The following is a 110,567-nucleotide window of genomic DNA, read 5'->3' on the forward strand; positions in this document are numbered from 1 at the left end:
TAATGTTTGCCATTGGACTTTCAGGGTTGACCATTGACCTACCTTAGCAATGTAAGAGAGCACATAATTATCAGCAACAAATTAGCTGTCTGTCATCTGAATACATTCCATATCAGCTACATTGAAAACACAGGGTTTAATTTTACACCCAGAAGAAAAACAATTCTAAGAATGCATACATGCCAATCAAATTCCCTTTTTTATACACACACATATAAACTGAATAGGAAATACCATACAAGCTTACAATCACCAGATGCTATGTAAAAAATAATCAATCTATGACTCAGCAGAATGGCTAAATGGACAGAAGACATACTGAACTAAATCAGCTGGATAATAAGACACACTGGAACAAAACACCAAATTCACAAGCATTTAAACATTTATTATAACAGTTTTAGAAACACAGCATTTTGTTCGATTACAGATAAAGGCATAAGATACTGTATATTGTCATACAATAACATTAAAAATCAAGTATTTTGGATTTGAGAAACTTTGGCTATGAGCTCCACTACAATGATCTAACTCACCTTTGAATGATTTTGCATGAACAATACTGAACAACAAAATTATATTAAAAGATACAAAATCATGTGAATTAGGTGAAAAAAGAGAGGTGTTTTTACAAAACTGTTGTAGTTTTGAGTAATATTGATGCCTTTAGTTTTATTCATTTGGATAAAAGTTTTGGTGAAAACATTTAAAATTCTAATTTCGCACAACTCCACAACTTAGTATTGAAAACTACATTTGTACAATTTAGCAAACAGGCAAGTGCAATAAACAAGTTACACCAGACTAATGGCTTGGAGTGAAGAGGATATGTCTGTGATTAGCAGAACATGTAGCCAAAAATTCTCAGAGACCAAATAAAATGTTATGAAAGTAAAAAACATGAAAACGAATGCATACTGAACAACTTACCAATATTAAGTATACCAAGAATTATAAAATATTGCATTCATTTTCTCAGCTAAGGTAGTGCCACAATTTAAAATCTGTTACGAGCCTACTAGGAGCAGCGCTGTACATGCAAGTTTTACAGCCCACCATGCATTATGTTGCCAGGGAGGTAACTGTCTAACTATGCCTGACGCTGGAAATTTTTCAGCAAATATTAAATAACATTAAATCAGATGATTAAGTCAGTTGATATTTTACATGAACTACACCATGAGCTCAAACATTTCTGTATGCTTCATTTCCATTTCCTTTCCACATAGTGCAAGGGAATAACTTCTCTGCTACATGCAATAGAGGCATCTCCTGAAGGCTGTCCAAAATAATGATTTCTTCATAATGTGTTAACGAGTCTCTCTTGAGAGTACAATTTTGAGAAATCAAACTAGCACACAGTATACAAAATGCAACTTTTCTTAAAGTGAATTACCATTTCGCTTAAGAGATTACTTTGCAGGAATAACGCACTACTGCTTACGCCACACTGGTGCGCCCTTTCTAGAACGTGACTTTCCCCGAGGGTGGTTACGCAAATGTGTTTGCAGACGACTAAGACGAGAAAACGTACAATTGCATATATTACAACGGTGCGGTCGTTCTCCAGAGTGAATTAACATATGCTGCTTTAAGGTAGATCTTAGACGATAACTACTATTGCACACATCACACCGGTGTGGCCTTTCTCCAGAGTGAACAAGCATATGCTGCTTCAGTGCAGACTTCAGGCGATAGGTACTATTACAGACATTACAGAGGTATGGCCATTCTTGAGAATGAGATAACATGTGAGTTCGAAGATTATTCCGACGAGCAAACGTACTATTGCAAACATTACAGCCATATGGCCACTCTTCGGAATGAACGGACATGTGCGCCTTCAAATTAGACCTTAGACGAAAAGTGCTATTACATACATCACACCGGTACCGCTTCACATTAGAGTGAGTCAACTTATGGTTTCGGAGATCATTTCGCTGGGAGAACGTACTTTTACATAACTTGCATTGGTATGTCTCGTCTGCCGGAGGTTTCGATATCCGCTTTTTGATATTCAGCTTACGAGACGACACCATACTGCATACTGTACAACAATGTGAGCTTTCCCCCGTGCGAGTATGCTGGGTCATTTCTGCAAAATTCTCGAACCTGAAATATACAGAAAATTAATCACAATTACTTACAAACAGAAAAAATAATTCTATAAGTCAAATCACTATAGGTACCAAGATATTTATCATATCTTCTTTATAGACCTTTATGCCTTTTAGGATTCAGACCTCAAGCCTATGAGAATTTTGTAAACACCACCAAAATCCCTTATTTGTTCTGTGGCTTTGTTTACTTCTATACCTCTTACCTTCAAATAATTACAAATTGAATCTAACCACATTCATTTCAATCTCCCTCTACTTCTCTTACCCTTCATGACAGAGTGCATTGTTCCACTTGGTAGCATATTGCCCCCCATTCGCAAACATCACCCCACCACCAAAGCCAGTTCATGTGTAAAGCTTCATCAACTGAGTTCATTCTTAATTTACATGTTATCTCCTTACTCCAAACACCCTCCTGCCATAGTTCCGAACTGTTTGTAGAATAGATCATTCTTGCTACTTTCATGTCTGTTACTTCTAACTTATGAATAAAATATCCTGAGTCTTCTTTAGCTGTCCTGCACTTACTATCTACTTCATTCTTTAATTGCCAGAATGCTTTTGTGCCCTCCTTATTTTTAGCATTCTAGAATTTTCGTTGTTTGCCAATCAGGTTTAGTATCTGAGTTATCAAGTGGTTCTGAAATAATCTTTCCTTTCTTCCTAACATTTCTTCATGCCTGTTCATTCCCCCTTTATTGTGCTTCCTTCAGCCTTCCCATTTGGTCAGTGTGTAACATGATCCTTGAAAATATCCATCACACTCTTTTCCTTGAACTTGTCTAGATCCCGTCTCCTTGTATTCTGTCCCTTTAATTTCTTCAACTACAGATGGCATTTAATGACCAACAAGTTGCGGTCAGAGTCTACACCTGCTCCTGGGAAAGTCTTGCAATCAAACACTTGGTTTCCTAATCTCTGCCTAATTATAATGAATTCTACTTGATATCTTCCTCAACCTCCAGGTCTTATCCACACATACAGCCATCGTTTGTGGTAATTGAACCAAGTATTAGTAAGGAATAAATTACGGTCTGTGCAAAATTAAACCAGTTGACTTCCTCTTTCATTCCTTTGACCCAATCTGAATTCTCCTAAAGTACTTAGAAACTCATCACCTTTATCATGTATCTCTTCATATATTCTTTTGAATTCATTATCATCCACTTAACTAATTAGGCATATACACCTGAACTATTGTTGTTGACATTGGCTTGATGTCTACCTTGAAAGCAATAATCCTTTCATTATGCCAATCATAGTAACTTACCTACCCATTGCCCCATTTTCTTATTCATTATTAATCCAACTACTCCATTTCCTCTTATTGATTTGGGGTTGATAAATCTGTAGTCGCCTGATGAAAACTTCCCATTCTTCCTGCCAACATACTTCACTACATCTAAATTTTCCCTTTCATATTGTCTAACCTACAACAAAGGTTCAAACTTCTTAAGTTCCATGCTCCCAGTCACAGAATGTTAGTATTCATTTTCCTGATGATTGCCCCTGTTTTTAAACTGTAGGTATAAACTGAAGAAGATATTTCCTTTCTAGTATGAATGATGTATGTAATGATGAATGATGAGCATCATCCATTACAAGTGAGAAGTATTCCATACTAAACAATATTAAATTGGCAACATTAGCCGTTATTAAATCCAAATAACTATTCAAATTATTCTTAAAAAACTGCAAGTTATGAAGTAACATGAAAATGAGCAATGCACTTTCAGCCACTCCATTCGTAAAACCTGATGTCAGATCCCTATTTGATGGAAAATTAAAGTTGCCCATAACTGTACTACTAGTGAAAGATATATTGTAACTTTAAACTAGAGAATTGAAAAAGTGATCATACAGTCCAAATGCAAGTTCAGGAGAAAATGAATGTTCAAATGATAATGAACATTATTATGGTGTACAAACTCAACACCAACAGCTCCTTATTTCTCAACTCTAAATTAATTTTGTTCCAGATCAAATCATTTTTTCATGTCTAACCCCCATCTTTTCTAAATACACTATAATAATGACCAAATCATTCTGAATTTTCCACTGAACTGTAAAAGTAACAAATCATATCCACAACTCAAAATATGAACACAATCATGCCCAGTTTCCTCCATGAGTATTCAATCATGCAGCCCAGCCATTTTAAGATGCCTCCCCGACTCGCTAGTTAACATGTAGTATATTATAACTGAGCTCGATAGCTGCAGTCACCTAAATGCAGCCAGTATCCAGTATTCGGGAGATGGTAGGTTCGAACCCCACCGTCGGCAGCCCTGAAATAAGTTTTTCGTGGTTTCCCATTTTCACACCAGGCAAATATTGGGGCTGTACCTTAATTAAGACCACAGCCGCTTCCTTCCAACTCCTAGCCCTTTCCTGTCCCATCATCGCCATAAGACCTATCTGTGTCGGTGTAACGTAAAGCAACTAGCAAAAAAAAGTATATTATGTATTGGAAAAAGGTGGAACAATCAAATTTTCCTCTACTGTATGTTATCTCCTTTCAATACAGACCAGATATGAAGTTTTTAATGTTGAAGGTAACATGTAGCACATGGATTTAACGTCACATCACCCCACAACATGATCTAGTATGCTTTTTTACTTCCCATATCTGTTTGTTTCCTCACCCAAAGCCACTTGAATTCTGACCGTGCATTTCAGATACCCCAGGACTGGTATATGCTTATTTAAATCACACATCTCACAATGTGGGCAATTACCACAAGGTGTAGTAAAATGTTCATCAACCTGCTATTTACTGGCAAACTGATGGACTGTGTCATCTAACGCACATCTCAACTAAAAAAGTTGGCGTGAATTCAAATCCAACTACACACTGGAAACCTCATACGACCATGATCAGACATGGAAGTGAATGTGCTAAAACAGAATTCATATGTCTTACCGTTTAGACTCTGGTACTAGACTCACCATGTATCAGTGGTTGCATTCAATTTGATAACATTATAATACTTATATCATCCTTATAAGTAAATCTTAACTCACTTACCAATGGCCTTTTTCATAATGTGGTAACACCTGAATTATCTAACTACAAGAAGGTATGGTTGCTTTCTGATTGCAATCTCCTTGCCTTTTTAAAAATGTACCCTGTTTAAGATGTCATGTAATGTCAAGTTAAATAGCATTACCAGTTGTATAACCTAGAAGCCCATTATTTAAATCTCTTTCCACTTTTCTTCCCTGAATAAATTTTTTGTTACGTGATCGTCTAACGATATTTATGACCATACCTACCAGTGGCAGGTTTTGATCATTTCTGGACTAATTTTGATATCAAGTATTGGTCCATTTTTTTTACCAAATCAAAAGGGTCTTTATTCTAGTTACAAAATCTCTGTGGTACTCCTCCTCCTGTAGCGATTCATGTCATCTAGTTTTAGTTCTGTATACTTGAGCAATGAAGTAGATTCACTTTTCAATCCTATTAGGCATAAGCAGGCTGTAGTTCACCATTTTCTTTCATTATATTGAAAATTTCCATCCAGCTTTTGGTGGATTCAAACAGTTACTATATCCTTACTTTTTCATCACTATAAACTACATCTTTCTTGATGCTGCATACTAATTCATACAAGCCAAGCACAGGTAGCAATACTTCAGTCTGTTTTCTGGAAATACCAGTTAGTGAATGTTCATTCTAACCAAGATACTCCTACTTCTCTTCATCACTTCTAAGACACTCTATTTTGTTGTCTTCAAGTTGAGCACATATCTCATGAGAAAAGCAACTATGTTCACTACATTCAACTCCACTTATATTTTTCTTGTTGACAAGTTTGTTACAAACCCAACATTTAATTTTATCATGAGCAGAATTTGACTCTGACTGTGATGCACTTCTATGTTAGAGTGAGTACTTCATTAATCTCTTCACTGCCAATTTATGATGACCAAGCAAACCCTATGGACCTTTATTTAAGGATGAAGCACGTCTACAAATACAATTTTACTGATATTATTAATGGCATGCATATTGTCCCCTTAGCCCCGCAGCCCAATACCACATCATGGATGAAGTGAGATTATATTTTACAGCATATTTTAATGGCCGGATACCCTTCTTGATGTAAACCTCACTTGAGAAGATAATGAATATGAAATGGTAACTGAAACTGGGTAAGGAAGTGCAAGGAATTGGCTGTGGCTTATGAATAGGAACTCTCCCGGTGCTTACTTGGGAGTGCAAAAGGGAAACCACCAAACAATGGAGAAAGCATTCTCAGGACAGCTGATGGTGGAGTTTGTACTCACTCGCCTCCCGAATGCAGAGCTTGGATATATAACGTTAACATGTTAACATGCACGGCTACTCCACTAAGTGATATAATTCATGAAATATAAAACTGTTGACCCAAGAACTGGAATTATCAAAATCATTAATATTTGGGGAGAAAAATTTATCTGAGGCGGGGGTGACAACTCTGCATGAGATTCATCATTACTACTTTGTCTAACTCTTTCTTGTAGTTCAGTATCGCCACCTGTATATTCCCCATCTTTGTTATCAAAATATAGCTCTCCAGAAACACTATTTATGAGGAAAGATTTGATTTCTTCGTGACCAAGAGATGAATGTATACTTCAAGATGCCATGATGGCTACACTTTAGTGGGAAAGATGTTCCACTCCAACCAAGCTGAAATAACAACAGCTTGCTTTCAAAATGTGCAAAATGGAGTGGTATATCTACTGTATGGAACTTCTTTGAGCATTTACATGGAATTTGAAAGCATGACACTATGCCTCATTCATTTACAAGATTGGTGAGGTACACAGTGCAACAAAACCGTATATGTATGGGTTTGGCGTTGAATAGGTTAATAGAAGTTCTGAATTTCACATTTTTAAGGATATAAACAGAAATGAACATAAATTTTTATACATTTCTAAATATTCTGATTGTAATTTGATAGAATCTGATGATGTACATTCAAGAACGAAACATGTCACTATTTTAATGAAGTTGTTCCTCTCACCAGTATAATTCTGTTACCATATGCTTTCTTTCTCAGACAGCTTATAAATTTATTCATTCAAAATTAGTTTTGGCAGACTGAAGAAAACCTAACCATTAAAAATTAACTGAGTCAAAAATGAAAAGAGATGGCTTCAGATATCAAAAATAAAATATATCTGCCAATGTTAACCCATTGGCACCATGTGAAGAGCTGTGGTCGTGTGTGGTGTTGTGGCACAAGGATCAAATGACGAGCTCAGCTGGCAATGATGTAGTGACTCGCTTATTTTCATACTTTAGATTTCCTTTGCAATATAAATTCTAATAATATTTACCATAGGGATCTAGACACATGTACTGTTGGTAAACAATGAAGTCTGTTATTGTGTGTGGCACTGGAAGTGTTGAATAACAGTTTCTTTTTGCTATCTGCTTTATGTTTCACTGACACACATAGGTTTCATGGTGATGATGGGATAGGAAAGGCCTAGGAGTGGGAAGAAAGTGGCCGTGACCTTAATTAAGGTACAGCCCCAGCATTTGTCTGTTGTGAAAATGAGAAAACACGGAAAACCATCCTCAGGACTGTCGGCAGTGGGGTTCGATCCCACTATCTCCCGGATGCAAGCTCAAAGCTGCGCAACCCCAATCGCATGGCCAACCAGCCCGGTCAGTTTATTTTCATCAGTATTCAGTATTCGTTTTGCGGTAATGTGGACGAGAGATTGAAAGTGATTGTAGTCATTGTTTTAGATGACAATTATGGCAATAATGACATTTTGGAAAATGGAGCTGAGTTCGAGGATAGAGATAGCAACAGTGAAAGTTACTGAAGTGAGCAGGATATTGGAGAAAGTGAGAGTGAAAGTGCTGCACCAGGTTTATCCAAGCAAATGCGGCTGATGACACAAAAGAACCATGGTCATTGGAAATAGGAGAAAAATACGATACTCCTGATACATATCCATTTTGTGGATTTAGTGGTGTTCCAAAAATACTTACAAAAACATTAGTCAACACAACGTCCAAAACTGAGATGTTTTTAGAGTATACGGATCCTCACTTTTTGTACCATAGCCAGCAGTCACACAAGGAATGAAGAATGGGTAAATCATAACCTTCAATGGCCTGAATGCAAAGTTTGAGTGAATTATATGCATAATTTTTATTTTATGCAGGTTTTTGTTTGACAGGTATGCTCAAACTAGGGGCGGGCAAATTAAATCTGATTCGACAGTCAACAATGTAGCCATTTCTTTTAACTTGAATGGTTTAACAAATAAAAGGCAGCTTATTATACAATTAACCCTTACCTCTTAAATTAAAGTTCTCTTTGATGTCTGTACTATTCACATTTTAAATGTGAATTTCCATCTTATATGTATTCATCTTTCACGATTTTGGAGAAAGTACTTGCTCTTAATTGATGTATTTAGGCTATAAATGTTTACAGCAAGCTATACTGGAGCAAACAAAGGCAATATGTGCAATTAAAGATACATTCTTTTACGTTACATTTATTATTATTTTTACTACCGTCATCGCATACAGATTGGTTTTATTAGTTACTACGTGTAGTACCCGGCATTGCCCGGGTAATTTTTGAATGTTTAGCTTTAGTATTTGTATTACCAGTTAGTTAAGTGTGAAGTGAATGTTTATTGAATTATTTTTGAGATGTTGATTTTACGACCTATTATGTAGTTTTAGATTTATTTATATGTATCTGATTTCAAGTTTCAGATTATTTAATTTTCGAGTAAATCTTTGTCCTTGTGGAAGCTAGAATTGACTGGGAAGTATTTGATTCCTTAAAAAATAAAAAAAAAAAAAAAATTTTAAAAAAATGTATTTACCCGTAGCACTATACATATGACATACACGATTTCAGCTGTCATTGAGACTGTCACAATCAGCCTAGTGACCCCAAAAGCAGTGGATTCAACACTCATCTCGATCATTTTATACTATATACTTTTAAGCCATTCTCAGCTCCTGTCTCAATGGAGACTGAACGTGGACTTGAACGGTATCAAGAGTGTTACAGTTCGTAACCGAGACACATAAACAATGGATTTCACCATTCATATTGGTTATTTTCCATTATTTTTGCAAGTCAGCCCCTCCCATTCCCCATCCCCAGCGGAGGCTGTGATTTTTTCATCTCCATAGTATTTTTTCTAAGATGGTAAGTCATATGTGTACCAAGTTTCGTTCCGAGCAATTCTGGAACATACCCACATACAGTACATGCATTATATCTGTTATATTTACATTCATTTTCACCCCTTCTCAACCTCCATACTGATTGCGGCTGAAGTATGACTTAACCGTCCAGAGTGTCACGGTTCAACTCTGTGACCTCGTAAATAATGTATTCAACATTAGTATCAGTAATATTTGTTTATTTTTATATTTCACCATCTCCCCCTAGGAGTGCTAGGGGTGTTTTACCCCAACAGTATTTTTTTTCAGATAGTAAGTCATACATATAACAATTTTATACGAGGGCTATGCTGGATGAAAAACACGTACATCCGTAATTTCAGTCATTCTGAACATTTTCCTTTCTACCCCTCCTAATATCCATGCCGATAGGGACTGAACGACATCCGGAGTGTAATTATTCACCTCAGTAACCTCGAAAACTATTGACTGTACATGAATATTTGTTGTTATCTATTATTATAATTCACCCTTGCCCCTAAGGATGCTAGGTGTATCTGACCCCCACAGTAAGGTTTTCTATATAGTAAGTCATATGTATAGCAAGTTTGGTTGAGAGATATGCTAGAACATACACACATACGTCCTTAAACTGTGTCTCTTTGGACATTTTCTTTTCTTTACCAGTTCTCACCCGCCTGCCGATTAGGACTGAACTTTACCTTAAACGGCATCCAGAGTGTCACACTTCATCTCAGCGATCCCGAAAACTATGGATTAGACACAGATATCGGTTGTTTTCGGTTTATGTTTACATTTCACCTCTACTTTAGAGGCTAGAGGTCTCTTACCCCAAAGGTATTTTTTCCAGACAGTAGGTCAAATTTTTGTTGAGAGTTATACTGGAATATATACATATACATCCATTATCTCACTTGTTTTGGACATTTTGTTTTTCAATTCTTCTCACCACTATACGAAAGGAGGCAGAACTTTGACTTCTAAAGAATTTGGAGCATTATTATTCATCTCAGCGAGCCTGAAAAGAATGGATTCGACATTACTTTCGATTATTTCTACATTTAACCCCCTCGTAGGTGTGCTAGGGTTGTCATACCTCCACACACTTTGTCTCCTGATAATAAGTCATAAATGACAAAGTTTGTTTGAAATTCCTTGAATAGTCCTGAAAAGTATGGATTCAACACTAATATCAGTCGTTTTTAGTCGTAATTATATTTTGTCCCCTGATCTAAGGCTTCTAGGGGCGTCTTACCCCCACAGTAATTTTTTTTTTTTTTCAGATAATAGGTAATATTTGTACCCCAAGTTCAGCTGAAAGTTACATTGGAACATATGCAGAAACAATCTTAATCTCGGTCATTTGGATATTTTCTTTTCTTCACTCCTTCTCACCCGCCTTCCAACTGAGGATCAACATGGACCTAAATGACAACCTAAGTGTCACTGTTCATTTCAGCAACCCTGAAAACTTTGGATGTGACCCTATTTTTGATTATTTTTATATCTCATCCTCTCCAACACCTGCCCCTAGGGGTGCTAATTTGTCATAACCCCTTGCAGTTTATCTCCTGATAGTAAGTCGTAAGTGTTAGTCCGGCCCTGTGGTGTAAGGGGCAATGGGTCCGCCTGTCAACCGGCGGTACAGGGTTCGATTTCCAGCCGAAGCAGGGGTTATTAATGGTAAATGATTAATATCCCTGGCCTGGGGACTGGGTGTTTGTGTCATCCCTTTTTTTTTTTTTACAATGCTTAGTAAAGCTAAAGGTTCCACCTATTCAATACGTTATCGTAATGGTTTTAAAAACTGGTTAAATGGCAAAAAGTAGATTCTTTTATCAATTTTACATGATTCTAGTGTACATAAGGTATACCAAATCATAGACTTTGCCAATTATATATAAAATAATTTTAGATGCACTAAATAATATTGTATTTTTCAAAAAAGACATGTTAATTTGTATAGTACAATGGGCCTATGCTATTTAGCTATATTTTTAATGTTTTTCATGTAAGAATAGGACTTGCTATTGCATATTTTTTTAAATTTTTGAATGTTCCTTGCTATAAAAAACTCAATGGCTGATGATGGCATAGTGGATTGCCGAAACCGGTACCAAAGATGTATTTTATGATAAGTTAAATAAATATGTGATGTTCTAAATAGACCATTACGATAACGTATTGAATAGGTGGAACCTTTAGCTTTACTAAGCATTGTAAAATCTTGAGTCAATACGGACAAAAAATGAAGTTTTTAATACTAAATGTGTCATCCCTAACGTTCCTTTCCTCACATCCACTTCCGCCATTTCCAAAAACATGCAGGTTCACACTTACTGTGCAAAGTAGGGGCAAAAGATCTTCTTAGGCTGACACCACGAATAAATAGCATATAAAAAAATTCGTAAGTGTACCAGGTTTCCTTTGAATTGCACAAGAAGTCTGGAAAACTTATTGTTCACTTTTTAGTTACATATATAAATCACCCCTCCTCTAAAGGTTCCAAGGGTGTCTTATCCTAAACAGTACCTTTTTCAGATAGTAAGTCATACTTCTATCAATTTTGGTTGAAAGCTACGCTGTAACATACATAAGCTAGGTCCATTATTTCAGACATTTTGACAATTTCTGTTTTACCTCTTCTCCCCCTATGCCAAAGGGCGATGAAATAGGATTTTTAAAAAATCCGGAGTGTCATTATTAATCTCAGTGACCCCGAAATTATGGATTTGGCATTATTTTTTATTATTTTTATTTATCACTTCCACTGTGCCCCCCATCACAAAGGAGACTGAAATTGGACTTATAAAATATTTGGAGTGAGACTAATTATCTCAGTGCCCATTAAAACTATTGATTCAACACTATTTTCGATTACTTTTATATATCACTCTCCCCTCTTCCCCACCTCGAAGGGGGCTCAACTTGGACTTTAAGAAATCCGGAGTGTCACTATTCATCTCAGTGACACCGAAAACTATGGATTCGACACTACTTTTTATTATTCATGTATATCTGTCCTCCCTCCCCCCCCCTCCCTCGAAGGGGGCTGAACATGGTTTATAAAATTCTGGAGTGTCACTGTTCATATCAGTGACCCTGAAAAGTATATATTCGACAATACTTTCGATGATTTTTATATCTCTCACCCTCTCCACCCCCACCCCTAAGGGTGCCTGGCGTGTCTTACCCCCATGCGGGTTGTCAAAAGAAATCCAGAGTGTCACTATTCATCTCAGTGACCCCAAAAAGGATGGACTGGACACTATTTTCTATTCTTTTGATATATCATTCCCTCCTCGCCCCCCCACCTGAAAGGGGGCTGAACTTGGCTTATAAAATTCCGGAGTGTCACTATTTTCAGTGACCCCAAAAAGCATGAATTCGACACTACATTTGATGATTTTTATATCTCACCCCCTTTGTCCCACCATCCCTAAGGGTACCTGGGGCGTCTTATCCACCACGTGGTTTGTCTCATAATACTAAAAATCCGGAGTGCCGCTATTCATCTTAGCAACCCCAAAAACTGTGGATTCGGGGGCTGAACTTGGACTTATAAAAAATCCGGAGTCTCACTATCATCTCAGCCACTCTGACAACAGTGGATTTGACACCATTTTCGATTATTATTATTATATACCTCTCCCACCGCCCCCCACCACAAAGGGGGCTAAACTTGGACTTTAAAAATTCTGGAGTGTCACTAATAATTTCAGCGACCCCAAAAAGTACGGATTCAGCATTATTTTCGATTATATTTATATCTCACCCACCTCGCTCCCCGCCACTAAAGGTTCCTGGGGTGCCTTACCCCCACGTGGTCTTTCTCCTGACACTAAAAATCTGGAGTGCCACTATTCACCTTGGCGACCCCGAAAACTATGTACTCGACACTATTTCCGATTAATTTTATATATCACTCGCCTCCACCCCAAAGGGGGCTGAACATGGACTTTAAAAATTTCCAGAGTGCCACTACTCATCTCAGCGACCCTGAAAAGAATGGATTCGACTCTATTTTCAGTTATTTTGATATATCACTCCCCCTTTGCCTCCACCCCAAAAGGGGCTGAACTTGGACTTAATAAAATTCCAGAGTGTCACTATTCATCTCAGCAACCATAAAAAGTATGGATTCGATACTATTTTCAAATATGTGCCAGGCATCAGCATCAGCTAGATGTTGGGTTAAGTTACACAAGCCGACAATTGCCTGCTCACTTGTAGGCGTCATCAAATGCTATTAGAGTACAAGGAAGGAGTTAAGGTGAGAAAATACTGGGGTTTTGTAGAATTACCTGACATATACAACATTTAACAGTACACTGTATATGACTAAGAGAGCACATGGCGACCATATTTATTTACTATCACTCGAGTCTTCACGTGATTGAATGGAATGGACACAGCTGATGGCTACACTGCCGTCTAAATAATAGATTTCTGATTGACTGTCAAATAGTATCTGGATTTTACAAAGATTCATGCTGAATCAAAAAAATGGCAGTACAGTATAGCATCATGTATTTTGTCGGTTAAGAGATGGCAGACGAGTGGTGGCTGATATAATGTCATGTCGGGCCTCGCCTGACACATGACCAGAAAGGTAATATTGTAATGTCAGACCTCAGCCGACAGACAAGAGGTAACAGTTAAACTGATTTGATGCTGTCCAAAATATGTATTAATCATCAAATTTCAACAAATTTTACAGGGTAAATACAAAATGTGTCACTAGATATGTTTCAAATTACAACATTGAAATGATGTTAAGTTTTGATCATATTACTATTTTTCACCCTATAAAATTCCTACTATCTCCACCAGGTTTGAAAGTGAGAGCTTCGGACCCGAGGCTGAAACTCTACCACTGACCCACACAGGGAGTTAGTGCACAGGTAGACAACGCATTCCATGTTGTGTAGTGTTAGAGTTATGATTTTAAATTGTACTTACCTCTTTTCTTTATTGAAGTACAGGACATGCTGATCAGTTATATGTTCTTCTACGCTTAATTCATCCTTAACAATTGCAGCAGACTATATGACAGAAATAAGGAAAGTAATTTTAAACAGAGTAAAGACACATCAACAATATAAATACATAAATAAACAACTAGCAGTTGATGAAAAATGTCATATGTGTGTAAAAACAATATAATTTATTTCACATATCCAAAAAATCAAATGTAACAGTAATTAAAATTGGGAAAAACAACACTTGGCACAATGAGTTGTACATCAAAATCCTCAAATGATGACAGGGAAACAAATATTTTATTAGATAAAGGATCTGTGATGAAAAACAGTATAACTAAGCTTGTTTATTTGTCACTCTTAAAACCTGACCAGAAAGTAAATATATTGAAGCAATATTTTTGGGCCAATTTGTTATATTTCCAAAACATATTAACGTGTGCAACCACCTCATGTGTAGTGGAAAATTCATAACAGTATACGACATATTAACCTAGTAATTGACAATGAGCTGAGTATAAATTAGAAAGAAACAGAGTGATCAAGAATTTGAAAAGTGGAAACGTTTACCTCATTGTGGCAGAGGTGCAACTCTATTCTCAAGGTGGAAAATATAAAACAGTAAAGATATCCACAAAGAATGGAATATGCAACCTTACAATTAATAAACAAAACATCCAAATGAAAAGCACAAACATCAAGAAGAAAACGAGCACAATACTTACCGTAAGGGCAGTAGCATAAAATATGAAGTGTGGAGGGCAAAGGCGAGAATTAAAAGGCCAGGGTCTTACATAACTTTGACAGGTTGCCAGGTAAATATTACTAGGTACTAAATGACACACGAGATAAATTTAAAATGAAGAAAATTTACTATGTACATTTAATTTAAAAATGGTATAATATAAGAACAATAAATATATATAATTTCTTTTTCCAAAAATTTAAAATGCAATTAAACTAAATGAGAGAAACAGTATTTTAAAATAAAATTGAAATTAAGATGAAATGAAGCTTACATAAAATTAACATTGGCTTCCACCAAAATCAAAGTTTGAAATTCATAACTAACTCGTTACCTTATGTACAGAAAGATTAAAAATTTAATCTTAAAATTTGGTTGCAACCGATATGCGGGCCCGCGATATAAAATCTGTTTCAAACTGAAATTTGCTACACTACAAATAGGAGGACACACGCCCCCAAAAAAACACACATCAAAGAGTATAATAATAATAAATCAGTGGCTCCAACCGTGAATTAAAAAACTACACAATTAAAGGAAACCAGATTAAATAATAATAAACAAGGTGGATAATGATCCCAACCAAATAAGAAAATATCAAAGGAAAAGATACACAATGCGTGCCCACACAACAACAGAACTTGAAGCACACACCCCCGGAGCAACATTTACCAACGCCAAGCCATCATCTCATTATAATCATCAAAGCCACCAAAATTAATAACGTGTCATCAGAAAAGATAAAAAAAAAGGATGACCCTTATGTAATAATCCACAAAGGCAAGGAACTCAAACAATGGATAGAAGTGACAAGTAAACGTTAAGAGAATGGCATACATTAAATTAAATGTCGACCAGCAAATTTCAATTTTTCACAGATTCGACCTTACTAAAAATCATAATAATAATAATTATTATTATTACTCCCATGGGTTATAGTTGGAAATTACTTTTACCTATTTTTTAAACTGTACGCCAACAGCTTACATAATTTAGAATGGAGGGGGCTTTGGATAACGCTAAGATGCATACATGAGGTGTCATTTAAGTAACGTCCCGGCAATGCAAATAACGATCTCATACAGATTACAAATTGTCAGCCAGCAAACGCAAAAGCAACACAGTAGGAAGGCAATTCCAAACAAAGAAGAAAAATACACATAGAAAAATAATAATAATAATAATAATAATAATAATAATAATAATAATGGTCACGACGGAAATAATAATAATAATAATAATAATAATAATAATAATAATAATAATATCACGAAGAATGGGAAGGCAAACAAGATACGAACCACAACACAGTAAGTTTAAACAACAGCCACGAACTACAGCCTCATACACGCATACCTAGCGATTCCAAGTTCCCGTAAAACTTTGTTACATACTTTTACAAATTTAAATCCTATCCGTTACAGTAAATTTTGTTACCAGACGTTTACAGTTTTTTTATTAACAAACAGGCGTTTCGAAGATGTGCTCCTTGGCCGTACGAGGTCACTTTAATAATATATGCTTTACAGTACTTACTTGGGTAGAGTTAAGATATCCAACTTACAACACATATTGCACATCCCATCTAGTTAACGGTAAACACTCATATGAAGTTTTCTTCTTACACCAATAACAAGGAATTAAGGCTGGAGCACACTGAGAAATATTTTAAAAAAATTAAAGGGCATAGCCCTGAGGTTGTCGAAGTTATCCTCCAGAGTCAAGCTCCATTATTAAAGCGCTGCGATCCCGCAACGATGTCACTTCAGCAGCTCGGCTTAACGTAGCCATGTTGAATACTCAACCACAAGAGAGCGACTGGTCTCTCTCACAGAGAAGGCGGAAGTCGCAAAATTCCCATGATTCAAAGCGCGCACCGCTAAGGCGCGCAGAAATCAAACGGCAATTCAGCGAATCACATTAGTCCAGCCAAATGTCCAGCAAATACGTAACAATTAGGGATATAGTTTTGAATTAAAAGCTGATGGTAAATTCCACAGTTAGGCAGCAGTTCCAACAATGGCCGATAATGTAGATAACGGCTCGATACGCAAGCAGACATGCCAGATAAATTTTTAAAAAATCTCGTAAATGTTTGATGTTATAATTCAGTTATGTCCAATAAATTTTAGTTCCCATTTTCATATCACAGAATATCTACCTCTGAATGGACAAACACCATAAAGTATTTCAAAGAGTTATCAGAAGACGTCAAGGCACAAACTGCTGTAAGTCCAATGAAATGGATACTGTTCCTCACATCCTTGATTTCTACCAAGAAAGGGGAGCTCTTAAGAAACAACAGGCACCTCAGACTAAGAAGGAGGTTAGCTGACCAAGACCGAGTAGGTGAAGTTAGATCTTACACTATTGACTGAGCATTTTAGTGCATTTTCACATTTTTATACTAAATTAACTGTTAACCTTACTTAGTCATAAAACTATTTCAGATTCAGCAGCATTTGAGTTACACGTGCATAACTTGTTTCTCAAAATTGGAGCAAAATCACTACGTATAAATTTAGAAACCCTTCTTTTTTAATTTAATTTTTTTATTTTCACAATCCATATTAAAAACATGAAAAGTTACATAGTCTAGCACACCACGATGCATTTATGAAACATAACATGCATAGTAATCATTGAGAAATTAGGAAAATACATTAATTGTGGAAATTGGCTCTAGTTGTCGGCCGCGCGTGACCATGCGGCTATGAAGCTGCCTCGGTAATACCAACTTAGTATCATAATAGAATTAGGTTCTGATGATGTGCTACTACCTGGTACTTTTTTTATAAACTACAAGCACTGCAGAATATTTTCCAGCACTCTGCTAACGTTCGTAGTATGCTGAAGCGGATATATAAGAACTTGAATTCAATGCCATATGGCATACATCGCTAGTATTCAAAATGTTAACTGAAATGTACATATTATATTCACTTCTTATCACAAATGTTGCTGCTACAACCAGAAATTCAACACAATGTCGTAAACGAAAGTACAAAGTCCTTCAATTCACATAGAACACAAAATAATGAACATTTCAGTATCTGGTAGGCCCCCTGTGTGCCTGTATTAAGTAAAGGAGTCCGACTCTCATTCAACAGGCGAGGGACTCCTTGGAAACAACTTGGCGAACAAAATGGAATTCAATGGGAAGCTATCAATATTAATGGGGCTTATGGAAGAAAGACAGTAGAACTGGCTGAGTCAGCATGTACTAGGAGTAAGTGGTATTCGGGTAAGGGGAGATAACGAGGAGAATATTATAAAGTGTACACGACAGATGTTAAAAAGGGAAGGGCAGAGTATGGGGTAGGACTGTTTAACAGGAATACCCTGCATGCAACATAGTTACTGTTAGGCACGTAAATAAGTAATGATGAGGGCAGATTTGGCAGCTGGAGAATTTAGGGCAATAATTATCTCAGTGTGCTCACCATGTGAGGGTGTAGATGAGGATGAAGTTGACAAGTTTTATGAAGCATTGAGTGATATCGTAGTCAGGGTGAACAACAAGGATAGAATAGTGCTAATGGGCGATTTCAATGTGAGAGTTGGGAATAGAACCGAAGGATACGAAAGGGTGACTGGTAAATGTGGGGAAGATATGGAAGCTAATGGGAATGGGAAGCGTTTGCTGGAATTCTGTTCTACTGTGGGTTTATCAGTTACGAATATATTCTTCAAGCATAAGGCTATTCACTGTTTTACATGGTAGGCTATGGGTACCAGATCCATAATAGACTATATCTTAACCGACTTTGAACTCAGGAAGTCTGTTACGAATGTATGGGGTTTTGGGGGATTTTCCGATGAAACAGAACACTATCTGATCTGTAGTGAACTATGTATCTCAAGGCCTAGGGTAGAGAAAGTTAAATCTGTCTGCAAACGAATAAGGGTGGAAAATCGCCATGATGAGGAAATTAAACAGAAGTACATGGATATGATTAGTGAGAAGTTTCGAACAGTAGACAGTAAGCAGGTTTAGGAAAAAGAAAGAGAATGCGTGGCATACAGGGATGCTGTAGTATAAACAGCAAGGGAATGCCTAGGAACGACTGTGTGTAAAGACGGGAAAAAGCGAACATCTTGGTGGAATAATGAAGTGAGAGCAGTTTGTAAACATAAAAAGAAGGCTTATCAGAAAAGGCTCCACACAAGGGCCGATGCAGATGGAGAATTGTACGTAGATGAAGGAAGCAGCGTGCGAAACAAATAGTTGTTGAATCCAAAAAGAAGCCATGGGAAGATTTTGGCAATAACCTGGAAAGGCAAGGTCAAGCAGCAGGGAAACCTTTCTGGACAGTAATAAAGAAAGGAAGGGAGGGAAAAAGGTAATGAACAGTGTTTTGAGTAATTCAGGTGAACTCATAACAGATCCCAGGGAATTACTGGACAGGTGGAGGGAATACTTTGAAAATCTTCTCAATGTACAAGGAAATCCTCATGGTGGTGTTGCGAACAACCAAGCTCATTGAGAGGAATAATATGATGCCGGTGAATTACACTTGAGGAAACGGAAAGGATGGTAAATAAACTCCATTATCATAAAGCAGCAGGAATAAATGAAGTTAGACCTGAAATGGTGAAGTATAGTGGGAAGGCAGGGATGAAATGGCTTCATAGAGTAGTAAGATTAGCTTGGTGTATTGGTAAGGTACCTTCAGATTGGACAAAAGAAGTAATTGTACCTATCTATATGCAAGTGAACAGGAAGGACTGCAACAGTTATCGAGGTATCTCATTGATTAGTATACCAGGCAAAGTATTTACTGGCATCTTGGAAGGGGGGGTGCGATCAGTGGTTGACAGGAAGTTGGATGAAAACCAGTGTGGTTTCAGGCCGCAGAGGGGCTGTCAGGATCAGATTTTCAGTATGCGCCAGATAATTGAAAAATGTTACGAGAGGAATAGACACTTGTGTTTATATTTCATAGATCCAGAGAAAGCATATGAAAGGGTACAAAGGGAAAAGATGTTTGCCATACTCGGGTACTACAGAATTAAGGGTAGATTTTTGAAATCAATCAAAGGCATTTATGTTGACAATTGGGCTTCAGTGAGAATTGATTGGTAGAATGAGTTCTTGGTTCAGGGTACTTACAGGGGTTAGACAAGGCTGTAAGCTTTCACCTTTGCTGTTCGTAGTTTACATGGATCATCTGCTGAAAGGTATTAAGTGGCAGGGAGGGATTCATTTAGGTGGAAATGTAGTAAGCAGTCTGGCCTATGCTGACGACTTGGTCTTAATGGCAAATTGTGCCGAAAGCCTGCAGTCTAATATCTTGGAACTTAAAAATAGGTGCAATGAGTATGGTATGAAAATTAGCATCTCAAAAACTAAATGGAAGTCAGTAGGTAAGAAATTCAACAGAATTGAATGCCAGATTGGGGATACAAAGCTGGAATAGGTTGATAATTTCAAGTATTTAGGTTGTGTGTTCTTCCTGGATGGTAATATAGTAAGTGAGATTGAATCAAGGCGGAATAAAGCTAATGCAGTGAGCTCGCAGTTATGAGCAACAGTGTTCTGTAAGAAGAAAGTCAGCTCCCGGATGAAACTATCTTTACATCGGTCTGTTTTCAGACCAACTTTGCTTTATGGAAGCGAATACTGGGTTGACTCAAGATATCATATTCATAAGTTAGAAGTAACAGACATGAAAGTAGCAAGAATGATAGCTGGTACGAACAGGTGGGAACAATGGCAGGAGGATAATCTGAATGAGGAGAAAACTGCTAAGTTAGGAATTAACTCAGTGGATGAAGCTGTACGCATAAACCGGCTTCAGTCGTGGGGTCATTTGAGACGAATGGAAGAGGATAGGTTGCCTAGGAGAATAATGGACTGTTATGGAGGGTAAGAGGAGTAGAGGGAGATCAAGACGACAATGGTTAGACTCAGTTTCTAACGATTTAAAGGTAAAAGGTATAGAACTAAATGGGGCCACAGCACTAGTTGCAAATACAGGATTGTGGCGACGTATAGTAAATTCACAGAGGCTTGCAGATTGAACGCTGAAAGGCATAATGGTCTATAATGATAATGTATGTATGTATGTATGTATGTATGTATATATATGCAAGCAAGTTATCAGTTCCTTAAAATGGAAAATAAAGCAATGAAACTTCGTAGAGCTCCTAATTTCAGTCCTCATGAAAATTTGGTCCTGTTGGATTTGGCTGAAAAATATAAGGTACTCATTGAAAATAAAAAGACGGATGGCATGACATTAAAAGAAAAGGGGAAAACTTGGTTAACAACCAGTCAAGAATTTAGTTGTGTGCCACGTAAGTAAATATAAAAAGCAATTTAATAGTCTGTGTCTGTCCCCGGAAGGGAAAGTGTATTACTTACCTCGTATACAGGCCATTCACATCATTTTTTTAAGCTACTTGTTTGGGGCATCAACCTATAGAGATTTTTTTACCCTATCTGCACCATGTGATATGAATCTGCGTGTAATTGGAATGGAGGCAGTGTAGAGTGTTGAATGTGAGGAAAGGAAGTTTAAGGACGACACAAACACCCAGTCCCTAGGCCAGGGATATTAATCAATTACAAATAAAAACCCCTGACCCAGCCGGGAATTGAACCCGGGGCCGCAGGGTGACAGGTGGACGCGTAGCCCCGTACACTGCGGGGCAGAACGGCCGTTCACATTACTCTACCATCTGCCGGACTTGTCCTCTTGATTTATTAGTTTGTCCTCCACAGATTAGCCAGCCATACATGGAAAGATTTTTTGGCAGGGCTCGCCTTTGGGGCCAGATCTGACAGACCGCCTGCCAGGCGTGTCCTTCAAAGACCCGGCCTGCTGCTTGCCACCAACTGTGACACCAAGTCTGTCATGTTGTGCAACATGATCTGTCAACATTCCAGACCCTCCCGTTAATGGAATGGCTTGTGAGCTCTCGGCAGACCAAGTCTCATCTGTTGGCCTTTCAAAATAGTTTGAAATCCTTGCCGGTCGGGTCTGCCGTACTTAGAGCTGTGCGATGGACATCAAATCAGACAGTGTCCAGAGGAAAAGGAAATTTGCTTTTGCGGCTGCTGGAATGTGCATTTCGTTATACGCTAAATCTTGCAAAAAGAAAAATCGATCGAAGTGGATGAAATTATGGATAAGACAGCGAGACAGCTTTAGTCACATGCGTCTCATACAACACTTGAGGGAAAATGAACCGAACGATTACAAGAATTATTTGCGAATGGACCACAGCGATTATGATATGCTGTTAGGTAAGCATGTATGGATTTTTCTCGTTATTACGGTAAGTTTGACTTGTAATACATATGCGTAATGACTTATTTTTTGTAGCTATTACTGGTGAACAGTCTAGTTGATAATGTATTTACTGTATTTATTGCAGGTATTGTAGCTTCTAAGCTGAAGGAGGAGGACACTGTAATGTGACAAAGCATATCACCTGAAGAACGCTTGATTGCGACACTGAGATTTTTAGCTACCGGGCGGTCTTTCAAAGATTTGAAATTTACCACAGGAATCGCAGCTCAAACATTGGGGCATTTAATACCGGAAACGTGTGAAGTCATATACAAGCCTCTGAAGGATGAATATATGAAGGTAAGTTTAAATAAATAAATATGAATGACAACACTGAAATTGCAAAATTACTATATTTAAAACATGAATAAAATTACACAATCCACCAGGAAATATTTTACCAAAAATATCATGCCATTGTTGCTACACTTATTTTTCTACATATAAGTGGGGTGGTATTCTGAAGCTGCAGATGATGTACTGGAGTTTCACTTTACAAAAGAAAATATTTATAAAATCCTCCTATCAATACAAGTCTTGTATTGATGGGAGGATTTTATAAATAACCATCAATACGGAATGAGATTCATAACTTGCAATGTACTGGAGTTTGGCGACATCATAGACTGCTCTGGTATGAAGGTATCTGTAGCCTGTTGTGAATTATTCGGGGTTGAATGAAAAGAAGGTTGAGGTCGTAAATCTACGATGTCTGTATTTTCATTTAGTTTCTCCAGTAGCCCTTTCGTTATTATTTTCTGGATGAGAGCTTCGGCATAAATTTGCCGAGTGCCATTCATTTTCCTCAGTTTCTGGGAAACGTACTTTCCTAGGGCATCACAATCATCACTCTCCTTGGGCTTCTCATTCAGCACGGCACTGCAAGATTGGATAAAACTTGCCATGTCAACCTCCAGCCTCTTAGATGTTTTCAGTTTCTTTTTGGGTACAGATGGAGGTTCCCTGTAAAACTGAAAAAATACGAAACATGACGCGGACTGCTTTAATTGATGTCCGTATCTTATACTCTACAATACCGGTCAAAAGTTTAGGACCATATAAAGAAATTACGAAATGTAATCTAGAACCTAAAATTGTGCCACGAGACCTCTGTAATTTTCTTTCTGAGCTTTCACATCTGATAGGATATATATCACATGATTTTATTGAGTTAGTGCAAATACTGTGGAAGTTACGAATTTTTAACTCTTAGGTCACATCAAAGGATCAAACATTTTGGTAATATAATGCACTGTATACTGTAATTGGTTGCAAGTATCACCACCAACATTTTTTTGTAGACTTAGCAATAGGTGGGGGCCATTTTAGTATAAATCTAAAATTCCGAAAATATGCAGCACTGTTTCTTTGCGTGTTTTTTTTTTTTTTTTTGAATTAGAGCCAAATGGTTGATTTTTCTTTACCTTTGTCATGTATGGCCCAAGGTCTCAGGACGAGCTATCAGAGTCAAACTTATCTGCCCTGATAATTTCATTTGCACTCTGTGGATGGCATTCAAGAACACATTCCTGATGACGATAGCTCACACTGTGACCTATGACAAGAACATGGAAAAACTGACCATTTTAGACCTGACTTGAAACAAAAAATAAACACACAAAAATCAGTGCCGCATTTTTTCGGAATTTTTCTATTGATAACAAAATGACCCCTAACTATTGTTAAGTCTATAAAAGAATCTTGGTGGTGATACTTGAAACCAATTAGAGTATATAATATTTCCAAAAATGTTGACTTCCTGATGTTACCTTCCAAAAGTTAAAAATGTTTAAGTTATAAAATACGTGGCGTAAATCTCTGAAATCAGGCGACATATACCATATTAGATGCGAGAGGTCAGGAAGAAAAATACAGAGGTCTAGTAGCACAATTCTAGGTTCTACATGGAACTTCATGATTTTTTAATGTGGTACTAAAATTTTAACCGGTACTGTAGTATATTACGGGTTAAGAATGAAGACGTCACATTTAACTAAAACCTGGTTTTACATGAGCCATAAAATATTCTATATCACTGAAAATTGAAAAAGAATTACAAGCTATGGATTAAATTCAGTAATAAGTGTAAGGCATAAAATAAATAAGTAAGTACCTACATAAATAAATATATATAATTTGCAGAAAAAAAAAAAGCATTTGGCTACTGTAAGATTTTAATTTTACATTTACGAGTCATCTGTATGCTTCCATTCTTAAGTGATGGCTAGGGCTGGGATGTAGGCCTATATGGAAAGTCATATTTTATTCCCAACATTCTTTTGCACTTCTAAGGGATATTTAATGCAAATTCAATCATTCTCATCACTAATAAATGGTTTCTATTTCTCATATAAATGCATATTTTGGTCTTATTTTACCATTAGGAATTATTTTTAGGTTTTTTGTTAAAATCTTCATATTTTATTCATATTTGATGGCAGCTGTATGTAGAACAAGAAAAGATCCCTGTCACTAGCTCGTTTACTTTAACATAAATAGTCGCTGTATAATGTTATTTAATTATATGTCCAGGTCCGAAAAAGTAATAGTTTACCTTTCATGACATGATGACCAACGGAACATAATTCTAAGAGAGGATTTAAGACCAATAGAAAAGATGGTAAATGTATACAACAGTATTCAAATAAATACATACTAAAATAAATAAATATTGGAAGTCTGATATAATAATAATAATAATAATAATAATAATAATAATAATAATAATAATAATAATAAACCGGGCGAGTTGGCCATGTGGTTGGGAGCGGGCAGCTGTGAGCTTGCATCCATGAGATAGTGGGTTTGAATCATACTGTCAGCAGCCCTGAAGATGGTTTTCCGTGGTTTCTCATTTTCACACCAGGCAAATGTTGGGGCTGTACCATAATTAAGGCCACCGCCGCTTCCTTCCAACTCCTAGCCCTTTCCTATCCCATCGTCGCCATAAGACCCCCTGTGTCAGTGCGATGTAAAGCCATTAGCAAAATAATAATAATAATAATAATAATAATAATAATAATAATAATAATAATAATAATAATAAGGCAAGAATTTAGCACAAATTCTGCAGTTGTAATTTTTATTTTAAACAGAACAGGCTATATTTTGTTATTTTGAGTCACATTTTGTCATTTCCAAGGTCATATTTGCATGCATATTTGGATGATTTTTAGGTCTTAAACATCCGAGCCCTTGTAGTATGACGTATCATTCAACACAACTACAACCGTGCACTTTTCTTGTTGTAGATGCCAAATACAGAAGAAGAATGGAAAGAAGTGGCATTAGGATTCAAGAACCATTGGCAAATTATTAACTGTGGTGGAAGCATCGACGGCAAGCACATTAGAATCACTAAACCACCAGGATCTGGAGCACTCTATTATAATTACAAAAAATTCTACAGTGTCGTTTTACTACCTAATGTAAATTCTGAACATGAATTTCTATATGTTGACATTGGGAAACAAGGTAGAATGTCCGATGGGGGTGTTATTGAGAGTTCAACGTTTCACACATGCCTGCAGAATGGAGAACTGTGTTTACCAGGTAGCAAAGAAACGGACGAAGGACTGAACTTCATATTCATTGCAGATGAGGTGCTTGCATTACACAAACACATTTTAAAGCCATATCCACACATGAAGAACGAGTCTTCAACTATAGACTATCACGAGCGCGAAATGTAGTTGAAAATACATTCGGCTTAATGTGTTCAAGATTCAGGGTTTTACACACAACCATTAATATGCAGCCACAAAAGATTAATAAGGATATATTGGCGGTGTGTGTACTTCATAATTTCTTAATGCGCAGAAGTTCCAACTACACTCCTTCCACCATTGATACAGAAAATCTGGTAACACATGAAACAGAATTAGGATTATGGAGAAATGAGAGCTTGAATGTTAATATGGTTCCTTTACAGCACACCTCCACCCGGAACACACCTTTAGAGGCAAAACAAAATAGGGAAGAGTACCTTCGCTTTTTTAATAAGGGGAGAGTTTCGTGGCAGGATGAAGTGATTAGAACTGGGAAGGTCTAATGTAAGCACACTGCTGTAGGGCAGAGGCACAAGACATAGGACAATCTTAAGGTCTTAACACATGTCTGTTGGCAAAAATAAGAACCTAAAAGAATGATTTCACAAACATCTAGCAGATATATTAAGAAACACCAAGAAACGGGCTTTTAAAATATGTACCGATCAGAAAGCGACATTCTCGAGTATACTCAGGCTTTTTCTTTATGCAAATATATAAAATCACGAGTATACTCGAGATTTTATGTTAATAGGTTAAACAATTTAATATCTTTTATTTAACCTAGAAGGCTGTAAGGATTTTAAATGGGATTATCTCAAAATTATTTCCATCTCGACTTGATCTTGAGGCAAGCTTTCTTTTAAATCATTTTTAATTTTAATCTTTAATTATCCACAAAGCTTGTCCTGCTGTAGTTCTGTGTTAAAAAGAATGTTTCATGAATTGTTTTTCAACCAGGAAGGAATTTCCCTTTTTTATCTTGCTACTTTGTTTATTTTCATGTTATTTTAATACGTAAACTTTATTCAATTCTTTGTAAATGGAATGTAGATATAAATGTAAGGTAATGTTAACTTAAATTCCTTGTTTTGTAACATTCATGTTTAAAGGTTAGGTCCTTGTCTCTCGCGTATGGTGTAAAGTGAGTTAAGTTTATGTTTATTTCTATTTTGTCTTAAGTTATATTTTTAATTTTCATGAATCTATCTTAAATTTTGAATATGTATAAAAGAGTGTATATAATAATGAACATGTAAGCTATGTGTAATATCATCTTAACGTCATGGTGATGTTTTATTTATACACGACACGAAAACGAATAAACAACACATTTTAACTCACCAGGTCGTCTTCTTGTTCTCGCTCCCTCTCATCTTCCTGCTCCTCTATGTCTTGTGTTCAATCCCCGAGCATTGCATACTGACTTTCATTGACAGCAGATAAGTTGCTTAGGCTATACTGAGGACATCTTGGTCTTTTGTGAAAAGTAGAAGACCATGATACCTACGTAGTCACAATAATTATTAATTATCAACCAATAATCATAGCCTCTTATTTTCTATAGAACTATATACTTAGTTTCAAGTGTACTCGAGAGTAGCAGTCAGTCATTTTTACTCACCATAATGTTGGTTCATAGATGTCATCTGCTCCCGCTCCACGTCTCTCACAGGATTTCATTTTCTTAGTTTCTTTTCGGAAGCTGCTTCTTAAATTCTGAATTTTCTTCTTCACAAAACTATGATCTGTGCCAGGAAAGGTTTCCGCACGCATTCAACTAGATCATTGTATGCCCTACTTGTTAAATTTTTATTCATGTACGCCTCATGTTTTAATTGCTAGAGACACGGCCGCTCTCTGTACATTTCGATAAATTTCTCTAGCAGTGTCTTTGTCCACTCTATGCTTTCCTTACAAGAGGCTTGATCTGTGAGGCAAGGTCATTCCGTTGAGGTGCTGACAACAGATCTGGCCTGTAGCAGATTACGCCTCAAACTGACCTTGCTCACTAACGAGCAGCCCTAGCCTGTTGGTATGCGTCACAAAAGACCTCACCTGTCAGAATTCCTTTCCATGTATGGCCGACTATTGACTGCCATTTTGAACGATCAGCTGACTCTCCAGCTCACCTGATATCACTCTAATGTCTCATACATTCTAGAATGAACTGTCGATCATATAAATATGCCTCACCACGCGCAGCTGGGCAGGTTGAACGAGAGGCCATTTCCACACTGGACAGAGCTGGTTCTCTGGTCCCATCAACTGCTGCTGTCTTAGGTTCAGCTGAGACATAGAGATCAATCCTTGCATTCATCTTTCTATATAATTACGGAGTTGAGAGAGTCACACAATTGCACGGCGCTAAAATCCATTTGTGTTTTTGGCTACTGATCCTAAACACAAGCTTGGGCTTACACCCTTTACCGTATTTTTTTTTTTTTGCTAGTTGCTTTACGTCGCACCGACACAGATAGGTCTTATGGCGACGATGGGACAGGGAAGGGCTAGGAGTGGGAAGGAAGCGGCCGTGGCCTTAATTAACGTACAGCCCCAGCATTTGCCTGGTGTGAAAATAGGAAACCACGGAAAGCCATTTTCAGGAGTGCCGACAGTGGGGTTCGAACCTACTATCTCCCGAATACTGGATACTGGCCGCAATTAAGCAACTGCAGCTATCGAGCTCGGTTCACCGTATTTTGAACTACTTCACTCTTCAAGCAAATTCGATCTTTAAGTGGCTGCCGTTACTCCTATTAGAACTCTTTTCGCGTCAGTCGTGTCCTCGGTTCCCTCATTCCCATCCCACCTCCACGCCTTATCTTGTTTGGAATTTTGTATGATTGTATGGCATTAGGTATTTAAAATTTAGGACTGACTTGTAATGAACTTAACTATCGTTTGGTCAATCTCACTGATGATTCCTTTAAATTGTGTTACATATTCAGTTAAATTTATGAGACGTGTTAACGATTTGGTGTAAGTATTTCCACGTCTATGTGTCTGTATTAAAGATATAAAGTATTTAAACTAAACATGTACCATACACTTCCAATATTTGTCTCAGTATCCATCAAATTATATTTGTTATGCTTTGTACGCACTGGTCGGTTGTGTACACAGATGTATATCATATTCTAGTAAAAGGTCATTATTAATAATAATAATAATAATAATAATATCATCATCATCAAAAATTACCTTTTCATTTAGTTGTATATCTTGTTACCATCCTCTATGTCCCGGATCCCTCTGGGCTATATTCCACTGTGCACAAAAGTGTTTAGTTGTTGTTATTATTATTATTATTATTATTATTATTATTATTATTATTATTATTATTATTATTATTATTATTATCATCATCATCATCATCAGCAGGGCTCGGATGTTTAGGTAAAGTAATATTTTTTTCTTTGTCTCTATTTTCTTGCCTGATAGGATTTTGGTGCAAATCAGGTGATTATAGTTACAATTAAAGGACTTTTATTTGTCATATAAATGCATATTTTGGCTATTTTTTGTCATGAGGTCATATTTTGAGCTATTTTTGCAGAAACGTCATATTTCGGCGGTTTGGCAACAGCTGTAGCTGCGCAAAATTATCTTCAACTTACCAAATACAAACTTGTATTCACAAAACTGTTTCTCGGTGTCACGTCTGCAGTTAATACAAGTGGATATACTCTGCCTCTTCTATCAAGATTGCGCAGGAACACTTTGACAGAAAGTCTGTCATATATTAACCCCAATGCATCCGTAAGCGGACTGGTACGCCGGGGTGCAAGGTCGCATATTAGAGACGTTTGTGACATCTGTAGGCTTTTTCTGGAAACATTTCTACTGGAAATCTGTTATTGGTGTCTCATAGTGTCCCCAGAGTGCTCTGGTATGCTTCTTTGGCAAGGAGAATTGATTAAAATATCGATCCAGAAATCGGTATTCTGTTGTTGACAAGATGGCTGAGAAGGAAGTTGTTTCGTCATGCGTTGTGCTCAGTAATAGCGAAATTCAAAGCTTACTTGACGTTTTAGGCTCTGATTTCAGCAGTGATAGTGAGGAAGAAGTTATTAGCGATCCTGTGCATGTTATATCGAATTATTCAAGCGAGTGTGAAAGTGATTTGAGTGAAAATGACGAGCAACCTGTTCAATGGAATTGGGTGCCTGAACAGAATTCTCCAATTATTCACAACTTTTCTGGAGCAAGTGGAGTGAATCCTGGTAGTGGTATACGGAGAAATGTAAGTAGAGATTTCATTTTCCGGAATTACTTAGATGACAACATTGTACAGTTCATAGCAGACGAAACTAATAGGTATGCCAGTGCTGACCCCAACTTTTCTAAGACGAACTCAAATGAAATACGTGTATATATTGCTCTTTGCATTCTAATGGGACTGGTACAAAAACCAACTATTCAGAGTTACTGGTGCAAAGAAGTAAGTGTTGATACACCCTATTTTAGAACTGTCATGCCTCACGGCAGATTTGTCGAACTGAGTAAATATTTACATCTGGCTAACAATGAGGTAGCTGATACTTCCGATCCTCTTAGAAAGTTGTGCCCGGTTATGGAAATGATTGATACCAAATTTAGAACATTGTACACACCCGGCAAGAACATTTCATTAGATGAATCACTGATGAAATGCAGAGGTCGCCTTCATTTCATTCAGTACAACAAATCTAAGCGAGCATGGTTTGGTGTAAAGTTTTATAAACTGTCTGACTCAAAGAATGGTTACATACATTCCTTCAAAATTTATGTAGGTCGAGATAAAGTCGATGATATGCCAGCTAACAACAAGATAGTGATAGACATGATGTCACAGAGTAATTTACTGGATCAGGGCTATTGTTTATATGTAGATAATTGGTATTCATCACCAGATCTGTACCTTTATTTACACTCAAGAGGGACAAATGTATGCGGAACAGTCAGGGCTAATAGGAAAAATATGCCCAAAGAAATAGGTAAGGTACAGCTTCAGAAGGGGGAGGCAACTATATATTCTTGCAACAATATGTGTGCGATCAAATGGAAAGACAAGAAAGATGTTTTGGTGCTCTCAACAATACATGGACTGGACTTTGCTTGCACTGGCAAGATTGACCGGAAGACTGGAGTTATCCTATTCAAACCCACAGCTATTATATCCTATAATGCTAACATGGGAGGTGTAGATTTAGGAGATCAACTTCTTAGTCAATTTCATGTTTTGCGTAAAACACACAAGGCATACAAAAAGATTTTTTTTAATATTTTGGATAGGGTCCTTCTGAATTCTCACATTCTGCACCGAATTGTCAATGGGAAACAGGACAGAACATTTAATGTTTTCAAACAGAAATTGGCAGAAGAAATTATTGGTTGCTCATTTCAAGAGGGAGTTGTAGCTAGACGTTCTGCCACACCTGGAGAGTTACCATCAAGATTGACTGGCTGCCACTTCCCAATCAAAGTGGAGCCTTCTGCTGCAAAGGGTTAGAAAACAACAAAACGGTGTGTTGCATGCCTGAAACACAAGCAGAGGAAGGAGACCACGTGGCAGTGTGATCAGTGTAAAGTTCCACTTAGTATGGACCATTTCCAGCCTACCACACACTGAAGAACTTCTGAGGTAAGATAAGTTAATGAAACATTTTAGTTTTCAAAGGGATTTTTTTATGTGTTATATTTCTGTATCGTTCTGTTTTTGTGTCGTTAGCAATAGCGTGGAATTTCTCAATAATATAAAACAGGTCCCGCAATAATACGTGCAGTAGATCACCCACTATACTGTTTTAACCGAGGACTTGCAATACCTAGGTGGCATACTAAAAAGCTGGCGGATTCCTAGCACTGTCAGTGCACTGGGCGGGCGGATGCATATGGGTTAAGTCGAACTTTAGAATTATATCGAGTGCAATTCCTCGTTTAGAAGCTGCTAGCTTAGACATTCATGCACGTATTGAAATTGTGAGAAGTATTGAACTTTCAGTACATTAATAACATGGAATAGTTGGCAACTGTATAAAACGGAAACTTTGAAACGTGCTTAATCGAAACGACACTTTTCCCTGTGTGTGCAAGATAAATGAAGTTCTTTACCAATACATTTCAAGACGAGTGCATACTCGACAGCAGTGATTTAACATTATTTAAATATGCACCAATAACGTCTTTTGTCGAGTTTCTCTTCTCACAACAATGTGTTAAGTGATTATCGGAGGTCTTTCGTGCCTTATGCTTGGAAGATGAATCTTGTCACACACTCAATTCCAGCCGCGGAGCGAATGAAAAAGGTATGCGAGTTTGCACTATGTGCCCTGCCGCCCTACCATAATGTATTGAAAGACATCTACTTAATTCGTTTCGTGGTGCTCAATTTAAATGTTAACGCATTTGAGTAATATTCATGAAATCTGGGCTTAAACGTTCCAAAATACTTAGAAACAGATTGATTTCTAGTTTTGACTTTTAAAATATTGTGTGATCTGATAATATTAGTGAACTTAGAAATTTATAGGCATGTATTCACAAATGTTTGATAAGTGAATCAAGGACAATATACTGTGAATAACTGCTAAACATGTATACTCAGATTTTTTTTTTGCTAATGGCTTTACGTCACACCGAAACAGACTGGTCTTATGGCGACTCAGAAAATTAATGAAAGTAAGAATAAAGCATTTAGTTAAGATGGCGGCTAGAGTAGACACGCGCAAGCTTAGTGCTGCTGCAGTTTGTGTTGTTTGTGTGATAATAATCAGAGATGTTGCGCTTTACGGTTCTCTGCACGGGTCTATTCGAGTTAAGGAATCGGTGTGTGCAAGTGAAAAAGTGAGTTCTCCTTTTGCATGGCTACTAGCAGAGAGAAACTACTATATTCCGGCGTTCTCTCTGACTGGATGCGCCATTTTCCAGACTTATAGGCGCCTCCCTACTAGCTCTGAGCCGAACAAGCCTAGGCCTGGTCGCTCAGCGATTAGGGGCTTGCTTTGCCTCCTACTACTGGCTGGAGATGTTCACTTAAACCCCAGTCCCACCACTTGTGAAATGAAAACAGACATAAATATCTATTGTCAGAATGTGCAAAGCCTAAACAATAAGCTGTCTGATTGTGAACTATCCCTGCCAGACTTAAGAGAAGTTGACGTGATCGGACTTACTGAAACATGGCTCTCGTGGGCTAGTGACAGTGAACTACCACTCAGTGCTAATTACAGCATATTCCGTCGTGATCGCGCTACTCTAGGCGGTGGAGTGATGCTAGCAGTGAACAGTACGTTACCGTGTAAACGAAGGACAGATTTCGAACGGAACTGTGAGTTAGTGTGGTGGAGCAACTCTTTCCTCGACGCCCTGTACTTGTGGGATGTTACTACAGACCACCAAACAGCCCATTCTGTGACCTTGAACAGTGCCTGGACTCAGTCATTGCAGCTCTCCCTCATGGTGAAGTAATTTTAATGGGCGACTTTAACCTGTCTATAAAGTGGTCTTCTCCAACTACCGGACTGTCAGTTAACAACTGTGACACATACTTTATAGACAGTTTTATTAATGGCCTCGGACTGAAACAGTTTAATATGTACCCAACCCGTGGACCCAACACCCTGGACTTCATACTCTCCTCATTAGAACCTAAAACAATAACCCCAGGCAGAAACCTTTTCCTGTGCGACCACCAGTCTCTCGATGCTACACTCCTCCTTCCCCACCCCTCCTCAAAGCCTCACAGCAGGACATCCTACCGCCCTACCTACATCTGGCGCCGTGCCGATTGGCCTGCAATGTGTCGTGCCCTGGAATGCCTTCCCTGGAGTCTGCTCGAAATAGCTGACATCGAATCGGCTCTTGACTTGCTGTACGACTGGCTGCAAGCTGCAATTAGAGACTTTGTAGCTGCACAACGGGCTACAATCAGCAAACATCAACACTGGATATCACATGAGACCAGACTGATACTATTTAATAAAAAGAGAGCTTGGCGCCTGTGGAAAGACTTCCCTAACCCACACACTCACAATACTTTCGTTAAAATCCGCCGCCATGCGAGGTTTATGGTCAGAAGAGACTACAAAACACACGTAGACACTGTCACTGAAAACGTCCGCAGCAATCCCAAGTGCTACTGGAGTCTCATCAACACACGGAGAAGGACGGAGCGGATTCCTGTCAGCGTGAACCACAACGATGCAACAGCAGACGGCGCCGATCGCAATGAACTGTTCAACAGGTATTTCTTCTCCAACTTCTCGCCTCTCTTACAAAACCAACCGCTCCCACCCGTTGGTACAGCTTTAAACAGAACCCTATCAAGCATAACTACCACACCAAGTGAAGTTCATAACCTTCTTCAAACTCTTTGTACCAACAAAGCTACCGGTGCCGACACTATAGGTCCAATTTTCCTAAAAAATACTGCCAGTACTCTTTGCGTCCCTCTATCTAAATTATTAAACAGATGTTTTGCCGCGGGCTATTTTCCTAATACTTGGAAACAGGCAAATATTGTTCCACTTCTCAAATCAGGCAACAAATTTAATGTTTCATCTTACCGACCAATTTCTATTCTCCCTACACTATCCTTTATCTTTGAAAAAATTATACACCAGCGTCTCCTCGCATTCACGTTGCCGTATATCTCAACCAAGCACCATGGTTTTCTACCAGGTGGCTCTTGTCTAACAAACCTAGCCACTCTGCATAGCTTTGCATCACACGCCATTGCAGCTAAATCGCAGCTGGATATCTGCTACATAGACATTTCGAAAGCTTTTGATTCTGTAGACCATACTCTGTTGCTCCATAAACTCTCCGAACGATTTAATATACAGGGCAGTCTTCTGACCCTTCTTTCTGGCTTCCTACATAACCATTGGCAGAGAGTGGTAATATCAGGCACTTCATCCTCATGGTTACCAGTCATGTCCGGTGTCCCACAAGGCAGTACTCTTGGCCCCTTGGTGTTTTCTTTGTTTATGGACGATCTGCCGTCCGAACTCAACGAAACAGCGAATACCCTACTCTTTGCTGACGACTGCAAGATATTTAGGGAGATGAGGAATCCAGCAGATGCAGCTCTGCTACAGTCCTCACTTAATGCCCTCTCGAACTGGTGCCGTACTTGGAAACTTATCCCCAATCCACAAAAATGCAGCCACATGACCATAACACTACGTAAATCTCCTCTACCGACATCATATTACCTACTCGACAAGCCCATCACTGTAGTTACGCAACAGCATAACCTAGGTGTAATATTCAATACAAAATTACAATTTAAGACCCACATAGAAACATATACAACCAAGGCTATGAAATTACTAGGCATTCTCTATCGCTTCACAGAAATTTCTGACCCCATTGCTCTTCGTCACTTCTTCCTCACGATCATTCAACCTCTCCTAAACTACTGCTCTCCTATTTGAACAACAGTCTCCCCCTCCAATACTAAGCAGTTAGACAGAGCAGTGTCCTCCTTTGCTGCAATTGTAAGGAACAGAAACCCCAAGCTCAGGAATCTGTCTACGCAGCAAGTATTAATGGCAATTAATATGTCACCGCTGCACATCAGGTGACAGGTAGCTGACCTGAGTTTCCTCCACGGGATCTTAAATGGGCATTACCGCTCGGAACATCTTGTCTCACTCCTCCCTCTCCGTGTTCCTTCCCGCTCCATCAGAACCAAAGACCTTCTCCACATTCCCCACACTCAGCACTCAATACTTCAACGATCTTTCCTAATCCGCCTCCCAACACTCTTTAACAATATTAACAGGAGACAAGAACTTGATATAGCATCAAATAAAAGTGTATTCGAGAGGTGTGTAAATAGCCTCTTAAAGATAAGTTGATGTTAAGGGATTATAATGCCATCTTGGCTATGAATATGGACATTCTTATGGTTTTCGATTTGGACAGTTATTAATAGGCCGTGTACCTGATCTTGTTATATTTCCTTATGTTTGTTATATTTTATTATGAAAGTTTACGTTTGTCAAATAGTCTGTTGACAGTGCAAGTGAAATTTGCTCAGTGTAGCTGTATCTTGTGCTTCGTGAATAAATAAATAAATAATATGTATCAAAAGAATTGCCATTTCGATTGATAACTTATTTTAAAATGGCCATATTTAGATGAATCATTTTCGGGTCATAATTTTTTTTCCGTCATATTTCGTAACATTTGAGGTCATATATTGCCACTTTTGAGGTCATATTTGCTTGCTTATTCGGGCTATTTTTAGGTCTTAAACATCCGAGCCCTAATCATAAGTAATACTGATGTTAAACCTGTACTCTGTCGTTGAGCAATAGTTTCGACCTAACCAACGGTCACCACATGGTGCCAGAGTACTGTAATAACCTAGTAACAGTTGATAACAAGATTGTGACAGTGATAATTACATGATAGCAGCAGCACAAATGTAACAAAAGTACACTATGCTGCTACAGAAATATTTGTGGGGAGAGTTTCTTTGGTAGTTGCGCTTTTGCATTTAAGTTCTATTGCAATTAATTTGTGAATAACTAGGTTAGTGTAGACCTACATATGCCAGTGTGAAAATTTAATGCCATAATATTTTTTCAGTTCCTGAAAATGGGCAGAAATGGATTTATAATGTTCCATATCTCTGAAAAGGTAACTTGAAAGTGACTTGATGAGTATTAACTTCCAAAATAAAGCCTTCATTCATATCTGTTAGCTCCTTCTTCATTTTCGTTGTTACCCTTTTTCAGCCTAATGGCGATGGTAATAATGATGTATGTAGGAATTAAGATTTAACTTCACATGAATGTGATTTTATTTGTATTGGAACTACTGAGTATAGTGAGAAACACGACCTTGCATACTCTTGCTACCGTTTCATTCACTGCAACTTTGCATGTCAGAGAACTGGCTTTCAATTTATCCTACCTGCTCCTAGAATGTGACATTTGTGGGCGAACGAATGAAATGCCTTTTGGTATCATTAATTTTTTGTTGGGAATACCAGTTATATGAAAAGAAGATTTCCATTCTTTCTGTTCCCTTATTTATTATGGTAATACATCCTGCAGAATCATGGTGTTTTCATTACTCTCTCCTTTTAACACATTTTATCTGTGTAAGATTTACCTGCTGCATAGCTTGCTTTGGGCTTGTTACTTACCCACTGACTTGGATTCAGGACACATTTCCTTCCTTGCTGATGGATTGCTGTTGTGATTATAACCTTTCTAGTTGTGGCTTCTTTGCCTGCTGTACTAATCATAACCTAACGGGATTATCCAAAATACCATCAGCATTGGATATGGTCTGCATAGGGACCAGTATCTGACCCCATTCGGGAACTCTCCATAAAGAAAGCCTCATAATTTTTATCATTTTCAGAGTCATGAGGTTCACTGCAGCTTAATAGTAAATAATTATTCAATCTCTGAAGTGGAACACAAAGGCTGTTTTGATGTTGCAAACTACTGTGGTATAATGAAGCACAAGATTGGTTAGTGTTATAACCTTGCTACGTATGTCAGTATGCTCAGATGCGGTTATGGGTGATGTCTGTGCAAATCCAACAAATGGTAAGCTCTGTAAGAGTACATATTATGACATACGAGTACTTGTTCTGCTATTCAAATAAATTTACAAAAAGTTATGGAGATCTGCTGATCACACAAATGGAGAAACCTACTGTAAATTCTTATTGATTCCATAGATTTCACCACAGTAAGTTTGAAATGACCTCATGCCAGTTTAACCTTATTGCTTACCTTGACAAGCGTTATGATTTCTATCGTCACTAATATCCTTAATAACATTTTTCCTCCAGAAAGCATGTCTTCATCACTTCAGTTTTTGTTTCTCCAAAAAATTCAATAACTTCATGCTTTTAGAGCACTGCAGCAAACTGCTAAAGAGTCAGAAAAACTCTGCATAACAGCTGTCATACATTGCTCAATGAGCCATCAACGATGCAGGTTATGTGGGAACCGTAAAGCATTTTTCGGACATAGTGCTACCTGCTACTAGAAAGGGCAGAAAGTGTAGGTTAGCATCATATGTACTCACTCAGAACAAGAATGAACGCATGGTATTGTATTCTTTGTAATGTATGAGTTTCAAGTTCTGTATTGATGGTATGTATAGGCCTAAATATAATATTGAAGGATGTTCCTCCTAATAAGTACAATTTCAGATTAAGCCCTAACTTTTGGGTCATCTTCAGCCATATAACTGTAGGATATCCTAAAAATTATTATCTTATGCATAAAATATTTCTGAAAGTAATATACTCTGGTCACTTTGTTACACTAGTGCATGATTAAAAGAGTCTGTGCTTATCTTGTTGACATTAAAATAGCATATAGCCTACTTCAATTTCTTTGTCAGCTTGTTATTGTACATTAGTGCTTGATGAATCTGTGCTTATATTGATGACATTAAAATAGTTTGCACATGCTTCACATCATTGTATGATGTGTCATTTTAAAATCAGTTAATGGCTAGGAGGGAACATCTTTCTCGGTACTAGTACCATGTATACAATGATACAACTATTTACTGATTTGAACTTGTATTGATTACGAGGATCATCCTGCAATGTTATATTTATGGCATTCTAAGTTTGTTGCAATTTCATTAAGATAATTTTCAATTGTTATTACAGTATAATTCAGCTCCCAAATAGATAAAAATACTGTGGATACACATAAATATTTTACTTATAGGTTCATTTGTTTCTGAAAAAAGTGTGCCCAAGAACATCTTATACAGTACAATGTGCTCAGTATTTTACTGAACAACAACTGTACAAACCTGTAGATTGTAATTCCACATAGTGTACTTTGCCTCTGGGGTCCAGGCATTTGTATATATATTTTATTATCCTTTTGCAGCAAGTTCTATCATATTTTTATGTACATATTATTCAGGTACCACACAGGTCACACACTAACTTAAAAGGTGTGTATGAAAACCTTAAATGAAGGGCTAGACGAGCCTCTGCCGACAACAAGGTGGAAATGTACAAGACGGGGGTGGACCTAGCGTACCATCGAAAGTACGAGATATTGATAAAAGGGTGCTTGGGATTATTGCACAAAGCACCCATGACTCGGATGCAGGTTATGCAGAAAACAAAGGTAGGGCTAAATAGGATACTTATATGGTAGTAAACTCATATATTTATACATATCTTGCTTATAAATTTCATTTAACAATGGCATACAGTAGATCACTTTAAAATAATGAACTGTAATATAACTTCCAGAACTTGATGACAATCTGAAAACACTTTCCAGTACTTCCAACACTCCGGACACACTACGAGATATTGCTAATGTGAATATGTTAATACATTCACCATATATCAAAATGCACAAAACTATACACAAGTAACTGCAGGCCACAGAACTACAGACTGCATTAATGTAAATATATTATATATATAAGGTAGGTGAGGCAAATAAGGCCCACTTACAGATAGATTGCCATTTGCTCTTAAAGTAACAGAGATACAAGAATTTGTTTCAAATAAAAAATGTTCCTTGATGTATCTTTTCACCAGATATCACAAATAAATCATTGTAAATGTATCCATGGTTCCCACATAGCACAATTATGTAATTAATGTAATGGGCCTTATTTCCTGCTCTAACATGTAATAAGGCCCGCAGTGGAAGAGTACCTTAATGTCATCTCTATGGGCAATTACGCCAAATTGGAAGAGGAAATGGTATGTTTTGTAGATAAGGATAAGAAGTGTTAAAAGACATGTTCATTAATTCAAAAATACTTATGTTGAAATTTTAAAATTGAAAATATGATATGAAACATTTCAGCATGCTAAGTTAAGGAGACCTGAATAAAGTTACAGGAAGCATTATTTCCTCTCATCTTACTTCGAAAAACCAAGCTAATGTGCTTTAAAAAATTAATAACCACTTAATATAAAATTCTTGAAATTTAAATCACACAAACTTTCAAAAAACACTTAATTTTCAGACAGTCATTTTTAAATTTTCCTTTCCCTTATTGAAAAAACTAATTTACTTTAACATAACATTTAATTCTGTATGAAATAAGAGTCTTTGATATTTTGAAAACAAAGTCTGAAAACACAAAAACTTATGAGCAGTCAGGACAAAAATAATCTTCCTTGTCGTTTATAGTCAGTCCAACACACATTGCATGCACCCAAGCTTGGCAAGTTTTGCAAGCTCGCATGTCCGCCACGTATTCTTCCTGGCAAGCAGCACAAAACCAGCTTATATCTGGGGTTGTTACTGCAGTAGACGTGGACGTAGATGGTCAATTGACTTCATCTTCCCTTTGATTAATGTTGTCATGAATCTGAGTAGGATCTCCAAACAGATTTCTAGTTAGCTTTTGTGCTCGGTAGTTAATGGCCTGTTTTCGGGGAGCTGAAATTGTTTTCTTAATTTTCATGCAAGGCGATTGCATCAGTTCTTGGAAGGGGGAATTAATTTTATCTTTCATTTTAGCACTGTCTCTACTACCAGGAGATAATGCAGCTAACCTCTCGGAGAGTGGTGTGTTGTCTTCCACGTCGTGTTCTTCTTCACGGTGTGTCACAGAACTTGGAGCAAATGCTTCTTCAGGAATCGCAGTGCGATCGAACGGGTAAATGCCCGTTGCTCTAAACCCACTTGATATGTTGCTTAGATTCATACATTTACCCCAAAGTGGAGTAAAAACTTCAGAAAATATGTCCTTTGTAAGTTTTCTATCTGGGTCCTCAGGATTGTGCTCCCAGAAGTGCAAAAGCTGCTGGTCCCAATAGTGCTCGAATGAATGGAATATGGCCTTATCGAGTGGTTGTAGCTCATACGTAGTGTTGCTCGGCAAACAAAACAGAGTGATTTCATGTTCTTCTGCCTTATCCACAATGGAGATGTCGAGGTGGCACTTAGCTCCATCCATAATGAGTAGAGTTGGGCCGGGAGGTTTGTATTGTGCGAAGTGTTCAATCCATTTCACGATAATTTCTCCTTTAATGCTTCCCTTAGTTGTCATTAATACCCTTGAGCAGTGAGGAAGTCCAGCTTTGAATGATTTCCTGTACCTAACCCCTTTAAATAACACCATTGGAGGGATCACATTGCCTATGGCAATTGTACATGCAACCACTGTCACATTCTCAGCATGTTCATGAGAAACAATATGAACACATTTGGCTCCTTTCTTCGAGAGAACGTGTTGTTGGAGATGTAAGGTGAGATGAACTCCCTTTTCGTCCATATTATAAATGTTCTGAGGGCGAGATGTTTAAGTCCAGTTTTGAAAGGACGACATCCAATTTATTGAAGTAATCATTCACAATTGCAAGATTCAGTTTCTGAGCCCTTGCAGGGTTCATAGACTGGGCTTTTCTTTTCGAAAGTCGCGGATGCCTTTTCATAAATGCACGAAACCATTCTCTGCCAGCTAACTGTGATACCTTGCTAAAAGGGTGCTTAATATTGTGCTTTTCTACAAACTTGTACACACACCTACGTATAATCACTGGGGTCAGGGGAAATCCTATTTCACAAAATCGTATAATCCTTTGCTCTAGATCCTCCTCTTGTTCTTCAGTAAGAATGCTATGTGTACCTAACTTTCGTTTGCTGGTCCCAGATTTCAAATGATTCCTTAGAGTTCTCCGTGGAATACCACAGTGACTCTCAACATATCTTTGAGATTTTCCTTTCTTGAGCAATCTCAAAGCTTCATCCATCATACTTTCGTCCCAGTTGGCTCTGCGACCTCGATATTTCTTACTCATGATGAGATTTGATATAATCTGGAAAGGAATACAGAATTTCAATTTCTTCCTAAGAGTGTATGAACATTTTCCTGAAAATCCATAAGTTTTATAACTTATGTAATAACCGAAACAAGTGAAATATCTTCTCAGCAGAAGAGTAACTGCAAAGTGAATGACTTTTATACCTTATTTCTGATGTATGTAAACAAGAACTAACTTAGTCTAAACATAAAAGAAGGTATTCTGCCATCTCCACAGCTTTTCTGGGTATAGAATAATTACAAGATGGTAAAAATAAATTTCTTGTTTCATTCATAGCACTAACAATAACTAAGTAGTGTCTACAAGGATAAATGCTAATAATTTTTAATATAAAACTGAAAGCTTCCAAGAGAACTATTGCTTGGCTTGTAGCCTACAGATGGAGAGATCATGTGGTCAGCATAATGCTTCCCTTGGTTTTTTGACCGATGCCACTACGTACAATTGTTGTCACGATGCTGGGATAACGCCATTCCAGATCTCCTGGCCTCCTGGTTTTTATAATTTATGTGCCAATACTGGGAATCGAATCCAGGCCAAGGAGCTAGCATGCTACCCTGAAATCACCGCAGTAGTCTTTAATACAAAAGTCATGCGTAAGAACATGTCTTCGACTTCAAATTCAGATCAATACCAATGTGTACACTGGATAAAAAATAAAAAAATTGTTCACTTATTTAAAATAATTTTAGTCTATTTAGTATATTTGTGAAACTTTACGACCTAAAATAACATTGGGTTAGCATATTTTTGTATTAAATTGAAACTAAACTGAGGTTTTTTGATTGCACCATCTTCTGTTCTTAACCAAATTCAATAAAATGTACACCGTTTCATTACTTATTTAATGCATTATTAGATACATATATTATTTTAATTTTATCCTAGCACTAACATTCCCTTTTTTACCTCCCTTTCCAAAGAAAAGTTATAAGAATGAGATCAACTCACCTTCCCGCGTCTTGACTCTGGCCTAGCAACCAAATACTGAGGAGGGCCGAGTTCTCACTTTCTCCAACAGGTAGCAGACATAGACAGTAAGCACTACTGACTAAAGTAGCGGCAAATATGAAAATCAAACAGTGCGCCTTAATACCTGCTGGGCCTTATTACCGCAACCTACCTTATATAATTATTATTTTTAGGGGAACTTTGGTGTTGACATTGATGGTGATGATGATGATGATTGTGACAACTTAGGCCACTGTCCTCAAGATTATGGGCAAACTCCACTACTTAAACCAACAAGACCTTCAAGTGGTGTAGGCCTAAAGGTGAAGTATTTTATGTTTTAGTTTTAGAAAAACTTCACTGCACTGCAGGTGGAATTTAGATAGTGAAAATAAATTTTAAAATCACCAAAGTTTATAACACCGAGGCTAAACCATTAAATATCCTTTTTTCAATTTATATAGCAAGACATTTTTCTCTCTTCACTAAAAGAATGGGTGTATATTTTTCTTTGCAGCACCAAATGAGGAAGAAACCTGGAGGTACAAAAAAAGAGGAAGTTGGCAGCAACAGAGTCAATATTAAATGCTACAGAAGTGCAGCGAGAGGCACGGACATGGCGCTTAAGGGAAAAGAGCACAATGAAAAGTTTGAAATGTTTAAATCAAAAAAGGAATTAATAAAAGAAAATATAGCATACCGGAAAGCAAAAATTGCTAAACTATTGTAAAAGAAGTTAGTTATTAAATAAAATTTCACCTTATCTTTGTTTGAATTTTAGTAAAATGTCTGTTAATTACAGCACATCTGTTAACTTGCCCTGGATTATCATCATTCCTGAGATGCAGATGCACAGCAGGTATTGGTAAATTGCCTTCTTCTTCTTCTTTTTCAAATAATTGAAGATTATTTTCAGGGTCATTGGGGGGATCTATTTCTCGAGCTGCAATGGCAATGTTGTGCAGCACAGCCGTGGCAACAATAATGTTCAACATATTTTGAATGTTGCATCAAAGTTCTGAAGACATGGAAGGGAACCTCCTTTTCCACACACCATATTATCTCTCGACAACATTCCTTGTGCCAATGTGGCCCTGTTATATCATTGTTCTGCTGGGAAGATGAGATTCTGAACAGGTGTAAGGAGGAAGGATTTACAATGGTAACCTCCATCACCCAAGAGATAGCCATGATCTATTTCTCTCATCTCGAGACATGCTCTCTGCTGAGAATTGTGAAATATTGTGCTACCATGAGTCGAACCTGGCCATCTTGCTACAATATCTTAAATCATGAGGTTCAAATCGCCCACAGATTGCAAGTTCAACGAGAAATAACCTTTCCTATTTCACCTCCGGGAGACTGTATTCGCACATGAGTACAGTCCAGCACACCCAATACATAAGGGAACCCAGCTATTGTATGAAAACCTCCTATAACCTCTCTTTGTTCCCGCCGCTGTGTAAGTGGAAGTTGAATGAACTGTGGTGATAATGATTCAAGTAGATCAGAAACCTACAGACGTCATCAATCACTCCTTGAAATGTTCCAGTTGCACACTGGGAAACATCGAGAAACTTCTCTTCACATCCCATTTGCATATGACGAGCTGTTGTCGCCCGTGGTGTATGGACGCATGAATCAAATGACGAGCTCAGCTTGAAATGATGCAGTATCTCGCTTATCTTTGTATATTAGATTCCCTTTGCAATATAATCTCTAACAATGCACGATGTAAGGAACTAGAGGCATGTATTGTTACTAAACAATGCTGTCTGTATTTCTGTGTGACACTGGGATTGTTAAACAGCAGGTTATTTTCATTGGTATTCAGTATTGATTGTGCAGAACCAGCTTCGCTGCAATAACAGGAGAGATTGAAAGCGCTGGTAGGCATTTTCTTAGATAGTGATTACTGCAATAATGATGTTTTGGAAAATGAATCCAGTTCAAAGATAGTGATAGCAACACTGAAAGTTACTGAAGAGAGTGAAAGTGCAGCACGATGTTCTACCAAACACCTGTGGCTGGTGATGCAAAAGAACCATAGTGATTGGAAATTGGAGTAAAAGACATTAATCTTGTTATATATCCATTTTGTGCATACAGCAGTGTTTTAGAAATAGTTATGAAAACTGTATAGTCCACCCACCATCCAAAATTGCATTTTTAGAGTGCATGGATTCGGTCTTTTCAAAATTATTTCAAATGGAACATCTGTACCACAGCCAGCAGTCACTCAAGGAGTGAAGATTGGGTAAGTCATAACCTTCAATGTCAAGAATGCAAAATCCGAGTGAATTATCTGAATTATTTTTTTATTTTATGTATGTTTTTGTGCAGCAGGAGATCTTCCTCAACAAAGGCACTCACATCAAAATAGTCTCCTTTCAATATTTCATTTATCTTGCATATAATTTGGTATTTCTGGTCTTTTCAAGCAGTAGTTTCATTTTTCATTTAATTTTCTCGCTTTTCAGATATGGTTCCAGGAAAATATGTTTAAGGGGTGATGGATGAATAACAATGTTTCTAATTGAGAACGGACACTGAAAATGTAGTTGAAATAAAGTGAAGTTGCAAATAAAAAAAAAAAATTGTTAAGACCTAAAACAAGCTGAAAAAGGACGTACTAACTAAACAATGCTGAAAAAAAGAAAAAAGAAGAAATAAAATCAAATATTATCTGCCTTACAATGACCCAGAATGAACTTTTATTATGATGGACCTCATCTTTGGACTCTTGCAAAAAGGATTTTCCCTCAAATTCTGAGCCCTGAACATAACATATTGCACCCATAAACAAATGTGCATAATAAATGCATAAATTAAATGTTTAATAATTCGCATATGGGAATACTACAGTAGGCTGGGAAAAGCTTGCAGTCTCACAAAGCAACAGTCAGGCGCCGTTCAGACTGAAAATATATCCACAGAATACGTCTTAAGGCACGAACAGGAAGTAGCTAGCCTGAGTGGTACGTCCAATTATGTTTATGATGCCGACGAGAAGTGGAAGCTTTCTATCTTATTCCCACCTGAATCCGCACATCGGAATTTGCCCTACCCAGAGGTGGGAGAGAGAAACGAATAATACCCATCATCCCTTGGCAGAAAGAGGAAGAATCCAAGCTACTAAGAGCGCGAACGTCTCAGCCGATCACAAAATTGCAAATTTTAATGTCTTGTCATAGTGGGAATCTACAGCTAGTATTTCGCGATTTGGTGCCCGAAGTAGCTGTGAAAGATTGTGTCCTGACTTCCAAACAATATTTGAGGATTTATCAGTGCAAAAGTGTGGTTAATCAGTGGTTAAATAAGAAATTTTCAATTTTACATGGAAGAGTGGTATCGCCCAGGAAATGAACAGTCATGGCGGGAAGGCACCATACTCTTGCAGAAAATAGAGCCAGTGATGCGCGCCGTCGTATAAATTAACCTGTGATCGTTTCTCAGAACGCAATGTAACACGTAAATCGGACCAAAATTAGGAATGTTTAGAACACATTTCCTAAAATTCTAACCTACGGACGTATGATAAATCAGTCCCAAGTGCAGGATTATTACGCCACATCCCTTCCACAGAACTATTTTCGAAGTGGGGGGAGGACTGTTTACAAAACCGACAACACCAGTGTGGTGAATCTCAGTCTTGTGAGAATTCGCAGTCTTGTAAGAATCTTCAGTCTCGTAAGAATTTTCAGTCTTGTAAGAATTCTCAGTCTTGTACAGTTGTTGGCATCCGAGTGAGTAATGTATTTGCTTGTGTGAGTAATATCTTAGCTGACATGAACACTTTGACAAACTTTTATTCAACTTTAGTTTATGCAGAGATAATCAGGCAGTTAAATTAACAAATGACAATGATAGTTATACTCTCAACATTTGCCTTGAATGAACTTATAACATGCTAGGACCGAGATGAACAATGGATCTCTTCGTAACATGTAGCTGCATAACATTTTCCCTAGTTCACGTGTAGCTTGTATATTTCGCGGAAAAGTCATATTTTGGAGGATGATTATTATAAAAATTCTCAACATATCATTGGGAACATTACATTTAACTTTTTCCACACTCTCATAGAACTATTATTGCAAGTGAGATATTTGGGAGCAGAATAAGTCAGGCCAGTTACAGGGAGAAGGACTTTGTTTTCACTAGTGGAATGCTGCGGCACTAAGACCTTGAGTCCAGTGTTATGGTCAGAGAAGGTGAATAACCAATAATCCTTTCCACAAACAAACTGAGAGGGGTGAGAGAGACGACAGTAGGAGGCTAGGCAGGTAGCAGATTCCAGACTTTCAACTTCACGTCAGGTGCTCAATGCAGTGTCATTGAGTAATCTTCATAGGAGTGTTAAAAATGCGAGTGCTAATATAAATATGGACGTGTGCAACGCTATCGTAAAAATGCATCAAGTTTGTGCGTGTGACCTCTTGGATAACATCAGCTTGAAGATGAAGTACTAAATTCATCACGACGGAGTCCGGAGGGTGATCTGACCTGCCTCCAGCACAAATAAGGTAAATGAGCAGAATGTAAATATGTAAATATGTAGGACTATGAACAATCGATGATCAAAAATGTAGTTTAGAATTTTAGATAGGATTGTAAATAATTCACGTGTCAGATGATATTATTTAAACCTAGGAATTTCATTTTTGTCCGTATTGAACTGAGAAAGGATGATAGGAAATTGTAGTTTGATATCATTTTCATTTTTGAGTTAAACGTGAGACTACGACAATTATATTTGATGATTCGGAATATAAATGCCATAGTGTCACAATAATTGTAATTATAAAAATCATGACCATAATAATAATAATAATAACAATAATAATAATAATAATAATAATAATAATAATAATAATAAATAAGTGTTAGCGAGTGTTATTTGCGTAGTTTCCTTAAGTAAATATTTTTCATATTATTTCTGGATCATTTTGAAGTAAGTCATTTTGACATACGAGAATCCTATTTTACTAAGAAATTTACATACAGTGTAGTGCAGATTTTAAAGTGATGATAATAATAATAATAATAATAATAATAATAATAATAATAATAACTATGGTAATGAGCGGTATTTTTGTTGACATTTTGATTTTGCAGATGCCGCCATGTTAGTTTAAATGTTTACTTTTGCCATTAGCGCATCCGGTTTATTATTTCATGTTATGTAATCATTAGATGACCGTTTCCGTTAGCTCTCATACTTTGTATTTCGCGATGATCTGGTTGATACGCAAAATTTAATTTCTTTATGTAAACGTGGTCTACACATTTTGATAGCCGTGTTTTAGAGAGGCGATCTCGTTATTTCAGTTAAATAATTAGTGACAGGAAGCCATTGATAAGTTAGCTCTGATATTTCACAATGTGTGAAACGGTAGATGATCAAAATAACGAGCAAAGTAATAGTAATATCCCTGATGATATGCGTTGAAAAATGGAAAATGTGATATTTGGACCATGTCCTGAATAATGTCGTAAAAATGAATATGTGAACGACAAAGTTATTTCTCCCGCCTGATATGAGCGAGGCCGTACTATGAGTTACTACGTCGAGAATATAGATGAATAAATAGAATTGAGAGATGAATAATTCAACCGAGAGTGTTAAATATGCGACGACATGTATGATGGTTGTAGGTGAAAAGCCTGTATTGTTTCAAATAGTTTCCAGGGAAAATAGATGCTTGGAAAATATGCAAGTTAGAGTCCGAGGTGAATTGTGAACAGAGCGACCGGTCAATGGGTGTTTCGACAGTCATGTATAATCATTGATGACATGTAATACCAATAATTATTGTCCGTAAAGATTGAATAGGGTCATATCCAGACATTTTCGTCTGAGGTGAGAAGATTACCATCAAATTCACATAATTTTGCTACTTGAATCAGGGTAATATTTTATACTTCGATATTGCGCATTTTTATTGTAAAATTTTATTAGGCAGTGATTTTTGGGATCTGGATTTTTGTTATAATATCCTTTCTTTGTATACATTTTGTCACCGTATTACTTTAGAATCTGATGATACGTGAATAGTGTTTGTATTTAATTTATGTAAATAAAATAGGTGTAGTCAGGTTGGGACCAGTGTTTCTCCATTGACATGTTCATTTATGTAAATAAGATTTCATATGTTAGGGTAATAGATCATCGATTAGTTCATAGTCACAACCATAGTAGTGGTATGCTCACACCAAAAGACAGTTAGTAATCACCAAGCCTTAGAAATCCATTACATTTCAGTTAGGCAAATGAAGCGATCTTTAATAAGCAGTTGTATCACAAGTACCGCAGATGAGTTACATAAATAAGATGGGATCTGCCTCCATCTAAAGTTGGTACTACACAAATATGCATTCGCAATGAAATGCAGGCAGCGGCAAACTAGGTAAAGTTAACAATGTAAAGGGATCGCTTTCATTTGAGATGTAAACTTGAGGCACTTGGCCTGATTAATTTAAGTATTTTAAGTGTCCAGACTATCACAGTTAAATAAGTAAGATTTAACTAATTAAATGAGTGATGACAGCACTCAGGTTTTGGTTCAATAAATCTTCTTGTTTTCAGCCACGAGTAGTTTAAATATGTGGCAAAGGTTATATAACGGATAAAGTACCATGTTCATGGTTTTTCTCTCTTTTTTTTATTGTCACACATGGTTAGTGCATTCTACTATTATTCTAGAGTTGGGTGTTTCCCAACTAAAGTTGAATATGGGTTAAATATTTGATAGACACCTCAAAGTCAATGTCAACTTGACGAATTAACAAATTAACTAAGTAATTACTCAAATTTATTTTGAGAGGACATTCTCCAAGGTATTGCAAATCATTTATTCAAATGAGACTGTATTTCTGACCAGTGTTTTAAATGTGGTCACGTCATCGTCATGGAGACAGTGGTTCGATGTAACCCAGAATATTTAAATCTAATCGACCTTCAGTCGAAATTTATTAAGGCAGATAATTAACTTATTGTAATGCAGATCTTTTAATTGTTTTAAATTTTAATTTCATTTCACATTATTTATTTTACACCATTTTTCTTTCATTTTTACACTTTGCAAAATTTTGTTAAATAAACCATTTTATTTATTTAAATTTTTAATTCAGTCTTTGGGTACCGTCATTTAATAGTTTAGTTTACCCCATCTTTCATTTCCTCACCCCCCGATCGACGTGTGGCCCATCAACCCGAGGGATCCAAGAACGCACCACCCCTGAGGAGAAGAGTCTACATGAGGTGGTAGGTATTTTTAAATGTCATTATTTGCAGGAGCAGCCGGCGCACTTATCAAGAAAGAAGACCACCACATTGGGTGCCTTAAAATGGCACAATATATATCTTGAAGCTAACACTCAGCAAAATGTAAGAAAATACTAATGGCTTCTATAACAATTGCTACAAAAAGACATCATGTTTCTAAGGTGTCTGGGCAAAACTGGAAATTCTTCTGATGTATGTATAATTTGTAGCAATGAAACCAGCTGCCACACAGTAACTAGCAGAACTACTTGAAGAAAATAAGAATAATGGTAGAAATATTAATATTTTGCTACGGGGTGACTCACTGATATCAGTTAAGCTTTCTTCTCGCAATTTTTACTATCAGGCTTATCAGATAAATAGATTAATTAAAATGCATTTACCTGTGTAGGTCCTGGCTCCAACTCTGGTTCGGTTTCTTCTTTTAAACATGTCATTGTTGACTGAAGTTGAAAACATTCCTGCAGAAAGGTAATACTTTAGTCACACTTCTCAGATACAACTGAAAGTCTAGTAGAGAAAGGGATGTTTTCTCCCTGGACAAAATGGATCAAGAAAGGTCCCTCGTGTGGTCGGTAAATTGTAGGCCGCCTTCTATGAGCAGCCATCATTACACAATAACAATAGATATTCTAGGGCCCAGTTTCTCCAACTCTGTGTTAAATTTTGTTTAACAAATGATAACTAACAATTGTTAATAATTTAACACTTTGGTTAAAAGAACCCGGTTTTACGAACATATTTCCAACATTTGTTACGAAGGAATTGTAAAAGACAAAGACATTTCTGTGAGATTTCTGAACACATTCGGCAGTGAGCATCTTCTGTTCTTCATTGAAATAGTATTTTGTCACACATGGTTGACATTATTACAGGTTATGGTAAGCGGAGACCGCTAAAATGTAAACATATCAAAAGTAAGAAGCAACAAAAGTGTTTTTATAATGAATGAGAGACAAATGTTGTTACAGATTTAATTTGAAAGTATGTAAGTGTGCTTGAAAAATGTAAGAACGGACTGTTACATCACAAAACATTCAATGTATTCTTATATGAATGCAATTTAAGGCTCCTACATCACTGCAAATGTGTGATAATTGGTATGTCTTGAATGATTTTCGGACATTCTTTTACTGCAGGGAAAATAATGTAATGTGTTAATGCTGCAATGGCAGCAGGAATTCTTTGCAGAATTCTACACACTCTTGTGTTTTACTTAGTCACCTACAATTACATGAAATGAGTATGAAGCATAATACCTAACAAGGATAGGCCAGACCCTGTGTCCAACCGATTTCAACAAGCTTCAATGTACCGATGGTGGGGACATTCAACAGTAACTCGTGTGTAAGGATTTAGGTCAATACGCTTTCGTTTAAAAAAAAAAAAAAAAAGGTCAAATGTCATGACAAAGGATCCGCTTTGGATGAGGTGAAGTTGATGGCACACTAAAAGATGAACAAATTTTACTTAAACATGTCAGGTCTTCAACTTAATAATTTCTGAAAAATTTATGAATCCCCAATTCCAATGCAATGCACATATACTTGTACAGTTACATCACAGTCAACCTGAGTGATGGCCTAGTGGTTGCCATACTTATCTGCGAACCTCGAAGATGTGAGTTTGAGTCTCGCCGCAGCTATATTTCTTGTGCAAAATAAATTAATATTTGAGGGAACATGAACATAGAAATGAGAACAAAAAAATTATGCAAACTGTAGTACACTTTATTTTCTACCTGAAATTAATATAGGCATAATAATTCTAACAGTTAATGCTGAATCTCTCTCTCTCTCTCTCTCTCTCTCTCTCTCTCTCTCTCTCTATATATATATATATATATATATATATATATATTTGAGGTAGAAAATAAAGCTCACTGCAGTTGGCCTCATGTTATTTGCATTCTTATCTTCCTGTTTCCTCAAAAATTATTTATTTTGTACAAAAAATACAGCTCCAACGAAACTCAAACTCACATCGTCAAGGTTCGTAGACAAGTATGGTTACCTCTTGGTCACCGCTCCACTTGACTGTGTTGTAACTCTCCAACAATATATGCGTCGCATTAAAATCAGGGGATTCATCAATTTTTCGGTAATTATTAGGTTGTGGACCTGACATGTTTAAGTAAATGTGTTCACCTTTTAGTGTCTAAAGCAGAACCTACATCACAACATTTGTCCTCAACTTTTTCGAAAATGAAAGCGTATTGACCTAAATCCTTATACACGAGTTACTGCTGAGTGTCCCGCAAGAGGTAAGTTAAGCTTGATGAAATCGATTAGATGCAGGGTCTGGCCTCTCCTTGTAAAAATTATAAGCAAGTGCTGCACTGGAGACACTGATGAGTTTCCATCTGTTGGAAACTCTAACCTATTTTCAATTTCTTCTAGTACCTTGTTCATTATGGATTTGATAATTAGATATATTTGCGGAAAACTTTCTTCTGACAACTCTATATTGTTTTTTCTTAGTATGGTTCGTCCTTTGACTTCCTCAGTTTATAAATTGTCCCTATACAGCAGTAAAGCTTCAAGCTACATGCTACCATTTTGAAATTTTAATGGCTGTTAAGAGGTTTAACACAGGGCTGCTGCCATGTTAATTTAACAAGCAGTTAGCGTTAACAATTCTTGATGAGAGAGCCATTTTGTTAAATTACGTGTTAAGTCTCCTTGACGGCAGTGTTAACAATTAACATTCGTTCAAGAAACCAGACCTAGGCCTCCCACAATGAGCAGCCATTGTTATACAAGAATAATTGACATTCTACGTCTCCCTATAAGAGGAGTTGCCGTTACATAACAACAACTAGATATTCCAATGATGATTATATTTGTTGTTTAAAGGGGCCTAACAGCTAGGTCATTGGCCCCTAATGGCATGAGATGCAACAAAATGATAATTAAAACTTCATCAAAAACAAATGACAATGAAAAAATGATCATGAGGTAAAAACAATCAGTGGATCAAATTCACCATGCCTTAATTACTGGAATGAAGTTTACTATCTAAAGGGATCCATAATACAGGCTCTTCACAATAGTACTAATCACCAGTAAGGCAGAACCATGGTGTTCCTTCTATAGTGGTACAAATCACAGGTAATGTAGACTCATGGTGTTTCTCGCAAGGTGGTACTAATCACAGGTAATGTAGACCCATGATATGTCACAGACAATGGCATCACTCACAGGCAACACCAACCCATGGAGTTTCATCCGTAAGGATACTACTCACAAGCAATGCAGACCCATTGTGTTACATACATAGTGGGAATAATCAGGGGCGGCGGTATTCCTGTTGTGTTCCTCATTTAACAGAACTAAACACACACCACGTATACTCAAGGTGTTGCTCACATAGTGGTACTAACCACAGGTAATGTAGACCCATGGTGTATCACACATTATGGCACCGCCCACAGGCAACACAGACCCATGGTGTTCTCCATATAATGGTACTACTCCAATAGTAATCCTCTCCCGCTGATAATAATCACAGAACCAGCTGGAGGCCATAGTGGTTCACAATCCTTAGGCAGTAGTGATTATTGCTCTAAAAGGAAGCACAACCAGGCACATGCACTAGTACTAATCATGCGTGAAGTCGACCCACGACATAATGGTACTAATCACAAGTAGTCTCATGGTTCTAATGTCATCATCACTTGGTTGCCCCTTTTAGTCACCTCTTACGACAGGCAGAAGTTGCCATGGTGTATTCTCCGACTACATCCCCCACCCCCAAGAAGTAGAGGGGGAGGGAGGGAGAGAGAGAGAGAGAGAGAGAGGAAAAAAATAAGGGATCCGACACTTCGAAAAAGAGGTATCGGACAAAGAAAGACTAGGGCAACAAAGGGCGTGATCATGAAAAACTCTGTAGCCTTGAATACTCTAATACATCACGATCTGAAAAGAACAAGAGTTGACCATGTGAGGTCTGACAGGATAGATGAAAGTGAGTAGCCTGAAACAAGCAAGTGGAAGCAATGCCAGGACTCAGCTAAGAGCACCGCGGTCACCAAACCATGCCTCCAGGTCCAGTGCTCATGGAGCACCTTTCAGTCACCTCTTACAACAGGCAGGGGATACTGTGGCTGTATTCTTTGTCTGTACCCCGCACCCACAACAAGCAGAGAGAGAAAGAAAGGAAAAAATAAGGGATCCAACACTTCGAAAAATGAGGTATCGGAAAAAGAAAGACAAGGGCAATGAAAGGCGTAATACATCAGGATCTGAAGAGAACAAGATAGAGCACGGGAGGTCAGGCAGGATATATGAAAGTGAGGAGCCTGACGCAAGTAAGTAGAAGCAATGCCAGGACTCAGCTAAGAGCACCGCGGTCACCAAACCATGCCTCCAAGTCCAGTGTTCCTGGAGCTCCTTTTAGTTGCCTCTTACAACAGACAAGGGATACTGTGGGTGTATTCTTCATCTGCATCCTCCACCAGCTCAGGGTCTTACTGGTCCTAACACAATTCTGTTCAATAATAATACAGTAGAACCTCGATAATTCGAAGTCGGTTAATTCAAAATCCTGCCTAATTTGAAGAAGCTCTCATTCCGGGAAACATGAGATACAGTTTTGCATGTTATTTCAATTGTTTAATTCGAAATACGGATAATCCGTAATTCGAAGTACAATGTCGGCCCCATTACCGAAATTCAGACTTTTAATTCGAAACTGCCTTTACTTTTTAAAACAATAGTATGTTACAGAGTAATTTCAACTCGAAATTTATCCGCTCCGCTTCATAATAGAATGTGCGTTCCGGATCATGGAGGGGTAACTCTCCTCACTTACACTCACTTCGGCGGGTCTACAGTGCGCTTTATGATTGCTAAGTTGAATGAAATAGGAATTCTTTTGTATTCAACCTTTTAAGGAATGCCGTAATATCACGCAACAGGCAGTGTGTGGGAAAACAGAATCCACGAACAATGGCGATGTCGACAGCTGACGAAAAAACGTGGCCAATATAATAAATTCGTAGGCACCGAACAATATTGTCATTGCCGATAAAACTGCATTGCTTTATTTTAATGCGAGCCCAAACGGTCTTATGGTTTTAAAGGAGAAATTGCCAGCCAGGAAATCGTACAAGGGTGAGGGATGGGGGTCATAGTAGTGCGTTGCAATGCACTTGGGCGCGAGATACTTTATCCCCTCGTCATAGGAAAGTCGATAAGCTACAATGTTTTAAGGGCGTCGGGCACTTTCCATGCCAGTACAAAGCATCTAAAAATGCAAACAGTACAGAAATCCAAAAAGATAATGCATTTGCACAGGGGAACCGGCATAATTTATTCTCGTCTTTGAATTGTGTGATTTTTTTTCCTTTCGTTGCGTGAGGTTATGTTTGTCAGTGAGATATCCAAGTGCATTATTTGAACATTGTAAATGCACCTTGTTGGATACATTCCGGAAATAGTTTTGTCCATGGCATTTGAAACGTTTAAACTGTGAATCGAGGTGATTGCATGTATTAATGGGTCTTAGAACACTTTGTGATGCAGCAAGTGTTTACATTTCTGAAGTACGAGAGAAGTGCCATGGCGAGAAATCGTACAAGGATAGAGTCATAGGAAAGTTTGATCTTAAGGGCATCGGGTACTTTCTGTGTAAATACAAGGCATCTATAATGCATACAGTATAGTAATCTTATCTTACTATATATAAAAATGTATGTATGTATGTATGTAAATGACACATCTCCTCCTAAACCACTGGAGCAATTTCAATCAAATTTTGAAACTTATTCTTTGCTATCTGGAGACGAGCACTGTGGGGGTAAGCCACCACTAGCCCCCTTAGGGTAGAGGGGTTAGGGGGTCAGGTAAAAAAAATCGAAAATAGTGTTGAGTCCATAGTTTTTGGGGTCGCTGAGTGAATAGTGACACTCCGGATTTTTTAAAAGTCAAATTTCTGCTCCCATTTGGAGGGGGGGACTGATATATAAAATTAAACAAAAATAGTGTCGAATACATAGTTTTTGGAGTCGTTGAGGTGAATTATACACTCCGGATTTTTAGTATCAGGAGACAAACCACATGGAGGTAAGACAGCCCAGGAAGCCTTGAGGGCGGGGGAGGGGCAAGGGGATCAGATATACAAATTAACTAAAATAGTGTCAAATCCATACTTTTCGGGGTCGCTGAGATGAATAGTGACACTCCAGTTTTTTTAAAGTCCAGTTTCAGCCCCCCTTGGGGGGTGAGTGATATATAAAAATAAACGAAAATGGATGGATGGATGGATGTATGTATGAGTGTAAATGACACATCTCCTTCTAAACCACTGGAGCAATTTCAATCAAATTTTGAAACTTATTCTTTGCTATCTGAAGACGAGCACTGTATGGGTAAGCCACCACTAGCCCCCTTAGGGGTGGGGGTTAGGAGGTTCAAGTAAAAACATAATAGAAAATAGTATCGAACCCATAGTTTTTGGGGTCGCTGAGGTGAATAGTGGCACTCCCAATTTTTTAAAAGTCAAATTTTGGCTCCCATTTGGGTGGAGGGTGAAGGGGGGACTGATGATGGATGTATGTGTGTAAATGACACACCTCCTCCTAAACCACTAGAGCAATTTCAATCAAATTTTGAAACTTATTCTTTGCTATCTGAAGACGAGCACTGTGCAGGTAAGCCACCACTAGCCCCTTTAGGGGTGGGGGTTACGGGGTTCAGGTAAAAACATAATAGAAAATAGTGTCGAATCCATAGTTTTTGGGGTCTCTGAGGTGAATAGTGACACTCCGGATTTTTTAAAAGTCAAATTTCTGCTTGCATTTGGAGGGGGGGACTGATATATAAAATTCAACGAAAATAGTGCCGAATACATAGTTTTCGGGGTTGTCGAGGTGAATTGTACACTCCGGATTTTTAGTATCAGGAGACAAACCACGTGGGGATAAGACAGCCCAGGAATCCTTAGGGACGGGGGAGGGGCAAGGGGGTCAGATTTAATGAAATTAGTGTCGAATCCATACTTTTCGGGGTTGCTGAGATGAATAGTGACACTCCGGGTTTAAAAAAAATCCAAGTTCAGCCCCCTTTGGAGGGGGGGGGGGGGTGAGGGGGAGTGATATATAAAAATAAACAAAAATAGTGTTGAATACATAGTTTTCGGGGTCGCTGAGGTGAATTGTACACTTCGGATTTTTAGTATCAGGAGATAAACCACGTTGGGGTAAGACAGCACAGGAACCCTTAGGGATGGGGGGCGAGGGGGTCAGATATACAAATTTAAAAAATTAGTGTCGAAAACATACCTTTCGGGGTCTCTGGGATGAATAGTGACACTCGGGATTTTTAGTATCAGGAGACAAACCACGTGGGGGTAATACACCGCAAGAAACCTTAGGGGCAGGGGGGCAAGGGGGCCCTGATACAAAAATCATCAAAAGTAGTGTTGAATCCATACTTTTCGTGGTCGCTGAGATAGATAGTCATACTCCAGAATTTCTTTTAAGTCCAAGTTCAGCCCCCTTCGGGGTAGGGGGCGATGGGAGAGTGATATATGAAAATAATCGAAAAGAGTATCGAATCCATGGTTGTCGGGGTCGCTGAGATGAATAGTGAGACTCCGGATATTTTATAAGTTCATCCCCCTTTGGGGTGGGTGGCGAGGGGGGAGTGATATATAAAATTAATCGAAAATAGTGTCGAATACATAGTTTTCAGGGTCGCCGAGGTGAATCGTACGCTTCGGATTTTTAGTATCAGGAGACGAACCACGTGGGGGTAGGACACCCCAGGAATGCTTAGGGGCGGGGGGGGGGGGGTGGCGAGGGGGTGAGACATATATAGCATCGAAAGTAGTGTCGAATCAATACTTTTCGGGCTCTCTGAAATGAATAGCAACACTCCAGAATTTTTTAATGTCCAAGTTCAGCCCTCTTCGTTTGGGGGGGGGGGATGGGGGTGCGATATATAGAAATAATAGAAAATACTGTCGAACATGTAGTCTTCAGGGTAGCTGAGACGAATAGTGACACTCCGGAATTTTAGTATCAGGAGACAAACCACGTAGGGGTAATAAATCCCAGGAAACATTAGTGGCAGGGGGCGAGGTGCTGAGATATACAAATCATTAAATGTAGTGTCAAATCCATATTTTTTGGGGTCGCTGAGATGAATAGTGACACTCCGGAATTTTTTAAAGTCCAATTTCAGCCCCCATCGTAATGGGGGAGATGGGAGAATGATATAGAAAAATAATCGAAAATAGTGTCGAATCCATAGTTTTCCGGGTCGCTGAGATGAATAGTAACATCCCGGATATTTAAAGTACAGCTTTAGCCCCCTTTGGCATAGAGGTTGAGAAAGGGTAAAAAAAAAAATTGTCAAAAATGCTCCCCCATTTGGCACAGAGGGTGAGGAAGGGTAAAAAATAAATTGTCAAGAATGACCAGTATGACTTTCAAGTATGACTTACTACCTGGAAAACATACTTTGAGAGAATGATGCCCCTAGAAACACTTCGGAAGCAGGTGAAATATATAATCCATATTAATAAATAGAAGTCAGTTTGGCGCGATCTATATATACTGTACTATACATATTCCAGTAATTAAGGCATAAAAATGAAAACAGACGTGAATTAATGAGACCATTCTAGGCATCCTAGAAACTTAAAACTTGGTACCAGACAACCTGATGACTTCAGGATCCCTAGAAAAATCTAAAATCCTCAAAATTCTCTGAGAGGGACACGTTGGGAGTTTCAAATCTGCATAAGAACACAGTCGGTGATATCTATCCAAAACGATAACCTATAGGTTTCATGGGCTTAAAAGTTTCCTGAAAGTCCTAATTTTTAACACCCTCTCCAATATCAAGATGGCAGCACAATCTCCCAGACGAGTTAGAAAATAGAAATTGGCAAAATTATAGCTTTTTGCCCATAACTGATGGAAAATTTAAGAGATGTTTAAAAAATTTATTTTTTTACCCCCAAAAAATATCGAAATATGGAGGCAATTTTAATGACGGTGCAGACCTTCCTTTTGAGGTATTTGGTGGCTAAACGGTAAGTCATATCACAAAACGGATGGCACAATCTCTGTTCAATTTTGAGTGATCTACAACTTTGGTCCTATGACTTTTTGTCGTATCTCGATCCCTTATGATAAATTTGGCTCTATTTCTGGATTTACCTAAATTTTGTACACGTATAATTGATGGTTTGAGTCACTTATAGGAAAGATGGGATCATCAAATTCTACACGAATATTGGCCCACCCGGCCAAATTCTATGTTTGAAGCTGTCGCATAAGTATCTGAAAAGTAATTCACTGTGTGAAAATCTTACAAAAATTTCACCCTCTTCAACGTTTCTAAAATAATCTTGCCTTTAAATAGATGAGATACGAGGAAATATCATAGGGCCAGCCATTTAGATAGCTAAATGAGGCCAGATTTGTCTTTTTATACAATCCGTTTTTGAATATGAATGCACCGTTTAGCAGCAGTTATTCTATAAATGAAGGTGAACATGCATATACTTCTGTATGTCGATCTACATTTATTAATTAAAGTCGATTTGTAGCGATCTAGAAAGGGGTGTGTCTTACATTGTAATTAATACTTTACAAATCAATAGTGACTCTCGGCAGGAGGGCACTTCATGTACAACAATTTACTTCAATATCCGTATACATTGTAGAATACCATAGCGAAGCATGGGTACATTTGCTAGTCTAATTAATAAAGCACTTGTACATGGAAGCCAGCATAGATAACTCCTCATCTTTGAATCGTGATTTTTTCTTTCTTCCTTTCCTTGCTTGAGGTTATGTTTACCAGTGAGAAATTCTAGTGTATTATTTGAATACTGTAAATTCACCTTCTTGGATACATTTTGGAAATAGTTTTTTTTTTTTCATGGCATTTGAAAGGTATAAACTGTGAATCAAGGTTAACCGTATGCAGTAACGGGCCTTAGAATATTTAATAACGCGGCAAGGGTTGGTACTTCTGAATTGCAAATTGGCGGTTAATTCGAAATCATGTAATTCGAAGTCCGATTTTTGAGTCCCAACGACTTCGAATTAACGAGGTTTTACTGTAATGTTATTACCAAGGAACTAGGCCATGCCGTTAGGGGTGCGCAGTTGTGAGCTTGCATCCAGGAGATAGTGGGTTTGAGCCCCTCTGTCGGCAGCCCTGGATATGGTTTTCCATGGTTTCCCACTTCCACATCAGGCAAATACTGGAGCTGTACCTTAAGTTAAGCCATGCCCGCTTCCTTCCAACTCCTAACCCTTTCCTATCCCATGATCGCCATAAGACATTTTTGTGTCGGTGCAACGTAAAGCAAATACTAAACAAACAAAAAAGAGTCATTGGCTTAATGTCCCACTAACTACTTTTACAGTTCTTGGAGATGCCGAGGTACCAGAATTTAGTCCCTCATGAGGTTTTTTTACATGCCAGTAAATCTACCAAACTGGGGGAATTGGCCATGAGCTTACAGGCACACGGCTGCGAGCTAGCATCCAGGAGATAGTGGGTTCGAATCCCACTGTTGGCACCCCTGAAGGCGGTTTTCTGTGGTTTCCCATTTTCACACCATGTAAATGCTGGGACTGTACCTTAATTAAGGCCACAGCCACTTCCTTCCAACTCCTAGGCCATTCCTATCCCATCATCGCCATAAGACCTATCCATGTCAGTGCTATGTAAAGACACTAGCAAAAAAAGTCTACCAACACAAGGCTGACATACGAAGGTTGATCAAATGTATACAGGATTTTTGTTCCTGAACATCAACAGTTGGTAGAACTGGCCCCACGCTTCTGCTATGCTTAGGCGGGACCATTAGAAGTGGAGAGAGGGTGCTGTTAGATACTTCCCGCCGTTTTGTCAGTAACGCTTACAATGTTGGGGCAACAGGTGCACCTCTCCACTGCGCAACGCATATTTATAAAATTTCTTGCTCGTGAAGGAGTTACAATAGCAAAAATTTGCCAGAGATTGAATGCACAGTTTGGTGATCAAACATTGTCAAAGACATGTGTTTGCCTGGCATGAAAAGTTCAAGGAAGGACGAGAACTTGTGGAAAATCAGCAACACGATAGCCATCCTCAGACCATCATTACGGACAAAAACATTAGTGCGGTTAAAGACATTACTAACGATGATCAACGGGCATGAGTGACACACATCAATGCTGCTTACTACTGCGAGCTGTTGATCAAGGCGAGGGTTGCATATCGCCGCAAAAGACGAGACCAACCGATTTGACAGTTCATCCTCCTCCATAACAATGCGTGGCCCAGTACTGCAGCTCTAACTGACACCAAGCTACAGGAAATGCACTGGACTACACGTGAATATCCACCTTACAGCCCGGCCTTATCGCCCTGCGAATTCCATTTGTTCAGACCGCTAAAAGAAGCTCTAGGAGGGCAATCATTTGAAGATGACGAGAGTGTGGAAGACTTTGTGTGCAAATGGCTGGAGAGCTGTTCTTTTTACGATGAGGGCATCAAAAAGCTGCCCATACGCTGGGACAAATGCATTTCAAAAGCAGCAAACTACATGGAAAATAAATTGTAATTGCCTTGTGTTTTCCAATAAACAAATTTAAATACAATATAAAATCCCATTTATATTTGATCCCCCCTCGTATTTGAGCAACTTCAAATACCACACTGGACTGAGCCAGGATTGAAACTGCCAAGCTGCGATCAGAAGACCAGTACCTCAAGAGTCTGAGCCACTCAGCCTGGCTATACTTCTCTTTATATACCACACTACTAACGCTACAGAAATATATAAGGGTGAATATATTTCCCCACATAGAGCTGACATCAGGAAGAGCATAAATGTTAGTCTGGGTGTAATCCACATACCAAACGGACCCAATAAAATGAGAAAAAAGCCAGGAAGAGGAAGAACTCCTATTGCTTTACCCCACAATTGTGCTGTTGTGGGTGTGAGCTGTGCCGCACCTGTGCATTCGGTACTGTTTTCCGTCCGGATGCCCTACCTGACTCCAACCCTAAGTGGAGGAATGTAATCTCCATTGCGTGTTTCTGTGGTGGTTGGTAGTGTAGTGTGTTGTGTGAAGTGTTGAGACAAGCACAAGCATCCAGTCCCAACACGGCATCATCTCAATCGAAGGCATCAATGCTCATTGATCAGCTAAGGAGTCAGACAAGTTACTGTATAATCCCGAATACCACCCGCCACCGAATAAGACCCGCACCCCAAATTTGAGACAGCAAAATACAGAAAAAATCAAAAAATCAAATAACTTACATACCTGTTTAATTTTCTTCAAATACACCACAAATATAAATTCAAACAGCTTACACTTAACATAATCATCACAAAAATCGTAAATAAAATTGGTGCAATACTCAGATCACTGTCATCATCTGAAGTTTCACCATAGGGACTTTCGTCGCTGGCATCTTTCCACAAATAGTCGTCCTCAATACCGTCCACCAAATTTGAAATTCCACATTTCTTAAAGCTTTTGGACACTAGATCGTTGGGAATGCACGCCCTTGAGGTCTTGATCCAGCTGCATATTAGTCCCACTTCAGGTCTCTTCACTCGTCCGGTTGGTGTTAACATGTGATCACCATCAGACATCCATTCGGTGTACAACACTTTCATTGCAGTTTTGAAAGGACGGTTCAAGCACACATCCAACAGCTGTAGAATAGAACTAAGTCCTCCAGGAATGATCACAAATCGGTTTTTCCTTTCCTCATCATATCTTTTACGGAGTCAGTCGTATGTCCTCAGTAACTGTCCAACACAAGCATGTCTCTGTTTATCTTCAGTAGGAAAATGTATCTTTCACTTTTTATGTATACTTTTTATTAGATTTTGTACATTAGCTGATATATTTAAGTTAAAGTGGGAGTTAGTTACAGCCAAAGGGACCTCTGGTCCTACTTGTAATTAACTTTAAATAAATATATTTCTATTTCTACATTTTGCATTTACATGCCACTGTAATCGTATTGAGAAGAAATTGATCTTGTTTTCAAGACCGCAACTAAGACACAATAAGACCTGAACGCTGGTTTACTTGTGGTATATTGAGTACGGTAACCGTATTCAAATCTATTTCAATACTCCATGTAAGCATAGTAAATATTTATGAGAATGTATGGCTTGAATACGACCCACACGCAAGATTTAGAACCAATATTTTTGGGAAAAAGTGCGAGTGGTATTACGGATTATACGGTATTCTACTACTTAAGTAACTATTCATCTACCTCCTTTAATCACCTGACCTCATGTCAACTGCATTTGATTACTTTTGTTTTGGATTAATCATCAGCGCTTGATGAACAGTACCATAAAATTCACCAAATCTTTTAATTGTATTTATACATCAGTGTTCACTTTGTGAAAACTGGGTTATTTATTGTGTCATCTCGTTTTGTCTTATTTTTCTTGTTGCTAATCATATTAGTCAAGGTCCAATTTTTTGGTCCAAGCACTTAGAATTTCTAAAGGTTTTACTGGAACTCGATCCCCTTCAGAATCTGAAATAGCTTGGTCCAATCAATTACTAACTACTAACTGCAATAAGATGGGACATTTCGGAAAAAGATACCAATGTAGACCTCCATTACAGCACAAGAGATGAAATGCCCTGTCACAAGCACATAAAGGAACACTTCACCGCCTTGCTGTGTGCTAAAACGAAGCAGCAATTTAAAAGTCAAGCCCTGACTTGTGTATCATTCCGAGAATATGAGGTGCAGAACAGTTAGTTTAATGTTATCTGCTGGTCCATCAGGAAGGATTGGTTCATTTGTAACTTTTCCACACCACTCCACTACAAAATATTGCGGATCAGCAAGTCATTTTAAACTTTAAAAGCTTTACACCAAGCAATCCTCCAGTGATGCTTCGAGTGAGTGAACGAACAAACCTTACTCTCTGAAAGTTTTGACAAAATCATTTCCACATAGTGAATTGCCCCAAGATCCTCGACAAAACTTGTGTTTACAGAAAAATGTGGTGCGATTGCATGCTTTGACGTGACTTTGATGGTTATAAATTTCATGTTGATGGTCCGTATTGAACTGAGAATAACATATGAGTAACAACACAGTAAAGGTTTCCATCTATTCAATACAAAATATATTCACAATATTTTAAAATTACATGGAACTAGTTTCGACCCATCTGGGGGTCATCATCAGCCACATCAAAGCAAAGAGCACTCTTGACGAAATCCTAAGAACACGTTAATTTTAACAGTAAGATTATTATGGAATAACAAGTGAATGTGGTAAATGAAAAGCCATATATAATTTTATATGTGTCATTTCACATTGCATTCTTCATTATAAGAACTTACTGTTTTCCATGATTATATAATTTTTACAACACTAAGCCCCCCTTTTATACTTTGTTCCAAACCTCTTATGTATATTCCTTGTATATTTATTAGCTATTACTCACCTGTCCCATACTAACATCTCTTTTCATTTACCACATTCACTTGTTATTCCATAATAATCTTACTGTTAAAATTAACATGTTCTTAGGATTTCGTCAAGAGTGATCTTTGCATTGATGTGGCTGGTGATGACTCCTAGATGGGTCGAAACTAATTCCATGTAATTTTAAAATATTGTGAATATATTTTGTATTGAATAGGTGGAAACCTTTACTCTGTTGATACTCATATGTGACTTTGATGGGTTTGCTCATTAACAGGAGCTGCTCAATGTCATTCAAATTGTCCTTAGGGAAAATCATTTGACTGGAGTCCGACTCGTTGGCTGAACGGTCAGCGTACTGGCCTTCGGTTCAGAGGGTCCCGGGTTTGATTCTCGGCCGGGTCGGGGATTTTAACCTTACTTGGTTAATTCCAACGGCACGGGGGCTGGGTGTAAGTGTTGTCTTCATCATCATTTCATCCTTATCACGACGTCAGGTCGCCTACGGGAGTCAAATAGAAAGACCTGCACCTGGCGAGCCGAACCCGTCCTGGGATATCCCGGCACTAAAAGCTATACGACATTTCAATTTTTCATTTGACTGGAGACGAGTGGGGCCAACATTCAACAGCTGGTAGAAGAACATGGCCAGGAGCTGACCACCAACAGACTGATGAACATCTCGCTCCCCTTCAGAATCTCAAATAGCTTGGTCCAATCAACATTACTAACTACTAACTGCAATAAGATGGGACATTTTGGAAAAACATATGTAGACCTTCATTATGGGACAAGAGATAAAATGCCCTGTCATAAGCACATGAAAGAACACTTCACCCTCTTGCTGTGCGCTAAAACGAAGCAGCGATTTAAAAGTCAAGCCCTGGCTTGTGTATCATTCTAAGAATATGAGGTGCAGAAGAATAACAGGGAGTAATGGTGGAAATCTCATCTGAGTAGAAGAAAACGACAGAGAAATTTCTCACTTCAAATGATATCAGGGAGATGTATAAAATCTGGAAAAGGGTGTAAAATTTTACAGAAAAATGCCACCCAAATAAAGCTGTAGCAGTCGGAGTGATGCCTCATAATGACTACCACTTCTCGTGTAACTCACACCCAGAGATCTGAATGGGGACAGATTTACCTCTGGAATATTTTACCCTGGAGAATGCTATCATGAATACATAATTCAGTCATAAATATTATTACAAGGACTTATCAGTCAATCATCCAGACTGCCACCCTCGTAACATCAAAAGTCTGCTACTTCTCTTTTGATGAACCATTTACTAGTCTGGTCTCTTGACAGATAATCGTTGCATATGGTTGTGCTAACGGCTTGCTACCTCATTCACTGACATGCACAAGTCTCTTCACTCAGTCAAAATCACATGGTACCAACTAGAAAACAGCAAAATCTTGAAGAGAGGTTACATATGAGACTGGCAATCATATGGTCATTACTATTTTTCGAAGAATCTACAAATGGTATGCATTAAAAAGAGGAGTCTTTCATTGAAATTCATCTGGCTGTTTTCCATCAATTTCTGTTCCTAGCCAAGGGCTTACTAAACTAAAAATGGCATGCAGCCCAGACAAATATGCCACATGTTACTTGGCTACAAGTATCAGTACAATGAAAAAGGTAAGACTGGTCAAATGATGAATTCTGGCTTGTGGCACCATCTGTTAGCCAGAACAATGAAATGAAAATAGTATTCTTGGTAAGATTCCTTACTTCTGCTAAAGTAAGAATATACATTCAAAATACATACACTCTAAAACATCTAATTTGGCAGCTAGAGATGAACACTTCCTTCTAATATTCAGAACTGGAAGGAATAAGTAACAGAAAAATTACCAGGAAGGTATGTGGCAGGGTTTCCTATGATCCATCATACATACAGATTACCTCAAATACGTTGTCCTGTGATGGTCCTGGCTCTGCCAACTCAGATTTACTTTCTTCTTTAATATGAATCATTCCTGATAGACGATCTTCCTGTGAAAAAGAAAAATTGTTATTGATGAGCTGACTGTAGTGCTACTACACTAGCTTCATACATCTGAACTCTGATAAATGCTGCTATAAATTCGAAGTTCATTCATACAACATTCTCTTTAACAGATGCAACATTTGCTGCAATATATATATTTCGTATGGCATGAGGATACATTGTTACAATTTGGTTATTTACAAATATGTACAATTACACGAAAAACAGTTTCATCTATACACACAGAACAAGTACGTAATAAACAAACGATATTTATACATTTGAGCTCATCAATATCTGCATTGCTGCTAAAGCTGAATGTCCAGTTTTGTTAACCAATTCACAGCTTCATCACTGGCCTCGTGAATATCCTTTATTGTCCCACTGAATCTTCGGAGTGGGCACTCTGTGACGATATGTTGAACGGTCTGAGGCACATCAGAGCAGTCGCAATAAGGGTCACTGGTAATCTTCCACTTGTGTTTCCAGAAGTTGCATCTGCCATGTTGAGTTCTGATCCGATTAAGTGATGAGCAGATTTTTCTGGGTAAGTTGAAACCAGGAGGTTGCAGAACTGGATCCAAAATTAGACCTAATCTGTCAGGGTTTGAAGCTGCCCTCCCATCGCGCCAGGCAGTGTATTTATGAATTTCATCTTGGGCTAGCCTCTTTCCTAGTAACCAAGAAGGGTTCCTAGATTTCAGCCTGAGATCATCATGTAGGCAGTCTTGATGTATTGGTAGAAGAGGATTGTCACAGCATTTAACCCATTCTTTCTTCAGTGCCATTTGTCTTCGGAGATGAGGAGGTGGAATATTTGAAAGCACTGGTAACCAATCCAAAGGTGTGGATTGGATGGTTCCTGATATAGTCCTCATTGTATCGTTTAACTGAGTGTCTATCTTCTTTGTATGGGCACTGTTGAGCCATACTGGGCAGCAGTATTCGGCTACTGGGTATACTAACGCAAGTGCTGTAGTTCGGAGGGTGGATGCAGATGGGCCCCAGCTTGTTCCTGTGAGTTTGTGCAGGATGTTATTGCGGGTTTTAATCTTGGCAGATGTTTTGCGTACATGTTCGCTGTAAGTCAAGGATCGATCCAAGGTAACATCTAGATATTTTGGATGAGGATTGAACTACAGTATATGACCTCTGAATTGAATCTGAGGGACATAATTGGCTTGTCTGTTGCTCAAATGAAAGCAGCTGACCTCTGTTTTTGTTATGTTTGGTTTCAGTCACCAGGTTTTAAAATAATTATCAATTCTGCAGAGATCTTTAGTGAGTGTGGTTTCTGCTCCAGCAAAATCACCAGACTGGGCTGCCAAACAGATGTCATCAGCGTATACAAACTTCCTAGCATTAGTTGAAGGTAGATCTGCTGTATATACGTTGAAGAGCAATGGGGCCAGTACCGATCCCTCTGGTAATCCGTCACTCAGTTTGTAAGTTTTACTTATGTTGCCATGTAGGTGTACTTCAATCATTCTATTAGCCAACATATTATTCAGCAGGGTGGCAAGCGTCTTACAAGGCATTAACTTCAGGAATTAGAGGATCATTCCTTTTCGCCAGACTGTGTCATAAGCTGATGATAGATCTACGAACACTGCTACGGTCTTCTTTCGATTTTGAAATCCTCTCTCAATATGGGTGGTTAGGGCTAACAACTGGTTGGTACAGCTGCGGCTTGGTCTGAAGCCAACTTGTTCAAGTGGTATGTGCTCTAGGATTTTGACTGAGATACTATTGTATATTACTCTCTCCAGTAGTTTGTAGCAGACACGTAAAAGGGCTATGGGTCTGTAATCTTCTGCACTGTCTCCACTTTTCCCTGGTTTAAGGATTGCTACTATTTTTGTTCTTTTGAGTATTGATGGTAGTTGTCCAACATGTAAGATATTGCTGTAAAATTTGGCAAGCCATTCAGTTATTCGGGGGCAACAATGAATAAGAAATTCTGGGTATATTCCATCCAATCCGGCTGCTTTTCCTGACTTTATTTCTTTTAGCGCAGTTGAGATCTCAGCAGCTGTGAAATCAGAGGAAAACTGAGAGACTGCTTTGGCCTGGGTTATCCTCGATTTTAGCTCCTGTTGAATTCTTTTTGACTTTCTTATTTGTGCCGACAGGTTTTCTTGTCAGGCTAACTAATCTGTCTGCCACCTCGTTTGGTTTTATCTTAGAGCTCTTGGGACCGAATTTGGGAGTGCTGTTGCCAAGTTTCCTTAGAAGTGACCATGCTTTTGGACTGGAATGTTGAAAACTCATATTTTCCATGAGATTGACCCATTTTTCTTTTCTAGATGAATCTAGAAGCATTTTTAGGGTCACTGCTGAGCATATATTCCTCGTATAGCTCTTTGCATTCTGGGTTCCATCCAGTAATATAATCCTTCCTATATCCTCTTGGGATATGCTTTTTCGCGATGGTGGATGTTAGTTTGACAAAGCGCTCGTAATTTCCTGCTGTAGGAGGAATCCACTATACATTATGTTCCAGTTCCCTGGTGAATTTAGACCAGTTGGCTTTGGAAAAATTCCAGCGGGGAAGTGGGACTGATCTGATAGCAGGTATTTCCAGGCCGACTTTGACAAGCACTGGTCTGTGTTGGCTTCGGGGAAAGTTGTTCAGAATTTTCCTAGTACAGTGTAGAGGTCTTCCAAGAGAGTCTTTTGATACAAAACACAGATCAGAGTTATAGTCCTTATTCCATCTGGTAGAGTGGAAGGAGCCCTTTTCTTTGGCATCAAACAATAGAAAAAGATCTTTGGCATCAGCCCATTCAGACACATCTTGTCCCTCTTTACTGGTATAGTTATAGCCCCATTTAGTGTTCTGACTGTTAAAATCCCCAAGGATTATGGCTGGATGCTGTATATTCAGGATGGTCTCGTTTAGGCTCCAAGGTTGACAAGGTGGTTTGTAGATGTTTACAATTTCTGTATTTGCAATCTTTGTTTTTGAGCAAAACATGTTGTTATCAGTATTTGTGCTTATTATTTCAGCTTCCTCTATATCATTTTTTATATATGTTGCTGTTCCGTACTGTTTATGAAACGTTGCATTGAGCAGATTGTATCCGGGAATCCTACATCTGGCATAAAGCTGGTCCTGGATTTCACAATGGGTCTCCTGCAGTAGAACAATATCCACCTTGTGATTAGTCAGTATTTTTTTTCGATAGTCACTTTTTGGTCGACTTGCTCCTTCGATATTGAGCTGCAGAATGTTTAAAGTAGGATCAGGGGGCTCTGAAAAGGGCCATTTACGATTTTAATCATTTTTCTCATAGTGAGTTCATGAATCCTCTGAATTGCTGGGATATGCAAAAAGAAGAGCTTTGGGTCCAGCAGCCAAAGTTGTTGCTCTCTTAGCACCACCCAGGGGTCACGTGTAGGGTAATATGAGGTAAAACCTACGGACATGTATTTGCTGCAATGGGGAAGCAAGCTCCCTCTGTGGATCAGTGGTAGTGTTGCCCTCCAGATGCCAAGATAGCGGGTTCACACCTGGCAGAGGTAGTTGGATTTTTGAAGGATGAAAAGAGTCCACTCGACACTCCATGTCATGCAGTGTTGGCAGGTAAAAGATCTCTGGTGACACATTTGGTGTTTACCTGACAAAATTACTTACAAACTCACCCACAGATGCCCAAGGATGATTTAATTTACTCTGCCATCTAGTAGGCTAAGAGTGGAATGGACCGGTGAAATTGACGAGCAGACAGCCAGATGGCATCAAATTAAAATGTCTGCACGTGGTAGCTGAGGTCAAATTATGATTATTATTATATAAGGAAATGACGAGCAAAGTGTCTCCTTGCTGCTTTCTTCACCTAGCCAGGTAGTACTTTTACATATCAGTCCAACGAGCCCACTGAAATACAAGGTCTCTCTTATAAATACAGACTGTTCAGCGGCGTTCTTACTCTCCTAGACCTAAGCAGTTGTACAGAAGTTGCACTCATGGTTCTTGACGTTGCAAGGAGTGTACACATGTTCGATCTAGCATCAATAGCCTGTCCGAATCTCAACTGTCAACATGGTGAGACAGTTATCACTGCAACACCATATTTTTGTATGTAAAAGTTGTTTTTAATACGAGTTGGCTCGACGTGTACGCAGTGCATTTGTTTAGCAATTTTCAATTACTTTCACGAGCACAGAGTCACGTAATTGTAAATAAATTTGAAACTACTGTCTCAGTACTCAATAAAAAGCATGAGCACACACGAACAGTTTTAAAAGAGGAAAAGCTAGATGACATCAGTACGAATCCTGAATGGTCATTGAATAAATCACTCACAAAATTAGCACAAGAAGGGGTTTTGGTTTCTTCTGAAGCTGTTGCATATCAAACCATACAGGTTTACACGGACCCACTGTTTAAAACCTGCTGATCTTGCCACAAGTGTGAAATATTGTGAGTGGTATCTTGAATCATTGAATGATCATTAATTCGACCCACAGCTTGTGTTATTTTTGGATAAGGCTGGTTTGATCTTAATGGTCGTGTGAACAGTGATAACTCTCGCTGTTGTCGTGCAGAACATCCTAATGGTGTTTATGAAGACGCTCATTATGAAGGATGACACTTCCATCATCCATAAGGTAGGATTTCATATATGTTTGTATACAAGCTTAAAGCAGGGCGGCTGAACACGCTGTAAGTTGGGCTGAGGCAGCTGCCGTAGCGCAGAGTACAAACACCGTGCGTTCGGTCTGCATTTTCAAGAGAGACCCTGTATATGCATTGACACACCTCGAGAGCAATAATTTTACACTAGTCATTACAGGAATTGGCCTTATTGGGAAAGGTGTTACTACCACTATTCATACTTCAGTCTTTTCCAATTTGTCTGAGCTTACAATGAGACAGAGACACAAGAATGGAAGTATCAAAGATTTTCTAGCCAATATCATAAACTAAGTACATTGTGCACACTGTATCTTCCCAGAGATTTAGGAACACCAACTCGAAAACACAAGCTTACAACTACACGGTTCCACACCTCACAAGCAACTTGCTTTTCTTACATTGCATGGACACAGACCGTCATACGGCAATGATGGGACTGCACATAACTTACAGTTCTAAATCATAAACCTTAGAAAAACCTGCACTGGCTTCAATGCTGTGTTTAATTTGCAATTCAGATCAAATAAAGCTCTGCAAGAGACAGTAGCACAAAAAGAAATCTAAAAATCAGAATGCAACATCAGCACATAAAATAAGGTTATTCAGTATCAGACGAGACTTGTCGTCAGTCATTAAGAAAAACAACAGACACTGAAAGAGTAATAATAATATTATTTTTGTCCCTCTAACTAGTTTGATGGTTTTTGGAGACATCGAGGTGCCAGAATTTTGTCCCCCAGGACTTCTTTTATGTGGCAATAATCTATCAACATGAGGCTGATGTATATGAGCTCCTTCCAATATCACCAGACTGAGCCAGGATCAAAACTGCCAAGATGGGATCAGAAGGCCATCACCTCAACCACTCAGTCTGGCACACCGAAGAAGTAAGTGATTGTTCGAAGGAATATATCACATAAGTTTACTAAAATCTCCATGCTCTATTACACTATGTAAGCTTATTAGATATCTGCTGCCAAAAACACCATTTTCTTTTCACATACAGTGCTTTAAGGCGAGCAGGACCTAACTAGTCACTATCAGTAATTTTATCGTAAGGAGTAACTAAAGTATCACTATCAAAAGGTCCAATACATGTCATTTTGACTGCCTTAACTGGACTTATCACCAAATGCATGATGTGCTTCAATCTTTACCTCAGTCAACTTATCATTTGCAGCTGGAAGCAGCATATTTGACAAATGAAAAATAAAGGCAAATTAAAAAACAACTGATGATATGGCACCTCCTTGCTGCTACTAGTTTCTGGAATAGGTTTTCTCTGTCAAGTTGTTATTATTATTATTATAGATTTTATATCACACAAACCAACTTTATGGATTACAAAACACTAAAACAATTAAATTTTATATCACAAGAGGTTGATGTATTTCAGTACATTTAATATCATCAGGATAACCAGGGATTTAATTTACATGCCCTATACCACCAGAGTTACTCAGCAAATATTTTCCCCCGAATTAAATGCCGCATACTCAGAATACTCCAAGAGACTGTTTTGAATGCAGTTAGAGAGCAAAGAGAGATGAAGAGAAACCCAATTCTTCAAAATTTTGCCAATGAGTTCAGCTTTCAGACATGCTATGCAGATTAGGAGATGCATATCAACAAATTCTGCATTTCTACCATTTATGTTATCATACAAATAACTAATGTCAATTTGAGATTAGTATAAAATCCACAGGCAAGCAACTTAATGATGAAAACATCCTACGGATATGAGCTAAGTATTTTAGTTAAAAAAATACAATAAAGTATGAGAATACATTCTAAAATTACAATTCTTTTCTTAATCATCCCGTCAATTAGATTAGCAGTTTGCCTTTTTACTGCCACTACGAACATTAATGTGAGTGAATGCATTGTTTCACCTAAGCACCACTACGAGCATTAATGTGAGTCAATGCATTGCTTCACCTAAGCACCACTACGAGCATTAATGTCAGTCAATGGATTGCTTCACTTAAGCCCTTATAACTATATTCAGTGTGGACATTTAAAAAAAAAACCTCAGGGTATTGAACCAAGAAATACATTACACAAAGAATTATGCAAATAAGTTCATTTGGTTAGGATTTGAATCAAAATGAAAACAAGTAAAAAAAAAAAAAAAAGAGCAAATTTAGGTTGTCTTTCAAGAATTACATTTAGGCTGGAAGTAATTTTCATTCTTTTTTTGTTTAATAGAACTATCCAGGACTCACAATGTGAAATCTTTCTGGGCCCTTTAGCCCTTCAGTTTTAGGCACAATTGAGGAAATTGCTTAATTTTACATTTTCTGCTAAGAAATATTTGCAACATTAAAATATATATGCCTCAAGAATAGATACTAATATACTCATATTTTCTGCCCAACATATACAAGTAGAATTAGCTGCCTCTGTGGATCAGTGGTAGAATGTCGGCCTCCGGATCCCAAGATAGCGGGTTCAAACCCGGCAGAGGTAGTCGGATTTTTGAAGGGCGGAAAAAAGTCCATTCGACACTCCATGTCATACAATGTCAGCATGTAAAAGATCTCTGGTGACACATTTGGTGTTTACCCAACAAAATTAATTAAATCTCAGCCATAGACGCTCAAGAGAGTTTCGGTTTACTCGGTCTGCCATCTAGTGGGGGCCTAGAGTAAAACGGAACGTCGAAATTGACGAGCAGACAGCCGGATGGCGTCAAATTGAAATGTCTGCACACGGTGGCTAAGGCCATATGATTATTATTATTATTATTATTATTACAAGTAGAATTATGTAACCAGTCATACTCAGTCGACTGCTAAGTGTTAAATTCTAATTACTATAAAGTTACCTGGAATGATACTTACATGTGAAGTTTCTGCTGCTTCCTCCAGCCAGACTGGTTCCTCCTTGATATTTACTTCCATGTCCATTTCATTTAGCATGTGAAGTTCTAGAAGGTGCTCTCCTTACACTGAAACATGAGCCACAAACATTTTTTTAAAAAGTATTACTGTTATTGTTGTTAGGGTCATCAGCCCATAATCAAGCCTTTAGTTTTAGGTGACTGTTGATATTGTGCTTATAGCCACAGGATCTCCAGTTTTACCTGGAAACTGAACCTCAGGGACATTCATTTTAAAAAATCCCACATCCAGTGGCTGGGAATGACTTGTAATCCTGAGGAGAAAACCAGTGACTATGCTACTTACTTATTGCCTATTACATCATGGTCTACTGACCAGTTTGATGCACCTCTCCACATAACCCTATCCTCTGCTACACTTTACATGTATCCTAATCTGTACATTGGATTTTATCCTCTGTACCCTAACAGTTCTTATCCCCTTGCACTTTACTTCAATATCAAGCAAACAAGTTGTGTGTGTCTTTTACTTCTAAACGATCAAAATTTTTCAAATCGTTATCCTCTCATCAACTATATTAATTAACTCTTTATTTGTGACCTGGTCTATATATCTGTCATTCAACATCTATAGACAACAGTACAAGGTTTCAATCCTCGTTATTTTCTGCACACGTTATAACACATGGTTCACAGTGCAATGCCCAACAATTAATGCAGAAATAATAGAAGTTTTCAGTCTGTCAAACACAAGATATAAATCTACAAAACTCAATAACACACTTCGAAGGATATTTAATTCAATAGTGGAAAGTCATGCGGGTACAGGCACGCGGCTGTGGGCTTGCATCCGGGAGATAGTGGGTTTGAATCCCACAGTCGGCAGCCGTGAAGATGGTTTTCCATGGTTTCCCATTTTCATACCAGACAAATGCTGGGGCTGTACCTTAATTAAGTCCACGGCCACTTCCTTCCAACTCCTAGGCCTTTCCTATCCCATCATCGCCGTAAGACCTATCTGTCGTAATATATGATCTTCATTTCCGTATTGACGAACTACACAATTAGAAATAGGAAAGGATTTCCACCTATCAACACTTACCAATTTTTAAAAGGTGCCAGACGTATGGTTAAAATTAGGTTAAAATATGTTCAGCTCTGCTGTGTGTGTTGCCTTATGTTAAAATCAAATATGTTGTCCTGTGACGTCCATAAAATTTGAGTGACATTGGGTTCAAAGTAGTGGATCTTTTCCCATTTGTAGCTGTGCAGTGATGTTATATTTATTGTTGTTGGTGTGGCTGAGATGTGTTTTATGTTTTACTCATACAATTTTACAAGCAAACCATATCATTTAAACTCCAGGAAGAGCAGCTGAGTGTACAACTGTGTAAACAAGACTTGAACACGGGAGTTAGCCAACAAGCAAGACATGAACGTTCATATGCATGAAGTGCTCCCATATATTGTATTCATCTTGTACATATATATATATATATATGTTAGTTTTAAGTGAGATATGTTTTATCAACTAATTTTAAGATCTTAAACATACTATTTTAGACATACAATGCATTGTTGTACATAGTGACATATATGCCAGTTCATGTTACGACATGCCCCATTTGGATGTCACCTAATGTTTATTATTGTATGGCATTCCTTTGACAATACTATCTTAATCATAGCTTCATCACATAGATATGTATGCATGGTTCAGCTGAGGATAACCTTATGTAAAGGGTCGAAACCGGTCCTGTAGCATAATAAGTGCAATAAAGAAGTATTGATAGGTGGAAATCCTTTCCTATTTCTAATTGTGTAGACCTATATGTGTCGGTGCAACGTAAAGCAACTAGCAAAAAAGAAAAAGGAAGGCATCCATCTTTCAAATAGGGATACCTATGCCTCGTGTGAGCAAATTTATTTCTTAAAAAAGCTTTCCTTGTATGGGCTATCACTGGTTAACCTATCAACATTCTGAAGTGCTGAGTTACCAATATTCATTTCAGTGCTGTCTTTTTTTTTTTTTTTTGGCATATAAAAAGGCTTTGAACTAAGCAATGAGAGGACAGGCTCGGAATATAAATAAATATTTTTTTTCTAGCGATTTTTCTGTCCCTGCCCAAATTAAAACAAGTTGCTCCTCACTTACAGGTAGAGAAGGTCACGTTTGAATAAACTCAATAAAGGACCTGTTTTTTTGTCAACAGTCACAACATAGAAAGAATAACTTACTCGATGTTCTGCCTTGAACTCTGGTTAATAGATGTCAGATATCTACAAAAAGGGTTGATTATTTACTTTCAGAAAGAGTGGAGTGAAATTCCAAATAGACAGCAGAACACGCCAGACACCTATTTGGCCCTCGAGGATAAAGAGGAAAAATGAAAAGCAGAAACATATCTTGCATACCATCTACAGAAGGGCGTATCCCTCAGCAGGTTAAAATTTCATGGTTTTATGTCCCAGTAACTAATTTTAATTATTTCAAGAGGCAGGCTGTGATGGAACGAGCCCTCTCAATATAGAAGAAGAAGAAGAAGAAGGTCCTCCGATTCAGCACTGGGGTGCCAAGGTAACACTAAAAGTTTTGCGAGTATTACATTCATACAGAGATGATGGGAAATTAAGAAGGGCGTTCCCTTGTTTACTGTAGTCATGACCCTAACAGAAATATTGTTCTTTATAGCCTAAATTCTGAGCAATGTACAGACAAAACTCTTATTTTATTTTATGTATTCAAAATTGATTCACTAGCATACTGCAACAAACTTACATGTATTACAAGTAAGAATGGTCGCTTGGTAATATTTAACGTAGACAGCCCACAGTCGATTGATAAAGAGAAATCTTCTTTTTCTACTGCTTTTCCCACATCCGTGGGGTCGCGGGTGCGAACGGTGTCGCACGTGTGGATTTGGCCCTGTTTCACGGCCGGATGCACTTACTGACGCCAACCCTATATAGAGGGATGTAATCACTATTGCGTGTTTCTGTGGTGGTTGGTAGTGTAGTGTGTTGTGTGAATATGAAGAGGAAAGTGTTGGGACAAACACAAACAGCCAGTCCCCGAGCCAGAAGAATTCATCAGAGGCGATTAAAGTCCCCAACCCTGCGGGAAATCGAACCCCGGTCCCCTGAACCGAAGACCCCAACGCTGATCATTCAGCCAACGAGTCGGACGACTGATAAACAGAAATATCTGCCATTATTCTTTTGTATGAACATATGTACTGAACAATAAAGCTCACCTTATTTCCAATGAGCTAATGTATGATATTAAGTTCGTTTACTGAGATCTAGAAGACTGGCAGCAATAAATGACTGGATCTCCAATTCACTAGCAGTATATAGCAAGCTGTGAACAAAATGTAAAACGTAAGAAACTGCAGTTATTTGATGAAGAAAATCTTAGCGAAATAGCACAATCAACGGAATAAAACTGTGTGAACTGCTACGATTTGTTCGATATTCTCCATACTAGAAAAATGGAATATTATGATATAACAACAACTCAACCACTTCGAATGAAAATCATGAATGGTGATGGTGCTTTTCATATATTTCGTCTATACAAATACGCACCGGTATAATTCCCTTATTTCCAGCTAACTACTGTCTCTCCGAGAGAAGTTTGTAATAAGTTATGTGGGACAAGTAATGTCAACTATGACCACACCAAAGTACAGAACAAACCTGGCGTCCTTACCGGATGTTGGGAGACAAACCAAAGACAAACTACAAGCAGGAAGCACATAGGTACCGTGAATTACCACTACTATTTTTAGAGACCTCGTGAGTCGTGAGAATGGCGATATTTTACCTGCTGGCGCTCCTAGCGGCAACTCGCTCAGAACATTCATGTGACGGGTGTGTGTAGTAGCTTGCGCGGGAGAATCAAGTGTGACAGTGAAGGAGACTATTTAAACCTGAAATGTCGTAGTCCAGCGATTTGTGTGGGCTTTCAGAATATTCGTTGGGATAAGTCATATTTCAGTAACCACATATTCCAAGGTCTGTCTGGGCAGACCTTGACATATTCCAGGTGAAAGAACGATTGGGACAAGAAATATCCAGCTTCTGTTTGAGAGAAACGAGCATTAATCAACACCCTTATGCAGTTAAACTTAAGGTATACCTTTCTTTTTGCACCATAAATCATATGTATAGATAGACTATTAATTTCAAACATAACATTATGATACAGTACATATTTTCCGTGTCCATCACCGTTGTAAATTATTTTTTCATTAATGAATGCTAGTCTTCTTTTAATATTTAACAGATCGATTGCTACAGGAATGTTCAGTCAGCCGATTGTGAATAAAAAGCAGGCCTTTCCAAATGCTGTAAGCACATTGCTGCACTTTGCATTTATATTAATACAGAAAGAGATTCTTCGAAGATTTCCTTTCTGCAGCAATGGGAAAAACTTAAGAATGTTGCCGCGGAATATTCTAAAGGTGAACATTTAGGAGAAATGTTCAAGGACAGGTTAAGTAGGCCTAAGCGGCCAGTTTGTAGCGTATTGGAAAGTGAGGGATATGAAACATTCAGCAAAACTGAACTATATGAGAAAATTAAAATTATATACTGTGCTTTTACAAGAATTTTGAATGCCGCGTGTGGAGGTAAATCCTGAATTATCTCCAATTCCAATGTTGAAGCTATCGTGGATGATGCTGTAGAACACAGCGAAACAAGACTTTTAGTTCAGTGTCTTCAGCAATTAGACCTTCAAAACATTAATAAACTGTTTAGATGCTATGGATTAAATTACTTGCCAAGTGGCAAGATATCAATAGTCTTAGCCAGCGCAATCAGTGCGGCGGAGGCCTCTCCCGAGAGCCTGAGGGGGAGGTGGCTGCAGCACCATCCACTTAAAGGCCACCATACACAGAAAGCTAGGCTAAGCTATGCTAAGCTACGCAGTGTTGTGAAAAATATCGCTCCCAATGCATTTAAGTACGATGACACACACAGGCCGCTATGCTAAGCTATACTATGCCAAGCTAAGCTAAGCTAAGCTAGACAGATCGCTAGGCAGGTGATTTTCTTCGCTGTAGCTGGTCTGGCACATGCGCTTTTCATTTCTGAGCAGTTGGTCTTGCGGGCTCTCGTGTGTGTTTAGTCGTGTCGTGTGAGTCTCTTCTGGTAGCACTTCGATATTTTAATACAATGGACAACGGGCCAAAAGAAGAACGACTAATAGATGAGGTGAAATGATATCCCGGGAGTAATCAAATTACTACAGAGACTTGATAAGAAAGGAAAACTGTTGGCAGGAAATAAGTTCAGTAGTTCAAATTGATTGTAAGTAGGCTACCATTTGTAAATTAGCTATATAATCACAATTTTGACAGTTCTATTTGTCTGAGAAGAATACTTTTTTCACATGGCTTTACGCACATTATTTACAATTTAGAAGATACAGTTGAAGCACCTGTTCTGCGACTATATGCCATATTCTTAAATATTCTTAAATATATCAACAGTTACGTGAAAGGTAAAATAATAGCATATATTGTTTTAGGTAAATTACTTTAAAACTTATGAAAAAGACTGAGGGACTGTTTTAGGGAGGCACTGATGAGACAAAAAGAGAGTAAAAGTGGACAGGAAGGGAGAAAATGAAGGAGTGGAGATTCCACAAACGAATGGAATTATTTCTGCCTTATATATCTACAAGAAGGTGAGCTGTTATTTTAACGCACGCAGTATGAATAATACCGGTATTCAAAATATTTTTAAAATATTAAAAATTGATGAAATTATAAGTGATTTATATGTTGAGTATACTATAATTTAAAACGCATGTAATTCATTTGAGGTTATAAGCAAATAAGAACGTTTCGATTTGTTGTTTTGCAGCTAAGACATTATAAACATTACACTAAAAAAAATGAACAACATGAATAATTGCGTGTGAAGCACAAGGACTAGGACAGTTCAATATGCTCCATAAAAGGATCTCCGTGTGTCATTTCATAATATAGGCTACGTTTGGATGCGTATTAATAGCTTAATTTTCCTTACAGCACACATTCAAACATTGACAGGCAGGAAACATATCGACGTCGAGAGATAACTGAAGTAGCCACCCAGATGACTGCGAGAGTCCGGAATGTGATGACCTACACTCCCTATCACATATTATATCTGATTCATCATCTGTTCCGTCCGACTCGTTGGCTGAATGGTCAGCGTACTGGCCTTCCGTTCAGAGTGTCGCGGGTTCGATTCCCGGCCGGGTCGGGGATTTTAACCCTCATTGGTTAATTCCATTGGCCCGGGGACTGGGTGTATGTGCTGTCCCCAACATCCCTGCAACTCGCACACCACACATAACACTATCCACCACCACAATGACACGCAGTTACCTGCACATGGCAGATGCCGCCCACCCTCGTCTGAGGGTCTGCCTTACAAGGGCTGCACTCGGCTAGAAATAGCCACACAAAATTATTTACTATCATCTGTTTCGTCCGCCTCCACACCTACACAGTCTCAGCCAGTCGAACCCCTTCGAAAAAAAAATCATGCCACCGAGCAGTAGTGCAGAGAGAGCAATTGATTATTTACAACAGCGAGACAATAAAAGTGCTGCCTAGCATAGTTTAGCTCAGCTTTTTATTTGTGTCATAGCACACCGCAGCTTGGCATTGCTTAGCGTAGCATAGCGTAGCTTAGCTTAGCTTTCTGTGTTGGTGGCATACTACTGAAAGCGAAGGTGAAGAGTTTAGGAGAAGTTGTCTCTCCGTACATTGTCAGTTTTGACTTGAATAGCCGGGTTTTCATGCAGGTTTATGATAAGCTTAGTGTAACTGGATTCATAAATTTAACTAACCATATTACCGTACCTAATAATATCATAACTCATAAAAATAATTATTAGTTAACCAAATTGTGTTTCATAAAGATTTCCACACGACTAATAAAATAATTTCACTCATAATATTAGTTCATTAGTCAGCCGATACACATGGAGGTTAGAATTCGTCTTTTGCATACGGTATGTTCATGGTTTGTGTTTGTTCCTAGCAGTAGGTTTTAACTACAACCGGCTATTAATTAATCCATATGTCCAATAGGCTCACTTGATATTGTCGTTGTCGTGACATTGATACAAATGAGAATGAATGAAAGAAGTGAAAATAATTTGAGAGAAGAATGTTTCTTTGCGGAAAATGATTGAGTTAAAGTGTCAACTATTCGCAGTCTTTTCCACACTTTAACCCTCCTTGTTCTTTCTACTTTTTAATTTTATGTGCTCTTAAAAATCCCAGCTGAGATGGACTAGCAAAATCTTATTTTACTACCTCCTGTGGATAGAGGCGGTAGAATAACACCCACGGTATCCCCTGCCTGTCGTAAGAGGCAACTAAAAAAGGGGCCCAATGGCTAGGTTGCCATAAGGTTCAGGATGAAATTCAGGAGACCAACATTGACAAGTTACTATCGTAGGCTCCCATTCCATGGGAGCACTTGCCCCCATACATATAGTAGTACGGGGACGCAATCATGTTTTGCTCCCGTAAGAATATCTGATATTTTCATCTTTGCCCCGTGCTCAAGACCAGTGGTCGGCGCCTATGGTTCCAACGAGTGTATTTCGTTAATTCCGTTACCAAAATACACACTTGTTATACGATGTTAATGTTAAAAATCAAATAGAGAAATAATAAGAAATCATACGGTACTTATGTAAAACACCTACTTTACAGACCACTTCGAAATTATATAGTACTCAATGTTAATTACATAGATTTTTTAGTAACGGGAAATTACTCATTTCTCAATAACGCGAATAAATGAAAACTAAAAACAGTACTTATTTACCTTTGATTAAAGATATTTATGACACAGAAGTGTCCTGATGCTGATGCCAATCATACTTTTCTGAACTTGACTCGCTTTTTAGCAACTCAACAATTTTTTTAAATGTAATCATGGAATACCTGCCAAGATATTTTTTAAAAAATGTATTGCAGCAATAATATTGATTTAACAGATTATACTTTCAGTCTGTTTCTGTTGTCTGTCCATTGTGATTTCATTAAAGAAACAAATCTTTCTACACATGCGTTATAGCCAGGTAAACAGAAGTAGGTCTGAGCCAATTTAAACAATTCAGAATATTGCTCACTGGATTTACATTACTTTAAAAACTAAACGCATTTTTTACTGGCTAACATGGATACAAAATAATTTTCATCATTATTCAACACGCTGCTCCCGGGCGGAAGTAGATAGCGTTAGCGTACGACAAGCCTGTTACCATGACAACATCAGGAAATGGCGTCAGACTCTGTTTCAGGATGACCATCCAAAAAAATCCATTCCCTTTTCAAAAAAATTGAGCAAAATTTTAAATAATTTGCTCTGATTTTTAAAATTCAGGACATTCAGGGATTTTTAAAAAATTGGTCAAGACGTCATGACACATGCTCAAATTCAGGACGATCCCGCTTTTTCAGGACGTATGGCAACCCTACCCATGGCTCTCAACTTGGGAGCGTGGGTTGGCGTCCACGGGGGCCTGAGCGGAGTCCGGGCATTGCTTCCACTTACTTGTACCAGGGTCCTCGCTTTGAACTATCCTATCCGACCTCCCTTGTTCAACTGTTGTTCTTTTCTGACCTTTACCTTGTTAGGTTGTGAAGCCTAGAGGGTCTTTCATGTTCGCGCCCTTCGTGGCCCTTCTCTTTCTTTAGCGGATACCTTCATTTTTCGAAGTGTCGGATCCCTTCCATTTTGCTATCTGATTAGTGTTATATAGAGGATGGTTGCCTAGTTGAACTTCCTCTTAAAACAATAATCATCGTCACCACCACCACCACGGCCATCTTGGTTTACTGGTGGTATAAGCCAAAATGTTAAAGGATAGCTGTGGTCACCGATCAGAACTGCACTAGGGAAACACAATGATACTGTGTATAACTACCAACCCATGATTAGAGCCCTGCGCGGATATACAAAATAATATCCGCATCCATTCCTCCTTCATCCGTACCCGTATCCGCGAATGGTTATCCGCGGATAATTTAAATATTTAACTACACCAAAGGTATTGAAACAGATAGACCTGTTAACATAGTACAATTGGACTGACACCTGGTACCAGAACCCCTACAGTCGCAGGTTTTTGAGGGACTTTCTCTTGCGACAACTGCCGACGTATTGACCTTTGTTCCTTCCTCCCATTAAGCCTAATTGCGGGCAGGAGCCAGTTAGGCTTAGGTCAGATTTACGGCTTTATGGTTTCAAAACTCTTTATATATCACTATTCTCCTACACCAATGTCAAGTGTAGCTTTACCATAAGCAAAAACAAGAGTGTACCTGAGTGAAAATCAATAAGCGTCATTATTTTGAAATTATCAGCCAAATTATTCTCACTGCCACACAGTTTGTATCCGCCAAGACACTAACATCGCGGATTTCCGCGGATAAATCAGCATCCATACAGGCCTTCACCCATGGAGAAGCTGTTGTTTTGAGCTTATGCTTCATTCCTTGCAATGGAACATTCTATTACAAATCCTAACAAAAGTTCTTTAATCTAAGCCAAATCTCTCATTGTTTTCAAATGCTTGTTACATACCAGTAGAGGCTGTTTTTGGCCTAACATTTATTAAAAGGTGAAACCTACACTCGTTCCTCATCACTATTTGACTACTGGCAAAAATTTGTGCAATTGGACTAGACAAAAGAGTGACTGAATGGTTGGCTTTTTTTCTAGAAAATATATCTCAGAGAATTAGAGTAGGCGAAGCTTTATCTTGCCCTGTAATAATTAAGAGGGGAATTCCTCAAGGCAGTATTATTGGACCTTTATATTTTCTTATATATAAAAATGATATGAGTAAAGGAGTGGAATAAGATGTCTCTATAGAGTACCGGTAATCAATAAGTTACAAGATTGTGAGCAACTGCAAAATGACCTCGATAATGTTGTGAGATGGACAGCGAGCAATGGTATGTTGATAAACGGGGTTAAAAGTCAGGTTGTGAGTTTCACAAATAGGAAAAGTCCTCTGAGTTTTAAATACTGCATTGATGGGGTGAAAGTTCCTCCTGGGGATCATTGTAAGTATCTGGGTGTCAATATAAGGAAAGATCTTCATTGGATCACATAAACTGGATTGTAAATAAAGGGTACAGATCTCTGCACTTGATTTGGTGGTGTTTAGGGGTTGTAGTTAGGATGTTAAGGAGAGGGCATATAAGTCTCTGGTAAGACCCCAACTAGAGTATCGTTCCAGTGTATGGGATCCTCATCAGGATTACTTGATTCAAGAACTGGAAAAAGTCCAAAGAAAAGCAGCTCGATTTGTTCTGGATGATTTCCGACAAAAGAGTAACGTTACAAAAATGTTGCAAAGTTTGGGCTGGGAAGAACTGGGAGAAAGAAGACGAGCTGCTCGACTGAGTGGTATGTAAACTGTATATAGGATAATATCTTTTGTTTATTTCCAAGTAACTTTTGTCAAGTAATTGGAATGTTTTTCCTTCATATTTTTATACTAAGCTGTATATTTTGACTTATATCTTTTTACCATATATTTAGCAGTTATTTAACCTACATTTCAAACCTTGACTACGGCTTTAAGCCATCAACTGTTTTTATAGTCACATGACGCCTTCATTTTTAAATGTACCTCTTATGAATCTACCAGTTTTTATGTATCAATTGTTTGTATTATATATTCTCATTGAACTGATTTCATATGCCTTCCACTATGTATTAGACATCTAGTAATGACTACGGCTTTAAGCCGTACAATCTTACGACGTCCTAATTAACAAAGAACTACATATGTGTTTATCATTTTATTAGATCAATAGTTATTTCATTGAACATTTTATATGTACTACCTTTGAATCCACTAGTTTTTAGTATCATTTGAATGTAATGTATATTCTCATAGAACTGATATTTTATGCCTTCCACTATGTATTAGACATCTATTAACGACTACGGCTTCAAGCCACCTTCTCTTACTATAGTAGAATCAAACAAGTCCTATTCAACAAAGAACTACATATGTTTTTATCAATATATTGAATTTTTAGTTACTTCATGAACATGTTTATAACTAACGTAAATCTTACCTCTCTTATAATCATCAAACACATTTTTGAATATCTTTAACCAGGTGCCTGGTAAAATAATAATGTTTTTGATAATGACTGAAGATGCCTCAAAGTGAGAGGCGAAACATGTCTCATCTGAATAATGTTTTAAAATAAATGCCAACTTCTTGTAATGTATTGAATAGGTGGAAATAAACAAAAGATATTATCCTATATACAGTTTATGAAACTTTCAATACGGAAGAAAAATGATTTTCATCACTTGTAATGAGTGGTATGTTTCGAGGTGTCAGTGGAGAAATGGCGTGGAATGTCATTAGTAGACGAAGTTTGAGTATCGCCTTTAAAAGTAGGAAAGATCACAATGTGAAGATAAAGTTGGAAAACAAGAGGACAAATTGGGGCAAATATTGATTTGTAGGAAGGGGAGTTAGGGATTGGAATAACTTACCAAGCGAGATGTTCAATAAATTTCCAATGTCATTGAACAACAGCGAGGACATGAGGAAAGACAGGAACCAAGTAGGTAGTTGAACTCCGGAAAGATTGGTCGGAATTGGGGATCAAGGTGGAAGAAAAGGAAAATTGGAGAAGCAAGTACATACCGACTAATATGCCAGAGATCAATGATAGGGATGGATACAGGAAAAGGATTGAGAGTCACCAGTGGAGTAGACAAGAGAAGAGGATACTGAATATTTCGGAAGAAGAGCGGGAGAGAAGAAGAGAAAGGATGAAGAGGTTCTGGGAGGAGAAGAAAAAATGCAATCCATGAAAGAGCTGTCCGTGGTCCTACAGAGGCCATAACGCAAGAAGAAGAAGAAGAAGAAGAAGAAGAAGAAGAAGAAGAAGAAGAAGAAGAAGAAGAAGAAGAAGAAGAAGAAGAAGAAGAAGAAGAAGAAGAAGAAAGGGAATCTGCCACCTGGGCGACTGCCCTAAATGCAGATCAGTATTGAATAATTTGATTTTTATTTTTTATTTGAATAAAGAGTCGAATTTATGCCAAAATATTAAAATACCACTCATTTTGCTTTCACTAATGATATATATTTTGAGTCAAAATACATTCGTGGAAGTAATTCCAATAATATGAATACTGTAACTTTTATTATTCATGTTGACCATGAAACAATTTACTAATATTATTAGGAATATGTACTAAAAACATTGACTCATAAAGTAATTACTAATATTTTTATTATCTACGTATGGAAATAATACTAACATTATTAGGCAATGTTATTGGTTTCTTACTAATAATATTAGTAAAAGAAGTAAATTCGTGTCCTCATCCCGAGGTAGTGCAACTCTTTCCAGGCACACGCACAACAAAGGTCAGCTGCATGTACCGTTTTTATCACATACCAGACCTCCTACCAGTCGTAAATTTCTGGCTGTATGGGAGTCGAACCCAGGCCCACGAGGATGGCACTAACCGTTACGCTATATAGGCGGTTAATAATATTAGTGAAAGATGTTGCCATTGATGCTTTCACGGCCCGGCTTATGCCGTGTCAAGAAAATAAGGTGAAATTCTTTGTCTTTCGCAGAGAACTGTGCTCTGCGCCATCAGGAGAAAATCTCAACTGTCCACGAGAAAGGCTTCTTAAACAATGAGCTTTTGAAATTTAGACTTTATAATAGAAGTGGAAATGGTACGTTCATTCGTCACCAGATGGCTCCCCGGACACGGCACGGCGCCAGCGCTCGAAGCGGAAGCTGAACGAACCATCAGAATCAGTCTGAGAGGGTCACATACCATGACTACGTAACATATGACATTGACAGGTGTATGACATTGACACAAGCCTGGAATGACATTTCTGGCGATGAAGAACGTCCGAATTTGGAAAACACCGAGATGAAATAACGATAGTGAAGGGACAGGGAAGGGAACTATCTACGCAAATCTTTAATGGCTGGCAACCAGGTATTACTTAATTTTTAAAACCGTGTTTGGCACCTTCACTAAAATTGCTCACAGTCTGGGTAAAACCAAATAGCTTAATATGATAATAGTGGAAACTCTCCTCACTTAGCACGCAGAGCAGCGGCGACAGCACCTAGTGCTGCCATCTAGCGGCTCGCAGGGAACACTAACATAACCCGCTATTCAAACACTACACATTTCGACTTCCAACCCAACGAAATACAGATTTTAAGACGATTGCGTCGTTCTTGTAACATCATATAGGGAAGGAAAAAGGTGGATGTTGATCTGAATGAACCAGTGATAAGAATAAAACAAATGTATTATCAAATTAAAACATTAGATCGTCATGTTATGACTAAGGCCTACAGTCTTCAAGAGCAAATCACACATGCATTATCTTTTTAAACTTGGTATTTTTACAGGCAATATTTTTCACTGTTGAGTCATTGGTTCTATTCACATATGCCTTTATAAGGACTTTGAAATACTTGTCAGTCAGTAATATTACACAGCTGTTACATAAGCCTACACTACAGTCATTCAATGACAAAAACCTGTCATTTAATTTTCTTCTAATCCCATCTTTGCTTTCTAACAAAAACTTAAAAAAAAACTATCTTCAAATGGTCTTGATATTTTAGCATCTAACTTTCCCCCACAAATATTCGGAAACATAATATTAGAATTGTCATACCTTTTCCTTCCTATGCACAATTTTCCCATGCTAAAATCATTATCATAAAGTGACAATACGTCCCTACACTCAGCATGGGGAAATTCGCTACATGCCCAGCCCATGACATAATTGTCTGCATTTTCCTGTATTATATCATGGTCATAATCAGTTACTTGATCACTTAACTCACACTGTCGAGAGACATTAGCATCAAAATTGCACTTCATCACATCATTATAAGTCAGTAGAAAGTCTGCAACATCATATTCACAATTGCTGTCATCAGAAGCACAGAGCAATTTATTTATCATAACACTCCTTATGGCACTGCGAAATTTTGTTGCATCTGGGGTTACATTGTTACCTCTTCTTGCTGTGATGATGGAAGAAATGTTTTCAATGCAGTCCTGTGTGAGCCTCCTTGTTAGCAAATAATGAAAACCATAATCACTATATAATTCAGACCACAATAATTTCAGTGCAGAAATATTGTCTATCCAACCCTGAATACAGAGAGAGTTGCCTTTGCGGTTATTCAAAACTTTGAGTTGTTTTAGACAATCATAAATTTCATCCAGCTTTTTCATATGCCCTGAGTCATTGCTTAAGGGTCTCCTGTACCCTTTGGGGCTACTGAGACTTGAAGAATTAAAAGTATCAAAGTATCACACATTTCTATAAACTCTGCAGTGTTTGCAGCACTTGATTGCAAAGAATTGAATGACACATGAACTAGCATTCCAGAAGCTATAGAATAGCTGAGGACCCTAGTGGCTAAACATACCTTCGTACCTTTCATCTAAATCTGCCCTTCTGCTCTTCACCCACCGAGTACACCTAAAAATCGATTAAATGCATAGGTTTAATCATAACAATATTTTAAAGAAAGTATGTTCTCATACATAGAAAAAAATACCGGCACGTAAACATTAACAGGTAGGCCTATACTCACAGCACTTTGTTGTTACGAAATTTGTAAAATGGCTTGCGATCACTTTGTCTTCTCTAATGAAAACACCCATACATAGCACAAATAACTCCTCTTCCTGCCATTTCCAAAATCGTGATGCATAACAAGCACAAAACTATCTGAAGTACAAATAAGACACTTCTGGCATACACAGCTGACAGCAGTAGCAAGAGTAGTTAGCCTCTCGAACCGCTAGATGGCACGCAGAAGCGGTGTCGCCAGTTTCTTGCAGGAGTTTCCACTATTATCATATTAAGCTATTTGGTAAAACCAAGGATAAATTGCCCCCACTTTTACATCCTGGGGTATACGAAGTTCCCTGTACTTGCGGTAAGGTTTATATCAGCCAAACATGCCGGTCCATTGGTACCTGTATCAAGGAACATGAACATAATATTCGTCTCAACCAGCCAGACAAATCGGCAATAGCTGAGCACGCTCTATCGTCGGATCATGATGTCATCAAAATCAAATCAAATCAAAATCTCTTTATTTGCAAATGAGGTGTTTACCTCGGTGGCAAATGGTACACTAAAATACATTATTGTCAAGCACTAAATATTAAATTAACAAGAGAATAAAATTTTCCTATAATACAATATTATATAATTTACGCTAACAATTTTTTCTATTAAACACACAGCTCATCCTTAATAAATTTACATTGTTTACAAAATTCTACTTATAATATCTCCAGTACTACTTACAAATATAGACATCTGATATACAGTATGTGGAATTACTTCAAATGATACTGTATAACTGGTATAAGATTAAAATTTACATTGCATTTACTTACTTTTTCTTTTCTTTACCCATTCTGGACCCTAAGTAGCATAACGAACTGCTGCGTCTTAACCAGAGCCCCTTTTACCACCACTTTTCAGAGTTCCTGAAGGGCCTTCACAGCTACCGTAGCGGTCCCAGGGCCCTCGAAGTCCCCACTGTACTTCACCCCTACAGGCAGTCCCCTACTTTGGCTGTCCAAACTCCTTAGACCAGGGGATGGAATTAATTTATCCACACACATTCTTTATTTACATTAACCTGCACTGGTCAAATGCCCTCTAACATTTCATTTATTTTCTCTGTTGCTGTTTATTCTCTTTTTGAATATCTGTACAGATTTTGGAAAAGGATCAAACACTACCCCTGGTAAACTGTTCCACTCTTCCACACCCTTCCCAATGAACGAAAATTTACCCCAATCGCTTCTGCTAAAATTCCTTCTAATTTTATATTTGTGGTCAGTCCTGCCGATATAATTATTTTCCAACTGAAGCCTCTCACGGATATCTCCCCATGCTGCTTCTCCTGTATAGGCTCTATATAAACCTATAAGTCTAGTTTTCTCCCTTCTCTTACTTAAAGTTTCGCACCCTAGTTTCTTTAACATTTCTGATACACTACTCTTTCTCCTGAAATCCCCTGTTACAAATCTTGCTGCTTTCCTCTGCACACTATCTATTTCTTTTATTAGGTATTCTTGGTGAGGATCCCAAACACTGTTTGCATATTCCAATAATGGACGAACCATACTTAAGTAACTTTTCTCTTTTAATTCTTTGTTGCATCCTTTAAGTAGCCTCATTATGACATGTAATGATCTGTATGCTTTCCCAACAATGTCATCCACATGACCCTTCCAATGCAAATTACTTTCAAATCTTACACCTAATATTTGCACTTGCCATCTTTTGGGATAACTACACCATCCAAAGTATATTCAAATTCAGTTTTAAAACTCCTGTTTGTTAATGTTGTAACAGTTGATTTGCCTCCATTAACTTTCATGTTATTCTCTTCAACCCATTGTTGGATACTCTCAAGGTCCCTTTGTAATTCTGAACAATCCTCAATGGTATTTATTTCCCTGTAAACAATTATGTCATCTGCATACAATCTTATTTTTGATGTTATATTGTTCCCTAAATCATTTACGTATATTAAGAAAAGTAATGGACCGATTATACTACCCTGTGCAATTCCCTTCCAAACTTTCTCTTCCTGCGATACCTTAATTCCTACTTTGACTTTCTGAACCCTTGAATTTAGAAAAGTTTTTACCCAACGTGTTACCCTTACGTCCAATCCTATTCCCTCCAATTTCTTTAATAATATTCCATGTTCCACTCTATCAAAGGCTTTGGAAAGATCTATGGCTATGCAATCTAACTGGCCTCCTGAATCCAATTGATCTGATATGTCCTGCTGAAATCCCACCAGTTGTGCCTCACAAGAAAATTTCTTTCTAAATCCATACTGGCTCCTCATGAAACAATTTTTATCATCACATATCCCTCTGATGTACTTTGATATTAAACTCTCCAGTATTTTACAAACTATACTGGTCAGGCTGATTGGTCTGTAGTTCTCTGGTTTCCTTTTATCACCCTTTCCTTTATAAATTGGTATTATAATAGATTCCTTCCATTCCTTTGGTATTACACTATTATTTATGACATAGTCAAAGAGAAATCTTAAATAAGGCACTATGTACCACTCCATTGTCTTTATCACCTCCCCAGTAATTTGATCACTTCCTGCTGCTTTTCCTTGCTGAAGCAGTTGGATTTCTCTGAAAATATCTTCATTTGTGAACGAGAAGCTTCTTGTTTCCCTCTGTGTCTGTCCCTCTGTAACTTCTGTTTCGGTGTCCAACTCCAGACAATCATCTACTGAATCTCTAAATTCCCTACTAAAGAGGTTTGCTTTCTCAGTATCTGTTAAATAGTGTTCACCCCTTTCTCCCACCATGGATTCCATTTCCTTTTTGATTCCTGATGTATGAATACAGCTTTTTCCATTTCCCTTTGTGGTCATTATGCTCTTGAAGAATGCCATTCATATAATTCTCTTTTGCTTCCTTTTTTACTCTATTCAGTTCCCTCATTAGCTGTTTTCTACTTTCTCTATTCTCCCTACCTTCTTTGATTTTCCTGTTTACTATTCTACATTTTCTTTTTAATTTTCTTATTTCCCTTGTATAATAAACAGGGTCTGAGGTCATTTTACCCTTCTTAACAGGTACAAATCTCTTCTCTCCTTCCCAAACGATTCCTTTGAATTTAGCCCAAAGTGTATCCACATTACTCCCTTCACTTATCCAACAACTGAATTGTGATTTAAGGTAAGTCCCAAATTCATCAACTTTAGTATTTCTGTACAATTTCTTGTCTTGTGTGACCTTCTTATTAAACCTTTTTGGTACCAGTCCTACATCCATTATTACAGCCTTATGATCACCTATTCCTTCAATTACCTCAGTTTTATCAACAATTTCCCATGGTTTAACCAAGAATACATCTAGTAAGTTATTGAGACGAGTCGGTTCTTGTATTACTTGTGTAAATCCTCCCTCCCAAATTAACTTATTTGCCAGTTTCTGTTCATGGGCTTCACTTGCAGCTCCATTCCATTCAACCTCAGGCAAGTTTAGATCTCCCCCAATTATTACCACATCATTATTATTGTTTTTATGAGTATAATCTATTATTTTCTCAAATATTTCCATGTCTCTTTCCTCTCTTCCTGGCCTGTATGTTCCTATAATTCCCACCTCCTTTATATTATCACAAATTAATTTTATCCCTAGTATTTCATCCCTTTCATCGGTAAACCATTCATGTGGACAATATGTTTCCTTCGCCAGAATAAACACCCCCCCCCTCCCTTTTTATCTCCTCGGTCTCTACGATAGACTGTGTACCCTTTTGGAAATACTTCTCTATTACCCACCCCTTCTCTCAACCACGATTCCACTCCTATCTCTACATCAGTCTCATAAGATTCCATCAATGTACCGAATTTTAATTGTTTATTTACTACACTCTGACAGTTTACCAAGAGCAATCTCAGACCCCCTTCCTCCCTAAAAATTGACTGTTGCAATTGGGTAACTTGAAATTCCTTACTTTCCTGAGTTTCAATTACTAGTTGGCTGAGCCAGCTTGAAGTACAGCTGGCTCTTTCTACTAGTTTTCCTGGTCAGTATTATAACTCAAGGGAGTTGCCTTTTTTACAGTACATATCTTATGATTAATAAAATCTAGAACAATATTTGCTATCTTTCGTTTACCTGAATTGTTTAGATGAAGGCCATGCTTTGTGTAACAGTGTCTCTCGAAACTGCATGTTCCAAGATGCTTGAGCTCTACCCGCACTAGACACTACAGGTCCAGGATTATACGGGAAGCTGTGGAAACATGTTAAAATCCTAACAATTTCAACAGGGATACTGGCTTCTGCTTCAAACGCTAGCACTGTGCCACGTCCGTGGCCCATGTGGTGAATAATGAACGTACCATTTCCACTTCTATTATGACGTCTAAATTTCAAAACTCATTATTTAAGAAGCCTTTCTCGTGGACAGTCGAGATTTTATCCTGATGACGCAGAGCACAGTTCTCTGCGAAACGTAATGAATTTCACCTTATTTGCTTGACACGGCATAAGCCCAAAAGCCTGTATCATGTCTGTTAGTGAAAGATAACCGACTCGTTGGCTGAATGGTCAGCGTACTGGCCTTCGGTTCAGAGGGTCCCGGGTTGGATTCCTGGCCGGGTCGGGAATTTTAACCTTCATTGGTTAATTTCAATGGCTCGGAGGCTGGGTGTTTGTGCTGTCTCCGACATCTACTTAAGTTCCAGAATGGGTAAAAAAATAATAAGTAAATAAACGCAATGTAAATTTTAATCTTATACCAGTTGTATAGTATCATTTGAAGTAATTCCACATAGGCTAATGTATATCAGTTGACTATATTTGTAAGTAGTACAGGAGATATTATAAGTAGAATTTTGTAAACAATATAAATTTATTAAGGATGAGCTGTGTGTTTAACCCTCAAACTGTGTCGTGGGGTCGTTTATGGCACCGCTTCTCAAACTTACTTTTATTGCAGTGGACTGTTTTATCCTAGAATGTTCCCCTTCTATGTATCCTTCCGCCTACTTGCCTTTGTTTCATACCCAGACTGGCAGGCACCTGCTCAGTTTTCCTTCTTTGTTATTAGCAAGCAGAGCGGAAGTGGTGACACTTACTGCACCACGACACAGTTCACGTTCTGAAGGCTGTGTGCATGCTGGCTCTTCCTAGAGCTGTTTGTAACTCTGTGAAGGAAGCAGTTGCTGTGCTGATGCAATGGCATCATTTCAGGAAAGTGGTATTTCGTTTTCACATACTAATTTTTCGAATATAATTGAGGAGGATTTAGACATTGTGCTGAATGAGACGATGACGGAGGTGCTGAAAGTGATCGTGATGACCAAGATGTTGACTTCAATTCTGAACACGATTCTGTTTCTGAGCAGGAATATGATTCTCATGACGAAGATATCTCGCATAATACGGAAGAATACTCACAGTTAGTGGAAGGAAATCCATCAGCATTTTACGGTAAAAACAGGTAGAGGTGGTCTTCTGTTGAACTTTATTGTAATATAAAGACACCTGCCCACAACATTATTGTCAAAATACCAACAATAAAAGGTAAAGCGAAACAGCTGGGAAATTCTTGTACACCACTACAAGTATGGGAATGTTTATTTTGTGATGATATGGTGGAAGAAATAGTGAAGCACACAAATGAAAAGCTCGCAACTTACAGACTACGATTTTCTAATACAGACAGAACTGAACCAGTATCGAAATAAAAGCATTGTTTGGTCTCCTGTACTACAGTGCTATTTTAAAATCAAATAATGAAAGCTTAGACTCCTTGTTTGCTACAGATGGTACTGGTAGAGATATATTCTCTTTTTTATTATTGTTTTGAGGTTTGATAATCAGTTGGATCGTTGTGAGAGGAATTGTACAGATTCTGCTGCCGCTCTTTCGTGGATGTTCAACAGAATGGTAGAAAATTCTCAGAGTCTTTACAACATCGGTTCCATGGCTTGTGTGGACGAAATGCTAGTAGGCTTCCGAGGTCGCTGCAAATTCTGAGTGTATATGGCCAATAAACCACAAAAATATGGTCTCAAAATTATGATCTTGTGTGATACGCGAACAAACTACTTTCTAAATGGATATATCTACACAGGGAAGGATAGTGATGGGACTGGTTTGAATTTAGAAGAAAGAAAGTTACAGAAACCAACGCAAAGTGCAGTGCGGCTTGCTAAAGTGATTGCCGGAACGAATCGGAACATTACCGCCGATAATTTTTTCAGCTCAATATAGCATGTTTCGGAACTAAAAAAGAAAAAAAAAAGAAATTTGACTTACGTTGGAACCCTCAAGAAAAATAAGAAGGAGATTCCGCCTCAATTTCTTCCTAACAGAAGGCGTCCTGTGGGCTCATCTGAATATGGATTCACCAAACATATCACGCTGCTTTCATACGTGCCAAAAAAAGTGTAAGGCTGTAATTTTGGTATCGAGTATGCATCATGCTAGAAGGAAGGACCCGAATTCTAACAAAGACGAGATGATTTCATTTTACAATAACACAAAAGGTGGAGTGGACACACTGGAGCAGAAGTGCATTAGGTACAACACGGGTAGACGTACACGCAGATGGCCTATGGCTATCTTTTACACGATTCTCAATATAATAGTAGTCAATGCTCACGTGCTGCATACAATAAGGTCATTACTCGTTTCGAATTCTTAAAACTTCTGGCAACCCTATCTCAATGAAAGGCTTGTGAATACACGCCTACCTAGGGAGCTTAGGCTGATCGTATCTCGTATTTTGAAGAAGCCACTTCCAAAGGGCACTACACGAGATAGAGAAGGACCTTCAAAGAGGAAGAGGTGTGCGATATGCCCTAGATGCCAAGGGAATAAATCTAATCAATACTGTGAAGATTGTGACCGACGAGTGTGCCAGACATGACGATCTGTAGTCTGCCGGGAATGCAGAGGTGACGATTGAAAGTGAAAGTTCAGGTGTTGTGAAAATTTGTGGTGTAGGACATATATGTGTAATGGTAGTTATTATCTATTATTACATGTCTTAGGTATATGAAAAAATACAATCTACCGGTATATACTTTATTACAATCTTTAACACTAAAAGTTGGTTACATTTATCTTTGTGTATAAAAGTACGTGTGGATTGCAGTGACTTCGAACTTTTCTTTTTTTCTTTTCAATGTGCATACTCATTACAGATATATTTTCTATATAGATTTGTTTATTGATGTTAGATAATGTATTATAATAAATACTGTGTCAAATCGAAATACCGGAGTTATGTCCTAGAATAAAAGTGGTGCCATTAGTGGCACCGGACACAGTTTATGTACTGATATTGTCACGACACATTTTGAGGGTTAATAGAAAAAAATGTTAGCGTAAATTGTATAATATTGTATTATAGGAAAATTTTCTTCTTGTTAATTTAATATTTAGTGCATGACAATAATGTATTTTAGTGTACCATTTGCCACCGAGGTAGACACCTCATTTGCAAATTTGCAAATAAAGATATTTTGATTTGATTGATCCCTGCAACTCATAGACCACACATAACACTATCCTCCACCACAATAACACGCAGTTACCTACACGTGGCAGATGCTGCCCACCCTCATCGGAGGGTCTGCCTTGCAAGGGCTGCACTCGGCAAGAAATAGCCACGCGAAAAAAAAGAAAGAAAAAGTGAAAGATGTTTTATGAAACAGGGCCCTGCCGGGTCGGGGATTTTAACCTTCATTGGTTAATTCCAATGGCTCATGTTTCAATTTACTCGAATACTTTCTAGTATTACAAGTGATGAAAATCATTTTTTGTCCGTATTGAAAGTTTCATAAACCGTATATAGGATAATATCTTTTGTTTATTTCCACCTATTCAATACATTACAAGAAGTTGGCATTTACTTTAAAACATTATTCAGATGAGACATGTTTCGCCTCTCACTGTGAGGCATCTTCAGTCATTATCAAAAACACAGATAAAGAAACACGTTTATTCAACCAAGGCTTAAAACATAATTGGCCCAACCCACATAAAGCAGAAGATATAATCACTACAATAGCCGAAGCTGAAACAAACATAAACAAACAAATTCCAACAGACAAACAAAACGACATAAAATACGAAATTAAAAAGAAATTACCTGCCCTTCTAAAAGAAATTTTTAACAAAAATAACTCGTCCTCACTAAAACAGATCCAAGAATTAAGAAAAAAAGTGGACACTAATAACATAATAATAACTAAAGCCGACAAAGGCAATACTGTAGTCTTAATGAAAAAACAAGATTACATTCATAAAACAGAGGAGTTCTTCTCTAATGAGACCTACACAATAATCTCAAAGGATCCCACTACAAAAACTCAACGTAATCTAAAAACACTTTTAAAAACTCTTCATTTTTATTTAATGAACATGAATACCAAAGTCTCATTAATATGAACCCCAAACTACCCACCGTCAGATCACTACCGAAGGTACATAAAAAGGACGTTCCCATTCGACCAATCATAAACAGCCAAAATAGCCCGACATATAAAACCTCACAATTCCTCCAGAAATTTCTCAAAAAACATTTCAAATTCCATAACAAACACCCCAAAAATTCAATAGAACTATGTGAAACTCTAAAAAAATTTAACTTAAAACCTAATCACACATTGTGCTCTTTTGACGTCATTAACATGTATTCAAACATTCCCGCTAAAAAAACTATAGAAATAATAAAAAACAATCTTTCCAAACATAGCAATTTAAGCAAAATAGAAATAGAAGAATTCTTAAAAGTACTAAACTTCATCTTACAAAACAACTTTTTCACTTTCAACAATAAAATATACAAACAGGAAGGCCTGGCCATGGGAGACCCTTTATCCAGAATACTTGCTGAAATTTATATGGAAAACCTCGAAAACAGCAAAATAATAAATAACATCAATGGATTAAATCTCTGGCTACGCTATGTTGATGACACGCTAGTAATAATTGACAAAAATCTCAACAATAGTGAAAACATATTAACTTATTTAAATAATCTGGATAACAATATTAAATTCACTAAAGAGGACGAGAACCACAAATCAATTAATTTTCTTGACATCACAATAACAAGAACTTCCAATAAGTTTGATTTCCAAATTTACAGAAAACCCTCATTTACACCTATAACTATTAAACAAAGTTCCCTTCATCCACAATCACACAAACAGTCCTCATTTTATAGTATGGTGTACAGAGCTCTAAAAATTCCCCTTTCAGCGACCAATTTTAAAAAAGAAATAAATACAATAAAAGAAATAGCCACTTTTAATGGATATAATCCCTCTATCATAGACAAACTAATTAATAAAGTTAAATTAAAACTATCCACAAACCTCTCCCCAATAAAAAATGAAAAATCAAAGTTCGCAACCTTTACATACACCAACCCAATCATACACCAAGTAACCAACACCTTAAAAAATCAAAAGATCAAAATAGCTTTCAAAACTCAAAATTCAAACCAAAAAATGTTCTTCAACCATAATACAATAAATTCAGAAAATAATAAATACTCAGGCTCCGGTATCTATAGATTAAAATGTAATGAGTGCCTCAGCTCATACATCGGACAAACAGGAAGAAGCTTCATAACTAGGTACACAGAACATTTCAATGCTCAGAAACATAATAAACACTCAGCAATGAGCAATCACATGAAAGAAACGGGGCACAACTTTACCACAATTGAACAGGACCTTCAAATTTTAAAAACAATAAAAAAGGTAGACTTATGACCGAATTCGAAAATTTATACATATTTTTGGACCAAAAATTCAATGCTAATAATAATTTAAATGATCCAATAGACAATAGAAGCCCTTTATATGACCAAATAGTAACATTATTCAATAATGTAAACCTTCAGGACAAAAAGTTTTTTAATATTTTCAAAACAGTATCAACAAACACCCCTACGTCAACAAATACATCATACCCCCCTCCCCCTCCCATCTTACGTAATTCCCCTCCGCGCGCCATTCAGAAACCAATAAATGATACACGCCCCTCCGCTTCCCCTACCATTCACAACTCCCTCCCGTTCACGAATCACAAGCCTACAACTCCGCCCCCTCCTACCCACCCCCCTCTAGCCAGACGACATACGTACAACACAAGGAGTAAAAACCGTTAGTGACCATTAGTATCCTAATAGCGCCTCACACAGCTTGTTAAATGGGCCTACAACGCCATAGGTAAGCACCAACATTTTCTCACTAACAACACTTAAACAAAACCTTCCCATGTTTTCTTTCATTCTCGTCAAAATTAACTACAGTTTTTTCTTCATTTCAGAACCATTCTATAACAACAATAATTCAACAGCTTCATCAAACTTCCATAATACTCTTCAATAGTATAAATTATTTACAATCAACGTTTTATAAAATATATTGTCATCGAAGAAGAACACAACAGCTCTCCAACCTTCACGTCAGAAAACCATACCAACGTTGAGATTTTCCACCCATCATCATCATCTCTGCAACTTTCTTTTTACAAATTAGGCCAACTATAAACATTCTGGTGAACTTCTTGTCAACGCAATCTTGCCGAATAAATCTAAAATAACCTACGAAATGTTGACCAATAAATATCACGGACAAACGCATGCCAACGTCTAGTAACTTTTGTCAAGCAATTGGAATGTTTTTCCTTCATTTTTTATACTAAGCTGTATATTTTGACTTATATCTTTTTACCATATATTTAGCAGTTATTTGACCTACATTTCAAACTTTGACTACGGCTTTAAGCCATCAACTGTCTTTTATAGTCACATTGACGCCTTCATTTTTTAAATGTACCTCTTACGAATCTACCAGTTTTTATGTATCAATTGTTTGTATTATATATGCTCATTGAACTGATTTCATATGCCTTCCACTATGTATTAGACATCTAGTAATGACTACGGCCTTAAGCCGTACAATCTTACGACGTCCTAATTAACAAAGAACTACATATGTGTTTATCATTTTATTAGATCTATAGTTATTTCATTGAACATTTTATATGTACTACCTTTGAATCCACTAGTTTTTAGTATCATTTGAATGTAATGTATATTCTCATAGAACTGATATTTTATGCCTTCCACTATGTATTAGACATCTATTAATGACTACGGCTTCAAGCCACCTTCTTTTACTATAGTACAATCAAACAAATCCTATTCAACAAAGAAGTACATATGTTTTTATCAATATATTAGATTTTTAGTTACTTCATGAACATGTTTATAACTAACGTAAATCTTACCTCTCTTATAATCATCAAACACATTTTTGAATATCTTCAACCAGATGCCTGGTAAAATAATAAGGTTTTTGATAATGACTGAAGATGCCTCACAGTGAGAGGCGAAACATGTCTCATCTGAATAATGTTTTAAAGTAAATGCCAACTTCTTGTAATGTATTGAATAGGTGGAAATAAACAAAAGATATTGTCCTATATACTTTCTAGTAGTCGATGCAGGCTAGACATAGCGGGATGATTTGCCCTACTCATTGCTCTTTCCAAAATGTGTGTGTAAACTCCAGTGGAGGTTAGTGGTAATAATTTTTCTTTTTTTAAGTCCAGTCCGTTCTACTGCTGCTAGAAGTTGATTGATTGATTGATTGATTGATTGATTGATTGATTGATTGATTGATTGATTGATTGATTGATTGATTGATTGAAGTAAGTTCAAATTTGTTCGCCAAACTTTTTGGTTTCAGTAGCAGTAGGTTATAATTTACGACTACCTAATCAGAATATCAGGTTTGGTGTCGAAGTGGCAGGTATGTTGATGAACAATTTGTACTTTTGTGTATTAAGCATTTCGCGATACTTTCTACAGTTGTATTCCGTTGTGTTACTTCTGCAAGATTTTTCTTGATTAAGGAATTTGTAATATCTGCCATTTTACCCTGTCCACAACCTTTTTCATATTGTCGGTAAAGTTCAAGTCTCAGTCACACAATTTTACCAATCTTCTAGATGCAATGGATGCTGAAAGTGGGGGTGGTGGGACACTACGTCCACCTAAACTTGTGGTGAAGTGGAAAGAAAAGACAATTAATTCTAACCCTACAAAACCTGATTTAACGTCTACTAATGCTCTCAGTAGCACTCAACTAACCAACAGTATGGATTTGGCTACTAATATCCCGAATGCCCTTGGTAGCACTCAACAACCTAATAGTATGGATTTGGATACTAATGCCCAGGAAGAAGTTAAGGAAACCTATTCTTGCGAACATTTTGGACCTTATTTGGTTATGGTAGAATCTATAGATCAAAAAAATGTGGCGGGATTTCACCCTATGGCTTTAGGGAAATTATTTTATGATAAAAAAATCCCAGGTGTTAAAAAAATTGTTAGAAAAGGGCGCAATAGAATACAGGTTGTTTTTAATCAAGCAGCAAACGCCAATGATTTTCTCAATAATCCTATCTTACAGGAAAAAAAGCTCAAGGCATATATTCCTACATCAAGTGTCTATAGAGTTGGTTTGATAAAGGGAGTTGATAAGGATATAACTACCAGAGATGCTTGCACACATTGAGTCCATCTTCCCAGTGGCCGAAGTGCAAAGGCTTAACCGAAAAGTTGTCACAGAAAATGGAATAGAATACCTACCAACCGGCTCTGTGAAAATTACATTTCGGGCACAAAAGTTGCCTATTCAGGTCAGTCTATTTGGTGTGGTTCTGGAGGTCCAACCATTTATCTTCAACCCCTTAATCTGTAAGAATTGCCAGTGTTATGGGCATTTAGCAGTTTATTGTCGTGCGAAATCACCTCGATGTGGACGCTGTGCTTTGTCACATCTTACCAATGATTGCCAGCAGGATTGTTTAATATGCCTCCATTGTCAAGGGAATCATCAAGTGGGGTCGAAGGACTGTACGATGCATGAATATCAGGTACATATCAAGAAAATAATGTGTACGGATAACATCACCTTCAAAGAGGCAGCTGAGCAATTACAACCTGCAACATATGCCCCCACCTTACATCCACAACACTTCCCCCCACTTAAGGTACCAGCATCCCAGTCAGCTGTTGATACACCCAGGAAAAGAAAATTTACCTCAATAGTTGCTAGGGAGCCTCGACCTGTTCCGAGGCCCAGCTATGATAAAGCTGGTTATCATCGTATTCTTATTGGGCAACTTCAGCCAGATACCCATTCGAGTACACCTACACCAGCGACCCAGACCGAGAATGCTTTTGTTACTCAAGAGGCCTCTACCTCTTCTCTGCCAGTCCCACCGCCTAAAGTAGGCACAGCATCTACGTCTGTGACACAACAAAATCAGTTGCAAACAGAAATTATTAACACTATATTGCAGCTCCTACAACTCCTAGGGCCAAATGATCAGACATTCCCTGTGGTAAATAAGCTGCGGGACAATGTAACTAATTTTTCAAGTTAAATGCTCAGAATACTACAATGGAATAGCAGAAGTATCCTGCCAAAACAAAATGAACTACGACTACTTATACAGGAATATGTGCCACATATTATTTTATTACAAGAGACTTGGTTTCAACCATCCTCAAACTTTCATCTGCAGGGCTATAAAATTGAAAGGATAGATGGAAATGGATGTGATGGTATAGCTACTTTAATAGCAGCCAACTTGTCTTACAGAGTGATTTCGTTTCAGACCTATATCCCCAATCTATATGTACTTGCGATCCAGCTGCTCAATCTATGTGTTGTTAATATTTACTGTCCCCCGGACATATATCTTACACGAGTTCAATGGGCCTCCATACTTCATCAATGTACACCCTATCCAAAGCTTATTATTGCTGGTGACTTCAATGCGCATCATACTTACTGGGGTTGTGTAGACAACTCATCAAAAGGCAACAATCTATATCATACAGTAGTTGAACAACAACTCATAATTCTGAATGATGGCTCACCTACAAGGTAACTGCCCCGGGATCTGCCCCAAGTGCAGTTGATTTATCTTTGTGTACAATCCCTCTCGCACATAACCTATCATGGACCACCATCAAGGACACGCATCTCAGTGATCATTTCCCTATCCTTATCTCAATTGGTGTCAGCAACTCGCATCCGACTAGTGCATGCCAAACATATCATTATTACCATCGATCACTCACTAACTTTGATCCAGATAATTTTCGAAATTATATTTGGACTCGCATGACTGAAAACAGAGAGAACGTCCTCACTTATGACTGCTTATTAACTCTGATCAAGCAATATTTGGATCTTCACCACCCATTGGTGATGACTATTCCAAAGTTTGTAAAAGCCTCCACAAAAATTCATTGGTGGGATCAACAATGCCATAATTTAGTCCAAAGGAGAAGGCAGCTATTCAAAACCTATAGACATGAATCTACTCCCCAAAATTATTTTGTCCTAAAGAAACATCTTGCAGTAATGAGGCGAGTCTTTAACAATAAGAGGCGAGAAGCCTGGAAAGCGTTCATCTCCACCCTTACGATGACGACAAATGCCAAAGTCATCTGGAAGGCCTTACGTTCTCTGACCCATAGAAATCATTCTCAAGGAGCTAACATAACTGAGCCACATACACTTCAAGAGTTCTATCAGCAACTCACACCCGACACAGCATTACCTGTATCTCCTCTCATATTACAACCATCGCGTAGCCAATTCAATAATTTATTGCACCCCATATCCCTTTGAGAGTTGGATGTCAGTATTATTAACAACAAATCAACCTCTCTCTGGGCCCTGATTATATAACCTACTCTATGATACATGCTTTGCCTGTCCCAGCCAAGCAGACTTTGATTGATCATTTTAACTTTATTCTGGTTACTACATTGATCCCCCCTGACTGGAATTTTTTTCTCGTCCCGATACCAAAAACAAACAGATATCCACCGACTCCAGCTGATTATAGGGGAATTGTTTTAGGTTCTGTTTTGCGAAAAGTATTCCTAAAGATTTTACTCTATCGCCTGTTATGGTGTCTCTATTTCCACAACCTTCTCCCTCGTAGTCAATATGCCTTCATTCCAGGGAGAAGCACACAGGATGCACATAATGTGCTAATAATAGACATACTACTAGCAAGAGCTCGAAAACATACTGTCATGGCAACCTTTCTCAATATACAGGGAGCGTATGATAATGTCATAATTGATCTTCTCCTACGTAAGCTTCAAGATTTACTGCTACCCTACAATTTCCTCATCATTTTGAGTAGGTTGTTGATGGGTCGAAGATTATTTATCAAAACTCCCTGCCCCCCAATGCCAATCCGGTACTCCTGTAAAGGTTTGCCTCAAGGGGATATTATGAGTGGGATCCTCTTTGCATTATACTTACATGACCTAGGACGATTAGTTTTACGAACAGCACGTATTATTTCATATGTTGACGATATTTTGATTTATGCTAGTCATGCCCATTTGGACACATGTAGGAGTATATTAACAAATACTCTACGGGAAGTTCATATATGGTTAACGGATCATGGATTGCAGCTCTCTCCTTCCAAATGTGCCACGATGGTTTTTACACATCACCGGCAATATGACTTCTCCCCAGTTAATTTGGATAATATCAACATTCCGATAACCACCTCACATCGCTATTTGGGACTAATTTTGGATAATAAATTATCATGGAAATACCATTTTCAAGCTTTAACCCAGCAAGCACAACATTGTCTACATATTCTGCAAGCTGTAGTTAGAAGGCAATGGGGCGCGGACCCCGTTATTGCCATTGCATTTTATAAAGCTACCATCCGCTCAAGATTAGACTACGGTGCTCATCTTTTTGACATGGCTAAGAAAGCACAACTTCAAAACATAGAGCGTATTCAATTTTGAGCCCTAAGGCTGTGTTTAGGAGCCCTCAAAACAACACCCACTAATGCTTTGTTAGTATAAGCAGGAGAACAACCACTACATATATGCAGATTATTTTTAGCTAAAAAATATATCCTTAAGAAGATGGCCATGACTAGCGCTGTCATTCTACTCAAACTCCAACTTTTGTATGAAATTCTCCAGCGCACTAACCAGCGTAACTTCCCTCAGCCAGCTTTGGTTCAAGCATTCTACCAATTGTTGCAGTATGAAGGTGATATTCTACAGTGTATGTCCCAGCCACATTTTGCTTTTAGTTTGCATATATACTTTTATACTCCCTCTATCATATTTCCTTTGAAAAACTACAGTCATACACCCAACAACCATTTTCCACTTAAGCCGGCACCTATAAAGCGATTTCGGGTTGCTAACCCGTCACCCAGTTTGGAAATTTACACGGATGGTTCAAAAACTGCGACGGGAGTCGGAGCAGCAATATACATGCCCCAAATGAAAACCCATCAAAAGATGTCACTACCTAATACACTATCCATTTTCACTGCAGAAATATTTGCTATAAGACAGGCTATTTTATTTTTCAAACAATCACGACACAATAAGGGTCACATTTTTACCGACTCCCTGAGCTCGCTTCAGGCCATATCGTCTTTAAAACCCTCTACCAACTGGTACGTGTACAACGTTAAAAAACTCCTTTATGACTTACAAAAAGCAGGACAACACATCACATTAGTATGGATACCAGGACACTCGGGCATTACTGGCAATACCATTGTAGATCAACTGGCCAAGGACGCGGCAAATGAGACAGATAATATAAGAAACATTGCCCTGCCATATATGGATTTACTAACCTCAATAAGGCTTGATAGCACCCATACCTGGAATGAGCTTTGGCAGGAAACATCCACAAATAAGGGTCAATTTTATCATCAGCTTCAACCGCAGGCAGGGAAAAAACCCTGGTATTATACCGGACACTATACTAGACGACATATTATAAATATCATAAGATTACGTTTCAATCACGCCCTCACACCCCAATATAAACACAGGTTTCATTTTCAAACACCTGCTAGATGTTATTGTGGTAATATAGCGAGCGACGCTAATCATATTCTTTTCAACTGCACAAGTTTTCATACATCTCGGCAAAAATTTCTGCACAACTTAACACAATTAAACATTCCGTTTCCTACAAGTTTATCCTGTCTATTATATAAGCCTTCTCCGCAAATAGTTAATGTCATTAATCGCTTTCTTGATCAAAACAAGATGCAAGTGTAGTCCGTAGTACCAACATGACTAGGAGGTAAACATCGTGCAGATTAAATCAGTATTGCCGTTTCGGTGCATTTCTCCGGCTCAATATATAATTACGTTTTCGTATTATATTGCGGCACCGGTAACATGTGATAGAATTACTTACATTCATGCTTTTTTACGAATCCCACAAAATCACCCGGTAGATTGCTAACTTTGTGTTTTTGAGTGTGTGTGTTTGTGTTTTTGTTTCTCTACCTTGCACTTTGTATCCCTTCCTCATTAACCGTTCATAACCCTTCTATGTAGGCCCGGTCTTGTGTGTGAAAGTAGAAAAGACGTCGAGACGGGTCACTCTGACGTGAAGACTAGAACCTTGTGTCCCTGTTTTTTTGTGTTCTCCATTAAGACTATTTCAGATAATCCCCACTCTGCGTAACGGTACAATTCCTGGGTTGGCATCCCGGTAGGAAGAAAGAAGAAGAAGAAGTTAATCAATGAGCAAGTGCTCCCAATGTTAGCATTTCCTGTGTAACTTGTATAGCTGACTATATAGTTTCAATTCGTGGTGACCATAAGGACTCAATTGCATGTTTATTTTCTGGTTGCTACCTTAATGGGCACAAATGTAAAACAAGAAGCCCAATCTAGATCACAAAGAAGAAGAAGAAGTTTCTTAACTGTTGCGGTTTACGCGTGCCGAAGTGCTACGCAGGTGAAGAATTTAAGATGTTAGTTTTAGAAAGAAATTGAAAGATTTAGAGAGAGTGTAATTTTAATTATTGTATTGTTGTTTTATTTATCTATGCATGCGATTTAAAAGACACGCGCTGAATGATGATTTTTTTCAATTAGCTTTACGTCGCACCGACACAGATAGGTCTTGTGGCGACGTTGGGGCAGGAAAGTGCTAGCAGTGGGAAGGAAGCGGTCGTGGCCTTAATTAAGATACTACCCCAGCTATGTTGATTCGTTTGTACTTCGTAGGCTACAAAAGATGTTAGTAGTAATGCTCCAGGTTTGACATCTTGCGAGATGTACTGTTATCTTGTAAGATTACCGTATCTTTATTTCTGTAGAATGTCTTGGTATCAGTGTTATTTTGGAAATTTTTCTGTATCATATCATTACCCCACAACAGTTGATAGCCAGCATTTACTCCTCTCGTTTTATATTTCTATAATATCAAAAGTAGGTTGCCTCTCTTTCATAAAATACTTCCTGAGAATTATAAGTGTATAAACGAACTTCTTCAGGACTAAATTCCAGACTATGAAAGTTATTTATCAACATTTAAAATGATAATATATTAGAGAAATAACTACTGATAGAACAGGTATTGTTCCCCCAGGTTGAAATATACTATTAAGAAGTCAAATCTTATACATCTTACCTCGTATTACATGTGGGAGTAATTAACCTATTCATTGTCAGTGCTGAGGTCCATTCCCTCCCAAAGGTATGTTTATGAGTGACATTTTCAAAAGTAGCCAGCTGTTGGCTGAAATTAATTGAGTGAGGCATCACTCCCAGGATTCAAAACTGACAAGTTTCAATACCACCTGAATCTCCTAAATATTTAGAACAATGGTCTGACATGAAACTTCCTTCAAGATGCTCTTTGCTGAGCACCTCCAGGCTGTGTCATTAGTCGGGATATCCGCAAACCAATAAAGAAAGGTCACTTAAGTAACAGTTTGCAGCATTGTTGGAGCAAGTGAGCAAGGTGCTAACAACAAGGAAGGATTCTCCTTTTTACACCTTGCAGTGGGTCTTGCAATGCTAGCTGAGAGTGCGTACTGAAGGGCTACTTAGGGCTTTCTTAAGAAAATACATGTTCTCGCTTCTGACATAGATATTCATATTAGAAAGATTGTAAAGACATTAAATGTGGCTTTGATAACATGGAAGGCTTGCTTTTCAGTGTTTATTTGTTTATTGCACACTACAGGACTTAATGTCCCAGTTACAGTGGCAACTAGGTTATGTAAACTTGGTTAAAATAACAGCTAGGTTTTTCAGTATGTTGAATGTAAGATACTTGGTTATAAAACTTTAGTACATGACAATGTTTCTGGCTGATGCAGCAGTTTAGTCTCTAAGGCAACAAAATATTCTATTGCCTTCATTATTCTCTCAACACACAGACAGATGTGGGCATAACAAACCAGCTATCTGTATTAGCAGAGTTAAAATCTTTGAGATGTGGTGATATGCAAAGTTATTGAAGTCAGATTGTTAGAACAGTTAACAAATAGTAATACCATATAGTGAATCAGCTTGATTAGAGGTGAATGATTTTGGAGAATTTGATCCTGTGAAAGACGAGATTCATAGAATACATCTTGAGACATTGGGAACTTGTTCAGGTGGTTTTGAAGGGAAGTGCTGACGATAAGAAGGGTGGGAAATTGCAAGGCAAACTGATTAGCGTATAAAACAAGATATTAATGTAGAACAGAGTGTCATGAAGGGCTGTATCTAACCAGGATATAGACCCTGAGATTCAGGGTGATAAGCAAGTGGCCTAGTCACTGGAATTTCATAAGGTTTGCCTCACTTTGACCCTGATCAGTGCACATGGGATATTTGAATTGAATGGATGCATGCAAAAACAGCCTAACCATAATTTTCTTAAATTGGAGAAGGAGTCTTTCCCACTGATGCGAAAAATAAATGTTTGGAGGACAAAATTAACATACAGTATTTTGTGTTTTCATCTGAAAAAAGTAGCATAATTTTAGCATTGCCAAACAACTTTAACCATTTTATTGATTACCACAATAGGGGTGCGACAAATTATGTTCGAATGCAGCCACTTAATCCAGCCCATGGAAGAAAGGTTCTTCAAATGATAGCTGGTTGTCATCATGGGGACTTCGAAATAAGGCACTATCCCAGCGTTTTTCTGGAGGGAATGTGGAAAAAATAGGGTAAAACCACACTTTGGATAGCTGTTGTCATCACCGGGATTTAAACCTTGGATCTCCAGATGTAGCTCCTCTCGTAGAGCACAAATAAACACTCAGCCACGGAGGTAGAATGGAACACAAAATATTAAGACTAGAACATTAAAACACAAAATTCTTTTAGCATTTTTCTGCGATAGTTTCAACATTTACAGTCTCCACCCAAGCTTTCCTTTTCCCTCGGTTCACCTCCATACGTAAGATGAGAAACATCACTAATGCTTCTCATTTTCTGCTTTTCCCTTTCCCAGTTCCTGACATTCTTGTTACTTTTTTTTTGTAATTTCGACTAGTAGAACTCTGATTGTGTTCACATAAATTATCACCTTCAAAAGCAGAAGCCATTTTTACTTGGTTTGTAGACAGTCCATATGGTCTGTAAGAAAATAATAAATGTTCCTGTAACACTTCATAATTTACATTAATTTATTGCATTAAATACTCTTCTAAGTTAATGCATTATTAAAATTAAAATAACATCTGCATTTTTGATTCCATTTTGAATTAAGATCATACCAAAACAGTATGTACCATGGACTACCAAATTCCGTAATGTTTGCTACCCTGCTGCTAATGTGGTGCCATCGTAAATTAACTTTTAGTAACAATCAGCCTGATTTGGTGATTCTGTCAAGATAGTTTCAATATCCAAAGAACTTTGAAGACTTATATTTCTTTATAGGTAATTCCCTGATATCCCACTTCTGAAATACATTTTATATCATAAACAGTAGGCCTAGGTGGCAGCGTTTAACTCAAATTTGTTGATTAGCCTATTTTTGCATGCATTCATTCAATTGAAAAGTCATGTCCCTGAGATTTTAGTTCAGTGTAAAACTGTACTTCCACCGGGCGAGTTGGCCGTGCGCGTAGAGGCGCGCGGCTGTGAGCTTGCATCCGGGAGATAGTAGGTTCGAATCCCACTATCGGCAGCCCTGAATATGGTTTTCCGTGGTTTCCCATTTTCACACCAGGCAAATGCTGGGGCTGTACCTTAATTAAGGCCACGGCCGCTTCCTTCCAACTCCTAGGCCTTTCCTGTCCCATCGTCGCCACAAGACCTATCTGTGTCGGTGCGACGTAAAGCCCCTAGCAAAAAAAAAAAAAAAAAAAAAAAAAATGTACTTCCAGTGACTAGGATTATGCTATTGACAAATGTTAAGCTGTAAGTCTGATGACCATGATCACAATTTTGGCAGTCATGTAAATCTATTTATCCTATAGCGATGATCATGATATTAACTGTTGTCTGGAGGTGTTATGACTCTGATGATGACATCAATACTTCTGTAAAACTAGATGTTCTATGGGTGTGAACATGATATTGATGGTCATGTAAAACTATAGTAGAACATGGAGATTTTTTGCTGTGATCATGATATCTACAGTCATGTAAAACTTGAAGTCCTATAGCATCGATTGCAATATTGACAGCCATGTAAAGCTACAAGCTTGTTGCTTAGTCCAGTATTCTTCCTACAATCTTTTTGATGGGTGTACAACCCTGCCATTTTTTCAGGCTGCCTGGCTAACATAATATAGGAAAATGCTAGTTACATAATATTTGTACATATTTGAATCTCTGGATGCTGTAAATTAAAATGTATATTCTGTAAAACTGTTCATTTACATTATAAATCTTCATTATTATCAGCATAATTGCCACAATTACATTGGAGGTTAAATGTTTTGCTTGACTATCACGTAGTGAAGTGCTCGAGCAGTGTCTGGATTAACGAGGAATCGCATACGAGTATTTGATTCAGCATGATGTCACAAACCCATATGCACTCCACAGCAACTGAGTGGTGAGTCCCAGTGTTACATGATTATGAATGAGCAGTAGTCGAACCCCACTCTCAGCAGCCCTGAAGATGGTTTTCTGTGGTTTCCCATTTTCACACCAGGCTATATCTTAATAAAGGCCATGGCCACTTCCTTCTTACTTTCAGCCTGTTCCTGTCCCATCGTCGCCATAAGACCTATCTGTGTCTGTAAAAAGGAAAAAAAAAAAGAGCA

The 110,567-nt window shown here is 37.9% G+C and overlaps 2 protein-coding genes across 7 annotated transcripts; both read right to left on the minus strand.

Annotated features, from left to right (window-relative positions):
• Positions 1 to 401: 401 nt before the first annotated feature.
• LOC136885122 (zinc finger protein 248) lies at positions 402 to 100,456 on the minus strand. 6 transcript variants are annotated; one of them, XM_068230193.1, is made up of 7 exons: positions 100,384 to 100,456; positions 77,082 to 77,188; positions 73,829 to 73,935; positions 66,259 to 66,348; positions 50,289 to 50,366; positions 14,269 to 14,351; positions 402 to 2,112 (listed from the first exon to the last, which is right to left on the minus strand). In XM_068230193.1, exons 3-7 carry the CDS (start codon positions 73,904 to 73,906, stop codon positions 1,434 to 1,436), a joined length of 1,008 nt encoding a protein of 335 aa, XP_068086294.1. In that variant the 5' UTR covers positions 73,907 to 73,935; positions 77,082 to 77,188; positions 100,384 to 100,456; the 3' UTR covers positions 402 to 1,433. The 6 variants fall into 6 exon arrangements, with proteins under 6 accessions (XP_068086294.1, XP_068086295.1, XP_067013687.2 ...); XM_068230194.1 differs by lacking the exons at positions 77,082 to 77,188; positions 100,384 to 100,456 and adding an exon at positions 77,540 to 77,594; XM_067157586.2 differs by lacking the exons at positions 77,082 to 77,188; positions 100,384 to 100,456 and adding an exon at positions 77,416 to 77,489.
• LOC137502934 (uncharacterized) lies at positions 22,900 to 27,655 on the minus strand. The gene is made up of 3 exons (XM_068230146.1): positions 27,504 to 27,655; positions 27,349 to 27,385; positions 22,900 to 23,302 (listed from the first exon to the last, which is right to left on the minus strand). The coding sequence occupies exons 1-3, from the start codon at positions 27,653 to 27,655 to the stop codon at positions 22,901 to 22,903; spliced, it is 591 nt and encodes a 196-aa protein (XP_068086247.1). The 3' UTR covers position 22,900.
• Positions 100,457 to 110,567: the final 10,111 nt, after the last annotated feature.

This window comes from Anabrus simplex, chromosome 13 (genome assembly GCF_040414725.1).
Source record: "Anabrus simplex isolate iqAnaSimp1 chromosome 13, ASM4041472v1, whole genome shotgun sequence".
In the NCBI taxonomy this organism is placed as follows: domain Eukaryota; kingdom Metazoa; phylum Arthropoda; class Insecta; order Orthoptera; family Tettigoniidae; genus Anabrus; species Anabrus simplex.

Coding starts and splice junctions, on each gene's coding strand:
- LOC136885122 (XM_068230193.1), bottom strand. CDS start 73,906: ATGCTAAATGAAATGGACATGGAAGTAAATATCAAGGAGGAACCAGTC. Junction 66,349..73,828: donor AAGCAGCAGAAACTTCACAT/GTAAGTATCATT, acceptor TCTTTTTCACAG/GAAGATCGTCTATCAGGAAT. Junction 50,367..66,258: donor CACAGGACAACGTATTTGAG/GTAATCTGTATG, acceptor ACCTTTCTGCAG/GAATGTTTTCAACTTCAGTC.
- LOC137502934 (XM_068230146.1), bottom strand. CDS start 27,655: ATGCGTGCGGAAACCTTTCCTGGCACAGATCATAGTTTTGTGAAGAAG. Junction 27,386..27,503: donor ATCTATGAACCAACATTATG/GTGAGTAAAAAT, acceptor GTGACTACGTAG/GTATCATGGTCTTCTACTTT. Junction 23,303..27,348: donor TTTTCACAAAAGACCAAGAT/GTCCTCAGTATA, acceptor GTATTTTTTCAG/TTTTACAGGGAACCTCCATC.